This window comes from Pagrus major, chromosome 17, assembly GCF_040436345.1.
Source record: "Pagrus major chromosome 17, Pma_NU_1.0".
Taxonomy (NCBI): domain Eukaryota; kingdom Metazoa; phylum Chordata; class Actinopteri; order Spariformes; family Sparidae; genus Pagrus; species Pagrus major.
Window position 1 is genome coordinate 19,920,271 of NC_133231.1, and position 120,875 is coordinate 20,041,145.

General features: G+C 40.9%; 9 protein-coding genes across 13 annotated transcripts; 4 read left to right on the forward strand and 5 right to left on the reverse strand.

Annotated features, from left to right (window-relative positions):
* Positions 1-3,619: 3,619 nt before the first annotated feature.
* On the reverse strand, positions 3,620-15,612 carry arhgef5 (Rho guanine nucleotide exchange factor (GEF) 5). 2 transcript variants are annotated; one of them, XM_073485997.1, is made up of 15 exons: positions 15,525-15,612; positions 11,723-14,653; positions 10,308-10,353; positions 9,700-9,749; positions 8,139-8,509; positions 7,101-7,261; positions 6,768-6,920; positions 6,525-6,654; positions 6,330-6,404; positions 6,114-6,203; positions 5,759-5,901; positions 5,454-5,597; positions 5,288-5,358; positions 4,476-4,580; positions 3,620-4,325 (listed from the first exon to the last, which is right to left on the reverse strand). In XM_073485997.1, the coding sequence occupies exons 2-15, from the start codon at positions 14,631-14,633 to the stop codon at positions 4,183-4,185; spliced, it is 4,593 nt and encodes a 1,530-aa protein (XP_073342098.1). In that variant the 5' UTR covers positions 14,634-14,653; positions 15,525-15,612; the 3' UTR covers positions 3,620-4,182. The 2 variants fall into 2 exon arrangements, with proteins under 2 accessions (XP_073342098.1, XP_073342097.1); XM_073485996.1 differs by having other exon boundaries at positions 11,051-14,653.
* A 4,753-nt stretch (positions 15,613-20,365) lies between these two features.
* On the forward strand, positions 20,366-27,623 carry m6pr (mannose-6-phosphate receptor (cation dependent)). The gene is made up of 7 exons (XM_073485581.1): positions 20,366-20,716; positions 22,601-22,773; positions 22,910-23,079; positions 23,712-23,821; positions 24,605-24,735; positions 25,226-25,352; positions 25,445-27,623. The coding sequence occupies exons 1-7, from the start codon at positions 20,711-20,713 to the stop codon at positions 25,565-25,567; spliced, it is 840 nt and encodes a 279-aa protein (XP_073341682.1). The 5' UTR covers positions 20,366-20,710; the 3' UTR covers positions 25,568-27,623.
* Positions 27,624-29,592: 1,969 nt separating this feature from the next.
* On the forward strand, positions 29,593-35,526 carry phc1 (polyhomeotic homolog 1). The gene is made up of 14 exons (XM_073486127.1): positions 29,593-29,724; positions 30,589-30,710; positions 30,842-30,952; positions 31,049-31,114; positions 31,281-31,424; positions 31,630-31,845; positions 32,019-32,747; positions 32,869-33,004; positions 33,107-33,282; positions 33,394-33,457; positions 33,562-33,649; positions 33,875-34,046; positions 34,239-34,476; positions 34,572-35,526. Exons 2-14 carry the CDS (start codon positions 30,594-30,596, stop codon positions 34,721-34,723), a joined length of 2,409 nt encoding a protein of 802 aa, XP_073342228.1. The 5' UTR covers positions 29,593-29,724; positions 30,589-30,593; the 3' UTR covers positions 34,724-35,526.
* A 672-nt stretch (positions 35,527-36,198) lies between these two features.
* Positions 36,199-39,693, reverse strand: styk1b (serine/threonine/tyrosine kinase 1b). The gene is made up of 9 exons (XM_073484631.1): positions 39,639-39,693; positions 39,286-39,456; positions 38,591-38,923; positions 38,322-38,503; positions 38,155-38,229; positions 37,149-37,357; positions 36,957-36,997; positions 36,485-36,581; positions 36,199-36,391 (listed from the first exon to the last, which is right to left on the reverse strand). The coding sequence occupies exons 1-9, from the start codon at positions 39,691-39,693 to the stop codon at positions 36,199-36,201; spliced, it is 1,356 nt and encodes a 451-aa protein (XP_073340732.1).
* Positions 39,694-42,825: 3,132 nt separating this feature from the next.
* On the reverse strand, positions 42,826-46,187 carry gstk1 (glutathione S-transferase kappa 1). The gene is made up of 7 exons (XM_073485701.1): positions 45,629-46,187; positions 45,459-45,540; positions 44,473-44,601; positions 43,810-43,955; positions 43,607-43,723; positions 43,419-43,512; positions 42,826-43,097 (listed from the first exon to the last, which is right to left on the reverse strand). Exons 1-7 carry the CDS (start codon positions 45,695-45,697, stop codon positions 43,048-43,050), a joined length of 687 nt encoding a protein of 228 aa, XP_073341802.1. The 5' UTR covers positions 45,698-46,187; the 3' UTR covers positions 42,826-43,047.
* A 1,836-nt stretch (positions 46,188-48,023) lies between these two features.
* Positions 48,024-54,115, reverse strand: rap1gapl (RAP1 GTPase activating protein-like). Its single transcript, XM_073485700.1, has 19 exons — positions 54,045-54,115; positions 53,856-53,888; positions 53,661-53,751; positions 53,427-53,462; positions 53,308-53,355; positions 52,943-53,140; positions 52,767-52,864; positions 51,495-51,573; positions 51,170-51,223; positions 50,999-51,082; positions 50,797-50,897; positions 50,573-50,702; positions 50,296-50,457; positions 49,919-49,990; positions 49,132-49,218; positions 48,887-49,042; positions 48,726-48,809; positions 48,614-48,633; positions 48,024-48,521 (listed from the first exon to the last, which is right to left on the reverse strand). The coding sequence occupies exons 1-19, from the start codon at positions 54,113-54,115 to the stop codon at positions 48,431-48,433; spliced, it is 1,695 nt and encodes a 564-aa protein (XP_073341801.1). The 3' UTR covers positions 48,024-48,430.
* Positions 54,116-56,234: 2,119 nt separating this feature from the next.
* On the forward strand, positions 56,235-66,023 carry casp2 (caspase 2, apoptosis-related cysteine peptidase). Of its 4 annotated transcripts, none has more exons than XM_073486196.1 (12): positions 56,243-56,400; positions 56,936-57,099; positions 58,419-58,589; positions 58,755-58,829; positions 59,412-59,481; positions 59,928-60,019; positions 60,271-60,453; positions 61,270-61,398; positions 61,496-61,586; positions 62,707-62,907; positions 64,035-64,144; positions 64,267-66,023. In XM_073486196.1, exons 2-12 carry the CDS (start codon positions 56,950-56,952, stop codon positions 64,399-64,401), a joined length of 1,407 nt encoding a protein of 468 aa, XP_073342297.1. In that variant the 5' UTR covers positions 56,243-56,400; positions 56,936-56,949; the 3' UTR covers positions 64,402-66,023. The 4 variants fall into 4 exon arrangements, with proteins under 4 accessions (XP_073342301.1, XP_073342297.1, XP_073342300.1 ...); XM_073486199.1 differs by having other exon boundaries at positions 56,277-56,400; positions 62,707-62,895; positions 64,267-64,492; XM_073486198.1 differs by having other exon boundaries at positions 56,300-56,387.
* Positions 66,024-79,200: 13,177 nt separating this feature from the next.
* On the forward strand, positions 79,201-98,579 carry clcn1b (chloride channel, voltage-sensitive 1b). The gene is made up of 23 exons (XM_073485277.1): positions 79,201-79,266; positions 81,397-81,619; positions 84,182-84,313; positions 84,469-84,597; positions 84,786-84,919; positions 85,337-85,414; positions 88,434-88,512; positions 89,527-89,652; positions 90,721-90,805; positions 91,934-92,035; positions 92,658-92,742; positions 93,326-93,481; positions 93,588-93,657; positions 93,748-93,858; positions 94,263-94,476; positions 94,560-94,693; positions 95,061-95,242; positions 95,330-95,411; positions 95,507-95,589; positions 95,903-95,947; positions 96,059-96,163; positions 97,180-97,266; positions 97,551-98,579. Exons 1-23 carry the CDS (start codon positions 79,240-79,242, stop codon positions 98,013-98,015), a joined length of 2,934 nt encoding a protein of 977 aa, XP_073341378.1. The 5' UTR covers positions 79,201-79,239; the 3' UTR covers positions 98,016-98,579.
* Positions 98,580-103,792: 5,213 nt separating this feature from the next.
* On the reverse strand, positions 103,793-113,132 carry fam131bb (family with sequence similarity 131 member Bb). The gene is made up of 6 exons (XM_073485968.1): positions 113,030-113,132; positions 111,205-111,429; positions 110,889-111,029; positions 108,499-108,812; positions 106,533-106,799; positions 103,793-104,941 (listed from the first exon to the last, which is right to left on the reverse strand). Exons 1-6 carry the CDS (start codon positions 113,124-113,126, stop codon positions 104,732-104,734), a joined length of 1,254 nt encoding a protein of 417 aa, XP_073342069.1. The 5' UTR covers positions 113,127-113,132; the 3' UTR covers positions 103,793-104,731.
* Between the last annotated feature and the right edge of the window lie 7,743 nt (positions 113,133-120,875).

Sequence of the window (120,875 nt, forward strand, 5' to 3'; positions counted from 1 at the left end):
CTAGCTTATTTTCCATCGCCTTGGACTCCTACAATAATCTGCTGAAACTAAAGCTTTAACAACGCAAATTGAGCAGATAAAACTTGAATAACCCGACTGTGCTAGTTAGCCTCAAACTTACATAATGACAATGTTTTGTTGTGGTGAAGACAAAGCGTCGATCAGGAGCGGTTGTGTCCAGCAGAGACACAGCCAAAGATCGTTAACTGAGGATGAATCAGTTGGTCGTTCACCCTAATTGATAGCATTAATAGCAAAATTGCGAAGAAAATTATATTTGAAGCATCTAGGAAAAGCAGTTAATTGATGCATTGACTTGTTTGTTAAATCTTCCATTAATCATCTTTTATTGTTCATTATAATACTAAGACATCCATGCAGGAGACGCATTGTGGGGAAGCCTTTGAGGACTTGAGGGTTGGCAGATGAATTAAAGGGTCACATCGCATGAAAACATACTTTCTCACATGTCCCATTTGACATGACGATGGTTTTGATTTTATGTGACTGGATACATTACACCGACACTATTAGCATGGCTATAAACCAATGGGAGAGCAGGAGAGAATGTTATTGTTTGAAATTGAGAACTGGGGCTTTGATCTGGATTCTAAAGCTGGCAAGCTCTTTGATTGATTGTGACCATTCCTTCCATTCCTCTGATCACTGCTATAAGACACACATCACAGTAGTAGAGGTGTTACGAGTGTTGCAGTCAGCTCAGGAATAAACAAAGCCAGGTTTTATCCCAGCTATATCGAAGCAAGATTTTCAGTGCGGTTATTTCTTCAAGATAAGAAGATGAACAGAGAAGGACAACTTCCCCCCCTGCCACCCGGGATGTCTCCGAGGAAGGAGAAGAGAATTAGAAAGACAATCAAAACCTGCCAACAATCAAAACCATGTCTACTTTCCCCCCTGATGGACAAAGTCCAGCAGCAGCCCTCAGTGTCCAGCAGAGGCAACGACTCTTGTGCTCCCTTTAATGAGCAGCAGGTGGAAAGACCACCGACATACGATGCACTTCAACACATGCAGTCCCTTAATGAGATACTCCGAAGCAAATTTGAAGTCGATGAAAAGTTTGCTTCCACACTGCAGGAGCCAATCAACCGGTGCAATTCTGACCTCAAAGCAGAAAGAGCAAGAAACGATAAACTCCAGAGTGCCTCGAAGGATGCTTTAAACCAGCAGCAGAAGGAAGCAGAGGACTTTGAGTTTGCAAACCAGCAAATGGCGTCTGAAATCAGTTGTCTGCAAAATGAACTTGAGGCTTCCGAAAACAAGAGGCAGCTTTGTGAAAAACAGCTTCAGGAAGATGCAGAGGCTCGCAGCAGACTTGAAGAGGCCCTTGAGAAGGAGAAGGCTCGTTACTCCAGAGCATATTATAAGGTACAAAGGCACAAAGAAAGGAGCGCAATTCTCGAAGCTTCATTCAAGGCTATGGAGACAGAAAATGAGAGACTTGAAGAGATGATGTCAAAGAAAAATGACAGCAGACCTGAGGAGGCCATTAAGAAGGAACACACTGAAAAACAGTTAATGCGAGCAAAAGGGGCCGATCTATTGAAGTCACAAAAGGAGCTCCAGCTGACAAATGAGAGGCTGGAAGTCACAATCACTGAAATGACAGCTGAACATGAAAAGCACAAGGAGGTGATTGAGAAGCTTCAGAGGGATCTGGAGGCCTCCTCCAGCAATTTTTCCTCCCTGCAGCAGACAGTCAACCAGTGTGCTTCTGACCTCAGAGATGAGAGAACAAAAAACTGTGACCTCCAGAGGGACTATGAGGCTGCTGTCTACCAGCAGCAGAAGGAAGCAGAAATTCGCAGCGGACTTGAAAAGGCAATCAAAAAGGAGAAGGATCGCTTCTTGAGAGCATATAACAAGATAAAGATGCAAAAGGAAGAGAACGCAGATATCAGAGCTAAACTCAAGACTATGGAGACAGAATATGAGAGAATGAAATCTGAACACCGCCTACTCTCTGGGAGACATGAAGAGATAGCAAAAAACAATGAGACCATCTTTGAGGGGCAATCTACCATCAATAAGCTCGTGAACATGGTAGATGAACTCAGAGCACAACAGTCAGAGAGCAAGACAAGACAGGGGAAACTTAAACAAAAGCTAAAACAGGAAATGACAAAAAACTTAGAGTTACAGCAGAGAGTTGATCAAAATGAGCCCTAACCCTTAACCCTTGTGGGTTCTCTCCGGGTGCTCCGGCTTCCTCCCACAGTCGAAAGACATACACAAAAAGTAAGGTTAACCTCTTCCTGAGGTTTCTCCCTTTTTTCTTCGTGGAGTTTTTCCTCATCCGAGTCGAGGGTCTAAGGACAGAGGGTGTTGTATGCAGTACAGAATGTTTTTTGTTTTTTAACCCCAGCTCCATTAGACATGAGGCTCACCACCCATTGAATGTTTTGTTTGTTTCTCTGTGTATGTATTAATTTGTGAAGGCATTATTAAAATAAAAAAAGCAATTAGGAAAACAGTATGACCTGCTGTGAGACTGGAACATTTTCACACTTAACTGAATTTCTTCTGATTTCATTGAACAAATTGAACAAACAGGCAATCGTATGAAACTCAAACTTTATTTTAAAAAAAAATAAAAATAGTGATGATATTGACTTCTTTTACACTTGTCATAGGAAAGGTGATCTCCACCTGCAAACTCTTTGTCAATGGCTCTGTACTGGATGACCTGGGAGAAATAAAATCATATTTGAAGCATCTAGGAAAAGCAGTTAATTGCTGTGACCACATTACTGTTCAAGGGAGATTCATTATACTTCATGCACGGACCCAAAAATGGGATGTTTCATTATACAACGTAAACAATGGAGATTCATTATACTTCATGCACGGACCACACTGCCGCTAAAGTGCAATTTTATCAGTTATATTTATAAATGACCAAAACAATGGAAGCTAGTTTCTGCCAGTTAAAGAAAAGAATAAAAAATGAAAATATTCCCACTGTAAGTAATGTTTTTGAGGTGAGAAGTCATAATTATGAGTTAAAAGTCGAAATAAATAGATTTACAAAAGTCATAATTATCGAATAGAAAGTAATATTTATGAAACAAAAAGTAGTAATTATGAGATCAGAAGTCATAATTATGACATACAAAGTCAAAATGTTGATACAAAATCTATAATTATGAGACAATAAGTACAAAAATAGAGATTAAAAAGTCATACTAGAAAGTTAAATTTTTGAGATAAAAGTCAGAATGATATAAAAAGTCAGAATTATGCAGAAAAAAAGTCCAAACGATTGGATTAAAAGTTGAAACTGAGGGATTCAAAAGTCATAATTAGTGACAAAAAAAGAAAGGAAAGTCACACTTGTCAATAAGAAATTTTGAGATAAAATTCATAATTATGAAAGTCCAAATTATTAAATAAAAAGTCAGAAATAACCTAGAAATTTTGAGTTTTTATCTCATGGTTTCGACTTTTTTATATCATAATTATGATTTATGACTCCATGAGATCCCCCCCCCCTTTTAATTCGTTTTTTTCCCCTTTAACTGTAAGAAATTTCCATACCAAAACTGCTTCTATGATGAAGTAAAAAAGGCACAACTCACTCTCAATAAGGCATGAATATGTTCAAAAGTGTCTTTATTCCACCATGAAATGTTATCACTGTGTGACGATATGATTTCCATCAGCTCTCCTGCATGCAGGGGTCAGCTTTTCAATAGACATTGCTTCATTCACTCAACTATTAGATTCTGTTCAATATACACAAATAATAATACATTTTCAAAAAATAACATTTCTCGGAAAAAGGTGATTTCCCCTTTAAAACTATTTATCTAAAACACCAGTTCATTGATGTATTAATGTACACACAATGTTTGTAATGTACTGTAGATAACAGTTAATAGATCACATCTACCTTAACGCTTTTCCGGCAGGCCTCAGCAGTTCATGCATTGCTCAAAGGCCACATATTGTTCCACCGAGTGAAACAAGTGAGCCCTAATGCTACATTGAGATGAACTCTTACAGCATTTCAGTTGCTGCACGCTTCTCAACAATTCCATATTATAGCACTGAATGTCAATGGCACTGTTTCCAGCAGTTTGAAGCAGACAACTGATTCTTATTCTTGACGGCGCAGCCAGGACGCCCCTCATTTGAGTCCCACTCTGAGCATCCCGCTCAGACAGCAGCTGTAGCCGTTGTCAGTTTGAGGGCATCTGACAGGTTGCGTTGTCTGACTCTAGAGTTGGTTATGGTTTCCAAATGGGACTCAGGCACCCATCCACGGTGCCGGTCAGACAGTCTGGTCCCCTCTACCCAATCTGGAAGAAAAAAGAATCCAACATTAAGTAACTTAATAACTATTCTCTAACAATGCCGGTTCAGGAAAGCTCTACAATCACTGAAACATTACACGGTCGAATTGCACTTTCTGCAGGGGAATGATGGAAATAATAGTGCAGGGGACTTACGGTCACTGCTTTGTTGGTGCACTAGAAGGACATCAGCTTTGTCTAGCGACAGCTCGTCGGGCTGCTGGGCAACAAAAGCTCGGATACACTGCATCTGTGGAAAATCTGCAAGGACAAAAGAGAAGGTACATATTACAAACTATGTAATGCAGGAAATGTATGTATTCCCAACAAAACGAGCACACAGTAGTTTGCTCAATATAAAGCAGTTATGAATAGTAGTCACTGACAGGTGTAGTGTCATTCAACTCTATGAATCTTGTATTGTGGGATGTTTAGCTAAAAGTAGTGTGCATGCTATTAACGTTACATTTCTCATTCAAATGTAGAAATGTGTAAAGGAACTTTATGGTGCGTTTTACAAGCCTTCTGAGCCAGCATGGACATTAGCAGGGCCCCGCCACTAGATCTCTAAAATGGAATGCAACCATTTTTTTTTTCATTTACTTTCATGTGACAGTGAACCTTTGGGTGAGGATGCAAAATGATGATGGATTTAGAACGGCTGTGAAGGAACTGCAGGTGAGCCACGAGAGGTCATTAACAATAAATAGATAAAATGTTTTTAAATTTAGTTTTTGTTTTGAAAATATAATAAAATGTGTTGAAAGATATGCAAGTTTACAAACTGTTATGTGTATGTGGATGAATTATTAATTTGCATTGCTTTGCCTTCAGGTGGGTCTCAGATTTCCCAGTTTCAAATTAGGCTGTGTCATTCTTAAGTTTGGGAATGCCTGATGTACGGAATGAGTGGGCTAGGCAGGGATTTCAGACAGCTTATGACCTACAACTTTTTACAAAATCTTTACCTTGTGCAGCAGAAAAATCGATTTCAGGATGTGGCCGGGAAAGAGCGGATATCCAACGTAGCTTATCACTCCTGATGGGAGAAAAAGCAAAGATGTTTGTATATTCTGCTTCAAGTGACGTAACATCCGACAAAGACATTCCCCTGCCATTGACTTAGTCTCTTACTGTGTGTCAGTCCGTAGCAGCAGGGCTTTGTGTGACATGTGCAACCGGAACAGGTTCTTCTGGAGGGAGTGAAGTTTGACACGGCAGTTCTCTGCACGTAGCTCTGATACAGGAGAGTGGTCGATTACTGTGAACCTTCCTCCCCTGGAAACAGCACAAAAGAGAAATGAGACGGCGGAAGGAAAGACTGTGATAAGCTTGATGGTAAAGATATGACGGTAAACAGGATGAAGGAAACGGTAATGAGAGAGATGCCAGCTAGGGATGATTTATTCTAACATTACAGAACATGTTTGTGGACTCACTCTTTTTGTAGTGAAAGTAGCAAGTAGTCATTGAATAGGTGCATATAAATATTTCTCTCTGTGTCCTTTAGAGAGAAATCCATCAGTTCAGTGACCGGCCCTTCTCGCACCAGCCTCCGAGACTGACTGATCAGAGGAAGAGTCTGTAAAATAGACAGACAAAAAGACAATCATGTCAGCACTTTATTTAATTTTTGTTCACAATAGAAACAGTTTGACAAAATTATCTTAGAACAAAGTCGACTTATTAACTTTCTGGTGATTTAAACCATATTTCATGGTGAAAGATTGTATAGATTAAAGCACCAGACATGTTATATTCCTGTCATGACGATGTGATCAGTTGATTACTTACCCTGCATTCAAAGTCCACCTTAGCACTGAGCGACACCAGGGACTCGATGCTTTTCATCTGAGTGATGCTGTCGTTACTCTCTTGAATCAGCTAATGGAGGGAGAAATTAAACAAAAGACAGGTTAGTCACCATGAAGACATCCAGGATATTATTAAGCAGTATTATTATGTTACAATTCTGCTTTATTGTACAGTGAAAGGTGGATGTTGCTGTACCTTCTCCAGAAGTTTTAAAGCTTTGATGGCCTGAGTCGCCTCCGCAGTACCAGGAGTAGTTCTCTTCACAATGTTCTGGACAGAAACAGTGTGTGTGTGTTATAGTGAGATAAAAGGTGCAGGATTGAACATGTTGTGAGCCATCAGCCTTACACACACATACACCCACACCCACAACCACACACCAACACACACCTGGACCAGCAGCTTAATTCTTGTGATCCTTTGGAAAGGAAGGACAAGGAAGGAACGAAGTGGAAGCCTCTGACAAACAGAACTCCTCTCTAATTTCTCCACAATCCTCTTGAAGCCTTGATTCTCATTCCTGAAAGAAAAAGAGAAAGTGCAATTGAAGTTTTCATGAACCAGAAGTCATTTCACTGCCTGAAATCTGAGAAGAAAGACAGAAACACAGAAAAGCTTGACAGAATGTCTTACATTAGTCTCTGGTAGGTGGCGTCCTGGTAGGACTGGTTGGTGAGGTAGGGCACATAAACCATTTTGAAGCGCTGACAGTGCCGAGCGATGATATCACACACAGTAAAGTCCATGATGTCTGATTCCACCTGCTCCTCCAGTTTTGATAAAAAACTAAAACAAAAATCACAACAAGGCTTTTAGGTTCATTTCCCCACGTGTTTGCAACACAATCACTTCTTGTATGTTCCACGTCAGATCTAAAAGATGCAATTTAACTTGATTAAAACACCTAAATGTGAATGTAGACTTTGTATTCACAACTTGCTCTAAGTAATGTGTAACATGTCTGACCTGTGACTGATGGCACGAACATCTGCCAGCCGGGAAAACAGCCAGTTCCTGTCCTGTGTGGTCAACAGTGCCCCCAGCTGTTTGGACTTGACAAAGTGTTCAACAACAATGTCCAAACTCCGGCAGTAGGATGCCTCTGAGGTTACCACCTCAAATCTTATCTACAAGGAAAAAAAGAGAAACACATGATAAATAAATGCGAGAGATATTGGACACGAGCAAAAGCTAGACAGTAAATTATTGCTCATAAGGAGTCAGTTGTTGACTCTCTATAGACCTGGGCATTTTGACAAGGATGTGACTAATTGAGGAGGATAGTTTCACAATCAGAAGAAGTATTCCAGCTCAGACACATGCCTGTTTACAAGGAAACACCTACAGTACCAGAGAAATGCAACATGTTTAAGCAATCACGCTGCCTGCCTATAAAATGTGGATCACTGGTCGGGTTATTCTGAGATGTGGCAAGTCAGAAGATTTCTTGTGTTTTTATGGTTTGAGGTGTGTGGCAATAACGGTGACTAGCTGATTCATGTGAGCCATTTCCCAGAAGTCAATGCTGATGTAAAATGACACTCAAAACAGTCCAACGGTAAATAAGCACAAGGAGCTGAATCAGTAAACCATGAAAGTTTTTTGGAAAAAGTTTACATGAAAACTATTCATTTCATAAACATCAGATATGTTATGCAGAAGGAAAAGTGAAAGATAATGCATTTAATTGTCTGCAATGTCATGCCAATAACTTTCCAGAGAACAAAGCACAAACCTCACTGTTTCTATAATTGTTTAATATTATGTATTTCACTGAGGTGTGAATGTTGTGCCCGCAACTTTCCAAAGAAGTGTGAATGCATGTTTTGAGTAAGATTAGGAATTGTGATAAAAGCTCACTCTCTCAGCGTTTCATTCACTGGAAAGTTACCAGCATTTATTAAGGAACTGTTCATTCCTGTCTCAGGAAAATTCAGGGGGATCAGAAAGTGAAGTCTTTTCTACCACCAAATGGTGACTAGACGTTCATATGTGCAGTATTACCTCCTGTAGTCGCCTCTGGTCCTCTGTGAGCTCCTCCAGCTCTGTGCTGTTCCTGACTCCAGGCAGCTCCCTCCACAGCGTGGACGACTGTGTGAGAGAGATGGACAGACGTGGGGAGGTAGGCCTGCCTTCACATTTGGGGGGCTCAGGGAGAGGCAAGCTTTTGACACTGGTGAGTGAGGCTGTGTGGGACAACGAATGGGGGTGCCGGACAGGAGGTAAGGGAGGAAGGGGTCTGCGGGCGGGAGGAGGTGAAGGAGCAGGGGATGGGGTGGAGTCCTCGCACACGGAGACGACATCGGAGCGAGCCTGGCGCAGGATCTCAAAGTTCTGGGCGGCCTCGCTGTACTGCTGGTAGAGCTGGGCAGCATCTGGGAGAAAGAGAGGAAGTAAGACAGACAGAGGAGAAGAGAGAGCAACAGAAAAGAAGGTTGAAAAATACAGGAAGCAAAGGAAAGAAGTGTTAGCCAAGAGGACTTGTTTGCATTTGACATTCCTTTTACACATACTTGTCGGAATGCAAAGTCGAAGTGGCAGCTGTTTTTCCCTCGAGTTAGGAGATATGAATACTTGCAGAAACCTGTCTGTGGCTTGCACAGACACACGTATACACAGCAACAACTCACACACCCTCCTGCACCATTTCTCGCAATATCCATATGAATCATAGGTCAAGATTCGCTGCCATTTTAGGTTGTTTACTTTATAATTTTTTAATGGTGTGAGCCAACAGTAAACTGTACAGATTTCCTTTGTGTATTTCATTTAAACTCTGAGCCAGCATTTGCTGAGGAAGAGATAAACAGTTAGTGGGTCTGGATTAACACTGAGATTAATCACACACGCTGAGAGGAAATGCTCAACCGCGTCAGGCCTTTCCCCAACCACGGCCGAAAAAGATATGATCTGAAGATGCGTCACTGTGCTGCCCACACAGCCTTTTTCCAATTATCAATCTTATGATTCAATCTGAACAAAACTGGCAGTGATAAATAAAATAAAAAAATAGTTATGCTGTAAAAGAAATTATATGCTATAACATTTTTTTTTTTTTTTTTTTTTTAAAAAAAGGCATTAATGAAGTGGTTTTGTGCTTAAAGATTTCATTTAATACTTTTATGTTGCATGACCTGAATGACGCAATAACAAGGTTAAAACACAGCGACGTCACTACAGTTCAAACTGTGTCAAGTTGGTCAAATTTGTCTACAGAACAAGCATGATGAGGCATTGGTGCATATGTGTATTCAGACTGGGATGTCTACATGATCAATTACCTTCACAAAGTGTTGTGTTTGTATTATAATAGCTCATCTGAACCTCTTAAATCTTGCCTGACAAATTCCTGCATATTCTAATAAGAAAAAAACAACTAAAACTAATACTGGAATAATTAAAAACTAAACTTAAATTATTTCTGAACTATAAAACCAAAGTAAAACAAGCAAACCCACTGCGGAAATTCACTGAAACTAAACTGAATTGAAAACAAAAATTAAAAACGAAATAAAAACTAATGAAGAATACAAAACTATAATACAACTGAATCAGAGATACTCACTGAAAAACCTTGAGTTCCTTTTTCGTCTGTCGATTGTTTCCAAAACATTCCTATAGTGCGAAAAAAGAGACAAAACATACATTAATGACTGTACAGACTGTAACTGTCTGAAATGTCTTTTTAGTGTGTAACAATTACACTGAATATACAGAATCAGGACTGTGCTGCCATTAAAAATTTCCATGTCCTGACATTACAGAACTCAATATCTTCATCCTACACACAAAAAATTATTTTCCTAAAACACACTATGTATTTCACTTACATAAATTGCATATAGAATTTCCATGTAAGTCAAACACATGAACATCATAAATCTCACCACATATTTAAAAATTTAAGCAAAGTTGTTTAATTTATTCACATCAACACAACCTGATAGAAATACTTTGCATTAAATTACATACTTTACACAGAACTAATGTTATTGAAGTACATAAAGTCAACGTTTGAGGGAAATTATTTTTGTTGAGCATACAAAGTGTTAAACCATAACAGTTTTTAAGATTAGGGACATGCAGTCAAACATCCCGACCACTGCTGTATGTCAACATGTGATATTGCTTCACCATCAAATGTATCATGTTGTGTGTGATTGTTTCACTCACCTCAGCTCTACTTCTCCCCAGCTTTTGCTCCGATCATCTTCATCATCTGGAATAAAAAAGTATCCGTTCGTCGAAATGTTATACAACAGCATACCTATCAGGGCACCTTGTTCTGATTCACTGCAGTGGACTTTTGAATGAATAAAGAAACAAACAACAAAAAAATAAATAAATAGGTAATAAATAAAATAAATAACGGTAGTTCAATTAAAAATCCTGCATTGCAGAAAGGATCAGTGTGTTTCCAAAACTCGTGTTTCTCTTGCTATGTCTCAAAGCAGGATCAACCCGAGCCTTTTAGCTCATGCTTCTTGTCCCCCCTCCCAGTCTCCACCTCTGCTCCTCCCCGCCCACTACCTGTAACCACAACACAGTGACGCAGTTTCCAGTGTATGGCAAAGTGCTGCGTTCAGAAACTGCACCTCTTAGGTCTACTGCCAGATGTCTGCCTTAGATTTTGGGTTCGTGTGTTTGACGTGACAACAAAATGATGCAAGAAACTGTCAGACAGAAAATGAAGAGGAAACGAGTGGGAGATAGTCTGTGATTAAAATTGTCTGTGTGTGAAATCAACAGTTGACTTCATTTAAAGGGGGCCTCCCACGTGGGAGCTGGAATATGTCAACCTGATTATATGATTAAAAAAAAATCGAAAGACAGAAATTACAGGTGAAAGCCAAAGGAGAGGTAATCATGTGGCTTTCTCAAGGCTGATTTTGAGCAGCATCTCCATTACTCTTTACCTGTTGTAGAGAATATTCTGGTCCTGCGATCCCTTCCAACACCTTCCGCTTCTTCCACTTCTACATGCACTCCATTTCTTCTTTCAGTTGTTTTACGGATTCCCCTTCTTCGTATACGAGCCTCAGGACCCAAATCTCGGAAACTGCAGGTGCTCGTCAGAGTCCCCGCTTTTACTTTACTTTCTTCCGCCACCTCTCCCTCTCTGCTTTCCACCTCAGTTCCCTCTCCCTCCTTCATCTCTCCCACCTCCTCTGCAGCAACCCTCTCCTCAGGTTCCTCTCCCTGCCTCTCTTCTTCACTTTCAACCATTCTGTCTTCCACCTCCTGGCCCTCACCCTCTCCGGAGGCAGACTCAGTCTCATAATTAAGAATGGGGCAGCTGCGTGGCTTGTACAGCGTGTTGCTCACAGATAAATACATCTCCACTTCCTTCTCTCTCCTCTCTCTCGCTTCTTTTTCCCTTTCTGATAATTCGACCTGATCACTAATTTTCACCTCTATATCCGCCTCTTCTAACTGAAGGAGACCAGAGGGCTCCTTCTCTTTGTCCATACTCTGATCCTCCTTTCCTTCTGTGTCTAACAGTGTGTCAGCGTGAGTGTGTGTTGGTGTGTCACCATGCATAGCTGAGAACTGGTCAGCATGCATGTCGGCTTGGCTCTGCCCCATACCTCTCAGTCCCTCTTCCTCCAGCGGCTCCTCCTCCTCCAGCTCTGGATCTGAGTGCTGTTCATCCGTTGTCAACTTAATAACGGGCGTCCCTCCAGGCTCTTGTGCAACCTCCTCTTGTTGTTCTTCGTACTCCATCGCTGTCTGGTTGACCCTTTGGTCTCCTTGTACATTTGGTTCATCCACAGTCTGATCCTCAGAACGTCCAAGGATCTCCCGCACCACATTTTTGGCCCATTTAAGGTGGGGGGCTTGGGAATGTCGCTTGGGCTCATCGGACATGCTCCACGCCCCGCTCAGTCGGATCCGAATGGCCTCCACCTCCTCTGGGCTCATTGCGCCAGTGTTGAGTCCATCCAAGATTGGTTGAATTTGTTCAAAATTCACTTGAGAAAAGACATCAGCGTAGGGGTTAGTCGGGAGTGAAGGTGAAGGTTGCTCCCTCTCTCTTTCCACATCTTCATTATTTTTCTCTCTCCACGCTGTGAGGAGTCTTTCAGTCTGTGAGTCTCTGTTTATCGGCCCTATTTCGGCATATGGGTGCTCCTTTTTAGGCCTCATCCTGATATCCTCCTCAGTTGCTCTTTCCTCTCTTGGCATGCTACACTCACTCCTGCTCTCTATGTCCTGGTTGTTGATGATCGGGTATTCATCATCTCTACTCTGTGTCGGATGCAGGTCATCCTGAGGTTGCAGTGTGGCGTCATCATTTTCTAAGTTTGGGTTGTCTCTTTCCACTCCCATCGTCCGTTCATCTTGTGACGGTGACTTCTTTGACCGGGGCAACGTTTGCCCAATCACACAGAAGACGTACTTTGGATTTTTTTCCCTCCCCTGTTCGTCATCCTCAACCATCTCCTCCTGTCCCTTTGTCCGTTCCTCTTCCCTCTCCTCGTCTGCCTCCCGCCACTTGACATTATCACGTGCAACTTCCAAAAACTCCTGACAGTCCGTAAACTCCTCCTCTTCATCCTCCTCTCTTTCGTCCTCCTCATCTCCGCCGCTAGACACGGTTACAAAGCCGTCCTCTCCTGACAGCATTATGTCCCTGTCTTGCTTCCACCCTGTGTCACTTCCTCCTTCGCTCTCGGAGCGGACCCAGTAATCGCTCCCACCCTCTTCCTCTCTGTCACTCTCCTCTGTGTTATCTGTCACGTTCTCTCCCTCTGCATCCCTCCGCTGGCTTCCCTCTATCCTTCGATCGCTGTCAGACAGATGTTCCTTTCCTCCTTTATCTACTTCTCTCCAGGCTTCACCCACCTCCTCTCCATCTACACTCACACCCTCTGACTCCCTCCCTATGTCTCCCCTGCACTCACTTCTCCCTCCATGCCTTCCTCTGTACCTCTCATTTGGTTCCTCTTTTACTCTCCTCCCCTCCCTTCCCCACTCAGCCTGTGCCTCCATATTCCTCTCTACTTCTCTCCTCCTCTCATTGCCCCTCGTTTGTCTCTCTCTGTCTACAAACTCTTCTTTACTATTCCTGCCCCTCTGTGGCTCTAACCACATCCTCCTCTGCTCTGGCACGCCACCTCTCGTGTCTCCTCTGTCTCTTTCTTGTCTCTCACTTCGTTTTTTCTCCCTGTGACTTCTTTCAGCAGCTCTCTGTTCTTCTACATCTCTGTCACTTTCAGTGGTGCTCCACTCTCCGCTGCTCTGGGCTCGCGGCGGCACCCTAGGAGCTGTCTCGCCCTGGGGTCGGCTGCCTCTGCCTGTTGAATCATCCCACCTAGGATCTCTTTCCTTGCTTCTCTTCTGCTTGTACTCTCTGTTTCTGTCATCCTCTCTCCTGTCATCCTTCACGTCTCTCACACTTTCCCTCCACCTTTCCTCCTCCCTGTACCTCTCCCGATCTTTCTCCACTCCCCTCCTCCTGGATCGATCTGCTTCTCTTTCTCTTTCCTTGTCTCTGTATCTCTGCTTGTCCTCTTCCCTGTATCCTTGCCTATCTCGATCTCTCTCCCTCTCTGTTTTGCCCCCGTTGTCGCCCTCACTTCTGCTGTGTTGATATGTCAACTCCTCCCTCTCTCTGTCCTTCGCTCTCTCCTTCTTCAGCTCTCTCTCGTCACTGTCTCCTTCACTCCTGGTGTCCCTCTTTCCCCTCTCCTTCCTGTCTGAGTGGATCTCTCTGTCTCTTCTCCTTTGCGCAGAATGCACCCTGGCCTCCCTCTCCCCCATGTTAGGCCTCAGTTTTTCTCTCTTTCTATCCACATCCCTCTCTCTTCTGTCCCATGAATCAACCACTTCTCTTCTGTCTTGAAAGCCAACATCATGCTCCTGATATCTTTCCCTCTGTCGTGATTTCTCTTCTTCTGCAGGTCGTCTTTTCCCCTCTTCCTTTGCCCTGCTTCGGATCTCATCTCTCTCCCTCTCTCTGTACCACTCTCTCTGTCGTGCCCTCTCTCTTTCATCGTTCTCTACTCTTCTCTGCCTCCTAACTTCATCCATCTCAGCGGTGCCAGTCATTCTTCTGTCGCCATATGGGCTGCTTTTTCTTATTCTAGGAAATGTGTCGCCTTTCTTCATGCCCCTCTCCACCTCTCTCTCAGCCAGCTTCTCTAGATTCGACACCGGCCTCCCGTTTCTGCTCCTGTCATCTTCTTGCCTCCTCTCTCTCACCCTCAAATCTCGTTCTCCCTCTCTAGGTCTCGGCAGAGTACCTCTGTCCCTTTCGTAGTATCTTTCCCGTGGGTCCATATCTTTGTATCTTGCTTTGTCCCTCATTTTCTCATTTTCTCTTTCTCTTCTCCGGTCTTCCTCCCGCTTGGCGTCTCTCTCGCGCTCCGACTGGGCAGTCATTGCTGGCCGTGGACTTGGATCCCGGGAGATTCTTCCACCTGGCTGAAGTTTGCGGTCAGATGTGTTTATGTTAGATGTGTCGAAGAGGGTGCAGCTGGGCCTTTTGGTCCCCATTGTATCATAATTTGGAGAACCTAAAAGACAGTAACACCCCACATAATCAGTTTAGAAAACAAACACTGAAGGTGCACTACGTAGTTTTGGGGAAGAAATTTTAACCAGAAAAGACAGATTTTTTTTCATTTCTAAACAAACTAAATAAACAAACTCTCTTTGTTTTCATGACTGAATAAACAAACTGACCTTAAAGGACAACATATTTTCATACTGTTTTACTTGATATGCGGCGGACCCTGCCACATTTTTAGCTTCAAAAAAGTGTTCTGGGGACCTTTTATTTTCCTCTGAGAACAGCTTGTTTATTCAGTTATGGAAAAAAATATATTTCTGAGATTGTATAATCACCTAATTAACATTGTAAATGTTAAAATTCTGAGTTTGAATTTCCTTTCCAAAAATACATAGTGCCCCTTTAAAAGCTAAGCAACAGGTCAAAGAGGAGGCCCTGCAAACCTTTACATATTAAGTTAATGTCACACAGTAGAGTATAAAACTGTATGTCACTCATGTTACTGCTACTTTTGAGACTTTTTCTGTTATTTTATTTTGTCACACACATAAAATTGCACTTGTACATTGAAGCTAAAAAGAGTGTGACACTTTAATCCAGTCTGGTTGAATAATAACTTTACAGTAGAAAGGTAAGATACAGGCTTCAGAAAAGGTGACACCCTCTTACTGTTAACTAAGAATGCAGCACAGACCTGCAAAGCACCACATACCAAAAGACGCTTTCAGAAAGCAAGCCCTGTGACACATAGGCACGGCATGTAACATGTAAACCACAACTAGGCTAGATCCAAATCTGTGTCCAAACTAGAAGCCATTTACACAAGTGTTTATCTGAAAATCATTTACAAATAAATAAATAGCAGAGTAACTCACCTGAATGTAGTTTCCTGGGGAGATCAGTGGTCTCCCCCTCCGGTGCAGCTCAGCTCAAAAGCATGGGATTGCACAACACACAAGAATTCATTCACTGTTTTCACATTGTCTAAGTGACACAACAAATGTCCTCCTTTTCTTCAGATAAATCAAACGTTATCTACTTTTCTCACTACTTCAACTCTGGTGAAAAACTTAATGTTTACGCCTGAGCTCTCCTTGCTTTTCCCTCTTGCTGCCTCTCTTCTGTCTCTCCCCACCTCCCCTCCTTCCTCAAATTCCCAAACAAGTCTCAACAGATTGACACTTATCTTTCCCCTCCTCCTTTCTCTCTGTCTTGTCCTCTCAGTCGCTGTTGCTGAACAGGAAGATCTCCAATAAATCAACCTGAAGTCTGTCCACTACTTCAGTCCTTTTCCCTTCCCAGTACTACCGACGTGATCGCCTGTGTGGACCCCCCCTGGCAAAAGAAAGTACATAACTCTCTCCTCTCTCTTGCCCCATTTCTTCTCTCACGAAACACAGGAAGTACACCTCCTTGGTGTCTCTGTCTTGGAGCAGCGATTGGTTGATATGGAGTAGGCCGGGTGTGTCTGCACAACACACACAGCCAGGTAAGGTAAAGGCTGTGATAACACAAGGGAGAGTGGGGGGAGGGGAGACAGAGAGTGAAGGTTTAGAGCACACACAGGCTTTTGGAGAGCTCACTGAGGCCTATAAAAAAACCCCTACATTCCCCTGAGAGGTAATAAAGAGGGAAAGAAAAGTGGAAACACAAACTCTTTCTTATGATTAAACAACAACAACAAAAAAAACAGGATTAAGCAATCACAGATCAGGAAACCAAGGGAGGTGCATTACAGGAGTGACTAGTGACTAATTTGTGTTACAATGACTGTTTTATTGTGATGATTGAGAGCCGAAGTGACCTGAGATGAAAGGTCTGTCTCATTAACGTTACCAAATAAAGGCCTAACTCAAGCCTGTCACATTTACTTGCTCCCTTGTTTTGTTGCACTACATTGATCCTCATTTTAAGGGGCTCTATGTAACAATGTGTTGCAATTTACATGTATTTATCACTTTTTTTAGATATTGTATTCATGCCTTAATGTGATTGTGATTTTTGGCTATATAAATAAAACTGACTTGACTTGACTACAGCCAGCAGTTGGTTAGCTTAGCTTAGCATTTAGGCCGGAAGCAGGAGGAAACAGCTCGCCTGGTTCTAACCCAAATCCACAAAATCTACCAGGTAACCACCATTGTTACGTTTCCCCAGAACACAAAACCTGAAGGACAGGGGTCACAGGTTGGGAAACTAACAAAGCACTGCACAAAACACAAAAGGGTCCAAACAAACTGGTCCCTTGGTGTCTAAAAGGTGGCAGTGGGAATAAAACCCACAGCCACCCACTAATTCTATCAAAATGATAGACAAACAGAAAAACATTGGACCCAAAAACCAAAGGTGAAGTGGGAGTCACCCAGATTTTTACCCAAACAGAAAATGCAGAGCGCCAACTGATGGTGTTGCCTCCCTGAAAACACACAAGTCTCCCAGCTGACTGATTGCAGCCAGCTGAGGGAGAACATCACAGGTGCACCCAATAGCTTCTGATTATATGTGACCTAGATCTTGAGAAATACCTGTTAACATCAGGATCTTGGGTAATCTCTGATCTGTCCATAACACATTTACTTGCTCCCTTGTTTTGTTGCACTACGTTAACACTACTCTGTTGTACCTCGCCTTAATACCACTTAGCTAATTACTAACATTTACACACGCTCTCATTCAGATTTGTTCTTGACGGCCTTTAAAATTCCACAACTTTACATCCAAAATTGACAGTTTATTTGTTTCATCTAGGTTTAAGTAAAGGAGTCTATTAAAACATCCCTGCAATAAATCCTACCTTCACAAGGGTTTTTTGTTCAGGTGTTAAAGGAAAAAGGAAAATGCAGTCATTACCCACTCAACCCCATGCCGATGGCATGTCAGGTTAAGTTTTGTAGTCTATAAAACATTCCTGGAGCTTCACAGTTTAAGAATTCTCCTAAACAACTGAAGTAGATGGAGGCTTGTTTTAAAAGGAAAAACGGACATAAAATGGCTCCATGCAGCTCATCTGGCATTATCCAAGCCTCCAGAAGCCCTGAGATCCCACACTGATTTGAAAAGACGTTGTTAAAACTCTTTTTAAGCAGATTCTTCACTGTAGCTGCTAAGCTAAAAGCGTTAAAATGTACACCGTCTTAAGTGGGTGGAAATAACATCTTTTCAAATTCAATTTAGGATCTCAGGGCTTCTTGAGACTTGGATTACTGTGGACGAGATGTATGAAGACATTTTGTGTTTTTTTGCAGTTGTTTTTGTATGTTTTGTCGAGAAATGTTTTGTGGACTACAAAACATCACCCGACTTTCAATCAGCATGAGGGTGAGTAGATAATGACTGAATTTCAATTTTTCAGCAAACCTTTTCTTTAAAGCTCCTGTTGGTAAGATAGTTACTGACACTGGGTTTCCTAACTCGTCAAATGCTTACGCTTTGGGATTGTAGGTCGGGTCAGTCGCCATCCGAAAGCATGGCATATCCTCATTTACAATGGTGTCAAGCTGATAAACAAAACAGTATTTTACCCTCTCATTTACATCCATAAAGGCATCAGTCTTAGCTAGGTATACCTAATAAACTGGTAACTGAGTGTACATGGCTCTATGTAACAATGTGTCGCAAATTACATATATTTATCACCTTTTTATATATTGTATTAATGCCTTAATGTGATTGTGATTTTTGGCTATATAAAAAAAACTGACTTGACTTGACTACAGCCAGCATTTGGTTAACTTAGCTTAGCATTTAGGCTGGAAGCAGGAGGAAACAGCTCGCCTGCTTCTCACCCAAATTCACAAAATCTGCCAGGTAATCACCAAACAAACTAAACTCTCTTCCCATGGATTTTTAGACTGTTGACTGTTGTATAAGCCAGTTCTCCCTGAGATAAATTAGAGAAAACAGTGCCTAAATTCACTGAGCAAACACATATGCTGCTGAAGAATGTTCATCACCTTTAATCCTATCATTTCAAACAGTTCTTTTAGTTTACAAATTGAATTGTGATTAGAAGAAAGGGGAAAGGCAAATATACCTACTCAAACTTTAAACAGGTTAAAGGTTGTCTTGTATTCAAATTATTGATGACTGTTGGAGGAATGAGGATAACAAATTTGGTGCAGCCAATGCAATTGAAAAATGCTGCTGCATTTGAAGCAGTATACTGGATACCAGAGTAAGTGTTTCACGCAGTCAAATATGCACATAAGATCATTATTTTAACAACAGGGCTTTCCTTTAAGAATGGTAGTATATATCTCTACTGTAGCACCATCATTTGACAGACATTTCAGTGACAAAATACACCCAGTTGTCACCATTACCAGGTAATTTGAAACACAAAAATCCAACTAATGCAATCTAACACAACAGCCCTGAAATAAATCCTGCCACCATGAACATTAGATTGCTTTTGTTTTTGTGAGAAAGTGTCTTAGAGAGGTGTTGAATCAACTTTATGGTCATTTTGGCAGCTTTAGTTTAGTTTAGTCTCACTAGAGGGAAATTAAATCACAGCTATATAAAGTCAAGGATTAAACAAAATACTGAGACAGGCCCTGCCGAAAAGTGACTGCACCCTGTAACTCTGGATTGCAAGGAGTGATATTGACCAAATTCACTGTACATGCACCTGGTTTCCTCTACTATTAATGCTGAAAAGACAGAGAATGTAACCCCTCCCAATCCAGAGTTACAGGGTGCAGTCACTTTTCGGCAGGGCCTGCCGAAAAGTGACTGCACCCTGTAACTCTGGATTGCAAGGAGTGATATTGACCAAATTCACTGTACATGCACCTGGTTTCCTCTACTATTAATGCTGAAAAGACAGAGAATGTAACCCCTCCCAATCCAGAGTTACAGGGTGTAATATCACAGTGACACAGTGATATTGACCAAATTCACTGTACATGCACCTGGCAAACACAGAGAATGTTATGCAGAATGTAAAGGCAATCCGTCACAGTTAGCCTACAGTTCTATATATACTGCATTATTGTATTCATAATTATGCTCTTAAAAGTACAAGTTATCCAAAAAGTTACTTAAGTAAATGTAATGAAGTAAATGTAAATCGTTATTACCCACCTCTGATAGCACTTACTAATTTCTCAGTATGTGTTATATGATTGCTATCTAATGTGACGTGGAAACACTCCTGCATTCTTTTCTGCATTGATTTCCTAATCCTCGTTATAAAATCACTGAAACGGGGATATTGAATTATGACTTTATTTATAGATCAAAGCGGTGTAAAATCACATTGCAACAACGATAACAACAACAACAGCAATAAAAGTGGCAAGGTAAAGCATCTACCCTCATCAATTGTTGACAACTAGCCTACATTATGGAAACATCAGGTTACTTTTTTTTATCTGCGCCGTTGTTTTTCCGTAGCCTCTTCACTTGGGCTACAGGACTGCACAGTAAAAAAAACATTTCTCTCGGTGCTGCGTCTGCCAGCTGACCCGTAGTAGACCTACGCCCACTTCCTCTGAACTGATGCGCGTTCCCGTCGGGGGCAGTCGTTTTTCGGCACTACAGCGCATTAAATGCTGATTATAAAGATGTCGATATGGGAGCACAACGACAAACTGTGGACGTGTTTGAGGTTTTCCGCCTCTCAACTCTGCTCTCAGGTCTCTGGTCAGGTGACGTGGGCGCGAGAGGCTCGAGCTTTCCGCTCATTGGTCGCGCTCCATTTGGACGAACGGTCACATGCGCGCGTGTGTTTAGTTTCACTTCCGCACTCCGCTGCTGTCCGTAGCCTGTTAGCCTGCTAGCCTCTTGGATGCAACTTCGCGCTTTTTTGAGGAAAAGCGCGTTTATTATCCAGGACAGAAAAACATGCAGCCAGTAGGATTCATTTAAAACTCGCGGCTACGTTCAAATTTACTTTATTTGATCAGAAACATCCAAATAACAGCTTTGTTCTTGATTAAGTAAACCAGGAAGCGACGTTAGCGTGAGGAAGCACACTACATCCTCGACTGGCTATATTGTTAAGCTGCTGTCAGCTTCTCTGTTCAACTGTAACTAACAAAGTACAGTCGAAGAAGTCATGGAGGTAGGTGCACAATGCAGCAGCCAAAAGTTTAACTCTGTTAAGCTTGTTCGGGGGCTATTTGTTTCCTCGGGAAAAGTTACTGCCTCATGTGGAGATGAACAGACATTTTGCATGTCCATACTGTACATTTAACGAAGGCTTCAGTATCCCAGAGACAGGATGAGCTCATACGGATCGTATTCTGCTTTTCTGTCTTTACACATTGTTGCTTACACTTAAAATAGTTTTTAGTTTTTTTCCAAGAAGCCGACAGGTCGTTTCCTCCTTGTTGTGTTTCATGTTCAGGAAGCCATTAAATGACCATGATGTGGTTGCTGACAGTGGTCAGGAGATATGCAATTGAAAGTCTCACCACTCAAATTTTAATGTATTTCAAACAGGAGTGGACCATTTGGATGCAGTCATCTCACTTAGTATATGTACTGATATACAAGGGTGGAAGTAACTAATTACAGCTACTCAAATTACTAACATGGGGGATGGTACTTCTATAGTACTTTCTCAAGTCTGTAATTTTAATCTGTCTTAAGTACGCTCTACACCATTTAATCTACTTAGTTGACATTAAAATAGCTACTGAGTACTGAGTACAATTTCAATTAATATCCACATCTTTCATCTGCACTTGTGTAGCCTATACAATCACAAACAGGCCAATGAAAACCCTGACATACAGACAAAAAAACAAAACTGCAGCAGATGCAGGTTTGGAGAGGTGACCAGTGAGCAGAAGAGAGCAGGAGTTTGGAGAAATTTAGAGAAACAGAAACCTCTTTGATTAAATGTCTGCTATTGATAATGCATTAACATCAACAATTCAAAAGTAACCAATACTCTGAGCAGTGTTTGAGAAGAATAATTTGTACTTTTGCGAGTATTGTTTTAATAACAGTAGTTTTACTTGTATTTGAGTAATATTTCAGTAATGTAACTGTACTCATACTTCAGTACACATTTTCAGTATTTTTTCTACAACTGCTGATATGGAATATTTTCTGGAAAGTCGATTGAAAAACAGTTTTTGTTTTATATTGTTTGTTCTGCCCATCTAGGGACAATTATTTTCACTCTAGATTTATCTGCAATCACCTGAATTGATTAATCAATGAAGTAGTCAAAAAGGGCCAATATAATAAAGTGCCAAAGGTGACATATTCAGATTGATTCCTTCGACCAACAGTTGACCCAGAATTATTCAGTTTAGTTTATCGCTTGTGTATCGCTTATAAAAGCAGCCCAAGAAAAATTAATGAAATAATGAATAATTTATTTTATCAGTGTTTTTGTGAATTGATAAATTAAACGACTACTCTATACTAGGCATAGGATGATATGAGAATGTCATGTCACGAATCAAGATTAGCTTGGCCATAGAAATAGCTATTCAAGATATTAAAATGCTTAAAACTCTTAAAATGGCACTAAAGCATACTGGAATCACATTATATTTGGTAAGAAACAAATATTTTTATTTCAAAACGCATGGTACACATCTTTTTTGTGAATTTCCTTTTTTAGCAAAAACCAATTGAACAATCTTAAATTAGGTGATCATAAATCATAAGGTCTCCCTCCAGGAAATCAATGTGAGCTGTTTGTATCAAGCTAGACAGCTTGTCACTTGTGTGGATATTCACGATGATCATGATTTGCAACTATCCTGTTAATGGAAATTCACCACAATCAACTTATCTCTTTATTGCAACCTCGATAAAATCTTATATCCTCCCAACCCCAAATTTTAGTATAAATAATTAAAACTTGATGGTAGACAATTTATATATTCTCATTGTTATCTTATTGTCCAAACTTAATTTCAAATCAGTAGTAAGGAATTTTATTTTGATTGCTTGTGCTGATTAGTAGAATAATCATCTTTGTCAGGTGGTCAGCAGTCACAGTGGAGGGTCCTTCCTTATTTGGACCATGGCTGTTCAGCTGATCCTGTGTGGGAGTGGAGTGTACACTACCGACAGCACCAAGAGCTGCCAGCTGTTAACTGAGTCTGAGTCAGAACGGAAAGTCCTCAGTCGACTAGAGCCGCTTGCCAATAAGAAGTAAGCAGTGACTCAGTTGTGTACCTGAACATTCAGTGTCATCGATATGTTATCAATCAGAAAATCAGCACTTACTGATAATGTCTGTCTCACAGTTTCTTAATTTTTTTCTTGGGTTTCTTCTTCATGTGGACAGCTTTACAGTTGAGACCAAGGGCGGAGATGACAGTTACACATACGTGTTCCAGTTGTGTGGAGATGCAGGGGGCATTCCAGGAGCTGGGGTTGTTCAGTTTGACAAAAAGAAACCGGAAGCTAAACCAAAAGTGATTGGCATTTATAATGCAACACAGGCCATTGGAGGAAGTAAGTCTCTGCAAAATACAAGAATTGAATCGTAATTTAAAGTGACTACGAGGAACTTTTAAGTGTTTATGAAACAGTCTTGTGATTCCTGTGATGATTATACAGCCAATGAGAACATCGCTGAAAAGACTGGAATTTTTATATAGTAATTATTAATGTCTGTGCTCGGGTCCGATCACATATATCACATATAAAATTACATATAAATTCATTACCTCATTGCAATCCATCCTGCGGTCTCTCTGTCACTCGCTTCCAAAACAAATGCATGCACCGCCGGCACGCCCTAGCAAAGATCTTTATAACAGCAGGCGCTGTTGTCGTACCGCTTCTGTCAAAAGGGGGCGCTAGAATCAACAAATAGTGAAAGTTCCTCATAGTCACTTTAACCTGACTGTGTTTTGATGTGTTTTCAAATGTTTGCATCCCATGTGAGAATGTTAATCATCTGTGGGATTTTAGGCTGCAGAATTGCATTATGATTAGAGACAAACGATGAGCACAATGAAGCTAGCAATTGTTTACTGTTCATTCTTGGATTAACTCTGAAAATGAGACTAACCATTTCATAGGGCGCTTTAGATCAGCATTGTCTCTGCATTGTCTGTTTTTATACCCTACTGCCCTTGCAGGTGACTGGGTGATGTTGATCTACAAAAACGGCACCGCATATAGTGAATTCTGCGACAAGGAAATGAGAAAAGCCTATGTCATGATCTCTTGCAACAGGAAAATGGACGTGGTAAGATCACCAAATCTGAGAAAAGAAATGTGAACTTACCACCTGTTCAGAGGAAAAAATGCTGGACAAATAAAGGCAAATGGTCAATAAAACTTGATCATGAAAAGTTGACATGGAGCTCTAAAATAAGATGGAAACAATAATAGATATATGCACAACCCAGACAAAAGTGGATAATTAAAAAATGTATATAATAAGAGATAAAATTAAAAGAAATCCCTCCTCTGTGCACACAGAATAACAATATAACAGTGATGCATTAAATGCATACATTTTTTATAGGATTGCTTATTGAGTGAAACCCTCAGTTATTCATGTTACATCAGGTGTTTACTGCTATTCTTATGAGCTGGAATCGCTATCAAGTGCTTGACGTATAAGAATGGTAGTGTCCCCATTCTGAGTGATACCATAGTGCTCATAGGCAAGGCTTGCCACTTGGCAATGCCACCAGGCAGTTATTTTGGGCTAACAAGACCAGGCTCCTATAAATGAGGAGAGCCATTATGACTTTACATTACGAGAGACATAAAAACTGCATGACTCACCTGTCAAATCTGATAAAAGCTGCCTAAAAATTTCAGTAACTTTGCCCGAAAATAAGGTTTGTAACTCTCTCTTTGCATTGCTCTGGGTATAACATAGTCACCAACCAATTCTAATGTAATGGTCTAATCATGGCCTAATGTTTCCCCTGTGTGACATGTAGTCTTGCACCCTCTCTCCTTTTCTTAGGTTGTGTTGCCTTGTATTTACCTTTCTCTCTCTCCATCTCACTCCCAGGGTCCGCTGGATGTGGTGCTGGAGGACAGGGCAAGGGGGCACGAGTGCTTCTACCTTTTTGAAATGGACTCCAGTGCAGTGTGCCCACCTGTTCAGTCCCAGCTCAGCACTGGCTCCATAATACTCATCATGTGCGTAAAGACAGACTGTAACTAGAATGGCACTCAGTAGAATGCATACCTCCACCATGTCCCAACAGTCCCCTTTAATTCAGTCAAGCCTAATCAAATATCAGACTGGATAGCCCTACTTCACTTGTATAACTATAACTACAACCGTAGCTGCTTAACCACAATTTAAGCAAATTGTACTCACTAATGGATATCAGCCACTAAATACTCCAGATTTTTTTCATCAAGATCAATGCATTATTCCCTGAGAAATTAACGAAAATGTTGAAAGAAGTCCTGTCTGGCAATGTTTAAAAAAGGTGAGAGGGGGTCTATTCTGGGAGCCATCCTTCATCTAAGTTTCGTGGAAATCTGTTGAATGGTTTTTGTGTAATCATGCTGACGAACAAAGAGTGAAAACATAATCTTATTGGCGGAGGTTATGACACAAATTTCCTTCAGCTTATAATATTATAAACAGTCATTGATTAAAAGCCCTCTCTTCTTTCAGTGGATTCTGTCTTCTGGCTGTTTACCTCATTGGAGGTTTCCTCTACCAGCGACTGATTGTTGGAGCCAAAGGGATGGAGCAATTCCCGAATTATGCTTTCTGGGTAGAGATTGGCAATCTGACAGCGGTAAGCCTGGAGCACTTTATAAATAACGTCATGAAACGATCAGGCTTGTTTATTTTTTTGGAAATTCATGGCAAACTTTACCACCCTTACAGGATGGGTGTGACTTTATGTGCCGGTCACGAAATCGTGAAGAGGCCCCGGCATACAGAGGCGTGGTCGCAGAACCTTTGGAAGAAGAGCCAGAGGAGAGAGACGACCACTTACTACCTATGTGACCTCAAAACGTTGGGACAGAAAGTTTCACTGTGTGACACAGTTCTCTTTCACAGGTTAGATGAAGTTGCTGTTAGACACAAGTCTTGTTTTTCTTGTGCTGGTTTAGGTTAGGACTTGTTGACACTTTGTGTGTTGATTCCAGACTTGTGCCTAGGGCAACTACCGTATGATCTGCTTGCCACTAAAGAGGGCATGTTACCCATAGGCTGACAGACCTGTCACCTCTCCCAACCCCCTGCATTTCATTCAACTGTTTGATGTCAAACAAGTGAATGATTCACCCGAGATTAAGGATTTACAATAAAAGTGAGTCTTCTTCCATGGAAATCTGGCACAAAGCGGTTAAGAAGTTGGATTTCAACATGATACATGTGATACAAACGCATATTGCTCATGTTTTTCTGCTTAGCTGATGATTGATTGTAGTTTGAAGTTGGTGCAGGTTGAAACAAGCAAGCGTTCCTCTTGCAGGGGTCTTGGTTGTGCACCGACAGATTACGAAACACACAAGTGCTTTTGGTTTTGTCATTTGACTTTAATCAATGTATGTTTTAGTTTTGAAAGTTCGGGACACAACATGAGAACGTAAATGTTTGATTCTGAGTACTGTGGCCATGCTTACAGCCTTGCTACACACTGAAATCAAAGTCACTGTAAAAACCATAGCTTGACTGAATTTGATCTGTACCATTTTCCTTTATTCCACATTATAGGGAAAAGCTTCTACATCAATGTTAATATTTCAATAACAAAAACCAATAAAAGGTCAACAATGCTATTAAAGGCATCCAACTAAAATCAGAAACCTAATTCTATCTCAAATCATTAATTTCTGCTCATAAATGCTGCAATACTATAGAAACCCATTTTTGCCCGTTGGAGGAAAAAAAGGATGAAAACTAAGCTTGATGAAAAAAATATTCACATGGTAAGACATAATTATGAGATAAAAGTCCTAATTATGATATAAGAAGTTGAATTTTAGATAAAAGGTGAAATTATGAAATAAAAAGTTGAAATTATGAGATAAAAGTTGCAGTGATGAGATAAAAATGTCATCATCCATCTCAAAACTTTGACTGTTGGACTCATAATTGTGACTTTCCATGAGATTATTTTTATATACATATTTTTATTTCATTAAGGCAATTATTTTTTTCTTCAACTGGCATAAATAGGCGTCAATATTAAACTGTTCTTGGCAATTTATATATGAATTCTGCTCTTAATAATAGTAATAATTTATTATTTCAAAAAGGTATATACTGTATGTAGTATATGTACTTGTATTTTCTTAGGAAGAATGAACATTGGCATGCAAAGACCAACGTTCATAATCGCAAAACTATAGTGAGTAACTTTGACCTGTCTTGATAAAACGGACCCAAGCACCAGATGCGCTGCTAGGCAAGAGTAGATTGTACTTTGTTCCTTAACCAAATATTCAGGCCGCTTCATGTCTGATGCTTTGCATCTTCAGGAGGATAGAGCAGCAATGAAAGCACTTAATTGTCTGTGTGTTTGTAGAAATGTTACAGCTCTGAGGATATCAATAATGAGGTTTGGAATATTTTTTTTAGAAATTTCCATTTATTAATGTGAAAGCTTAAAGCAAAATTTTGGACCTTAATGGAAAACTTGTGTTTGAAAATTTAAGTTGTGTATCCAGTTACTTCCTTATTGTCAGTGTGATCACCTGTGTTTGTTTTGGTTTGTTTCTATCACTTCCTTATCGTGTTTGTTAAACTTGACATTTCTTTGCTTAGTTCAGCAAATCAGCTCCCAGATCTCGATGTGGTAGAGACGGTTACACCTGCGGTTGTCGTGAAATGTACACTCGCTAGATTGATATAATTACCTGTTTGGTTCAAGGATGATTTGGAGCCACAAACATTTTTTCGTTTGTTGTCTGAGTCCATCAAAAATAAAAGATGACAGAAGTTTTATGCACGCCCATTGTAGTGGTGAACTCCGTACACACCCAAGTGCACTCACCTTTTGGAGATTTAATGGATGTAAAAATGTTTTAATAAAAAACATTTCATGCAGAACAAATTTTTATTAATGTGTATTGAAGTGGACTTAGTTGTAATGATCTTCTTTGTTAATGTCCAGTGGTATTTTTGACCATACACTTTCTGGCAGATGTTTCAGGGGAAAGAGTCAGGTTTTTGTTTTTTTCTTCTTCCATGCCTAAAAGCTAAAAGCACATTTAGATGGAAACAAAAACATGTGTATGACTAACAGAAATGATTCAGTACACTCCATTACTACAGTAGAAAAACCTACACTAAACTACTTCCACATTTGTGTCATTAAGTGTACCCAGTCTTCAGTTTTTAAATCAAAACATCTGCCAGGATGAGGTAATATATAAAGAGGGTAAATAAAGCTGGTAACTGTCCAATCACAGACTTCCCTCACGTCTAAGAATACATTACATCTTTTGATTTCAGGCACAAATATTTCAATAAAGTGTCTTAACTTCTGACATTACTAATCTCCTGTCTCCTCTCCACACTGCCTCTTCACTCTCCTCTACCACCACCTGCTGAGCCCCAGCATGAACTGTTCAACATATCTCCTGAAAGCCAAAAACAATAACATCATGAGTTGCTGACCCCATTACCATAGTAAGCCCTTGAACCTGGTAAGCTTTAAGTGGATCAATCACTACTGCCCCAAGTTGTTCAAAACAGAGATTTGGTAGGGTACCAAATCTCTGTTTTGAACAACTTGGAGAAAATGTGATGTAGTGCCCTAATAGGTGCCCTTAAAATGACATTTGTTTTATTTTTTGTCCCCCAGGCAGCCCGAGTCTGCCTCTGATGTGGGCTGTATTTGTGGGACTGTGACATACGAGATATCTTGTGATTTTTAAAACGCAAATTCAAGACACAGCTCGTAAACAGTGAGCTAAGACATGTAGGAACAGAACAGCTTTGACGAACAAGACCTGTGACGTAAATTAAGCTTCCAGTCCGTCATGAGAGCCAGAAGACCTGTATTTCAGTATTCCAGCAGGAGGAACCATTTGTTTTATTACAGTTATACAGTGAAGATACTGAGAAGATTTGATACTCTACACGTGCTGTGAGAGCAGAGAAAACTAGAATTGCACCAAGGCCCAGCAGTCCCCTTTAATTCAATCAAGCATAACCCAATATCAAATAAAACATTTAAAGTCTGTCACTCAGTAGCTACGTTGCATTGTGGGTAATGTAGGCGCCAGGTTTTGAAAAGTAGTCCACTGATCAACAGTTTAAAAACAAATTATCCTATCTTCATTTTCAAGTAATTTATTTTCTGAATAAAAAACAGTGAAGTGAAGTTGTAAATCATCAAAACAGTGACTGGAGTCGACTCGAGTCCACAGCTCTGATGCGGTGCAGGTTCTCTCCACAACTACAGGGAGGCTCCTCAGATCACTGGCTGCAGGTCTAGGATTTCATCACCCCAGGTGGAACCCAGGTCAATTATTCAACACTGGCGCCACCCTGCCAGAGTAACTCTCTGCATATAAGCCATGGAGGACTTTTTGTATCAGATCACTAGCAGCAGTTCAGCAGGATCTGCCAGTCTGAGTCACTGAATTCAACAACGGCAACAACAACATTTTATAAAACACATAATTAATAACTGGTAAATTTAGCTAGTGAAATTTAGTTAGTGAAACTTCACTGAATAGTAATTTCAATGTTATATAACAAGGAAATGCCTTATAAACCATTTATTAAGCATTTGTTAAAGTTTATAAACATTTGGCTATTCAAGTAATGTTTATAGGTGAACTACAGTGTTTATCAATCTTTATCAAAGTTTATATAGTTGTTTATTGTTGTTAATGGTGAAATAACAGAAAGAAAATGAGCATACTTCCAAATATGTTGAACGAGAACCAAATCATATTTTATTTACTCGAGTTTGTGGAGGATGTGCCCGCGTCCACACAGCAGGAGGCGGTATGCGTCTTTAGCTGGGGTGTGACACCCGCCGAAACACCCACGAAGAAGAAGAAGAAAAGACTCGTAAGGGGCGGGGTTTCGTTGGAGGCAAAAACCCTGCCAGGGGCTATCGTTGTCTGTAGTCAAAAACAAGACCGCATGATAAACTTGATTGCAATTAACTGTGAAAAGGACAGAAATACCGAGGAGAGGTAAACACACAAGCACGCCGAAAAACACTAAACGGTGACTTCTTGCATGGGTGTTAGCCAGCTAGTTGCTAGCTTTGTGCCTGCAGTAAGAAGCTAGCGCAGCTAGTTAGTTAGCTTATCTGTGTTGAACTAACGCTGCAGCTTTTCTACTCGTAAACGTCCATGTTAGCGCCAAATTAACTGCATATCCATTTTTATTTGACATTCCGGCACTCACCCCGTGTTTCTAGCCCAGTTACAAATGTTTATGCACTTTTTCATGGTGTGTCAGACTTTTGTTTGGAGATTGGTTAGCTAACTAGCAAAGTCCATTGTGGTTAGCCACAGCTGGTTAGCTTCTTTCTCACTTGGTGCTTTGAGCTTTCCTCCATGTTGTTCTTTCTCTCTCACCCATCTATCATGTTGACAACTGGTCTGCTAATGAAAATACAACAGTGCCCCTGCTTGCCACGATTATTGGTGGCATAGTGAAAACGTCTGCTGAGCTCATATGTAGTCAAAGCTTTTCTATGTGCAGGAGTGTAGCAAGCTGTGATTTATGGGCCCTGTGAAGAAAAACCTTCTGTTGCTCTGTTAAACAATCCGAGTACCGGATATTGTCAGTGTGATCCAGCAGTGGGTCCTCTAATGCTGCAGCTGTTTTTATAATAATTCCAGCAGTGTCTATTTTGTTGTATTACACATAAGCTAGAAACTGATGATTTGAGTTTTCCTATTTATTTATTCAGGCATTTTAATTATTTTTTATTGCGTAAGAAATATTAAGCAATGAAGTCTTTGAATTAATAGAAATATTAGTTGTGTATGCTTTGAAAGTGTTTAGCCACAACTGTTATTGATCAGTGGCTTCTGTTCTTTGAGCAGCAAACATGGACGCAGGTGAAGACCAAAACACAGGCACCACCAATGGAAATCCTCAAACAGGCAGCAACTCTCGTGCACCCCAGATAGCCCACATGTCTCTATATGAAAGGCAGGCTGTACAGGTGTGTATAGTCTTTTTGTGCGTAAAACAACCGCATGTGATTACTGTTCGTAATCTTCAATGGATGATAATAATGTTAAGACTTTGGGAATATTCTTGAAACGATATTTGTCTCTATTTGTGTTTGTCTAGGCTCTTCAAGCACTGCAAAGACAGCCGAATGCTGCTCAGTACTTCCAGCAGCTCATGCTGCAGCAGCAGATCAATAGTGCCCAACTCCACAACTTGGCTGCTGTGCAACAGGTAACCATAAATATGACAGGAAAATACAATCAGTACAGAAATATGGTAAGCAAAAGCTTTACAATCCCATCCCTTTCATTTCTCTCTCTAATCTAGGCCACACTTGCAGCTAGTCGTCAGTCCAATACTCCAAGCAACAGCATGTCCCAGGCGACCACCACAGTAAGTTTTCTGTCTTATATAGTAAGGTAGATGTTTAACACACTCTCGGAAGAGGGCATTCTAGTATGAGAAGAAATGTAGAAAAATTCTGTGGTCCGAAGTCTACCGGAGAGGATTTAGGCAAGGCAGGTTTGATTAAAAACTCAAAAATCTCTGTTCCTCACAGGTCAACCTAAGCACTACATCTGCGGGAGGTACCATGACTAATCCCCGTCCCCATGGCCCGGCCACGTCTGCAACTACAACGGCTCTCAACCAGTCAGTGTTGCTGGGTGGAAACTCTGCAGGACAGGGACAGATGTATCTTCGGGTGAGTTAAAATGATCATGCACATTTTTTAAGAAATAGTGTGAAATAGAAATAGAGTGCATATTGCTCTTCTCTTGGAAGAAAAAAATTGGCACAACCACAGAAAGAACATTTGCAATTATTAAGTACTCTGTGTAGCTATGGAGTCAGTCATTGACATATTTGTTTTTTACAAGGTTGATCCGCCTGTCTTGCTCCTCACACAGGTCAATCGCTCTCTCAGGGCTCCCCTTGCCTCTCAGCTCATCTTCATGCCTGGTGGTACAGCAACAGCTACTGTAGCAACAGTTGCCCAAACACAGCCCCAGCAGCAGCAGCAGCAGCAACAACAGCAGCAGCAGCAGCAACAACAACAACAGCAGCAGCAGCAACAGCATGAAGTTGCTCCTACAACTGCGAGTGCCCAGTCCGACAATGATCAGGTTTGAGGACCATCACATACTTGTAATTTGAAATCTGAGCTATTTAAAGTCATACTGTCTTAAAATATATGATTTTTAGAGACATGTTGGTCATCGGAGGACTCCACCAAGTCTGCTCGTGCTTCTTACTCAAACTCTTTTCATCACACCCTACTCTTTATTTTATCTACCAGGTGCAAAATCTGGCCCTGCACTGTGCTCCCAGAGCAGTTGCTGTCAAGTCTGAGCTTCCAGAGAGGAAAGATGTTGCTGGCTTTCCTCTGGGTCAACAGCAGCAGCAGCAGCAGAATTTTGCCCAGAGAACTCAGCAGCAGCAAGTGCAACCACAACAGCAACAACAAATGGCCAAACCCAACTTTACTCAGCAGTCCACCACCAACACTATGACTGTAAAGACTGGAAACCAGGCTGCCATGACTGTTACTCCCGCTGCTTCTGTAGCTCCTTCCTCCACCTCCTCTCCAGCACTCCCTCTCTCCCAACTCCTCCTTTCCTCCTCTGCTGCCCCTGTGATCCTGGTACCCACCACTAATGTTCCTACCACCACCCAGGGCTACTCCATCGGCTCAGTGACCCAAAAAGCCAACGTTAACACACAGACTCTGGTGGTGCAGCCCCTGCAGCAGGCCAGCACTACTGCAGACAAAGGTCCGGTGCCAATCCAGCCCAAAACAGCTCAGGGACACCGCTTACCTGTGCAGCTGCCCCCTCGACACCCACCTCCTATTCTCCCAGCACCACCTGGCAACAGCCAGGGCACTCCCCACATCCCTGTGCAGCTTGTGGGAGCCAGGCAGGGCTTAGCAGGAAATGCACAGGCTGTGGCCCTGGCACAAGTACGAAGCAGCACAGGCCAGGAAACCACCGGGAATGTTAATGCAGTCTCCAGCAACAGTGCTATGGTAAGATCAAGCATTGAAAGGATGAACGCATGTATACTTTGTTGGATAGGTGTAAAGATAATTATCAGTGTAGAAGGAATTCTAACAGTTTCTCCTGCTTTCTTCTTCCACATACCACTAGATAAAGCCTGCCATTGGTTCTCTGAAGAGAAAATCTGACTGTGATGCACCAAATGAGATGGCAACAGAATGCTCAGACTCTGCACCCATGAAAGATTCTGCTCCTCCCTTATCCCCTGCCCCTACAAAGGACTCGGGTATGTCAATTTGCCATCACCAAATCAAACATACATTTATTAGTAACAATATTTGAAATTTTTAACCGTAAAATCTTGTCTGTTTCTTTCGATCCTCACTAGCTCCTTCTGTAGCAGCTGCCTTCCCGTCTCCTCCCACCCTGTCTTTGCCTCTGCCCTTGTCAAGAGTCGGGCTTGGAGACAACAGAGCGCCTGTTCCCCAGGCAGTGGTCAAACCTCAAGTCCTCACCCATCTCATAGAGGGCTTTGTGATCCAGGAGGGAGCTGAGCCTTTCCCTGTAAGCGTGCCTTGCTATGATAACACAAATTACACATTAAATCACATCTGCACCATCTACTTTTTCATGTAAAACTGCTCCTGACTGTCAGGCTTGTATTTGATTTGACAGGTTGCTGGACTCCTCAAAGACAGAGATTTTGCCTTGGTTGGACGCTCAGAGAATGGACCTCCATGTGAGTGGTGGAATAACTCACACTTTTAAAGATGATACCATAAATCTGTGTGCATGGTCAGTATCTCCTAAATGTGTAGCATACTTTTATCCTTTCCTCTTCAGTGTTAAAGTGTGAGTACTGTGGAAGCCTCGCACCAGCCAGCCAGTTCAGAGGATCAAAGAGGTTCTGTTCAAATACCTGTGCTAAGAGGTATGTTCTACTTTAGCTTTCCCTCTTGGCATTGTTTTTGTTTTGTTGTTTAGTCATGTCATACACACCTCCAAAGATTCTACTGTGCTTTATATGTAGGTCAGTTCACTATAGACCTAATTAGCACATTGCGTGGAGTAAAAAACTGCAAGATTTGTGCACATAGTCGAACGAAAAACCTAGGAAATGTCTTTCTAAGTATTGACTGTGCTTCTGGATCCACAGGTATAACGTGAGCTGCAGCCAACACTTTAAGACCAGCAGAGGGAGGAGCGGTGCAGGCCCGGCACCACCTCCAGCACCCACCGAGAGCGCTGCGAGGCGGAGGGGCCCCTCTCGCAGGAGCAGTTCTAATAACAGCTGTAACAAACTATCAAGCAGGCATCTACCTGTCAAGGTAAGATCTGTAGTTTAAGGGATGAGGCTGCTGATGTTCTATATGTTTGTACTTGTCAAAAAATCCCATGAAAAAAATTTAAAACCAGCAAATGAATTCATCCTAACAAGTATTGCCAGTGTATCTAATGTGGATTCCTTTATTAGATGACATTAAAAAGCAATCAATGAGCCTCAACTCTTTTGCACGTAGTGTCACTCTGAGTCCAGTCGTTCAGAGGATGTGTCCAGCGATGGAGAAGGAGAGGAGGACGATTCTCCTTCACTGTCCCCGAGCTCCTCACACTCCTGCTCAAGAGCTGAGCACAGCGCTCCTCCGTCTGACAGCTCAGCTCCTGGTAGCCTCCCGCTAGAGGGAGCTAACTTTCTCTCAGCAACTCCTGCTCAGTGGAGCGTAGAGGAAGTCTGCAGGTTCATCTCTTCACTTCAAGGTTGGTGTTCGCTGATTTTATAACAGATTTGTAAGTCTTCGCCGTGTCCTTTGTTGTCATTTTCTTCTAATTCTGTCTTCCTTTTCTGTGTCCAGGTTGTGAAGAGTTGGCTGCCCAGTTCCTGTCACAGGAAATAGACGGGCAGGCTCTGCTGCTCCTCCGAGAGGACCATCTCATCTCCACCATGAATATCAAGCTGGGTCCCGCTCTCAAGATCTGTGCCTCCATCAACAGCCTGCGTGAGTGATGGAGTCGGCGCTTATGAAGGATAAGCAGGCTCATTTTCTCATTGAGGAATCAGTACCTGGACCTGCTCCTCTTTTAGTAAGAAAAGACTGAGATCTGTGAGGATGCTTTTTACTAAACAGTGGTGCACCATCACTCATATGGAGATGTGGGGATGGACAGTTTACTTTCTGGACGTTGAATGTGCAAAACCATGTATGTATACTGTAACATGTGAGCGGGGAGAGTGGACAGTCTGAAAAATGTCAGTAGTGTTTGTCAGTTTTTTTTTCCTGTCGCTGTGAGTAGAGGCCTTTTGTATGTAAACTCTTGTGAAACTGTGCAAATCCAGCCTGCAGTACTTGGTGCTAGGTCTTTTAACTAGGACAGTTCACCTGTTGGGTTAAACAGAAAGAAATGTTGCCTTCTGGCTGTATTTCAAACGGTGCTTAAACTTTAGTGATATATGATTTGGAGTGATGTCAAATGACTTCTTTTAAATGTTTCAGTCTTTTACTAGTTAGTTGTTATTTTACCATAGATGTCTAATCCAGGCTCCAATCACATCAAGCAGAAGACACTCAAAAAGCCTGGTTTATTTTAATTAGTTAATTTTACTAGTTATTAAAGTTTAGTTTTGTATCTTTTCCATTTTGTACTACAATCAAAGTTATTTTTTCATGAATATGATATAGTTTTAGTAGCTTTAATCAACTTAACTACCTGAAAATAGGTATTCCTCGTGGTTTGCTCTCTCAAGGGCTGAGTGGAAGTGCTCTGTGTACATGTATGCAGTACTACCAATAAACAATACCTGTTACTGGACCTGTTTATGTGTTTATTAACTCCATGATGTCCACTCGAAAATGAAAAACACTGCAGGACTTGTGATATTTTATTCACATTTGAGTTTGTGTAAACAGTTTGAGCTCATTTCTTACTCGTAGATGTCCACATATACTGAGCTTATAGAGACAGTGAGTGTAATAATAGCATAAATACATTTAAATGCCCTTAATTTCCATAACTTCCAAATAGAATCATACAAAAATGTAATAACATATATTACACCTGTAAATATACATTTTAGATTGTAAACAAGGTTTGTAAACCATCATATATTGACAGTATCGACTACAAGTTCATGATGCAGCAGCTGTACGTTGATCAAGCTTACATATCCTTAAGTGTACCACTACAAAATTACAGGTTGTTTTTCCCCCAACTGAACCTCAAAGATTCAGGAACTGCCAAGAATGAGCTCCTACATGAAAATGAATGGTCCCCAAAGGTAAACAAGTTACACAGTTTTTCTTGTTAACTGAAGTAGGAGACAAAAACAAAACGAAATAAAAGATTAATTTCAGTGCCCAAAGCTCTTATAAATAGAGCTGGGAACACTTTTATTGCACTTGAGAGATATTGTTTTGGACAAGTGCGCCATTGAGGTACCACTGGGGAGAATAGTGCAATGAATCCCGCTGACACGGGCGGGGATCAGAAAACAGTGTAGCTGTTGGTTTCTCCGTACCCTGCTTCCTGCAGGTACTGCTCAATGTTAACCGTCCCCGATGCCTTCAGGACTTTATCAGAGGCACTTTTTTCTCCTGAGCTGAGCTTGCGGCTCACCTCGGCCAGAGAGGGTCGATCTTGATCCTTCCACTGGCAGCAACCCTTAATGATGGTGTATCTGAGGCAGAGAGGAAATAGTCTGAGCTTTACAGCACATTTGTTGAGGAGAGAATCTCTGCTTCAGGTTTGGTTGTGTTATCTGGATACTTACAGTGTGTTGGAGCAGTTGGAAGGTTTTTTCAGACTTTTCCCTCGTTGATGAAACTGAAGAAGCTCAGTAACTGGAATTTCTGCAAATGGAGCTTCGCCTGGAGTGAAAGGAGTAAGTAGGTAGGAGTGAGGCGTATGGAGAAAATCTTCTATCAAAGTTTATGTACTTTTACATTGCAATATCAATATATATTATGGTATATTTTCTGGAAAATCAATAGAGTATGATTGTGGGTAAGATATCAAGATGGACATGTCTGTTTTCAGTCAATACAGCAATTGCATTTGCAGATTAAGGTACTTCATCCCATTGCTATAAAGAAGTCCTTTTCTGGGTTTGTAAATACATTGCCTACAGTTGCCTGATTCAAGCAGAGATGCTGTATTAAAATATGATGATGAACGTGACGTGAAGTGACAACACAGTATGAATTATTTACCAGTATCTTGCTGAAAGTTAAAATTCTACTCACCCAATGTTGCCATTTCATACAGTAAGATGCCAAATGACCAGCTAGAGATGGACACAGAGGCAAACACTGGTTAGATCCTTCCATTCAGTTAACACTCTTAATAATATACTCACAGAACTTTTTTTTTTTGCAGCGTCTGTGTTGAAGGATGTAAATTCAGTCAATACCAGAAATGAAAAAAGACAAACTCACATGTCGCTGCTCTGACCAGCAGGTCTCCTGGCTAACAGCTCTGGTGCCTGCCATTTCTTCATGCTGGGATCATCTTTCTGAGAGGCTCCCTGGTTCTTCCTTGTGTAAACCCCATGCAGGCCCCAAAGCTTGGCCGTGAAGTCCTTGGTGACCAGGACGCTGCGGGCACGAATGTTTCCATGGAGGAGGTCTTTGCTGTGAAGGAACTCCTGATTGGGGAACAAGATGAGGGGCATCTCAGGATTAAACACATAAGCCTAGTTTGGTCCAAACTGACATACCTCAACAACCATTGGAAGGATTGGCATAACATTTTTGAAAAAAAATGATTATCCCCAGTGGATGAATCCTACTGACGTAAGTGATACCCTGACTTTACTGTAGCCATGTGATTGAAATATGAGGTTTGAGGTGAAATGCCTCAACAACTACCTTATGTTACAGATTACCAGGTGATGTTTCCCACAGGATATGGGAAATAACTTCATCTAACGCCTAATTTCTAATTGGTCCATTACTATACTAAGTAGTTTAATACTACCTTTGCTACGGAGGTTACGTTTTTACATGTGTAAGTTTATTTGTTTGTTTGTTGGTTTGTCAGCAAGATTACACAAAAACTACTAAACTGATTTCCAATGTCCTTCCAGTCAGCCTAAGCTGTCGTTTTTGTTTAATGCTAATAAGCAAATGTCAGCTAAACTAAGCTGGTGCAACAAGGTAAACATTACCCATAAACATCATCATATTAGCATTATCCCTGTGAGACTATTGTTTGTTTCAAACAAGGTAAAAGAAATAAGACAATTATACAAAAACACATGAAAATCACATTTATGTCATTTTCAGGATTGTCAGGGTTATTTGAGTGAAACCCTGTCATCAAGTCTCTGCTGAGGTTGTGTCAGGACACGGTTATTGTAGTCCCATGTCAGTGATTTGAAAGTCAAACAAAAAAAAAGGTCTAAAAAAGATGAGGACATACAGTACTTATTAGCATACTAACCAGTGCTGAGGCCACATGGTTGGCCATGGTAAATATTCTTCTCTCAGTCACCTCACATGGAGGATCAACATTGTCCTGAAAAACAAGAGGAGCTGCTTATTTTGCTTTGATGTTTAAAGTGAGTTAACACACATTGCAGCAGTGCACTACCCTCTGTACAAATATACCTGTCTGCATCGCCACAGGCAGCTGAGCAGGTCTCTGTTCTCCAGCTCTTCAACGACTGTGACCAGAGGAGCTCGAAGTGACACAACACCAAGAAGCTCTGGCAGGAAGGGATGTGGTCCGAGCTGTGCCAGGAAGGATGCGAAGCCCAGGAAGCTGTGTCTCTCTGTGGCATCAGCAGAGTCTGTAAGGGGCAAAAAAGAGAGGGAGATCAAGGAACGCAGCAGAAACCTCAAACCAACTACTCTCGCACAAAATTCAAGCTTCTCACCATTCAGGACTCGCAGCACCACGTTCCTGTTCTCCATACGGGCCCTGTAAAGGGACACGGCGGAGTCGGAGCGCAGGGAGAAGGCACCGGGCATAGGGGTGACCAGGTTGAAGGACTCGGGCAGCCTCTGGCGGGGCAACTCTCTTGGCTGGACAATGGGAGTGAAACTGGGCTTGAAGGGCTGCTGCGGGGGGCTGGACGGGATAGAGGGTGTGACCACAGACATGGAGAGGTTTCTGGAGGCATAAGTGTTCGGGGGGTGGAAGGTGGAGTAGGAACTGGGCACGTCCAGAGCGATGCTTTCATGCTCCAGGACATTGATACCTGGTGGAGCTAAGAAGGAAGAGAGAGAGAATAATTATCAATAGAGATAAATGAAAGGATTTACATGAGAGTAGGAAGCTTGTGGATAACTTGTCATCAGTCATGTCACTGATTTATGAAAAATAAAGAAGAACAATTAAGAATACAGAATTGACAACTGTTTTAATAATCAATTCCGGATAAAGGGATGGATTTATATGGATATAACAAAGCTTCAGTATTTGATGAGTTGGGAATGAGGCTCAAAAACCAACTTACTTAGATAAACATTTAGAAACAGCTTGCTGTCTGTGTCGATCCAGTTTAATTTATGTCATATGGTTTCATTGAATTAAATCAACAGTAATAAGCTCGTGCTTCTGATGTCTTACCATCAATGCCATGCAGCACTCTCCTGTTGGTCGACTTTAAGGCCTGTGGACGGATTCGATCGACTTTTTCTGGACAAAAGCGCAGCAGGAGAACGAAGACCAGGGTGACCAGGAAGCTGGCCAGCAGCAGGGTGGGCACGATGATCACCTCCTGCTCGTACACACGGATCTCTGCAAACAGGAACAGACACAATCCTTACAATCACTCAGCAAGTCTGAGATACACTGACAGACATGTTTGTCTGAGATGGTATGCTGTTTGTTCATCTCATGTCAAGGTTGAAGAAGGCGTCTAATGGCTGAACAAGGCCAAAAATATTCAAGTCAAGCTATCTCTTCTGATTAAAACTCACCACAGATTGTATCTCCATGCTTGCAGCGGAAGTCTGCTTCTGATACTGAAGACATCCTGGCACATGTAAAAAGAGATTAAAGAATGTTTTATTCACACAAACTATTTCCACATGCGTACTTTTATAGCTTCAGGATATTTTCTATTCACAAAAAACACAAAATTGCCAAAATCTCTGTCATGGTTACACAAAGAGATGTAGATGAATAAAGACGAGACAAAGTGACAGTAGTCGTCCTGAAACCTGTGTTGTCTCCTGGGTTGAATCAGTGAATGGTAACATGACACTTTACAAGGTATCCAGCATGAGAAGGTGTCTGAGCGAATGTGTAACTGAGACCAGAAACTTCACCTGTTGGTACACCACCTCTGAGGCTCGCCAAAAAAAACCCTGACACCTCACTGAATTGTTTTTAATTTAATCATTACAGGACTTTAGCACAGATCTCACTCACTGCTCTATGTAAAGGTGAAGTAAAGCTATATGAGCTAGTTTAGCCATAACACACACCCTTCACAAAAGCTGTATACATAAAAAAAATTAAAGTATAATCTCTACCTGGGGAATCTTTATTCTGTATATCTGAGTTTAGAGTATATAGGAAGAGAGATGACACAGCAGTCACACAAGGAAACTCCTCATCCTTAAACGTCAGATCCAACATCTCTAAACCTGTTCATCTGCATTTTTATGGCACAGAAATGTTACAGCTGGAGGGTTCTTCACACCCAAAGGGCAAACACAAATGGAAAAACAGCGCCAGCTCGCTCGGCTAGAAGCAATGTCATGATCATCACAGAAGGAGATAGACAGTCTTTATGTTAAACATTAACCTACTCTATCTCAGAGCTATCTCAACAATCTATTACATGACTTCGAAGACATGTAGTGTATACAGTCCTTACCTCAGCTCTTCAGTTGTGTCTTATCCCAAAGAAAATGTTAAATCCTGTTATTCCAGGCTCTTGTCATACACTTGTCTTGCAGCCACTTGTCATACATCCTCCCAGCTGAATGTCGAGTCCGGGTTCAGCTTTGCTTTTCAGATCCTCATTGTCTCTGTTTCTCTCAGAGGATCAGTGAGCTACTCCCTGTTAGTCCACCTCCTGTGCTTTCTTAACTCCACCCAACTCACCTACACCTCATCCCTCTTCTCTCTTGTTTACCTCTTCCTCCTTTCTGTCTCCTTCCCTCTTGGTTTGAGAGGTGATGTGTCAGGTTGATATCAGGTTGATGGTAATCCAGTCTTGCCCTGCCTCTCTTTCAGTTGCTCTACCCACTTCTCTGGAGTCGACATATGTCACCTAGTTTATATCTGGCCCCGCCTTTCTTGTCTTTGTTTGGGAAAAAACAGGTCCCACCAGTCCTTGTCATTTTTAGTCCTTTTGTTAGGCATGGCTGATCTTCATTGTATTGGAACAAGTATGACAAGTTTTGCAGCCTCTGGAGGATTTATTCAGCAATAATAAACTGCATTTCTTGCTAGTTAAAGACATTAGGCATAGGTCACATCATGTAAAATGTATGAAAGTATATTGTCAGGATAATGCATTGTTACAGCAGTGAAAGACAAACTCTAATCTTCTACTGAAGAAAAAGTACCAATAAAAAAACATTTTTAAACATTTAATAACTACACATAAAAGTCCTGCATTCAAAATTCTACTGAAGTAAAAGTACACAAGTTTTATCCAAAGATTGTAATTTAAATCTCTTCATCCTGGACTGAAATACCAGGAATGAAAAAAAAAATCAAAATTCTAGTCAAAATCTATAATTTTCTCAAAATACCAAACTGAATTTGTCAAAAAAGACATTAAGATTATTTAATTTTGATGAGATATTGCAGCCATGAAAACTATGGCGGATCTTTCCATCTTTATGATTATGGCATCATACAGCTGAAAAGATCTGTTTGAACAAGTAGATACAAAATGATGTTATCATACAGTGTGGGAATACTGTATGTCCCATGTTGTTGTCAATTGTTGTGACACATTTGATTAGAGATTTCATAACAAGGGTTTTATCCAACCACCATCTACACCCACATCCTGTTTAATTTCGTAAGAATGTAGAGCAGATGTGAGCTTACATTAGTAAATAGGAGGGTTACACCCTGCACAGCTTGTCAGTCTACCATAAAGAAAACACAATAAGACTCTAACCACTCACATTAATAGCTATGGGTATTTCATTTCCCTTCCACATAACGTGCATATATTTGGACAGGTGGAGGAAACCTGTACAGAGAGGCTTCCGCTGAAAATGGATTGAAACTCAGGACCTTCTGACTGAGAAGAAACCACTGACCCAAAGTAATATTAATTTAAAGAATTGCTTGATTTACATGTAAGAACAAGATTGGCAAAAATGTTGCAGTCAGATAAAAAAATCTAATCTTTGTAAAGAACATATGAACTGCTGGACACCACATATTGTAGCAGCTGCTTTGAGATGAATGCTAATGTGAGCATGCTAACATGCTGATGTTAAGCAGGTGTAGTGTTTATCTTATTAACTTAGTTTAGCAGAGAAACATTTGTTAAGTAGCACTTGAGAGCTTTGCACACTTGTCTAATGTATAGTTTGTTGTCCTGTTTGTATTTTTTTTATATTAAGTGTATTCTATGGGTACATACAGTATCTTATTGCATTTCAGGAGTATGCTGAGGCTTTTTCTTATTTTCTGTATGCAGCTATTTAACTTATTTTGATATGTGTTATTTTTTTTTCTGTTGTATGTTTCTCTCGCAAAAAATGACAATTTCTAAATAATGTTGCTTTAAAGTGTATTTATGTTCCCATGAAATGCCTGGATAACCTATGACCGTGACACAAGAATTTCCCAATGACGGCAGATGAAAACTCAAAACATTACCAGATATTACAGTTCATCCTGTGGGGAACATGAATGTCTGCACTAAATGCTACTACTCAAAAACCTCATGGTGACCCCTCGAGGAACAGTCAGGGGATCAACAAAGTCTGTATGATTCATCCGGTTGGGACAATGAATGTAGTTGAATTTAGTAGTTTTTGAGATATTTTGGACCGGACCAAAGTGGTGCACCGACCGTCCTACCATCCATACAGCCCCGGCTCTAGCTCGGTTAAAAATATAATATTACGATGCAACAATTCTTCTTTTCATGCCTTTGTAGTTCAACAGAAAAAACAACAAGCCTTATTATCTGCAAGTTGCCAAAGTTCATTTTAATAGGCACATAATTAACAGTACAATTGCATGTTACATTATTTACATTACTGTTTGTTATTAGAAATATACGGCTTGATTTCAGAAGGCACGGCATTGAAAATATGATATTTGAAGAATTAGTGAAAATCATGAAATGCAAATTCAAAAATCTGTGAGCACAACAGCAGTGTGTGAAGGCAGCGTTTTCTCTCACAGTTTGGCGGCTGATGTGTGAGGCTGAGGTCCCAGCCACTTCTCTCCTGAAACAGAGAACACGAACATGAGACTGGGCAGGAATCTCAGTGCAGCTTCAGCCTGAATTGCTAAAGAGATGCTGAACTTTGTACAAACCACAGAAACAAAAGGAGAAAAAAGCTGCAATACAGTTTGTAATGTTGTCAATCTCAAAATTAAAAAAATAAGCTGTATTTCTTAAGTGTGTCATAACAGTATATCAATATTTATCAGGTTCTTATCAGGGTGATTTACAGAGATTGCAACAGTAGATGAAGGCTGTTAAATGTCACATTTGCATGACCTGCATTTGTGTTTGTTAATGATGTGCAGTACAGGTTTCTCACCAATGCAGTGGGCCATGAGCTCAAATCTGTCAGATCCAAAAAACATCTCTGGCTTTCCATTTACATGACAAACCATCATGGGAAAGCCAAACGACTGGGGAGAGACGGCAGGAAAGATTTAGTTCATGACATCGTCATATCTTGTCTCTCTTGCCTGAATCAAAAAGGAGAACTGAAGGACAACTGACCCCATAATCAAGCGCATCCTGTGTTGAGCTTTTCAGTTTGTCTTTGATCCCCTTGGAGGTGGACAGTGCCAGCGCTTCTTTAATCTCGCTGTCAGACAATCCTGCTTTCATCGCCGCCTGCAGCAAAGAGAAACACCACTGTGACAAAACTAGATGGTGCTTATTAATCTTCTCAGACACAACCAGGCTGGGTAAGTTGGTACCTCGGCCAACGATGCAGGCTCAGTGATATCTTTGTCCTCACTCCAGATCCTTCTCCACAGCTCCCGGGACACCTGCTCGACCTGTTTGTCTCCACCCTTCTCCCTCTCTTGCACTGCTGTCACAAATCGCATTGCAGACAAGGAGCCTAGAAGAGGAAAATAGAAGAAGAACTGATGAACTCACTGCCTTATTAGCTTTGCCAATTAAAAGAAACAGGACTAGCCACTGTCTTGTACAAGGTTGAATTACCAACCGGGGAGAAATGAGCAACTACCCTCAGACCCACAGACCCACAGCCCCAGGTTCACTTATAGCAATAATTTGGTCGGTTGTATTATATGGGAATATGCATCATTGAGCACAAAATCAACTGACATGATTCATTTCCTGTTGATCGATTGTTTGGGCTCTAGTCTAGTGTTGTTTAGGATCTTCAATATTTCAGCTTATATTATGTTTACTTGCCCTTTATTCCTAAACAAATTTGCTTTTAGTTAAATGACAAAACAGTAAACCAGGATCCATGAAAGTGTACACAATCCCCAGAGAGGGTAGTCCCAGCAGCTCATTTTAATCTTGGGGCTCCCAAGCAGGTTAACCCAGCTGTGGTCTTATCAACACACATTACATGACTGATCCCGTCACATCCTGTTTGTATGTACCTTTTTTGAACATGGCCTCAAAAGGGTCAGCTGGATGCTGCAAGGGAACATTAAAATACCCCGCTAAGCGGTGCAGATCCTTCGTCATGTACATGAATTTGTTTGGAACCACGCCGGGAGGCTTGTTGCCTGTAATGAAAGATACATATTGTATGAGATACAACAGCACCAACAGTTTCCACACAGATATGAATATGCAACATGCCTTACAATAGTTTTCAAGATCCAATTTTTCTTTCTTTTTTTTTTTTAGAAGTACTCAGATATTTTTCTTAAAGGTGCACTCTGTAGTTTTGGGGAAGACTCAATCAGAAGAGAAGGATCTTCATTGACTGATTTTTTTAAATGCCTGAATAAACTGAATAAACAAACAATTTCATACTGTTTTACTTACCACCTTTCTAGCTTCAAACAGTGTTCTGGAAACCTTATTTTCCTCTGAGAACAGCTTGTTTATTCAGTTATGGAGAATTTAGTTATCCATCAGTTTGTATCATTACCTCATTAATGTTGTAAATATTAAAATTCAGAGTTTGAATTTTGTTCTCCAAAACTACATAGTGGCCCTTTAAGTAAAAGTAGCGACACTGCAATCAAGAAATAAAGAATTAAAAGTGAAAGTCCTCTATTCAAAATATTACTTGAGTGAAAGTACACAAGTATAGCATCAAAAATACACTTTAAGTACTCATTATGCCCCACAGCCAGTTTCAGAATAACATACAGTATATCGGATTATTGCTTATAACTATTTATAAATCTGTGTCAGCATCATTTTACAGTTGCAGCTGCTCAAAGTGGATCTCGTTTTAAATAGTATATTGTAAACTGCAATTACTAATATGAATCAGTAAAGTAAAACGTTAAAGTTAAGTAATTAAAGTACATTTGCCTCTGAAATGTGACGAAATGGAAATATTAAGTAGCAGATTTGCTAGACTACTTGAGTAAAGCATTTGATTACTTTCCACCACTTGCTTCAGTACCTGATCCTTGCATAATGCCACCCAGGAAAGCAGGTCGCAGTTTGAGCTCTATGTTCCACACGTGTCTGTAGCGGCACATCACCTGTAAACACAGACGACCTGTGTAAATCCTCGTTTTTCACCAAGACAGTGGATCTGATAATGAACATGAACAACAGAGAGACACGAACCTCAAAGCCGAGCCAGGAGTAGGGAGAAACCACGTCGTAGAACAACTGGACCACCTTCTTGGATGTCATCCTGGATGTCAGTGGCTCTTAGTTTAACTCGCAGGGACACGACGCTTAAATAAATGTGAAGTTTAAACTGTTTAGTAATGTGTGAATGACGCAGGGACAGTCTCCTCTTGCCTCCTCGCAAACCAGTCTGCACACCGCTCAGTGTGTCAAAGTTCAACTGAGTTGAGGGAGGACTGTAATGTTTAGTCCAATCAGTGCAACCATTACACGATTAAATAAGCAGACAGAGATCACTTTCATCGGTTTTATCTGACGTATCGGCGCAGTTAGCTTAAATCGTTAAGAGTTATAATTTATGGATATAGACGTAGGTTAGCTTAGCTTTCAGTTAGCTAGATTTGCAAGCAACACATACCGCTCAGTTACAGAAGAGTATAAGGACCAGGGTGAGGAAAGAAATGAGAGGAGGAAGGGTTTTTTTTCATTATGCACTTCAAGATAAAAGTCGAAATGTATATCTGAACACAAGCCAAACTCAACGCCACACTACTGCCCTCCTCTGGAGCGACAACAACTCCACGCAAACCCACCTACCTTTATTTTCTTCTTCTACTCGGGCTTCTTCGTCTTCTTCTACGGTTTTTTAATGGAGGTAGACAAGACAGCCTTTACATCATAGCGCCTCCTGAAGCGGAGAGTGGAGCAGTACATGAGCAGTGACGAAGATGTTCATTAACAAACTTCTAGATTATTAAATAGATATTTTCAAATTTATGTGTGTTTATTCACGTCTTAAATGGGTTTATTATTATTATTGTTATTGTTACTTTTTCAATTTATCTTTATATCATTCTATTTCTGTGTTGCTTCCAGACTTAAGTGGCACTTGATGGGTGGGGTGGGATGGGGAGGGAGGTCTCAGTGCTTATTTTATTGTTTGGTTGCTTTTGTTTTGTTTTGTTTTTTTTGTTGTTGTTTTTTAATTTATCTTCCCAACATTGTTTATGTATTTTTTGTTTGTTTGTTTTGATTATTTGTTATTTGTTTGTCTATTTTTGAATATATTGAAATGAAGCAATGTTTATACTAGAAATTGTACTGACTACCTGTTGCTTCACAAATAAAAATATTTGAAACATATTTCTGTGTTGCTTCTACTGTTTTACATTTTTTAAAATCTTCAACTCAGTCACTGTTGTTCTTTTCCCTCTGCCTATGACTCTTAAACTGAATTTCCCTGCTGAGGGATTAATAAAGCCTTATGTTATTATTATTATTGTTGTTTTTGTTGTACCGGCATATTTCTGTTGTCACCCTAATGCGTACATGATTTCACAAAATATTTACACAAATATGAAATATCTATGTAATTCTCACACTAGCACAAAAACAACAAAGATTTTGTACCAGCTTCTGTCTGTATGATCTTACTCCTCTGTGTTATTGCCTGTTTTATTAAAATCGTTTTTATTACTATGATTATTTATTTAGTATATGGATGATTACTTTGCAGATTACATTCCTGCATCAGTAATCATGCAGATTATATTGCCAAATATATTCTGTACTTAGTGTATTTTTTTAACAATGCCTTTTTGCTTTTATGTGAAATTTTGAATGTAGACTCTTACTTTAAATATTTCTACGTATGTAAAAGATCTTCAGACTTCTGCCACTGTCGCTGGTCTCCTTCACTCCTCATCATAAACATTACATTCATGACAGTAGCACATGCTGAGGTGTTTCTAGCTGACACTAACTTCAAACGGGTAATGATGGCCACTTCTTCCTGGTTTCTGTCCTGTATTCTTTGAGTTCCAGCATACTTTTGTGTTTTATACAGATGTCTTACCCTTTAATTTTGTGAAACATTTGGTCATCTCTAATTCGAGTGATTGTCAAGCCAGTATCTTTACATCCTCAATGTCCCTCTCACAAAAGACATTTCGACATGTCACAGTAGGAAGAACCACAGGTGTCAATAAATTAAATGACGGCTGAATTACATTTTAGACACTTGAATAAATCAGAGCCATTGTTTATGTTATTAGTCACTTTCCTACTTTGACAAGCCAAAATGTCAGCTGCTGTCTTCCGCAAATTATATGTGCAGCACACTTGAAGTGCAATGTCTCGTTTACATTATAATTTTCTGTGAATCTTAATATGAATATTTTCCAGTATAACACATTGTTGTATGTAGTATTTACACTCCATGCAGGAAATAGCTCAGATTTCTCCTTTAATGTCAAAAACAGATTTTTGCACGACATCATAAATAACCAGGAAGGAACTGCAGACAGGTTGTTTTTGATCAGGCCTATCCTTTTTCTTCCTCCTCTCTTCTGCTTCTTTTTATGTTGCTATTGCATGTTTGTTTCTTAAATTGCCACATTTTTAAAAATGTTTCTAAAACAATGAGCATTCTTTATTTTCTGCATATTGTGCTTATTCTAATTGAAATCTGCCTCTCTTCTCCACCTCTATCCCTCATCAAAGTAAAAGGTTTTTATTGACAATACAAACACACCAGTGTAAACTCTGTCCCAACACTTCAGCCTTCTCTGGCAGTTTTTTATGTTTAACATCTCACTGAAATACAATGTACAGTTTATCATGAATATAGAATATCACTTCTATGACAGTAAAATAATTATATTCTCAGAAATACTATTTACTTTTACAGTCTATTTACATATACGCCACCCACCAGGATAATACAGTAGTAATCATATAGGCTAGCAACGTCTATAGGTATATTAAAATCTAAAATCTTCAAATGAATATTTCCTTCTACGTCTCCTCTTGAGGACTGGCTTGATCTTTGACTTCAGCTGGTCCCAAACTGTCAGAGAGAGCAGGCAGAGGTCCAGGAGATTTGTCACTGAAAAGCAGAGAAAACAATAATCTCTATTGATGATCATGCAATCGAATCATGCAAAAGACCACACTACTTTCTGTTTTCATAAGTCTTACCTCTCTCCATCTTTCTCTGGCTGTAAAAGAAGTTAGAGAAAAAAAATGAGCTCAAACCTTTCAATAAGTACTTATTCAGTCAAACTCATTCGCTCCCATTGTGAATTTTTACCTTCGGCTTCTGTGCTGCACTGCTACCAACCTTCCTCGGTACCCCAAGAGTCTCAAAAGAGTGGCTCCGCACTCTTATGGCTCTCTGATGACAGAGATTCAGATAATAAATGGTAAAGTGAAAATAGTATGGTCGAGTTTGAGAGAATTTCTAAAACTTACCTTAAAGTTTTCAATGAACCCTCCACTCCCCTCAGATGCCCCCCTTACACCCTCAGAAGATGGGAGAGCAGACAGCGATCGATCCCCCATCATGCACTGGGAACGGGTGGAGAGTTCAGCCTGCAAGCTTTCCAGGAGCGATGAACGAGTCCGGAGCTTCATAACAGAGAACGGACAGGACAGGAGAGCACATGAAGTTGGATATTCACCAATAAAGAACAGAAGTAAAAAGTTTTACCCTCTACCTCAAGTCTGCTGAACTGTTGAGCTTTATAGCAGGAGATCTCTGCATTGATGAGTTTGGTGAGAAGGAATTCTCTCAGCAGGGAACGCTGAAACACAGGACACAGGAAACAACGACTTATGAAGCATCTCAGTAATTGATTTGTGTTGTAGGGAATCAGGTAGGTATGATGTGGACCAAAATGCTCACTGGAGTTACAACAAAGTTTACTGGATGGATCATCAAAGCAAGACAACAGAAGAAAGCTTTAATTAACACGTGCCTCCTCCATGCTAAGCATCTCATGGCTGTATTATGGAAAAAGATAAGGAGAACGTGCTTTGGCCGGTGGCTCAGTGAGTTGGCTCTGTTCTATGAAAGTGATCCAGTGAGTCACAACAGTTAGAACTAGCATGCACAACAACAAGACCCTAAAACTGAAGCAGCTAAATGGAATTAAAACGTCTTTGATTTTATTAATTAAACCTGTGTTTTTGTGTTGTGTGTTAAGAGCACTGGAGAACTCTTCACACCGACCCTCTTCATGATAGACATTGTTATTATCATTATTATCATTATTACACCTGTGCTTTTCCTGCTTTAACGAATCAAAATGTCTTCCACAACAGGGTCTTTTGGGGACAACTGCTGGAAAATGAAGGATTGGCAGGTTCGAAAATAACACCGTATTAGTCAGTGGCAGACTGACAACAAAAAGAAAAAGATGCTGAAAATTATGATTTGGTTGTTCCTGTGACATTACGTGAGATAAATGAAAACAGCTTGTTGATGCCGGTATTGTTTCTGACCTCTGTGAAGATGGGAGGATCTGGGAGGACCGGACCAAAGGGAGGAACATCCTCTCTGGCTGTGACAGACACCTGTGAAGAGGAAAAAAAATATCAGAGCCTGACTGAAATGCCAAGGTCATTTAAAAAACAGAGTTGCATAGTTTGTCCACCAGAGGGCAGTGTCAAATTTATTTAATTGTAAAATGCTGTAAAATTCTAAATTTAAGGTATGCTTGTCAAAAAATGTATGAATATCATCTGACATCTTGTTGAATTTATTCAATCTCTTATTTATATTAGCCCCTGTAAAATATTGTATGCTTTTTAATAAAAAGGTAAATCATCTTTGGAAAAACAAGATGCCAGTCGTTCCACTTTTATTGAAAATCGCTCACCTGGTACGCAGGTTCACCTGAGTCCTCTGCCCTCTGAATCCTCCGGACCACCAGGAAACAGTGCAGGAAGTGAGACTTGATAACATCTGACAGAAAAGGGGTTTGGCCCTCCTGGTATATTAAAGCTACAATATCATTACCAATGTGTCTTTTTCTTTGCAACTGAGGAGGAGAGAAAAAGAGTGTCAAGAAACTTGTTTTCCAACTAGTCATAAAAATATTCTGAGAAACATCACCTGTGAATCATCAGCAGGCTGAGGGTGATGCAGTAACTGACCTGCTGTGGGTCACCGTCTGTGAAAGGCAGTTTAGTTGCGACATGGAACATGATTTCTCTTCCTTGAAAGGACGTAAAGACTGCCTCACTTCCTGTTTGACCATAGCACACATCCAGTCCTCCTCTGAACCTGAGAAAAGGGAGTGAGGAGACAGACTCATGTGATTTTACACATTGCATGTGTCATTTGTCCAGCTAAGCATCATCAACATGCTGCACTTTACCCGGTGAAGCCTCGCAGTTGAACTGTCTCTCCCAAAATGGAAAGGAACTCTTTAAACTCGTCACTTTCGTCGTTGTTACTGAGTATGTCCTCTTCAGTGAACTAGAGAGAGATGGATGTTGTCTGAGAGGGAGTAGTTATGACATGGTGCCATATTTCAGTCATTTTTATGAATGCAGCACGTTTTATGCACAATTTCTCACCTGCCCGTCCTTTTGGCTTAAAATGCCAAACTTGAAATTAGGAGACACTCTGTGTTCATCAAATGCCGTTATGAGTTCTGGAGCCTGAGGCATGAGTGAGAGTGAGATCTGAGAGGATTTGCTTGAAATAAGTGTTCTTATTTTTAGTAATTGGTCATTTTAGAGCATTACCTTGAGGTAGCTGACCACTTCAAACTTTGAGACAGTCACTCTGTCACAGAGCATCTAGAGAGAAGATGAGAGATTTTATTTGAATGCTTTGGTTATTAAATACATTGAAGATTTTTCTACATACATTTACATACATGTATGATCAGTTTATACAACATAATGAATTGTTATAAATCACAATAACCAACAATAGTGCAGATAAAGTAAGTTAAATTATCCAGTAACATGTTACATCAAATAAATACTCTGAAAGGGACAATGACAGCATTTACTTGTGATACTTAAAGTGTAATGTGCTGACAATACGTCTGTATATGTTTGATACCTTTGCCAGTTCAACAGCAGATGGGATGTTGGGGAAAAGAGAGACAGAGAAAACTCCATGCAGAGAGCACTCCTTCATCCTGTGAGAGAAGAAACACAATCTCTATATAATGTGAGCAGAATTCCTAGGAAATTAATGCAACAGTTACAACATAATGAAAACTTTACAGGTGTGTAGTTGAGATCATGGACACGAGAACTGGGAGTGCTGAGGAGGGTGCAGCACCCCCTAAAACAAGGCATTATAAAATCCATTACTTGATTTAGAAAGTGTGATTGGATCTCATTTTCCAGCTCTATATGCAAATAAACACATACATTTTTACACAGAAAAGAAACAAATTCTAGTATAACATGCCACATTTACAGGAAGGCCCAAATAATTAAGAATTTCCCATAGTCAGCATTTCACAAGTTCATAAAGTTTCCCCTATCTCCACAACACTCAAAATTGAGCAGTTTTATAAGGGAGTCTGGGGTACTTTTCTCCCTCTTCATCTCCTTGCTCTTGTTGACTGTAGTTGCTGTGGCTGCTGTGGCTGCTCTGACCTATATTGGTGTTCACGTTTGCCGTCTGCTGTAGTGCAAAACTTCTCTTGTTGTAAATTGTTAATAACTATGTAACTATTGTCCTCGTCATTCAAATTAATACAAAATAACATTCATGTTGTGCACCATTTACTATGATGTCATCACTAACCTCTAAGCTCCCCCAACTATGACTGACTTCCAGCATCGTAGTCATATCATAATGACTTTTGAGTAGTCATTGGTTGGATTGTCAGCGTGGTGACAGGCATCATGGCTAGTATGATCTCAACGCAAGAGGCTCTCCATCCTATCTATGTACAATCACCTGAACTATCAGCTTTCTGTTTTTTTGTGTTTGAATGAGCCTTTTAAATTGACACAGGGATTGGGTACTCTTCTGTGGAGCCCACTATGTTTCAGCAGTAGACCAGTATGGACAAACCAACCATTGGCTCTGGAGAGGGACTGTTGCATATTCCCGTTTTTAGCGGCCATTGTCGAGGAGAGTGTGGTGAGGGGTGATTAGTCGGTTGCAATCTGTATCCTCACAGCTAGATACCACAAATCCTACACGCTGGATCTTTAAACTAAGATTTGAGGTGAGGAGACAAACTTTCCTCCTTCAGCAGATGATTGAGTAAACTGTCTTCTTCTGTCAAACTCTGCACACACATCATTCTGCCCAGTGAAGCTCAAACATCCAAATGAGGTGAGAATGACTGAAACGGCTGAAGATCTCAACCTTAGTATCACCCGCAGCTTGTTCTCCTCATCCTCCAAACACACAGAGAGAACCAGCGGCCCCAGAGATGGATCTACTGCTGTGAATGAGTGGTGGTACTAAAGGGAAAAAAGATGATGAAACATAAATACCAGTCATAGAAAGATAATACGTGACTTTACATATTGTCTACTTACTCTTGAGCTGAAGAACTCTTGGTAGATTTTGGCCTCTCTGTCTCGTTCCATGATGTCGTAGCTGTCTGGATTGAGTCCATAGTGGGAAGCGGTGGGACTCACGTCTACAAGCCTCTCCAGAGGGGGGTCTATCCAGTAGCCACCCAACTTAGAGGGGAGGATGAGCAGCAGATCTCCACCCATCGTTAAAAGCTGAGACTAACATAGACACAAAGAAACATCTGATGATGATGAGGGCCTGTCGTTACTGTTGTTTTGGCAAACCAATGTCATGGCGTTCGTAGAAAGGTCACTGTCAACACAAAAACACACACACATATGCGGGATCAAACCCGTATATATAGCCTCTCATATTGAAGACTAACCTTCAGAGGAGGAGGGAATTCACACCGCTGCTCATCGATCCGGCTGCCCTGATGGACAAGAGGAGTATTGATGATTAGAAACTCTCCCAGTATAAAAGATCAATCATACTGTCACTCACCTGCAGCTTTTCTATGATTTCAAACAGCTCTGTGTCCTGGTATGAGCAACAGGCAGCAGACATCAGACAGACATGCAGACATAGAGAAAGGGAAGGAGACACACAGGGGGGGAAGAGGAACATGACAAACTGTTTAGTTTGCGACTGGAAACTTGACTTCTCAGAAACGCAGAACATGGAAATACATTATGCAATTTAAATGAGAGGGGGAGCTGAATATGATAATGAAATCACCCTCTGGTTGCTGCTGGCAGAGACGAAAGGCATGCTCTCACTGGCAGGGGAGTCCAGATTGTCCAGTATGTTGTCCTCTGGACATTCAGGTCTGCAGCAACAGGTTCATTCACAAAATTCTCATTCAGTATACACAACAAAGCTTTGAATGTTTGCTCAAAAAATGCTGCAATAAAATGGAAAAGAAACCCTCACCTTGTCTCATCCCCACACGTGAATCTGTCCACACTGTAAACAAGGAAGTGAGAACGACTCGAAGAAGAAAACGAATCACCTTACACAGAATAATCTAACAATAACATTTATTCAGTATATGTAGCTACTTAACTGACTTGTGTTGTTAAATGTCAGCTCTAACATGAGACAAATTGTGTCTTTACTCACCCTCCATATGCCCCGAAAGTGAAACTTCTCTTTCTGGAGAACGACATGTCATTCCTCTTTTCTCTCTCCATGGCTTTGGTGTCACTGGTAATGTTTGTACATGCCAGTTTGCTACCGAGTCAATCAGGGCTGGCTAAGGTTGAATTAATTCACTCTATCATTCTGTCACTCCTCCTACTCTCTGCCCCCTGCCTCTCACTCATTTAAGCTTCCTTTTCCTCTCTCTGTCCTGCTGTCAGCCAGACAGGCGGCATTATTAACCCGCTCATGGTCACAGGTGCAGCTGCCGCCACAACCTGCAAAACGGACACGGCTGGGCTGCATCATGCCCATCGATACTCATACTTGAATAAAAGCTCGAGGTGGTTTCTCAGACTGACTGAACTTAAGGATATACTGTAAATAAATAAAGAAATGGTTGAGACATTTTCCCGGGGACCTGTTACCCTTTGAGTCGGTGAGGATCATCAATTATTGACAGCGCACACAGTGAGGGTGAGGAGATAGACAGCAGGGGAGGGTGAAGGATAGGGAGAGAGAGGGGGAACAAGAGAAAGGGAGGTAAGAAAGAGATGAACGAGAGAGGGTTCACACATTTAAATAGTGTCTCCATACAAACAATTAAATAATGTGTGTATGGTTTAGAGCTGCGACGAGTAGTGGATTAGTTAATTAGTAGACGAAAACAAAATTAGTTGCGAGCTATTTTGATAATGGATCAATCCTTTCAGTCATTGTTCAAGCAAAAAAGTCAAACACTTGCTGGTTCCAGCTTCTTAAATGGAAGAATTTGTTGCTTTTCATTGTAATTTAGGAGAGTAAATGGAGAGTCTTTTGGTTTTGGTCTGTTGGTTATAGATCGTTTAGCTCAGCCCAAGGAGGCGGTTAAAAGTTAAATATTTTCCCATGAAATAGTGTAGAAGTATAAAGTATCATTAAGTGAAAGTACTTCAGTAAAAATTGTCAATATTAGAGTGACATTTTTCATTAGTACTTTTGTCTTAAAAGAATAAGAGCTAAACAAGTTGGTTAAGTGTATGTTGTTGCGTCTTAGATGGCTGCAGAAGATAGACAGAGACAAACACTCTGACACATGTTGTGGAATGACTGCACAATAACGTATACTAATGATCAACTCATGATGAATAATATCTTTGATGCAAAAGATTATGCACAGAATTAGGAAGTTGTATTCCTCAACAGACACTGCTGTTGTTTTGTTGTAAGTTTTCATAAACAAACACATTTTGGATAAAACATTATACCACTTTGAAAATGACACAAATAAAGCTGGTACATACTTTGTTTTTGCTTTCTCTCTCCATCTGCTGCTTTTCGTTCAAAATTCCCCCTTTTACACTTTTAGTTTTTACTTGTAACTTTTTGTGTCTCCTCTACCAGCAGCAGACCCTCTCTGCTGCAACTTACTTCACTGTTTGCTTCCATTTCCTGTGATGTCTGTATTTAAACTTGTTCTTGATCGTTTCTAAAGCAGATATTTAAGGTTTCAAACACACACAATTAACATTTCGAAAAATCCAATGCGTTTGAACAGAAAAATATTAGAGCTGAATTTGTCACAATTGTATTATTATACATATCACTGGATCGTTATTACTGATAATTACTGATTAATGTGTAGGCATTGTTTTAATGGTGGAGCTCATTTGAACTACTTTCTATTATGTTGGGTAGTTTAATCTGTAATAATGTAACAACAAATATATCTGTCAAATAGCTGAATTTAAATGCACAATATCTATCTGAATTAGAAGTATAAAATAACATAAAATAGAAGTACTGGAGTAAAGTACCCCAAATTCTTTAAGTATTTGAATAAATTGTCATGTTGCATTCCAACACTGTTAATTATATATGTTAATTAAATGTTTTTGAACATTGATCATCATGAATGGAAATCTGTTTATGTTGACTCCCACTCTATTAGATCTATACAGTTAACTCTTTGTTCCCATCTTCAAAGCGCTCCTTATCAATTGGCTACTTATTTACAGACCACAGATTCAAATTCAAAATGCCCTTCAATCCACTATTTACAGTAGTTTCACTTTGGGTGGCGCCTGTCCGAAAGAGACCAGGTGATTGGAGGCTTGGAACGCCAGTCAAGATTTCTTCTGCTCTCATTGGCCGGAATCCAAAACAACGACTTGTGCAGCCCCGCCCCCTCCCATAGCAGCAGTGCATACCCCGCGGAAGTTGGTTTGTGGAGTGAGTACGGGATGTTGTCAATTTGTGTGAAATAGTGTGAAACGCGTCGACATTTCTCCGTAGTTTTTCTGGGCGGTTTGGCGTTGTGTTGCAGAAACAGAGGAACGGCGATAAGTAGGTTTGAAAGGTATTATAAATCGCTCACTTAAATGCAAGGGAGGAAAGAAAAAGGCAAACCGAAGTAAGCTAGCTAGCTAGTTAGCATTGGTAATTAGCCATCAACGTGTAACTGTAGTTAAATGTATTTTAACTTTGGTCTCGTGCACGACGCTTTGTTAAAATGATTAAAACGGAACTGTACATTTAATCAGTGTCTTCGCAGAAGCATTGATTAACCGTTTCTTTGTATACACCTGCGTTGTTCAGCAAGCATTGATTGTGTTTGTACTTTAAATGGCTTCATGATAACCTTGATTCATAAGTATTTTGATGTATAACGTTAACTATTTAGCGACATTTCCGATTAAGAAAGCCCAGCAACAGTGAAGTGCAATACTGCCTCGTTGCTGCCTGAAGAAAGAAATTAAAACGACAACACAGTCTTGTTGTGACTTGAGACAGCTGAAGTTGATGACAGTACCTGTCAGTTCGTTGTACTGTGGTTGAACCTCCATGTTATAGTTATGGAGGTTCATGCGTCTTGTTATCTGTCCCATTCCCAGGCTGTTGGAGCAAAATGTTGGAGTGCGGCATGCTGGAGCAGGACAGACGGGCTCTGCGGAGACGCTCTGCCATTCTCTGCAAGCAGCTGGTGGTGGACGCGCTGCTCATTCAGTCCTTACAGGCGGACGAAGTCCTAACAGAGAGCATGGCAGAGAGCATCATGGTATGTTAACAATAAGGATATGCGGATGTGGTTTCATTTAGGACTAAAAGTTTGTAGTGAGCCATGGTTGTATTTAGGTAATAAGCAGTCTGACTGTCATCGATCAATCAGCTGATTGTCAAGAAAGAATAATATCAGTTTACTGTTAACAGATGTTGAACTGTAACTTATGCCAGCTGCCTACATCTTGTATGTTAGATACCTGCTTAAATTGATGTCTACAAGGGTGGGAATCACAGAGATTCACGATGCGATTGCTGACGATAGTATCACGATACAGTTACTGAAGTATACAAAATACTAATAAAAAGGCAAAGTGCAGGACTTACTGTATGTATTTGACATGAACTGAGATGAAACAATGTATAAAAGCTGGCATAAGGCCAAACTGACAGAAAGCAGAACAATTCTGGAGTTATGAATGAGGAATGATACAACTATGGCTCTAAACTTACTAAACTAAAATCTTTTCAATCCCTGTAAAATAAGTTTATAGAATTTCACACCACAGAGTCATCAAATAGTGACTCTGGTAAGTCAAACTGGCAGAGGAATCTGTGCAGAGCGTCTGCATGTTTTAATAAATATTTGGCACCAGTGTATTGATCATTGTATCGCAAGAGGAAGCGATACCATATGTTGCTGTATCAATATTTAGCTCCACCCCTAGTCGATAGGTACTGTACAGTCAAGTTCAGGCCGGTAGGTTCAACACTCTGGGAGTCAAAACACCTTACAGGTCCCATGATAACTCTGTGGGTTCAAAATATGATTATAGGGAACTTTTAAAAGCTTATATATTTCATAAAACACAAGATACTTAAACTTCTCTCAGCCTTTAATCATATTTTAAATTAAAGACACAGAACAATTTGCCATTCATTTTTACACTAAGGATTTAACATTTTAAAGTCAAGAGTTACATGTAGACATTGCTTATTTTTAAGCGTTACTAGCCAAACAGGTTAGAAATTGCTGGGTTATTCCCAGCAGTAAGTAAAGTAAGAGGTGAATTTGAGATTAGTCTCATATGAATTAACATGGCTAAATTTACAAAAAGCCCAAATTGCCAACAATGAAGCATTCAGTTTTTAAACTATTCCATGTAAATGCATTGGTGTCTCCCTGGCTGATATTACTGATTACCACCTGGGATTCGTCCTGAAACAACCAGCGTCTGAGTGAACACTGTTTTATTGTTGAGACAGATTATGGTGGCACTCTACTGTGGAGAGTCAACAGTAGTAAATCAAATGTACAATTAGATTTAATCTTTGTCAGTGATCATAATTTTTCTGATCTGATCTCTTCTTCTCTAGGCTGAACAAACATCTCAGAAACGAAGCTGGCGCTTACTACTACTTTTACCAAAGCGAGGGCCGAAAGCCTTTAGCAGCTTCTGCTCAGCTCTGCAAGAAACTGAGCAGCAGCACCTGTGTGATCTGCTCACACAATCACCAGAAAAAGATGGCAGAGAGACACATGTAGAGGTGAGTGTGCAGTTAATCAAACATCACCACACACACACACACACACACACACACACACACACACACACACACACACACACACAGAGAACAGAACAGAAAGCTACAGTATACACAGCAGATTATTACCAGACTTGGTGCAGTTCTTAGACTGTTTTCTGCTCATAGAGTATTCAGCCTGAGGAAGAGCCAGAGGGAGAGGGAGGGCGACTAGTCATGCACGCAACTGAAAAGATGAGAAAGGTAAGGAGAGTGCTTATAATCCCTCAACCAGAATTACCACAGTCATTGTCCCTTTTAGAGACTTTGGTGAAACAAAAGCTATCTGGACACTTTTTTTATCAGTTCTTTTTAAGGAGGCTTCATAATTGTCAGCTCAATTGTAAATGCTCACAGTTCACTGAAAAAGTCACACATCTCAGATAATTGTCTGCTCCAGTTACATGGTTGTCTGCAGACATCCTCAGTAGACAGAGAAGAAAAGAGCGAGGTGAGCAGCACCTCATCATGCCCAGGCCAAGCCTCAGATGGTCCCAGTCAGGGAGAGGGACACAGGACAAAGAAAAGAGGAAGAGATAAGCAGACAGATGTGAGGCACACAAACCGCATACGTCTTTTGTTACACAGCCACATGGCCTGCTGAGGTAGTCACACAACAGGCAGGAGATTCTTTGATAGTTATGATTCTAATTCACACATTCCCTCAACAAATAACAGCTGCTGCTGAAAACAAAGAACGAAATCCTTCATTATCTATCTTCAGTTGTTTGTGTTAGGCAGCTGATGTTTTGTCATAAATCATTAATGCATGATTTTGAATTTCAGAGGTTTGTGGGCTCTTCTCTTCCACTTTCTACGCAAGAAGGAATCGCTGCCAAGAGAGCAAGGACACATGGTGAGTGGCATTGTAGTGTGGCCTGCATTCAGGGTAAAATGGATTTCTCTTGTTGTCAATATTTTTCTGTTTCCGTGGAGACAAGGGGTGTTGTCGAGAGAAGTGTTTATCTCCTGTCCAGTTTAAACAGACAGGTAATTGAATATACTTCAACACAAAACAATACCCTCAGCAGCTGGAGAGAGTTCAGTCTGTGTGAATTGTTTATTATATAATCGTATCACTGAGAGAAGTGTAGGAGTGTAGCTGCTCTAGTATTTGGCTTCTGTCTGTACCTACAAGTGCCACGCCCCAAGAGTGACTCATTCACAGCATTGTAGTACAAAGTTTATTGTCGCACAATGGCTGGTGGGAGCATGCAGTGATGTGAATACTTTGCATCAGCAATTCATCTTGTATCAAGCAGAGTTTAACATTGTGGTTCTGTGTGTGTGTGTGTGTGGCAGAGTCCATGGAGTTTAGTCTGGATGCTGACAGTCCCATTAACACTCCTGTGCTCCCGTGCACACCTGACTTTTACCTCTCTCACTGCCAGCAGGTAAAATACTTCTCTGTCAGCTCAGCAGGTTTGCAGCAACAAACTAGGTTATGTTTTATCTGTGATCTTTTGAGAAATACTTCAGTGTCTTCATATCACCTATCTAGATATGAGTTGATGTAGAGCATTAAATGCAGTAAAATGTAGTGATTAGGAATTATATTAATAAATACTAATAGTACAGTAATAATGGTATAATGTAATGTATGCAAACAAGGTATTAAAACCCTTTTTCTCTTCTTCCACTCCAGTCTTACAGAATGAATTCATCCCCTCGTGGTTTTGCTTTGGTGATCAGTAACGTGACCTTTGATCCTTGTGCTGCGCCTGACCTTGACCCGAGGAAGGGAGGTGAGGTGGATGACGAGGTCCTCAGGAAGGTCTTCACAGAGCTGGACTACCTGGTTACAGTCCACAGAGACCTCACTGCTCAGGTAGCACACACTCACACTTTGTATTTACAGAGGGTTTGAAACGCAAAAAAAATATCCATTTTATTTAGTTGACAAAGCTAGAAAAAGCAAGTTGTAGAAGTGGGAGGGGCAACCTTTTGACCTTGAATCATTTTCAGAAAATTACCTAGCCAGCGCTTGTTGAAGAGGGGCTTTCAAATAAGATTTGTTTGGCAGGTTTGTTTCGCTCACTCCCCATTTTCAGTGCCGTTCAGTGTGTTATCACAAAGAAAACACATTTAACATCTCAGTCATTTAGCGTATTCCAAGAAAAGAAAAGAGGAATGAATAAACATGTTCTACAGCCTTAATTCCAAACAATTTGTAAATCAAATAAAACAGTGTGATAACTTGCTAATCCTGTTCGACTTATACTCAATTAAAAACAGTACAAAGACAATATATTGAATAATTTTACCTCTGATTTTGATGCCAGCAACATGTTTCAAACAAGTTGAGGGATTTGGAATGCTCCAAAAACACCTGTTTGGAACATTCCACAGGTAAACAGGTTTCACTTTGTGAAACACGATTGTTTACAGGATGTTACTACATGGGCTCAGGAAGACTGTAAAACCATTGTCTTAAACACAGTTTGCAAATGATTGCGTGCTGTTTTTATTATTGTTTTACACAGCGTCCCAACTTTTTTGGAATTAGGGTCGTATATAACCACATGGTTCCCTTACCAACCTCTTCAGTATAAAATAGCAACTTGCAAACAAAGACTTGGAAAGCCTCGGACACTTGCTCATCTGTGTTAACTGCAGGTTTCCTGACTCCTCATTCTTTGTGTAGGGCATGAGGACGTGTATTGAGAAATTTTGTCGACGACCAGAACACCGGACAGTGGACAGCTGTGTGGTGTGTCTGCTCTCCCACGGAGTGGAAGGAGCTATATATGGCACAGATGGACAGCTCCTGCAGGTGTGTTTTGGGTGATAGTTTTCTGCCTTGATGTATGTAATGCCATTCAAGGGTAAAGATGAGACACCTAATTTGTGTGTCACTTAATCAATTTCAGCTGGACTGGGTGTTTGAGGCCTTTGACAATTCGCATTGTCCGCTGCTACAGAACAAGCCGAAGATGTTTTTCATCCAGGCCTGCAGAGGAGGTAAGGGTCTCTGTGACTAGCATAACACACCCGAAACTTCAAGGCTGTCTTATTAAATATATTTTCCTAATTCATTTACATGGGGGAGACTCATTGACATGTAAATGAATTAGGAAAATATATTTATCAATATCTGCAAACCTGTATAGACTTCTTAAAATAGCTAGTCAATATGCTAAACTATATATAAATAAATTAAACAGTTGATTTAGGTTCCATCATCCTTTACTGAGTGTTTGGACTTACCCGAGTATATTATTGTTAAAATGGCTTAGAATGTGTGCTAGACTACCCTTTGTTTAATTGGCAGGATCTGTGCACATAATAAAACCTTTTACTGTAAGATTGAGAGAAAAAAAGCAGAAGCCAGCCTGTCCCTCCACATGTCCAGATGTTGTCTGCTGTCACCTTCCTAGCTACTGGGGCAGGTAACCCGGGTGACAGCATCACAGCTATCCATCAGCACCACAGCTCCAGCTGGTCAGAATTCAATGTTCTGTTGTAGACTTAAGCAAAATTGAATTCAAAGTAGTACAATAATAGTCCATAAACATGTACTTAATCTGTGACTAATCAGGCTCCCAGCTAATTAGTCAGTCTCTGTGATGGAGGTTATGATCTGACTACATGGCTGATGATGCCCCTGACAAATCCACAGACCCCTCAGGAGCAATCTTAATTACTGTCACACGCTCCCTCGCTCCACCACAGGTGTGCTGATGAAAGGCCATTAGATGAAGTTGGCCTCTGCTTCTGCAAATAGCTTCAGTCAAAACGAATAATTAATCTGTTCCAGTATTCATGAAAATCCTGCCAAAAATTATGCAGGTTAACGATTTGGTTTCCAAATTAATGAAAAAGGTGCTGAATGGAAAAAACTGAGGCTTTTTAACAGGCTGAGGCTCTTTCAGATATTACTTCAAGAATCAAGGCTGCAGTCCAAGCCCCCTTAAATCTGTGTTCAAAACAAATCAATGTTTTTCAGACTGTAGTCTTGCTCCTTTTTTATAGTTGAAGTAGAACAAATCCAAGCTCAAGTGCTTCAGCTCTGGTTTTTCAACCAGATGTTAAGAAGACTGATGGATGTTTGAGGTTAATTTGAAACTGCCTTGTCTTCCAGAGGAGATGGACTGTGGCGTGGAGCAGATAGATGGGCCAGCAAGGACCTGCTCACCCAGCTGTGAACAGCGGGATGCTGGCAGGGAAGGACAGGGGGATGCAGACTCCAGACAGAGAGGGGACATGGGCCGGCCCAGAATTAAACTGCCCCAGCGGTCTGACATGATCTGTGGCTACGCATCTCTCAAAGGTCAGAGAATTAGTAAGTTTGTCTCTTTTGCTATTATGGGGTGGACTATTTAACTGAAGTGTAAAAGATTTGTGCAAAGGAATGTGTGGGGAAATGAATGCAGCAGTAGAGATGTGAGGTAGCAGCATTTTAACCAGCAAAAACAAATCAGTGTGTGGACCACCTGTCTTTTTCCAATGCTGTATCCAACTGTGGCTTAATGTGCATGCAGCTTTTCCAACAAATAACTGCAGCAAAACCAAAATGGATCATAGTAGTGACTTTAAAGTGGAAGTCCACTGATTTTACACATAAGCACAATACTAGTGCATATGCGAATGCTTGTTTCAGTCATTTTTAAGTGAAAATGTCAAACATTTGCTGGTTCCAGCCTCTTAAAGGATTTCCTGCCTTTCTTTGTCATTTATGATTTAAATAAAGAGTCTTTGGGTTTTGGACTGTCGGTTGGATAAAAGAAGCAATTTAAAGATGCAACTTTGGGCTCTGGGGAATTGTGATGGGCATTTTTATTTATTTATTTTTTCTATTAGAGCCCAACCGATATATTGGTTTGCCAATATTGGCCTATCACAGATGTATCATATCAGCCTTTATGTTTTCGCTTTATCGTTATTGGCAACAGCCCAAAAAATTGAGTATCGGTCAGGCTCTTCATTTTCAAGCTCCTCGTCTTTGCTTGAAGCTAATGTCTCAGGAATACATTTGCAGTTTCAAGCACAGCACGCCTGAATCTCCTGCTGTAATGTTAGGGATGTGTTTGACCAGAACAGATGTCTCTGGTTCTTCTGCATCAATTTTCATACTTTGTATGAAATTTTTGTAGTGGTTCTGACTACATTATAGAAGTGCAGTGCTAAATCAGTGGAGTACTCTCTCTCAGCATAAGAACAAAAGTGTTGGGGGTTAAAATTGTATTGGTCAGTTAAGTTTTCTTTGACCTCTACCATCACCCACTTTGGTTTGAGTGCACTTTGACTACTTTTCCACAACAGTTATCTCAGCGTTAGATGTTAACATTGTTTTGTGACTCACAGTTTCTGTTTCCAGTTATGTAAATACCAGACACCACCTTAGCTCTGTCTCCCTGCATCTCATCTTGCTGTATTAAGCTTTTATTGTTTGATCTCTACCTCCTCAAGGCACAGCAGCCATGCGTAACACCAAGAGAGGATCCTGGTTCATTCAAGAAATCAACACAGCGCTACGCCTCCATGCCAGAGACAAACACCTTGCAGACATCCTGGTGCAGGTGAGCAAATATCCTATACTTACTTATACTGCATTCACAGTGCTATCTATCTATTTATTTATTTAGTTGATTTCTTTAAAACATTACTGTAATCCTCCTGTCTTTTGTTTCTCTGTCTCCAGGTCAACGGGCGTATTAAGGAGCGGGAGGGTTATGCTCCCGGCACAGCTCACCATCGCTGCAAAGAGATGTCGGAGTTCACCAGCTCATTGTGCAAAGACCTCTTCCTTTTCCCCAAGTACCAGCACCAGTATTGATTTGCAAATATGCACATACACCGATTAAAAACAAACACAGACCATTCCTTGCATTGAGGCCTCTCAATGAAGGGCGCACAACTGCTCATTCCACTCCAATCACTGCCACACACTCAAACATTCCCCTGTTACAACCTCACATCCAAACAGAGGATTTATTCATAAATTTTTTCTATGTAAATACTGCCTCCTCAAACCCACAGACATGCCCGCATACACGCAAATTTTGGAAAGGAAGAAGGAGCGAGCTTATGGTAATCTACATGTACTCATGTATCTGTATGTCTGTGTCTATGCCAGTTAGAGGGTTTAGATGTTAATCCTTTGTAGTCAAAAACAGAATAGTATTTTTTTGTTTTCCTACTGCACAGCTACTTTGAGGTTTCACTCGCTTTTTAAAATGTATTTTGTACACAGATCTATTTTTGTGGCTTTATTTTGTATGAAATTGTTTTTATAAGGATTTTTAAGCCCATTCCTTTTTTTGTATATAATGTTTTGTTATGATTTGTGTCCATCTCTTGATTTTAGTATAGTGACAGGCAGGGGGCAGCACAGCAGAGACAAATGCATTTCATCCATATGATTCATATCTCCTGCAATTTAAAATGAAATTTACTGTCATAATTACAGACAGCTTTTATTTTAATTATAGTCAGTTACCGTGATGAATCTTTGCAGCTTCTCATGAGTGAAGTTCACATTTTTTTCTCACAGTTTGCCTTATGAAGAGCAAAGACACCTACAGGGCAGCTTCAAATAAAGATCCTGCATTGTTTCAGTTTTATTCCACTTTTATTTGTAAAATTCAGGAAATTTTAGCTTTTTAACCTTAAATATCCTGAAGGCACTCAGTGTAAATTTCATTCCATATCAGCTATGTTACTGTGTGTGTCCTCGTGTCCTGGTGGTGGGCTGCCAGGGGAATGTGGTGCTACTTGTGGGGTCATACACCTAAAGTATGAACTCTGACCTTTACGCTAACTCTGACTGCTAATAGTGTTTCTCTCTACGTGGGAGGTGCACATTTACATTTTTACTGTATCTGATACAGTAAGGATAAAAGATGTATTTCCTATGTCTTCCATAAACGATATGCAATTTTCTCCAGCAGCCTGTGCCATGTGACGACGATCTGTTAAATGAATTTATGACCATGGAACTCTTACAGTATATTGTATCGCTTTGGCAACCCCACACACAGAGAAATCAATTTCTCAAGGCTGTGTGAGCATTGATGTTTCCCAGAAAGGCCCTGACCAGGCAAAGTGTGTTTAGTTACAAGAGTGTTGTAATGAAGAAAACAGAATATGTGGTCGAAACAGTATTGATTGTTAACCATCTGTAAACAAAGATGCCTTTAAGCTGTGTGTGAGGTGCTTGTAGGAGAGTTGACCCTGGTCTGGAAGGTGCTCACTCCTCTAATCCTTTGTTTTTTGTAATGAGGAAATATGATTTAATATATGAAAACTTTGGAGTGCTATAAAAGGGTAACTCTCCTGCAAGGTGAGACGCTTGCTGTTTGCTGCCAAGTGTTGGGGGGCTGAGAGGGATTTTATTTCTGTCAAATGACTGCCAAATGTTCTATACAATAAACTGGCCATGTGTTTTAAACAAGACAAGCTTTTGGTTGTTTTCTTACAGCTGCATGTGCATATGTTTGGTTTAAGCTGAATCCTGCACAGAGAGTGTGCAGCCTCTGCACGAATGTTGCTCCTGTGCATGCTCCACTTTATTTGATCCTCCTTGTTGCTGTGTTTGTGTGTGTTGTTCCCGGCGTACAGCTTGTCCTCTCCGTTCTCAGGTATAGTATAACTGGCTCCCCACTATTTCGCTGCGCTCAGGTCTCTCCATGCTGTGACTGGGACGTATGTATCTCTCACACTGCCCGCCGCCCAGTGATAATGTTCTTAGTGTATCAGATAGAGGCCCGGCCAGCTGTCCACAGTCATTCTCCCTTGACACACACATATACACACACGCCGGCGGTCGGAGTAACACATTTCTCGCTGGCCTCCGGTGTAGCTGTGAGATTAGGCTGTTATGCGCTGGCGTGTGGACCACAAAGCAGGGCGGGGTTAAGGGGGATCTACGTGTGTCTGTGTGTCTTTGTGGTTGTCATAATGGCCGCCAGTCTCATCAGCCTGAGAGGAGGAACCAGAGGACGAGTTAGAGACATTTAGATTAACTTGTCTGCATGGGATGTTGTTCCTCCGGGGGTGTGGAGAGGTGGTGGTCTAACCAGAAGGCCTGTGAGCTTTTCAGCGAATGATGTGTGGCGTTTTTACGCTTAGCTTCCTTCCTGTGTAGCTCCTCTAGATATCTGAACCTGCTGAGGAGGTTAAGCAATATGGAGATCACTTTACCATGCTCCACAGCGGTTTCTGGGAGGGTGCATTCGGTGTGATTTTTTTTTTTCCTGTGAGGGAGGACTGTCATAGCATGTGAGCGTTATGGGGATTGCCTTGCATCATTGGCTGATTAGGTGTGAGCTGTCATAGGGGTGTCGTGTGCACCTTCCCGCTCACGTTGCAGGGGCAGCCCTATGGGGGGGTGCCCTTCCAACCCCCACCACCTGCCCCCACCCACCCTTTCAAACAAGCACAGTCCATCCAAACACACACACACCTAATAGCTGACTGGCAGGGAGGGTGCTGCTCAGGGCAACAAGTTGTGTGTGTATGTGTGTGTGTGTGTGTGTGTGTGTGTGTTATTAGGTGTCTGCAGTTCTAATAAAGGAAAGCGCTGCGTCCTTCACTGCCTCATCAGATGGCTTTGCTCTGCTTTGTCCGCCTGTCTGATCTCTGTCCGTGTGTCTGTCAGGTCTGCAGTGGAGCTGGATGGCTTGCAGCCTCTGGATCATCTGGAGAAGAACGCGTTCGGGAAGGACGTCATCTGCGTTCTTTGATTTTCTCCGTGTAACGAGTGTGTTTGAGAATGAGTTTATAGGAGAGTGAGAAACTTTAGAAGATGTTTATTTGACCTGGTGTGAAGTCTGCGTGTGTGTGTACATAGAAGAGAGGGAGAGAGTGTGTGTGTTTGTGTATGGTGTTGCCCACGCCATTGGAAATGCTGGGGTGTCCAGCGAGGTTATTTTTGGATCAGTGACAGCGTGTCAATGGCTGCAGATGCGTCGCAAAGGAAGGCTCTGAGATACCAACAGACCCTGGTAGGTCTTTCCCAAAACTTCCTTTACCTGCCTGCCTGTCTGCCGTCCTATCTGTCTCTTTAAATGTCTTTTCCCTTCTCCTCACTTCATGTCTCTCCACCTGCCTCTCCCTCATCTATCCATCTACCCACCTGTCACTTAGTCTGTTCCAACCATCCTTCACTTTCCCTCATTCTTTCACCACCGACCTTTCAAGACTTTCCTTCCACTTTTACCTCCTAGTCATTTTTCGCCTGCTGCATCCTTTCTTGTCCACCAGCAGTGCTTTCTCACCTCCTCTGTTCTCGTTACTTCTTGAACGAGATTTCTGCAACTTAATGTCAAGTTTATTAGTACAGCCCTGAAACATTCACAGTTTCTGCTGCTTTCACACCGCCCACGCTATGAAACACTGAGTGAGAGCGATAAATGGAAACTCATCCCTGCAATAATACAAGGATTTTATAATTTATTTTGACACCAGTCTCCTACTTGATGTCTTGCCTTTATTGTTTTTGGCTTCATGTCTACTTCGTGACCCTGTCTTATCTCCTATCTGTTATCCTCCTCAAGCTGCAGCCTTGTAAAGTCATTGCTGTTTTCATGTGTTGGTGGATATAAATACCAATATACAGGAAACCTGAGCAGACAGGTTAGATGTACGCGTTAAGATGAAGTCATGTCACTATATCCTTTGGTTCATCTGTTTAAATGCTCTTCCAGAATGATGGTCATTCCTCTCAGGAGCATCATGGCCGCCATTGACTTTCTTCTGCTCTATGGTCATAAATGACTCACAGCATCATTGTCTTTTTTCAGCAGTTGACTTGAAGCATTGTGTTCAGGGTTTTTTTTAAAGGGCATTTTCAGCAGAACTGAATGTGAATTATAAGACGAGAGAATGACAGATACATGAGCAGCTGGGGTGTGTATATATGTGTTAAAGCAGCCTGAGCAACTGACAAAGTGAGGAGGAGCAGTGACAGTGTCTCTTCCGTCTTCTCTTCCTCTCCTCCTCTAAGACGATGGACGATTGCCCAAAGCAAATCTCTAATTCCCGGCCCTCGTAGGGCCCCACAGGTCAGATATAAATAAGAAATCTCAATTAACCACACTATTTAGAGGCTTAATGTCTCAACATCTCACATCTCTCAGGTGTGAAAGTGGTGATGTCGTCTGTGTGTTTGTGAGAGAGGAAATTAGAGCCTTGAAGGATTGGAGGAGTTTATGTGTAGAGCTGTTAATAGATCGTCCGAATATAATTTGTTTATTGATCAGCAGCCGTGTATATATTCGGGTTGATGGTTTAGCTCGCTTAATCTTCACAGATGCACACTGATGCTGCAAGGCCACAATAGACATCTGTGATTTAGTGAGGTTAAAAACTGGGTTTTATTTGTTTATTTGTTGTTTAAAAAAGTGAAAGCATTATTGATATTTAGGTTACAAGTAATTGCATTTGGATAATAAAATTTAAAGGATAAGTTCACCCAAAAATGAAAATTCAGTCATTATCTATTCACCCTCATGCCGATAGACAGTTGGTTGAAGTTTCTTAGTCCAGAAAACATTTCTGGAGCTTCACAGTAAAACAGTTTTGCAGCATTTTCCTAAACAGCTGAAGTAGATGGGGACTTGTTTTAAAATGAAAAAAAAAAAACCCAGCATAAAATGGCTTCATACAGGTGTCCACCCCCATACGAACGCTTTTAACATAACAGCTACAGTGAAGATTTAGGCTTTAAAAAGGATGTAAATAACATCTTTTATCAGTTTGGTTGCCTTCAGAGACTTGGATACATCAGACAAGCTTAATGGAGCCATTTCGGGGTTTTTTCAACGCAAATCCCGTTCCCAAGTGTTTAGGATGCTTTTTAGGATGCAATGCACTTTTGCTGTGAAGGTCCAGAAATGTTTTGTAGACTACAAAACTTCACCCAACTTTCCATCCGCATAGGCATAAGCAGATAATAACTGAATTTCTTTTTTTGGGTAAACCTTTCCTTTTAACTCAGTGAAGGCCTGCCTCATACTGACGTGTTTTCCTTCAAAATTCAGTTAAAGGTCCAGCTGTATTGTCATCATACATAACAGGATTGCACAATTAAATGTGGTTGTAGAACTAATTAATAAAGAACTAAGAACTGAATAAATATGAGTCAAAAGAAAAAAGGACAAGTTAATATAAGAAAAACAGGCAACGCTTTATTTTACAAGTCTGTTAGTTCTTTGTAATTTTGTCAAACCAAAGCTTTTATTAATTGATTATTCATTTATTATTCAAAATTTTTTTTGTCTGTAGTTAAATTTTATACTTTTGAATGTTTAGCTGACCCTATGTGCACTGTCTGACTAAAAGACTGTTACACTAGTAAGTACTCAGAGTGTACCAGTTGAACAGTGCCTGTAATTAGTACAAACAAAGTTTTATTTAACGCATACCTGGTATAAAGGTGCAACATTTCAGTCACAGACTTGTATATAACTTCTTATAAACTTGGTGTGTAAGAATTTAACATGTTGTTTTCCCATAATTACTGCCTAATGTACAGCTCTTTTCACAAAACTTTTTGGCAACAATTAGGGAATTATTCAAAAATTAACTACGGACCCATAAAACTAAGTGTTATGTTAAACTTCTAAAAGATTTTATTTTTAAACCGAATTTAGTTTAGTTTAAACAAAGACGTCTAGACATCTTCTGACCTGCAAATCACCAAAGTATTGCTTGCTGGGTTTGTAAAGTTGTGTTAATTACTTCCAAGTCACACAGCTGTTGTTGACCCTTGACCTTAACAAAGAGGAAGCACCCTCTGTGGGCTTGTGTCACATTGACAGACACACTCCAGCATGGTGGGCGAGAACACATAGCGGTGTGTGTGTGCCTACTATTTGTTTGTGCTTGCTTTGATACTGCTGGTTGTGTGTTACAATATTTTTGATGGTTAAAAGTGAGGTTGTGTGAGGAGACGAGTCTCAATCTGTGAGAATGTCAACAGCAGTGAAATAGATCTCATAAGTCTCAAATGTTACAGGCTACTAAAAGGGATAGCGTTCACCTGCCAAATGTCGCGCAGACTGGAATGACAGGGATGTAGACGATTAAGCCATTAAATTTCATATGATATCACAGTCACTTGATGTGTATTTTCAATTACAGAGGTGGCAATAATGTAATAATTAAACTATTAGTCGTTACATCAATAGTTACAAGATGAAACATCATGTTTATGTTGCAAAATAGCATCAATAACTTGTCATTGTTTTTGTGTAAAGGTTAAAGCCCTCCATCTGTCCGTACAACAGGCCTCCTGGGAGAGATGGGCCGAAAGAGAGATAAACAGCGTGAGAGAGGGAGAGGTGCGGAGAAGTGTGTCAGTGAACATTGGGTCACACTGCTGCTAAATTTATCCACGAGTAAGGTTTCACCTCAGGGGTGGGGGTTGGATGGATGGGGACAAGGGGGTGGTGAGAGGGAAAGTTTCAGGGGGAGAGTGAGGGAGAAAGGTGAAAGGCTGCACACTCGAGTTCAGTCGGAGGTGAGACGGCTTGGAGACGAACGTACGAGAAATCTGTTGGTGGAAGCGAAGGACAGAAAAATCTGATTTTTTAATATGCTTTTTTGCCTTACAGGGCTGTGCAATTGGGAAAACAAACAAAATGCTAAACTGAATATATAACAAAAGTTTATATCCCAAAAGCATCTCAAGGCTAAGGTATTATTAATACACATACACTTAGAATTGCAATACAACTGTCTTTGCCTAAAGATACGCGTCCCAGAACACAAGAAACTGGTTGCAGCTGCTCAGAATGGACCCATAAATGTGTTTTTTTGTTATGAAGTAATTATTTACAAAAACATAAAGTAGATTAAACCAGCAATACCAGTACCAGTAATTTGGTTTAAAAATGACTGCAAGGTTTTTTGTATGTTGCATTGAAATGTAGATTGTAATGTCATGATTCAGCAAAATAACACCATTATTATTATTACCATATTATCGTGACATTGTGATTTATCTAAAAATCTGATCATGTTCGAGCCTTCCTGATACCGAACCTGAACTTTGTGTAGCACTGATACCGAGTACAATCCATTCCAATCTGTTGAGTTGCATACAGGTGTACGGGACGCTGTAGGAAGTAGCAGGGTCCCGTTTCTAATAATTAATGTGGTATCGGACTGGCGCGTAGACTCGTGTAGTTGCTAATACCGTTTCAAGCATTTTAGGTTGTATCGGAGGTCAGTGGTGGTATTGGAACAACTCTATTAAATACTGTAAACATTGGTGTGATATACGTGATAGACAGTTTCCACTGCAGACATTTTGTCCCTTCACAGCAGGAAAGCGCAGATGTAATTATCACACTTCACATTTATTTCATGAAGTCAAATTTTCTCTTGTACACTCTTTCTCTTACATATTTTTTTCTTTTTCCTCCTATAAATTTTTGAGTATTTCTATGTTATTATTGGATCATTGTCAATTGATTGGTCAGTTTTTCTGTTTATTGCATGTTTTTTTTTGTTTGGTTTTAGTTGTATTTTCCCAAATATGTTATACTAACTTCTATAGGTTTTGTTTTTGTTGTTTTTTCTGTTCTTTTCTGGGAGGGGGGGTCCATCGTATATGCCTGATGACACATCTCTTATTTTTTAATCATCTGAATTTATCTAATCTTGTGTGTGTGCAAATAAAATTAAAATAAATAAAATAAATGGCTGCATTCCATTTTGGTGTGCATTTTGGTCTCAGGGCCCTGGTATTATGTGTGTTGGCTTATTGTTTTTTCCTGCTATGACAAGTCAAAATGTCTGTCGTGGAAAAGGCATTACATCATCCCTGGTTTGAGTCTGACATGGGACCTTAGCTGCATGTCACTCCCCCTCTTTTTTACCTCATATCTTGTTACCTCTCTGCTGACTCTAATAAAGGTGTAAAACGCTGCCCCAAAACACTGATATTGGTCACAGTGCATACTGAGGCTGACTATGAGAAGGAGAAAAGCTTTACAAATGGATTAAACTAAATGAGGTTTGGAACATTTCTCTGGATTTTCAGCCAGTGTTCCACTTGCTGCAAAGAAACTGAAAGCTGCATCCATCCATCCATTCTCTACCGGTTAAGGTCACTAATGGGGGTGTTGGAGTGTATCCCAAAATGCATCAGGTAAAAGCCAGGGCACCACCCTGTACAGGACACAATTCTATTGCAGGTATAAGATAAGGTATACTCAGACACACTGTATTTACACTCTGTTTGGCTACATTGGGTAGAAATGGAAAGAGTTGCAGGTGATCAAGTATCTAATCCCAACAGACACAAAGTTAAAGCACTATAATCCACCAAACTGACTGAACCAGACAGTTCTCAGATCAAAGCAAACAGCTACCTTCAGCACTCTGGTCCCCAAAGACCCAGAAACCACGTGAGAACTACTGGGTCACAACAGAACAGTCAGTGACCCATTTTAGGTCCTGCAGTTGGAGAACGGCTTGACAAAATAAAGGTCAAGAATACAGGCCAATCAATATAACAGCAAGCCAATATTACCAGCTGATAACATCTTATTTAAATAAATCCTTATTGGTCATACTGTATACTGATATTGGCTACATGAAAGAAAACAATCCTGCCTCAGTATATTTTTTCGTCATAACTTGAACTTAATCCTTTATAACCAAATTTGAGCATTCGCATCCAAAAATACTTGTTTGTGTACAAAACAAATGTTAGCCCAAAAAACATGATACTGATTGCTGTACCACAGCCCAGTCAGGCTTTAGTCAAGCATGTCATCTATGCAGAAGGTACTTAAAGTACAGGTCAGTATTATCCTGATATCATGGTTATGGCGTCCACTCAGTCAGCAGGTATTATTTTCATACCTTAAGCTTGTGTCCGGCCTGCCTGGTATCATTTATGATCCTGCTGCAGGAATCTGCTGGATCAACCGCCTGACTGTGAATCTACCCCTCTGAATTAAGAGCTGCTGACAATTTATTGTCAAGCCTCAAGTGTCTGTATTAACCTCTACTGCTTTCCCCTCTGTGTGTGTGTGTGTATGTGTATGTGCGTGCGTGCGTGTGTGTGTGTGTGTGTGTGTGTGTGTGTGTGTGTGCGTGCGTGTGTGTGTGTGTGTGTGTGCTACACTGACCATACCTGTCAGTCACTGAGGTCCATGCTGTATGCAGGCAGGTAGCAGGTACAGTCTGTGTCCGTCACACTGACAAAGACAGGGAAGGACAGATGTAAGACAAAGATATCCAGAAAGGGATTACAGTATATTAAAGACACGCAAGAAAGTGAGCAGCAGCCTGCAAGAGGAACGGCTGGAAAGATGAGGGAGCGGATCAACACTTTTGAAACAGTTCTCAATATAGATCAATTTCTGGTAAGGTTTATTATCTTGTATAATGAGGTGTTTTCTTACTGTTGGGACATTTATTCCAAGAAACGATGCATTAATGATTAAGAGGGGAGATGTAGAAGAAGGCAACTTGTGTACAATCTCTCACTGTCTATTGATTTTAAATTCAAAATACCATGTTGTTATCTAAGTTATTACATGTAAGCCAGCTTTACAACCCATGAAAGGGCCTCAACCGTTGTTTTTTCCTGGATTACTCGGCGTAAAGTTGAACTGTGGGCTCATGCATAACACATGTAAGTTTACAGCTCAGTTTATTTTTCTCTTTTGGACGCGCCGACATGCCTTAATTAGAACACGACAGCTTGTACAGTGTTCAGACTAGGCATGGAAATGTTATTATGCTGGTTAATTAGTGTATTCATATGGAGGCATGTGTGTGTGCTTGTGTGCGAGTCTGTTGGTTGGGAGGGAGGGTTTTGGAGGGGGTAATCTCCTGATCTATCCGTCAGTGAGCGGGTCAGATTTTATCATTAACCTTGTGCTATGGGACAGGACTATATTGTTGTAAGGCCTCACAACACACACAGAAACACACACACTCACACACAGAAACACACACACACGCGCACACACACACACACACACACACACACACACACACACACAAACATTAATTTAGCACGCTCATAAACAGACACAAATACAAAGTTAGCATGCTTAAGAAGCCACACAAACACACACAGATATTTATGAATATGCAGTGCTGACTCTCTCTCACGAGGGACGCAGGAATGTGCTATTATTTTTTTAATTAACTCTCAATGTCACACTGCCCTTCAACCTCGCCATCTATTAGCCGCTCTCACTGTGACTGAAGCTCTGCCTCTCTTTCTCTCTTCAGGCTTGTTTCTGATTTTTGTTGTTTGCTTTTTCTTACCTCTTTTTTCTCATGTTTTAGAGTAGTATCACCTTGTTAAAGCTGGCCCATAAAGGGCAGATCTATGAATATATTCAAAGCTCTTGACAGCTCGCCGGCATAATTTAATACAGGATTTGTATTCCTCACAAAGCCAAGGGAGGACTGGTTCACATTTTTTCATTTTCTTCATCCCACGAGATGGCAATAAGCACAACATTAGAAGAGTTCTTACAGTAGAGCACAAGAAACTAATGAGCAGTGCCAGTGTCAGAGCTGTACAGTAACGCCTGACTACTTTCATGTGTCCGCAGAGAGAGAAAAGTGCAGGAGAATAATAGAAGCCACCAGGGGAGGTAGTGGGGATCTTGCTGAGAGTAAATTAGTGCGAGCAGAAGAGTAGGGAGAGGGTGATAATATTCTCTGGTGTTCTTGACTTGAAGTGGGAAGGTCATTCCACAGTTGGAGAGTCAAACAATGGCAGCAGAGTCGTTCAAAAGCGTGTGAAAGTTGGGGCGATGGTGGTTGTTGATGTCATGTTTTGGCCCTGCGTGGCACAGATGGATGTACAAGGTTACATGGTGACACAAATGTAAACATAAGGTTGAGAGAGGGAGACAGCAAAGTCACCTGATGTGAATGAATTGCAGCTTTCAATGTCTCTCTCACGCTGTCAGTCTTTTGCCTCTTTTTGTTTCTGTCACCCTCCCCTTTTGACAATTCAGTAGTCTTTAGAAGGCAGTATACTACGGCGGCAACTTAGTTTATTGCTACAAGAAAAAAAATTACAATGATAAACAATACTTGATAAATGAATTAAAATGTAAATAAAACTGACTAGATATGTTATGAATGTACCTAATTATCCCAAATGTTTCCAACAATGTTTGAACACAGAGAAATACATAGTTTTGTTCAAGGTCACGGTGCGTTTCAGAAGGTCACCTGCGGCTATAACTTCTAAGAAAGAGTCGGTGTGTAAGGAAGGAAGTTGACGAACGTGATTAAACATAACGCAAATAAAACTTTACCTTGTCTGTGTCACGTAGATAGACTTTCATTGGCAATGGTGCTTCTTTAACTATGAAAACTGCAACTCCACTGACTCCAGGCAACTTAATTTTTGAGTTTTGATTGAGAGACCTTTCAATCAGTAGGTGCATTTACACAATTAATTGATTATTAAAATAGTCTATGATTAATTTTCTGCCTAACAGCTACTCGTTACAGCAGTTGGCTACTTTACATTTTACTTGGGCTTCAAGCACAATGTTTTTTTTTATAATATCAGTATTAATTAAAGTGGAAAGAGAGAACTTTCCCCCCCAACGGTTCCAAGTTATATTATTGTTGCCGGTATTCTCCTCAGAGTAGCAACTACAAACAGCCAAATGTGAGTTTATTCATTCATTTAGTCCATAATGGAAGCAGATACAAATGGTGCCAGGCTGCCAGTGTCTTACAGGGAATCAACCTAAATGTTGATGGTGTCGTTATTCTATATCATAATGACATTAGAAAAAACAACAACAAAAACTTGCTAGTTTGATAAAATAGACAAAACTAAACATGGCAGATGATAGAAACATTTGACAGCATTTTGTAAGTATTTTTGTGCTTAATAATTTTTACTAGGCTATTATACTCACAGTTATATGTCCAACAGTCAAAGGAAAGAATAAATGAAAATGTAGACATATAAAATATGGGGAAACAAAGAAAAACACTGACAAGACAAGAGAGGGACTTAGCAAGAGGAGGTCCTGACAGGGGAAGTCTGTTTGCAGGTCTTGGAAAGCCGTTGCTACTGCTGTCTGAAGTTTAATAAATTACCATTAAAACAATTAAATTACTGTCATTCAAGTTGGTTTCATTGACTACAAGTTTCAAACTAATAAAATCTGCTGGTGTGTTGTTAGAAAGCTCACCAGACCTCAGAAGTCCGTTCCTCATCTCAGCTCTGGCTGCGGAGGCTAAATTAGCCACTGCTAGCATAACACACCTGAATCTCCTACCGAACTGAACGTTTGAAGTACAGATGCATTGTGGGTAGCGTAGGCGCCAGGTCTTGACGAGAGAGAGAGAAAGGAAATGTGGAGGAAGATGTCTGACAACTGCCCACTGTGAGTTAACAATGTTAGAAGAGTATAATGTAAGAAGTAGATATAGTTTTATAAATGATTTCTATTTTACCAGTTGAAATAGTAATTATTATTCATATAAGTTAACTAACCTCACAGTTAGTTGACTAGCTAGCTAGCCTACCTAGCTAACAAAAGGAATATTGAAATGCAGCTTAAGCTACATTAAGACACTGGGTTGAAACAAAATGCTATATATAAGTTAATTTATAATATATCAAAGATTAGCCAAATTAATGCAAAAGTGACTTTACTCTAGGACACTGATTAATGGCTGGGATGATAAAGAAATACACAAAAAATGGGTACATTAGCAAAGATGTATGAAGTTAGTCATTTCAAAAGCATTTCACATATCCCTACTAGGGATGCACATTTCAAGCAATTTCTTTGATTGATAGTTTGCTGCCTTAACAATCCATCATCACTTAATTATTAATAATATGAAACATGTTTCATACGTTTCATGACGTTTTAAATTAAATACATTAAAAAGTAGAAAATTGATCAAATACGTTTTCTCACACCAGTATTTTGTATTTTATTTTGAAATATGCAGCAAGTATTTGAAATTTGTGACAAGATCATTTCAGATCGATCTGTGCCCATCTGTGATTAATACATTAATACATTACATCGGTTAATAAATTTTATGTATGTTGTTGTGTAATTGGTTAAATTCTTAGCAGCAATTAATGATTAATCATTAACATTCCTAATTCCAACAACACAACAAATGAGAAAAACGTTTGGCTTTCATTATTTATGGCACTTTGTTGTGCTCATTGTCAATATAAACAATATGGTGGGTCTAAAATTTGTACATGCGTACGTCTTAAACGGTGGGCCTGTGGTGGCTATCCAGCTGTCCAGGATATTGCTGCCAACAACCATGTCTGGAGGCATATTTTTGGACTGTCCGTCTGCCATATCAATGTCTTAGGAACATCTTGAAGGAATATCTTAAAATTTTGGCGCAAACGTCCACCTGGACCTAAGGATGAATTAATTAGATTTTGGTGGTCAAAGGTCAAGATCACTGTCAGCTCAAGTACGTACCATTCTCGTGAACATAATTTCTCAGAAACACCTCACAGATATGTCTTTGTATTTGCCACAAACATCCACTTGACTGAAGAATGAACTAATTAGATTTTGGGGGTCAGAGGTCAAAGGCTATAACTCAAGAATTCGTAATTAATTATGACAAAATTTCACACAAACGTCTAATAGAATAAAATGATGAAGCGATGATATTTTATGTCCAAAAGGTCAAGCATCAACTTCACTTTGACATCATAATATTCTGCAAAAAGACTTTAGTAGTCATTATTCAACGCCATAACTCAAGAACAGAAGGGGAGATTATGACCATATTTCACATTTGGCTGGATGATGAATTGATGACACTAATCTTGGGTGCCCATCTTGAAGCCGTGGTGATTGTATAGATCTTCTCTACTGCTGGGTTGAACATGTGTTTGAAGCATTTAGAATTTGTAGCTTTTTTGCAGCAGCATCCATATTTGAAGCATTCTAGTTCACTGTAAGCTCGTTGGTTTTGATACTGAGCTTCAGTTGATTGTGGTTGCACCATGTGATAAAACTAGCAGTCTTCTGTACTCCGTACTGTGAAATAGTCTAGAAGTGAAACAGCATGTCTCTCACTGGAGAAGACATGGATGTAAACTGCAACTCGACTGGTTGGCAGAGGCATACAACCGCGAGGCCGTAATTCTAGTTATCTGAAAATCTGGTCATGGGGCACATCTCTCACCCTCTTGCTCCATCCCTCTTCCTCTCCTTGGGGAAGAGGGGGGTGGATCAGGCCTTGCGGGTAGATTAACAAACGCGTTGAACAGCAACAACAACCACTTATGTAAGAGGATCAGATGATTGGTTGTGTATTGTTTTGGTTTCTTTTGTGATTTTCTCTCTCTCTTTCTTTCTTTCTTTTTTTTCTATGGTGGCAAAGATGTTGCCGTGGCGGCCTGCCATGGTGAAACGTTACCTGCGAAAACACTGCATGGGAAGTACAATATTTAAGTAACAAATCCTTCCCCCTCTGTGGGCAGTGCACAGCTTCCTCTCGTGTCCCTGCTTTTGATGGTGTCTGGTGCCAGTGCCTGTTTGATGATGTTGATGGATTAGTGCTTTGGTGTTAATGTGTAGTGCAGCAGCGGTGGTGGTGGTGAGGTTATCTGCAGTGTAGGACAGGAGACAGGACAGGACAGGAACAGAGCTGCTAACACATCATGCTTAAGACAACTGATGAGGAACAGGTAAAGACAGGAGGACCAGAGGGTCTGTCTGGTCAGATGGTGGAGGGTGATTTTCAGTCATGTGCTCTTCTGTGTCTTTTTTCTTTGATCTCCACGAGTTACTTTTGTGGATCTGTTCACATATTTGATCGAGTTCTCTTTTCCACTTATGGCTTTAATTGGTTGTTTGTGCAACTAGATGAAGTGTGACTGTTTGTAGTTTGTGGTCTCTCACACTAGATGCAGATTAATATACTTTATAAGAATATACTGAAAAATTAAATAGTGTATCGGGTATACAGAGTATTAATGTATTTTTACATTTCTTTTAAATGTACTCAAATCGGATTACTGCCAAATCAAATATGAAATTTACCAACACAATTAAGTTGGATAAATCATTTTTAATCGAAACTCCAAAGCGGTTGAAACGTGTGGTATGTCTTTATTATAATTCATCTCACTTTCTGTTGTTGTGGTCTTATTATTTTGAAGAACACAAGAAACACAGCTCAAATGTAAATGGTACGCATGGTTTCCGACCGTTGTGCAGCAGATTAGACGTTAATGTGAGATTAAATTTAATGGAATCATTATTATTAAAAGCAGTGATAAGATGAAAAAGATGAGATCAAAACTTTGATAAATTATTCAGTATATTTGCATGTTATCCTTTAAGCCTCTACACAGCAGAAGCAAAGACAGTACATTGGATTTTTGTCTGACACTTTTAGCAAATAATTTGTTTAACTTGTGAAGAATAACCAAAGGATGACATTCAAAACATCTGGACGACTCATCTAATGGCAAGTACATTTTCTATCTCGAAAAATAACTTTAAATCCTTTCCTGCAAATTCATCATTGTCTTGCCCTTAACAGCATGTCCCTTTAAAAAAAAATGGAAGTAATAGTAATATCCACCCAGGTCTTTGTATAATGCCATATAATTAAAACTGAGTATAGTCGTTAGTCAGTAGTCTGCCGTTAGTTCAGCTTTTTAATGTACAGCATAAGTACAAAGGTGATGTAACAAACACTTGTGCTCATAAAAGCTGTTAGTGGTGCAGCACTGTTCTGAATAACAGTTTGTGGTTCATAGTGTTTAGTGAGGTTTAAAATAACTTTGCGATGTGATTTAGAGGCATCAAAGTTCTCAAGAGCCTTTAACAGTGTAACTGCTGGCCACCTGCTATGTGGTGTATTCATGTATTAATTATAAGCTTCTAAATCAGTCACTTTGTCATGTGGTTGTAGTGACTCATGTGTAGCAGTGGACCGGTTGTGTAAAGCAGTTTTTGTGCACACACACTGAGGAAAATCTAACCAAACTGAGATTACACCAACTTGTCTGTGTCATTCCGTGATTGTCTAAACATTTTCTTGTTATTTTGTCATTGCTTGATGTAGTTGTGAGCATTTTGCTATGCAATCGTTCTGGTCCTGGGCCTCATGCTTGGATGTGTCAGCTCTCTTTTCCTGTGTGAACATGAGACAGAAATGTGTGGCAGTCAGCCCTCCTTATGATTTAGCCTCTTGCTTTGCTGTGTGGTGGGATGCATGTGATCTGTAGGTTTCAGTTGCACATCATAGCTGCACCTGGATCTGCAGTATTTTACAGCTCTTATGGTTTTAACGAGTGTGGTGCGCTGCAAAATGATCACAGTGGATTACAGGGTGTCGTGTTTTCTGACCAAGTGAGTGTGTGTGCAGTTGTAGGTGTAAAGTGCACACACAGTCGGAAGGGGAAGATGTGGAATGTCCTCTCTTCCAGGATCTGTTCCTCTGGCACCTCTCCAGCTCCTGCCTCCTCTCAGGGAGGGGTTTTTCCGATCTCTATGCCCGTTTTGTCTATTTATGTCGCCCAGGGTATTCAGGTTGGTGTGTATCCCTTACACACACGCCGCACATTCCCCATCTCTTTCTCGTTATCTCAAGACTCTTCGCACTGGATCTAGTTTTATCCTCCCCTCAAGTCTCAGTTGTCAGAGGTATTTTTCCTTCTCTTCCCTCTCTTCTTTTCCCTCCTCCTCCTCTTCTTTTGCATCTTGTTTTCCTTCTCTACAATCCTAAGGGGCCCAACAAACACATGGTTTCTATCACTTTTTTTTAAATTATTAGTATTATTATCAGTGTTTCCCCTCCGTTACAGCTGTACGGGGAGTACAGGGAGCAGCTGGGAAACTTCGCCCGACGGGAGGCTGCACGTTTGCTGACAGAGAGACAATGGAGGAGACAGGCAGGGGACAACACCGCAGCCACCGGCCGAAGAGGGCTCGGCCGGCGGCATCACCAACATCACCCTATGTCCTTGGAGTCGCATCACAGTCACGCATCTTCCACCAAGAAGCCTCGTCCCTACTCCAAATGCCAAGGTGAGCATTTATTCGAATTAAACACACACATCCAACTGCTTTATAAAAGTAAGTATATATCATGGTTTTGCAGTATACAGTGTACAATATTACACAATTACTATTATGATTATCAGTTACAGGGACCCTTAAATTAATGAAAACAGAAGGGGTTTTTGGTTAAACAAATGCTTTATCACTTGAAACTTTTAAACTTTAAATAAACTTTAAATATATATGATTTACTAGCAATAATACAGTAGAATTCAATATATTAGATAAGCAAATGTATACAGTATTATAACCCTCAATTTTAATACCATGGTACACCTTAAAACCTGTATACAGCTACAAACCCACCCCCCTGTGATATCCAGGAAACAGAGGTGAAATTGAATAACACACCTTTACCTAAACTAAATACATTTTTGAGTTGCTGTTACTTCACTTATTTTTTTATTTTTTCATCACACTACATTCCAGAGAGAGCAGCATTTATCTGATGGCTTCAGTTACTGGTTACTTTGCACATTATGATTTTACATGCAACACGATGAGCTCATAAAATATGATTCACTGCTATAGTTTAATTAGGCTGCCACACAGAACACGAGGAAGTCTGGACTGGCCATTTGAGTTCAGGAGTCCTTTAAAGTACCCCACCAACACCTAAACAAAACAAAGTGTTATTTGTTATAAAAATGTGTTATTTGGATTATTCATATTTTAGTCATCATTCAGCAGCTCATATTTTCTGTATTTTCTGGGTTACAATCCACGTTACCAACCGAAGTGAAGCATTTATTGTTGTTTTTTTAGGAACCCATCCACACCGCGCATGATAATATTAATATAGGCTCTGTGTGTGTTTAATATATCCGAGCCTATAAGTTCTTTGTTAATTTCTCGGTGTGACTGAAATGAGCCGTATTTCGTAGGCCTAATGATGAAGCCTAATCCTCTGAGCGCACTTTAATTTACATTCTTGAATCACATATGCCCAAGCACTCCTTGTTCTGTGGATTATAATAAAAAGGCATAGGAAAAGAGATTTTTGTCTCGACATGTCATTATAGGCTACATTATAGAAGGTATAGGTCTATTGTGTTTCATATGACTGAACCTAAAAATGTATTCCCATCTCATAATATATCAGACTTTGATCCTTTGTCTGCCTGCTCGTCCCTGTGTCCAAGGCCATTCCATTATTTAAAAAGATCTCGGCTATTTAATTGGGCTTTTTGTTGAAAGTAACTAAAAAGTAGTGTAATAAGTAATATCACTCTACTCAGTCAGTAATATTGTAACATAATATATTACTTTAAAATGAAGGTAACTAGTAATATGTGATATATTGCTTTTTGAAAGTAACTTGCTCAACATTGACTGTAGATTTAACTACCCACCCACAGTACATCAAATAGTTATAATGCATCCGCAATGATAATCCAATGATATGATGATGATAATCACTTACATAACATTTTAAATGTGGAACCATTTATTTAAGTGTTTTTGCAGCGTGTTATTGCTACTTTTACCATGTAGATCTGAGTACTTCCTCCACCACTAACCTCAGTTTCTCAATAGTAATTACAACCCTGCCTGAACTACCAACAATAAAACTTTGTGTAATCCATTATCTGCATTAATGTATTATTAAGTTAACTCTGTGGAAAAGGGGCAGGTCTTTAGAGTGAGTACTTGCGGTTGTTAAATTAATATTGTGAACACATTGTGTAAGATAGGGGCAGATTCAACAGTCTGGTAATTGTTGAGGACATTGTGTATTGTAGAGTGTTCATGCTGTTCTGTTACTCACACCATGAACACGTTTCTCCACTGAGTCAATGGACTCATCACATTGAGTACTACAAAGCCTGTATAGCTGTTAGGTGATGCCTGTTGTTCTGCTGGAGGTTTGTCGAGTGTGAGAAAATCGTTCAAATGATATCACTTTAGTCATTTTGCTACCTATTCAACATTCCTATTCAATATCAAAATCCTGAGCTTCTAGTCTATAAACTTTTAAAAGATAGCATCTGTATTATAAACAGGGTGGGAAAAGTTTGAAAGGCATACTTTAAGCAAGGAATTCTGGCAAAAGACGCATTGAGCTGTGTTATTATAGCGATTATAGATTTAAAGTCAGTTTATCTCAGCCTGTGTTGCATCGAATTTTATCACACTGGGTTTTTTTATATGTCAGAAACTTTGTGGATGTGCATCCCTAAAACCTCTTTAAGCACAATTTTGAAGTCAGAGTATTTTTACTCTGGGATGAGATGCGTCTTTTACTGCAGTGAATGATTTAAACACTTTCATCTCTCCACTATCAGTGAATAAGTGAGTGAGTACGTTTTTCAAGCAAACGCACATACATTCAATTGTAAATGGAAAAAAAAGCACAAACCATTCAGATCATTCTGTGTTGTACATCTGTGATGAGCTATAGCAACATCACTGAGTCCATAACCACACTTCATGATTCCCTCTCAGGCATTGTGATAACAAACTGTCAGAAGTTAAATCAAGAGATAAATGGACACAAGATGAATCATTAATTGTACATCTCTGTCCCAGATTGTTTGGCTCGTGTGCGGCGGTACATAGTGACCAAGATGGGGGAGGACTGGATATTCCTGGTTCTTCTGGGACTGACTATGGCTCTGGTCAGTTGGAGTATGGACTACGCCAGCGCCAAGAGCCTGCAAGGTAACACAGGCCAAGGTCAAAGAGATTATGACTGTCAGATTTGCAGTTTGATAACAGAGGATTCTGGTTACTGCTCTCTATAATTACTCAGTTTATACCCCTGTGTGTAATGCACTTTTTCTGACCTCTCTTCTCTTTCCTTTTCTCTCTTTCAGCCTATAAGTGGATACATGGGGAGCTTAAGGGCAATGTGCCGCTCCAGTACCTCGCCTGGGTTACCTATCCCATGATCCTTGTCATGTTCGCCTCTCTCTTCTGTCACCTGGTTTCCCCACAGGCCATCGGTAAGCTCTCCATCACCTGTCAGCCTCTGTTATTCACTCTCAGCACCTGTTTTTTACTTGTTATACCACATTTGTCTGCTTTCTGGTTATAGGATGGCAGCACCACTGTTTCTTTATTTATTGCGCTCACCATCCTTCCACTCAGATGTCTCCTCTCCTTCTCCTTCTCTCCTCTGTTTTTTCTACAGGCTCTGGTATTCCCGAGCTGAAAACCATCCTGAGGGGTGTAGTGCTGAAGGAATATCTGACCCTCAAAGCCTTTGTAGCTAAAGTCATCGGGCTGACTGCTGGCCTGGGCAGTGGGATGCCAGTGGGCAAAGAGGTAACAAACACCCCTTTTTTCATCTTCTTACAATCTGTTTTTCTATGTATCTACTATTATTGATCCAGCATCACTATTATCATCCTCCTTCCTCTCCTTTGTTTAGTCCTCCACCTCTCTATCTGCTCTTTCTCCAAGCTCAGAGGATAATAAATCATCTTCTGTCATGTTTTTCCTCTTTCCCTCCTCTCACGGGATTGAAGCAAATTATTCAAGTCCTCAGTGAAGGAGAGCATTCATTTTCCCCATTACATTAGCGGGGCAACTGTCACATCCAGCAATTACACAGTGATTTATCTGTTCTGATACAACATGTCCTAGTTTAGACTCCCTGTTTTACAGACAGTATACAGTGTCTCTTTAGATAACATTACATGTCGCTCATCTGTGTCAGTGATTTCCTCCCATCACCTCCAGGGTCCGTTTGTCCACATCGCCAGTATCTGTGCTGCTGTGCTGAGTCGATTCATGTCTATCTTCTCTGGAGTCTATGAGGTAAGCCAAGGCCCTGACCAAAACAGCCTACATTACCCAGAAGCCTTGTGTCCTTGCTGACTACAATCAATGCACTAATGTGTGTGGAATGCAGTTTTTCCATTGTAACTTCCTTTGTTGTGGTCTTTGTTATAATTACAGGATTCCCACAGGCTCTTAAAAATCTTTAGCTTTAGCTTTGAAAAAATCAATTGTTTTGATTTTAACCATGCTAGTCTCAAGTCTCAAGGAATGGCAATGTCTGTCTGTCGGTTGGTCCACCACTTTGATGGTGAGAGATATATCAACAACTGTTGGTTGTTTGGTGATCCACTGACTTTATCATCTAGCACAATTATCAGGTTTAAATTTAAATTTGTACAATGCTTTGGAAATAACTGATGAAATTCCCAAGAGCCTCTGCTGCACTTTCTGTACTACTGAGCAAACGTTGCACACAAAGCCTCTACAAAATAGTCAACGTTCTGCATCGCCTCCACTTATCAGACCCATCTGAGAAGTGAAGCCAATGTAAGTAAACCCGCATTCTTTCAAATGACCAGCCTGGGGCGACTCCACTGGTTGCAAAAAGAAGTCTGATTGTATGTAAGCCTATGAGGAAATTAGACTACTTCTCCCTTGGTTCATTACCTCAGTAAACACTTTCCTCATGAGTTTATGGTATAAATCATTAGTTTCAAGTCTTCTTCAATGCAGCAAGATGTTCATTTTGTAAATTATGGTCCCATTCATAGTAAAATAGATGAGTATGCTTTAGGGCATGACTGCCTGGTGCTTGACAATTCACTACTGCAGTAACTTGTCGATTAGGATGGAGACGAAGCAATGCATATCCATTGCAGTTCCACCTTCTCATACAAATAAAGTCACTTCTGGCTCCAAAAAAACAAAAAAAAACAAACACAGCAACAGCCATAATGCCAAAACAAAATAAAATCTACTAGAGACAGATCATTGTTCCTAGCTACAGTACAGACTTTAATTCTTGTTTTTGATCAACACTTTTTAAATGATTTCACCATGGATTTTAAATTACAAACGAGTTTGAATTCGCCAGACATGCCATTTTTGAGTCCTTGAAATTATTTGAAAGGTGCTTGAATTTGATGAAAGTGGGAACCCTGTGACTGTTGTTGTCTCCCATCTGTCTCTCTCCCACCCAGCCCACGCCCTGCCCTCCTCTCCCTGGTCTTTGTTTTGGCTCGCCCCCTCGCACCTCGTCTGTGTTTGTGTCTCACTGTATTAATAGTGTGATGGTAATGTCTGGCATGTGTATTAACAGTGACCTCCCATATCTCTGTCTCCCTCTTTCCCTGCTCTCTCTATCTCCACCTCCCCATGGCGTTCTCATTCATTGCTGCTTGTTTGTGTCCCCACTCCTCCCTCTTTCTCCCTCCCTTGCTCCTTATCCATCTCCACCCATGACCCTTAACCCCAGAATGACACCCATAACCAGGACCTGTTGGTGTGTGCGTGTGCCGTGGGAGTGGCCACCTGTTTCGCTGCCCCGGTGGGAGGCAAGTCCCGCCCTGCTCTTCCCTCCTGACTCACTCAGGCACAGGTCTGCGGTCAGCTTTGTCCTCCTGAAATAACATCAGTAACACATGGAGGTTAAATCTGACCTCAGACCAGTGCTCTGCACTAGATGTGATGAATAAAACTGAATGTTTAAATATACAGATTAACCTGTCAGAAATGCTGAGCCAGGGATTTTAAAGTTTGACTTTAGAAGAACAGTTCAACATTTTAGGAAATACACTCATTTGCTTTACTGCTGAGAGGGAGATGAGAAGATTGATACCACTCTTGTGTGTACGCTAAATAGAGCCAGCAGGGAATTAGGTTAGCTTAGCATAAGGACTAAAAATCCACCTATCAGCACCTCTGAAGCTCTCTAATTAATGCAGTGTTTTTTTTGCCTGATGTCATATTGTTCAGACTGTATTATGTGCAGTCTTGGGGCAAAAACTGTTCATGTCAGCCTTTAAGATGAATTAGAAAAAAAGATGAAACGAACTACAAAATATCAACAAACTGCAGGAAACATGGTTGAAGTGCATGTGAATTTTTTTTAACTTTCAGACCGAGCCAGGCTAGCTGTTTCCCTCTGCTTCCAAACTTTATGCTAAGCTAAGCTAATTGACTCCTGGCTATAGCTACATATCCTCTGTACAGACATAAGATTATCAATCTTCTTATCTAACCCTGACAGGAAAACAAATACATGTATTTCACAAAATGTTTAACTCTTCCCTCTATCTTACCTCACATTGGTGTCTATCATCAGCAGTAATAGATTCAACGGGAACAAACATTTATTACCGATTAGACTGCCAGTACAGTACACGAGCCTTGAATTAAACTGTTCTTTCTGCTGTTAAGCAGTGAGCTTCAGAGTTTTCAGCACCACAACCCTCTTTTTAATAAGCGACAGATTCAAAAATGTATATTCTTCTAATAAGAATAATGCAACACAGATCATAAAAGACTCTTTAAAAAGTTTCATAGGACCTCATAATTCAAGGTCATTAATAATCAATGGAAATATTTTATGTCTGCTATGCTTGATTTTTGGTCTGCAATCAGCTGCAGGGATGTGTCTCTTTGGACAATGTGACCACTTCTTTGCCTGATTGCTTAATAGCCTCTACTAAGTCTGATTGCTGTCATAAGCATGTGCTTCCTCTGCTTTATATTCTCGTGATTTGAGTTTTCCCTCCTTCTTTATTACTTTTTTTTTTTTTTTACCATACTTCAGTGAACATTATTTATTCACTTTATTCCATTTTGCTTCCCTCTGTCAATTCTCCCCCTGTGGTTCCCCATTATGTCCTCTCCACCTTGATCTTTTATTCTCTCTTCCTCCAACTCACTCTCCTGTCTTTCTGTCTACGCCCTTGTTCCTCGTCACCTTCGTTTCCCCTTCATCATCTCACGCCTTTCATCCCTCGTTGTCTCTCTCAACCCTTTATTTCCCTCTTGTTTTTTTCCTCTCCCTCTCTGTTTTCTGTGTCAGTAGAACCCTTATGGTTACACAGATATTCTGACTGTTGGCTGTGCCGTGGGGGTGGGATGCTGTTTCGGCACTCCATTAGGAGGTACTGTACAACTTGCACACTGCCTCTTACAATCAAAACTACTGCACACAACATCCCTCTGTACCTGATCACACTGTACTAAGGCTTTGAGTTCTAGCTGAAATGTGTCAGTAGCACAGAGTTTCAAAAACTATTGATTTTTCTTATTTGAGTCTGTATTTTATTGAGCCAAGATCTTGTGCAACTGCTTGTCTTACATGTAAGAATAAAGCCCAACGCGTACTGGAATTTTAAGACCAATATCAATATTATTATTTGAGTGTTTAAAACATCCAATAATTTATCAATATTGATAATTTATTGATAATATTGTCAGTCAGTTTTAGAATTAATAATGACAAATACCCTTTGACTTTATTGGTTTAAATGTAATGTTTTTGTTTTCTGTGGCAGAAACACACAGAGAGCAGGACTGCAGAACGAACGCTTACAGCAGCTTTAAAATACATTTTAGTTGCAACTATACTTAATATCTATCAATGTACATAGTATACATAACATCCCTCAATATGCACAAGCTCAAAACCACATTTACAACTCAGTTTTTTAATCACCATAAAAAGAAAACAAATACAATGTGAGTCCTTAAATATTATTTATTGCATCATCTTCTTCTGTTCAGCAGTTTTTATCTTGTTCAGAATAATGTGTCTGATGGCTCTGATGTTTATTTTATTGCTTCACATGCTGATTATGCCCCTGTGTATGTGCGTGTGTGCAAGTGTGTGTGAGTGTGTGCGTGTTTGGTTGAGTTATAGTGTGTGTATTCACTCCCTGTAGTTCTTCTGTTGTGTATAATTACACCCTCAGCTTCAAGTGTTTTTGGACTCATTCTGCTTATTTAACTAATTTCTCTCCTCTCTCTCTCTCTGTCGTCTTTCCCTCTTTCTCTCACTCTCTCCTCCTCCTCTCATATCTCACACCATCCATCCTCATTTTTCCTCTCCTCTTTAATCCCTCCTCTCCCCCTGTCCTTCTCCTCTCTCCCTCTCTCTCTCTCTCCACCACCACCAGGGGTGTTGTTCAGTATTGAGGTCACGTCTACCTACTTTGCGGTGAGAAATTACTGGCGGGGATATTTTGCCGCCACGTTCAGCGCCTTCATATTCAGGGTGCTCTCTGTTTGGAACAAGGATGCTGGTGAGAAGCTGAACACACAGACACACACTGTCTCTCTCTCTCACGCACACACGGACACACATACTGTTGTAAAAGACCGCTGAGCTGGCATTTAATGGAAAGTAGCTGAATATGACAGCTAAGTAATATTTGCTTCTTTAGATAAACCAGAAATGTTTCAAGTCATCACTTACAGTATTTTCCCAATCCACCAGCACCAGCGAATTATATATTATTATATTATATTATATATTATACATATATTCACAACTTGCATTTAAATCACTGCACCATGTATTTCCTTTACTGTGTCAACTTCTTGCAGTTCATGATAATCTCCAAATATTACATTTTATAAACGAGCTACAACTCAAAGTCGGAAGTCCAATATTCATCTTCCCAAACATCTTACAACAGAGGTCAGTTGTCAAATGTTAAGTTCTTACAGTTTCTATTTCCAAAGGAAATGAAAGAAAATGAAAACCAGCTCGGCAACAAATGGGAGACAGGAACAGTTAGCGATTAGCTGGTGACCATGATGTAGCATTTAGCAACTAAAGAACAAGATATTTCCCTCAGGAGGTGGTGGGGACCAAAAACAGAGCTAAAAGGAGAGTTAATGTTGGGCTTGAATCCATCAGGTGGACATGTAGTTGACTCCAGTGGGATAATAATGTTGCTCCGTGTCTGTAGGATTTGTAAATAATAATATAAATTATTAATTAATTATTGTAAATAAGTTTGCCAAATCAACTTAAATATAAATGGTATTGTTTCTTCTTCCCCAGAGTGTGGCAAAAACAACAACAACAAAAAAGAATTTCCAGGTTCAAAGTCCTAAAAAACATGTTTAAAATATATTTAAACTGCTGTTTTGTAATTTTGTTATTTTTGTAATGAATAAACCCTTTTATTCATTACAAAAGGCTTTGTTCCCTCTTCCAGTACTTCATTATCTATTATATTTTATGTCCATTCTTTGATGTTCACTTCAAACTCAAGATATTGAGCTAAGAAAGAATGAGGGACTGAGATCAAATGTTTGTTTGAAGTTTATGATTTTCTTTGTTATATTTCTTTTTCTCTCAGTCACAATCACAGCTCTCTTCAAAACTAACTTCCGGATGGATTTCCCTTTTGACCTGCAGGAGCTGCCTGCATTCGCAATAATAGGGTGAAGATATTTATGAATATGTGTGTGTGCAATGATAACGTATGCCTTTTTTGCATCAACTTTTGGTTTGCTATTGATAGTAGGGCAGTGGGAAGTATTCAGTTCTGTTACTTAGGTAGGTACAGTTACTTATAGCAGCATTATGTCATTTTTTTATCCTTAAAATAACAGCTTCAGAATCATTTTGATGGTACAGTGTCTTGTAATAGGGTGAATGGTGTCTCTGTCTCAGCCACTCCGCCCCCCCATCACTTGTTTCTGCACTATGTAACTTCAGTGAGGGGAGGATCACAGTGTTACACACATTTACTTCAAGTTCAACACATGACATTGTTAAGAATGAGTTTTGTTTGTAGTTAGCACCTACATTACGTCTGACAAATTGTTAAAGACCTGTATTTACGACAGTGGTGTTGCACTCCAAAACTGCCGGGGTTGCCAAATCACACACAATGCCAATTTCTACATAATGTTGCTTTAAGTGAAATGATATAAAATATGATCAGGAAAATGAACTTTAAAATATGTCTTGTGGCTGATATTATTATATATTACATCATTAGATTATTATAACTCATACAATAATGTAAAAACAGGATTTTAGTGTTGTAGTTGGTTGAGGTGGAACTCATTTTGAATTATTTTGAAGGGGACTGCAAACAATGATTCTTGTCATTACGTATTAATTTGCTGATTATTTTCTATACTAATTGATTGAATGTTTAGTTTGTACAAATTAAAATAATTAAAAGCAAAAAGAGGCAAATCCTCACATTTGAGAAGCTGGAATATTTTATTTTACACATCATATCTATAAACTGTTGGGTAGTTTAAAGTAAAACAAATCATCATGTTATAAGCTATTCCTTTGTTTTATATACACAAATATCAATTTGTAAAGCAACTAGTTAATAAAGCTGTCAAATGTCATGAAGTAAAACTCACAGTATTTCCCTCTGAAACATAGTGGAGTATAAGGAGAGAAACACTCCAGTAAAGTACCATTACTTAAGTGCAGTACTTGAGTAAGTGTACTCAGTTGCGTTCCACCACTGGCTATAGAAATAGTCATACCTGTGTGTGTGATGCAGTGTGAGCAGTAAGAACAAGTTGTTTCTCATGTTTTAGGATCTCGTGTGGCTTCCTGGGGGCGTTCTTCGTCTACCTGAACAGACAGGTGGTTCTTTTCATGAGAAGACCGACAGCGCTCACACGCTTCCTAACCAAACAGTGAGATCCCAACACACACACACACACACACACACACACACACACACACGCACACGCACACGCACACGCACACACACACACACACACACACACACACACACACACATACACACAAACACAAACCATGCATTCCCTGCTGCTGTGGATTAATGGACCCCTCGGCTCTAAAACTACAGTGATTCTGGTAGCAGACATTGTTCCAAGCAACTCAAACCATTTGCGCATTCAAAGCCAATTCCTCTTAATGTATCTCAGCTCCACTCTCTGAACTCATCAGTCTCACAACACTGGCCGGGACAGCAGCAAAGCCTTAACAACCTTTCAGCCAGTTATTCACTCAATGTGGAGATTCACTTATCCTCTGAGACTCAGCAGTCAGGGAACATTAGTCTCCACCATTAGAGAGCGGCGAGCAGCAGCACCAGGAGAGCTGTACAATCAGTGGTGGTACACACTCGCTCTCACACTGTTATTTCTGTTACAAGCATCACTTATTTTTCCATGTTGGGTGTTTCTTAGAATACACCAGGCTTCCTGTTAATGACTGAATGTATGTGTGTGTGTGTGTGTGTGTGTTTGTTTGTTTGTTTGTTTGTTTGTTTGTTTGTTTGTGCACACCCAGTCGATTGATCTATCCAGGTGCAGTGACGTTTATCATCGCCACCTTCACGTTTCCTCCTGGATTTGGACAGTTTATGGCTGGAGAGGTGAGACAATCTCACGCACTCTGACTTCTTTTTAATGTGTTTTCATTAATATTTCTGATATCTTTGAAAAACTAGGCCAGGTGGATATAGATCAAGTGATTTAGTCAACTAGCAAAACACACCTGAATCTCTGCCTGAACTGTGGGAGAGTTGCATTATGGGTAACCTGGGTAGTCGGCAGGTTTTCACAAGAATTTGTGAAAATGTAAAGATGATATCTTCTGCTTCAGCAGTTTTCATCATTTTTTAAACTGTCCATTATGATTCTGACAATGTTATAGGAGTGCAATGCTAGTTTAAATTTAATCACTACTGGAGAGTTATTGTTGAAATTTAAATACCACAGAACTACCACTGGAAATTCAGGTCCAGTCTCTTATTTCAACTCTTCTTAGATCATACAACCCTGACTCCAAAAACGTTGTGATGCTGTGTGAAACATAAATAAAATAGAAAGTGATCATTTGATAATTTAATCTGTTTTCCTGCTCCTGGTCTTACTGAAGAATGTGATGTGCACACAGCAGCATGGTTGAGAAAGAATCATGTTAAACTGTTTATGTGTGTCTGTCTCCTCTGGCAGCTGATGCCCAGGGAGTGCATCAACTCCCTGTTTGATAATTTCACCTGGACCAAAATCTCAGGATATCCTCCTCCGCCCGGCCTGGGTCGCTCATCTGCATGGCTCCATCCACACGTCAGCGTTTTTGTCATCCTCGTCCTTTTCTGCGTCATGAAGGTACCTCTCCCCCCTGCACTCAGTGTTCCTTTAAATATATGTGAGACACGAAAAACCCCTCTAGGATTGGTCTCGATTCTACCTTGATCCTGTTTTTGTGCTGCAGTTCTGGATGTCAGCAGTTTCCACCACGATGCCCATCCCCTCGGGCGCCTTTATGCCAGTGTTCATATTAGGTAAGAGGATTTTGTAATGCGAGCGCAGTATCTCCTGCTGAGCTTCAGTTCAATTTGTCTTTACCAGCATGTCTTATCTCTGTCCTCAAGGAGCTGCTTTTGGTCGCCTCGTAGGAGAGATCATGGCCACTCTTTTCCCAAATGGAATCCTGTTTGATGGGATAGTCTACCGCATCCTGCCGGGAGGTTACGCTGTCATTGGTCAGTCTCTTAATCCTAGAGCTGAACTCAGTTTCCCATTGGCCTGGAGACTTATCGAAGGCTGAATATTGAATTGCTGACATTTGCCATCCTAGACCTCTGTCTGTCCTGATATTAAGACTGCTCTTCCTACAGTTCAAATATGTGTATCCAGCAGCAGTTTAGGAATAGTTTCACCATTTTCACTTGACTTGGTAGCATCTCTGGTCAAAATGAGGTCTCGAAACAGTGTAATTATGTATAAGACTTTATAATTTTACCCAAAACATTTCAATTTCCACAAATTAAACCTTTAAAGTCTTTAAAAACTCTTGGTATGATGTGTACATTTGAATACTTTTTGCCTATTTAATACTATTACTATTTCAAATAACACTTTACCCCTACCCTCTGCTTTCCACCAGGTGCGGCAGCGATGACGGGAGCCGTCACACATACCGTTTCCACTGCAGTAATCTGCTTCGAGCTGACCGGTCAAATCTCCCACATCCTGCCCATGATGGTGGCGGTCATCCTTGCGAACATGGTGGCCCAGGGTCTGCAGCCTTCTCTCTACGACTCCATCATCCAGGTGAAGAAGCTGCCCTACCTGCCTGAGCTGGCCCTCGGGCACATCAGGTAAAGTTCAACCCTTATTCTTTGTGTTTATGTTTTCCATACAGCTAAGAGAAGTATTTATTGTTGTTTCTCTGTATCCTCAGCAAATACAACATCTTTGTGGAGGACATCATGGTGCGCAGAGTGAAGTTCCTGTCTTCTCATTCCACCTATCGGGAACTGAACCATCTGCTGGAGAACACAACGCTGAAAACCATCCCCCTGGTCGACTCTAAAGGTCGGGTGACTTGCTGATATTGATTCCTCTTTTATGTCTGTTCAGTAATTGAAGCTACAGAAGATCAAAAACATCTTTTCCATTGAGAAAAGCCTTGGGTGCCGTTCTTTGCTCTTCATTCAATGAAAGGTCTGATATAACTGATGCTATAGCTGCATCTACGCTAGAGGAGGCACCATTGTTGTTTTCAAACGAATAGTCGCTGTTTCCAGTCTTTATGCTAAGCTAAGCTAACACCCTGCTGTCTGTAGCTTTAAAGTTAATGTACCAGCATGAGACCGGTATCGATCTTCTCATCTACCTCAAGAAAGCAGATAAGCATATTTCCAAAAATGGTGACCTTTTCCTTTAACCCTTCTCTCCTCAGAGTCCATGATTCTTCTGGGCTCCATCGAGAGGACAGAGCTTCAAGCCGTCTTTGACTGGTGGCTCTCACCAGAGAGGCGAGTCTTTGAACGAGTTCAGAGCTCACCAGGCCAGGGCTCCAAAGTCAGCTGGGAGTCCTTCAGCTTCGTGGATGAGGAGGGCGGAGAGGAGGGCGCAGACAAGGTGAAAAAAAACCCATAGATTTACTCACAGGAAGTAGTTTAGCTTGAAAAATGTATGATGCAGTTACCAACCATGTTGTTCCTGCAGACTGCTCCAGTACAGGAAGAATGTAACGGGCCGATGCCATCCCCTAAACCTCAGGAGCCCTCCACCAACCACACAGGCTCCGGTAACATGACATTTCCACTGCGCATAAAGACAAGTCCACCTATCAAGTGTCGCATCCTCTCTCCTCTTACATGTGTTGCCATATCTCGTCCTCAGACAAGCGCAAGCTGCCTTCTGTCAGGAGGACCCTTCAGAGACTCTTTTCCTCCACGTCGTCATCAGGCCAGACTGAAACTCAGGTACGTCGCTAAGCTCAACCTTGCATACTCATCATTTTGACCCCTAAAGCTCAGAGCGCATCACTGATCTGCTGTCGAGCGAGGCAGTGACAGCTCAGACAGGGGCATCACTCCAACATGGCAGCTTGAGCCAACTTCACAAATGCGATGGGGTGGCCAGGACATGATGCATACATAAAGGAGTTGACATGTTGTGCAGTGGGTGATGACATTAAACCACCAGGGGTCATCTTATCATCATGTATGACTTTTTCATACTGACTGACTACCCATCCATCTGTCCCTCGTCCTTTCTGTTCCCGTCTTTCTTTAGGAGACCACGGCCCCGCCGCTGACTGACACAATGTCCCCAGAGGAGGTACAGTATCCTATTGATTCAGCATCACACAGCCAATAACGAGACAAACCATCCAAAGAAAAAATTAGGAACGCAAAGTCCATCTCTATGCCTTGTGATTGGATGTTGCAGATCAAAGCCTGGGAAGAGGAAGAGCTGGACAAACCAGTCGATATGGAGCAGATTCGTATAGACCCCTCCCCGTTTCAGCTGGTGGAAAGAACGTCTCTGCACAAGGTGACCACAGCAACACCTGGCTGACATTCACGCACCCTGATGATGCAGTTATAAGTCATGCACAGTAACCGTTTCATATTTCCATGCGGCAGATTTTAAAGGAACGATTTGACATTTTGGGAGACGTATTTGTACTTTTCTGTACTTGTACTTTTGTCACAAACAAGATAACACATGTGAATGAATAAACGCAGCCCTGTCGTTCATTTAAATGGATCCATTAACTCAGTGGGAGTAACAGCGCAGGGGGCTCCACAAATAAAACGCATGGTTGCTCATGATAAAAGGATAACCAGGCTCCACTTTTAAAGCATGCTTGATTTTTTTCTCTATGCTTAGCTAACTGTCTCCTGCCAATAGTTTTATATTTAGTATACAGACACAGGAGTGGTCAGTCTTTTCATTTAACTCTTAGCAGGAATGCGAATAAAAGTATATCCCAACATGGGAAGCATTGGTCAAGCATTAAAACACAGGACAATGTAAATTTTTTTTAATTTATATTCTCTTTTTTTACATTTTAAAGGAGCCTATGAAAAACAGCTGGATAAAGTCTTCCTTTAGTTAAATTTGAGCATCAAGGGGGACTGTCATGCACAAATCAGCAATAACACTGTAATGTTAGCTAGGTAACTAGTTAGCTACTGAGACACCAGCAAACTAATAGCGATAGTTTTATGCTTGTTGTAAAGAGTTCTCACAACCCCAGGTTTGAAGTGTACCTCTGAAAAACCCTGTGTGGAGGGTGATGTAGCCCCCTAGATGTGAATGCGAAAACAGAGGGGTAGGGCTAAGTGGTACATGTAGGAGCAAGGGATGTATTGGGATTGAACCTAAAAGTCAGGATGTCTGCTTGAAACCCTGAATTTCGTGCTGTTAAAGAGCCATATAACTCCTCTTTTACATGTGTAGAAATGTTTTTTTCAAGGAACAGAGCAGTCATGCAAGCAGAGCACTGTCACACCACAATGCGTTTAACACTGAATGGATGATGTCCTTTCTCTTTCATTACTCAGACCCACACTCTGTTCTCTCTGCTCGGTCTCAGTCACGCCTATGTCACCAGTATTGGAAAGCTGGTGGGCGTCGTGGCACTGAAAGAGGTAAAGTCACTTTTTTTTTTCTCTTCTTCATTTTTCTCTTTATCTGCATGTTTTAGTCAGCTCTCTTGCTTTAATGCATCACGATATTGAGATGTGATGATCTCATGTTGTAGGCAGTCATTCTGTCACGGAGTGCATCATGCTTTACGCTCTAATTCATGCGGTTATTCCACTTACCGCCCACAACTCATCTCCCCGGATGTTCTCTTTAGTGATACAACAATGTCACTTCAACACATGTTTCTCTGCTGTGTTTGCTCCAAACTCTTTCTCTCCTCTAACAGTTACAGAAAGCTATAGAGGGCTCGACTCGCAGCGGAGTGAGGCTTCGTCCCCCTCTGGCCAGCTTCAGAGATGCCAGCAGGAAAGCCAAGAAGCACCAGCCTCCCTCGTCCACCCCTTCCTCGCCAACTCGGGACAGAGACTTGTGGGGGGAGGGGAGCAGGATGGAAGGGGAGCTGGTCAGGAAGGAGTCCAAGGAGGATTCCCAAGGGAAGGCGTCATCTTCCCGAGGAGCTCCCGGGTGTGACACGGATTCCTCCTCCCCCAGCAGCATGGGGAGTTCCAGCAGCGGCTCCCCTACCACGAACGGAGCTGACGGTGCTTCAGAGGAAGCAGCGTCCCCCTCTACCTCCTCCCCTACCTCACCTTCACCCCCTGCCTCACCTGTGTCACCCACCAGCCCTGTCCTCACACTGTCCTCCCTGCAGGAGGAGAGGGAGAGCGAGGAGTCAGATGAGCCCATATAGACGGGGTTTAAGAGAAAAGACTTTTTGATTTCGCTCCTTTCTCCCAGAGACAGCTGCTGTCTGGGTGGAGGAGTCGGGGTCACCCGTTCAGCTCACAGCGAGCAGGACGGGTTGGTGCACACACAGCTCCTGAAACTTGTAGTACTGGATATTTTTTCTACTCTTACGACAATCTCACTTTTTCACTCAGAATCTCAGGTGCCTTCCTGTGTCTTTTGAACTGCAGACGAACAAACACGTTCAGTCTTCATGTCACTGATGTTCAATGTCCATCCATATCTCGGAAATGTTGAATGTAGCTGTACATCATATATCAATGTCTGTTAATTTCACGAATTACCTTTGATCAAAAATTAACTGACAGCAATGAACTGTATGATAATGAAATGATATATTGATGAAGACTTAATTAATTTGACCCAGAGGTCAAAGAGATCATGCATTTAAAGTTTACTGATTGAGGTTAATTTATCTTATATCTTATCATATATTTTCTGTATGGTAAATATTCAAATCATTATTACCTGTCTGTAATTTTTAAAGATAATAAATATTAAAATTGTCTACTAGCTCATTTTAATTATTTACAACAATTAGTTGTAGTTTAATATGTTGGCACGATAACATTTGCTAATAATTAGCATTTAAAACAAAGTACAAGTGAGGCTCATGGGAATGTTTTGCAGGTAGCTGCGTTCAGACTTCAGCCCTGAAAAAACGCAGCCATCTCATTCATTTGAGTGGAGCCACTCCAGCGATGCAGCGGACTGGGAGTCCTCTAGCAAAAAAGTTGAACTTGGCATTACTACTTTACCGCAGTGCATCTTCATCATCCAACAAGGCATTTCGGTGCAAGTGTACATTTCTGGTAGACTACTTAAAAAAATTAATGCTGTATTTTTGTTGTTTAGCTTGCAACTGACGAAAGTTTAAAAAGTTGCCGCCATGAATCTTTCAAGAGTTATAAAATCTTGTCTGTGACTTTTATTAGCTACAGTGCAATGTTTTGGCATTCGATATGCCTCCAAAGTCACATATCTGTTGCTCAAGGAGGCCTTAAAGAAAAAGTTCACCCAAAAATGAAAATTCAGTCACTATCTACTCACCCCCATGCCAATAGTAAGTCCTGAGAATGAGACTCAAAAATCAATTATCTTTCTTAGGAACTGTTTTAAGAGTTTGCCTACATAACATAGTGTTGCTTTAATTGTCCTCCTAAGCACATACACTGGCCTCGCCTGTCTGTTTCTCTCTCACAGCAATGTTATCTGCTTTCTCTTCGTCAGGAGTAAGTTTTATAAAGTCGCCTAAAAAACACACTGCTCTGGATTTTTTTCACTTATCACAGCAGGTGAACCGATTCTGCAGGAAGCTCGTTGTTAATTATGTAGACTATCAAAACCAACATGCACTGTACCACATCACAACAACCAGGTGTACCTACAAGCTTGTACAAAACAACAGCAGAAGTAGGTCTAGCATAAAATAGGAGAGGTCGCTCTCGTTATCTTGGATGGATGAAAATAAAATAGCTAAAAATGCTAAAATGGGTCACCAGATACACCTGGTCAGCCCGCCCAAGTAAAGTCTATGTGTGGGAAACACTGGTAAAGTTTCTATAACTTTTATAACTTTACTGTACAGAGTCAAATCTGCCCCAAACTTCACATGTTGGATAAGAGTCCCGGCCTAAAGACGCTGATATGCCAATATTCTGTTACAGTAAAAGCGCCACCAAGTGGCAACAGGAAACTGCATTTTTCTATACTTCTTACGACAGCCCCTGCGGCTAGTTTGATGCACATGCATGGAATACAAAAAAGTCTCCTTGTGCCACAACCTCAACCCAACAGAAAATCAGCCATTTTGATTTTTTCCGCACATATTTGACTATTTGCACGTGTTGTATTTTAACAAACTCCTCTTACATTTTTAACCTGATCGATGTCACATTTTCACAGGCCAACCTTAACAGCTTTGTGATCTAAACTGATTAAAATCTTGAGTTTTTGTTGAACGGTGTGACCATGGCAGCACGGGGAAGGTCGATGATTGGCCGTAAAACAGGAAGTTGTTGTAAGTCCGCTGCAAAGCTTCACAGCAAAGCAGCATTCAAATAAGTTTAGGACCTTAGGGCTTCAAGAGACTTGGATTATGCTAAACGAGCTGTGCAGAAACATTTTATGTTTGGTTATTTTTTTTGGTTGTTTTTTTACATTTTAAAGCATGTCCCCATCTACTCCAGTTGGTTAGGAGAATGCTACAACGCTGTTTCGCTGTGAGGCTCCAGAAAAGATTTGTGGACTACGCAACCTCACCTGACTTTCAATCGGAATGAGGTTGAGTAGATAATCACTTAAATTTCTTTTTTGGGTGAGCTTTTCCTTTAATCCTGGATATTATTTAATCTCACCTGTGCATGAAGCAAAACCTCCCACCCACACAGGTTTGACTTTAGTCTAAACCCTTAATCTGTCATAAACAACTAATACAAATTTGACCTGATGGTGATGCTAAATGAAAAGTCAGAAGATCACCAAAAAATATTACAACCCATCTTGAAGGTGGCATTAATGTCTCCACCAAATTTCATGCCAATCCATCCAATAATTATTGGGATATTTCAGTCTGGACCAAAGTGGTGGAGTAGCAGACAGATATGCTACTAGTGTGGCTTTAAAAGAAATCTCTGTACCGGTGAAAAACCACAGTGATAGTGTTCCAGTATTCAGACTTTAAAAGCGAATATCTCTGAGCATCTACACAGTTTTGTCCTGTGAAGGTCAACAGTGTATTTCAGTCTTTGATTCCTATGTGAGCCTGAACAAATAAGCAGCCAGTCCCTGTAGAGGAGGCCTGTCTCTGAGAATTTGTCATTAATATTCTCCTGGCATAAAATCCCTGATAAAGACTGGAGAGGAATGTTTTTTGGAAAAGCCTGACAGGCTGGATTACACTGCTGCCAGGTCCTTGGTGACTGCTGTTTTGTCTGACAAGCACCAATGAGTTGGCCAGAGACAGCGGCTGCCGCCAAACACGGTTAAAAAAAGACACATCACACGTGTTAAGGCTCGAGAGAGAAAGGGGTGAACGTGTGAGAATGTAATTATTTACACCCTGGAAAAGATATCCACACATGTGCACAAGAAAATGCCATTTGTTGGTTTGTTTATTTGCTCTTTCTCCACCAGAGGAAAAGAAGAGGAGACAGGTAGAGGAGCTGGAGGGGGAGGGGAGGGAGGTCGCAGGAGGTTCTGTCGTGCAGGAAAAAGGAGGAGAAACAGGAAGAAACAGAGTTGTTGACAGAGGAAGAGAGAGAGAGTGGGTTGGGGGCGGGACCACGTGGAAGAACCGTCCTGTGACAACCGTCCAACGAGCATGCATAGGTGTGAGTGTCATGAGTGCACACTGGTATCACCAGTCACACTGCCTCATTTCAGAACAAATAAATCCAATTTTATACAGACTTTTACAGAAGCCATCCAATTTTTTTACAGCATTTTTTTTTACAGCAGTTACTTGTTTTGCGACACATTTCCAAATTATATCTATGTTACATGTCTGATTGCCTCAAATCCCCTTTGGTTGATGTGAAAAGGTAATTTTTTTAACATTTTTTTTATTTTTTTTATCAGGCAGTGATTCTTCCAACAAGACAGCAGACAACTTACTGTACACTGACAGACAGAAAGACATACAGACGGACACGAATATACAGAACAGATACAAAGAGATAGAAAGAGAGAGAGAGTCGAAGGAGAAAGGCAGAGGACCAGAAGCAGATTTTGAGCGTCATGCCTGCAGACAAGTTACCGTTTACTCTTGGAAGATGGCAGTAGAATCATACAAAAAGAGGAACTCAATCGCAAACCAGTCGTTTTTAACAAAGATGTGATCAGTAAACCTTAACATCCACAGAAATATATTTGGCTTCTTGTTATTAGTTTATTCATTCATTGAGATTTTGATAAACGAAAAAAAGAAAAAAGGAAAGCGATAAGATCACCCAAATTGAAGCAGTTTCTTTTCATCCTCCTGTGATCTCTTTTTAGCCAAATTAGCCTTGCGGTTGTTGCGATCAGCAAATATAAAGCATCAGTCTTCCCACAACATTATGTCTTTAAAGCCGAGTGACTCATAAAGAAAAAGATACTGCTCCCAGAAGGGTTGTTACCTACATGAAAGTATAGACTCTGTACAAGCTGTCACATTACTCCTCCCCGCCAAGTAATTGTTCAATAAATAAATGAATATGTGCCATTGTGTAAAGACATTCTGTTTGCAGTTTTGAGCCCTCTCGAGTCACTAAGCAGGGGTCCTTGGAGTGAAATAAAATGATGATAGGTTTGTTATAATTGAGAGCTGCCAAACTATCCACCTCTAATCTCTCAACAAGGTGTCAGGGTGTGTTTTTTTTCCTTGGTGTTAAAGTGCTCAAAACCACACTGAGACGAGACTGCTTTACGACCATGACACCTATTCCAACTTATACTGGAAGGGATTTTCAACAAGTCAGTAGAAAAATAAACATTGTCCCCCAACATTGCATAAAGAAGCAATCAATAAATAAATTCATTCAAGTCAATAAACCGTTATTTTTTATATATATATATATATATATATATATATATATATATCTTGAAAGTTTTCTCACACAATCATCAAAGTGGGAGGAGAAGGTGCTCCCCGACAGAGAAAAGATGAAAACAGTGGTGGTGTGTTGTTGTTGTAAAGTTTGTCAGTGAGTTCTTGACTTTATAACTCCTCCTCCTCCTCTTCCTTGTCGCTGGGAAACACCCATCCTTCCTCAGGCGAACGAAAAACAAAAAAAGTAAATGAAAACATGCTTCCTCAAACATCATTAATAATCACTATCACGCTCCAGGCAGCTGCTTCACAGTAATCACGACGAGCAGGAAGACACCGATCTGTTTCGGCTCTAGTGTTCAGTCCCCAGTCTTCTGTCCTATTCCCTGATTGGCTGATTGAGCGGCAAACGGGCTGTAATTTCCCTCCCGTGTAGCTCAGACCTACTACTGTTCTTGGACTTGGAGCGATCGGCTCTATTTACAACACAAACATTCCTCTGTTTCCTTTGCCTTTGAGTGACCGTACACATGAGGAAATACAACAACAACAAACAAAATCAGGCCTAAAGTGTGAGCTCGAGAGCAATCCCAAAATAAAGCGGGACTGAGAAGTGTAAAAAAATAAAGAAATCATACTGTAGTAGAACAGTTGTGACTGTAGGTGAGAGGCGATTCTTATATACTCTATTTACATCTATATGACAGGGCTGACACTGGGCAGTTGGGAAGCCAGTGTTTTGCCTGCCTATTGCTGGTTACAATTTAGATATTTGTGTGTGTTTCATGTGTGTGTGTGTGTGTGTGTGTGTGTGTGTGCAGTGGTGGTGAGCAAGCATCTATTTTCCAACAGCTCCCTCCCACATGTTTAAAAGACTCGACTTGTTTATCTTTGTCTGATTCTGTCCCAAGTGGAGACATCAAAAAAAAACATCGCTCATGTACTGCCGTCTGTCCGTCTTCCAGTACATTCAGATAGTGGTTATCATCCTCAATTTACCGCGACTACGTCTATGGAGAAAAGCAGCTGAGGGTTTGTGTTGTTAAGTGGCTCGGTTTTGGTTGCTGAAAGCTTTCAGAGTGGGTACTGGGGTTAACGTCAGCTGTCCAAAGGCAACCTCTGATCTGTTGGATTGCATCAGTGCAAAAGAGATTCGCTTTATGCAGCTCTTGTCTTTTATTTCACTCGCCGCTCACGGCCCACCTTGGAAACTATGGTTCAGTGCAAAGTCTATACAGTGCTGTATAGTACAGGTACTCCATAGTGCTCTGAAGAAACATGCATACAGAGAGACAGAGTAGGAAGCACACTATCTTACAGTACAATCCTTATCTGTGCAGAGTTCAGTGTGTGCAGTCAGCAGGACGGGCCTGTCCCTGGGTTGTGCCTCGGGCATCCTGGTGCCACAACATCATAGAAGGATTAATTTTGGAGGGTTAATCTGCATTTCACTGAAATGCTGACATTTTCGGAGCCTACTTTAATTACACGTGAGATCTTCTGGGTTGCCATTATTAAAGTATACTGTGTGTGTTTGATGCAACAGGGAAATTAATTTGATTAAACACTAATATGTTGAGTGACAGCTGTAAACAGAGTAGTTCCCCCGGAGGAAAACTGTCATATCTTATCATACACTTATACATAGATTTTTGTCTCGTTCTTTTTTGTTGATTTATTACAAAATTATTCTTATTATAATGTTTTATTATGATAGATTTTCATTATTATTATAAGACGATGACAGGGTCGAGTTGCTTGTCTTCATAAAAAGCATGCATGTTTCCGTTCCCCTCCTCTTCATCTCAACTTGGTTTCATTTCACCTGATGGAAATGACTCGGACAGTTGGTGCTCCTCCTCCTCCTCCTCTTCAGTGTCTCCGTTACCTTTGGGATGTAAGGCTTTCAATAATAATAGGTGTCCTTTGTTGCATCAGCTCCTGTCTCACTGAGAGTCCACTTCCAGATCTGTTTCTCACCATTTTGAAGAATTCATCTCGCAACCAAAAAGTGGTGTTTTTGATACCTGAAAAGGAACAGATTAATAGATATATATTGTATTATTACGCTCATTCCTCGCTGACTCCCCGGTCAGTTTGTAATAAGGAGTCTTTTGACAGCCAGGAACTCAGTTGGTTGCCACGGAAGCGTCTGGCCCATCCTCGTCCCTCTCCTCTCGCGTCTGAACGAGGCCGGAGGTGACATCGGAGGCCTTCCGCTCCGTGAATAGCTCTGCAGGCGGTTGCCCCGGACTACTGCCTCCAGAGGCATCCCCTTGTTGCGTGGGCGGAGTCAACGTGGCCGACTCTGGCTCCATGCACAGTGTCACCTCTTCCTCCTGATCAGGACACACACAGAAGGCTAAGTCAGACCAGGTCACACACACAAGCTGTTTAGTTTACAGCCATACTGGTAATCTTGCAGGTTTTATCACATTAACTTTAACTCTTTTATTATTAACATTACTGCCAACTGAGTTCCACAGGTTTATTGATTGATTTTCTATCATTCAGGCAACCAGCAGAGCTCGAGTTTCACAGGAAAAGACTTCCCAGGCTTGAAATGGGCAATCCATCACAGTTGACATTTAAGATGAAAATTTAGCGGTCATTATTGTTGGTTTGCTAAATCACATCTGCCATAGGAAGCTGCTGAAAAGAAGGAGAAAAAGTTAAGATGAATTCTCGAAAATATTGTTATCATGAATTCTTTTGGCCACGATAAACATCCAGTGGAAATCTGACATTGTGACAGCCCTACTCTGAACAGAAACTCTCAGTCCTGCTGTGTGTTTAGCTCTGTTGTAAGCTATTAGCTCCCTTAGCCAAACACACCACAGGACTGCCCACGAGCAGAAAGCAGCTAACAGTTAACTAGCTCTCTTCCTGCCGATTGTTTGTTTACAATGTAGCATTTTTTGGCGAAAAGATATGGTGCATCCCAAGTTCGTTGTGAGTTTACTGCATCCTTTTGGATTTTAATACGTCCGATCTTTCATAGGTCTTCCGCCGAGAGCCAGCTATTGATAGTAACTACAATAATCAGAGCTGCTTGTTTTAAGCACATTTTCTATCATCCCTGGGACGCAGGGAGGCCGTTAGTCTCAAGCCCTGTAACACTGAGCTTCTGTTAGCATCACCAGTGTTATTTTTAACAACTCTTTAAAGCTCCCGTCAGAGTCACAAAAGACATTATGCAACTCTTTTAACAGGCAGTTTAGTGGGTGGAAGTGCTTTTTCATGAAGGTTGCTGGTCAGAAGTCAATTCCTAAGTTTCCCTGCAAGAACAATTAAAAACGGTTTTCAAACCATTCTTACGCAACAGATACATGACTGATGACTTACTGTAGAGGTGACTGATCACTGCAAGTTGATGTTGATTTTCATTTTCAGCAATGGTGGTTGTTTGATAACTAATACACATGATCCTACGCAACTTCACAACATCATCAAACTCCGTCATTTGTTATTGTTTTGATTGCGAGATGCCTGCTGACAGAAATGACATACTGTGGGTCAAAATAACCAAAAAAACGCTCACCACAACTTCTCAGATCCCAAGGAAGCTATTACTTGTTTTGTCCAGCCAGCAGCCCATAACCAAATCAATTTACAATAATATAAATCAAAGTAGCAGCAGATCTTCACAGTTGCTTGATGGCTTTAGTGATTATCACAGCATTAATTAGTGCTCTGTTGATTGTTTTTTATCCCACTGGCATGAATTGAAACCAACCCTTACCAATGCCGAAATGACTGGAAATAAATCTTTACAACTTATTTAAAAAGTAATTAAATCATAGATGATTTGTGGTTAATGGAATAAAACCACCAGCATGGACTTTCACAGTGCTTGCTCAGCACTTCACAGATCAAATATTAAACACTGAAGATGTAATTTTATGTCATCTAACCCTAAATTCACCTCACCTTGACCTCCTCCTCCTCCTCCTGCTGCTCCAGTAGCGGCGAATGTTCTGTTCCCACCATGTCGTCTCCAGAGGGGACGCAGAGGCTCGGCTCCACCACCGCCGACACACCCATGTAACCACCAGCCTCCGTCGGATAGGCCTCCATCTGGCCCGTGTTCCACAGATCGACCAATGGTGGGTGAGCAGAATGGACCAGACTGTGGATGGTACTGTTAGGCGTCGCTTGCAAAGAGTGGTTGGCACTGTGCAGCCTGTGCTCCAGCGACTGCAAACACAGCGAGGAGGAGGTAGAGTTAGAGGCAGAGCTGAGATCTGCTGCTTGTTTGCTCGACACCTGTTTTCTAACTCAGGTCTATTTTCTGAGTCAGAGGTGACACAGTGTCAAGCAGTCTGACAAAACACACAAAGCTTCATGTCGGCAGCCAAGAAAAAGGGATTAGGAAGGCAATACAGTGAACAGTTTACAGTGCGACGCTGTCTGACTATGCCAGTGATCAATACTGCTTTTCCTTGTGTACAGGAGGAGATTATTAATGAATATATGAGATTGAGGCTTATCATTTCATTTTTTGCTCCAACTAAGCAAGAACTAGTGTTTTTGTTAGTTATTAAAAGTCCCATATTATGCTGATTTTCAGGTTTATACTTGCTTACACGCATTAATGTAAAAAATAAACACTACTTTTCTCATGCGGTCCATTGCTGCAACATCTCTATTCACCCTCTGTCTGAATGCTTCGTTTTACCGCCCTCCTCCCAAAAGGCCCAGTCTGCTCTGATTTGTCAGCTCTCACAGGCCTGAGCAGGCACCGCTCACCATGTTTCTGCATCAGCTCCGCCAGTGTTTTTGTAACCACGGCCATGCTGGGGGGGCGTGGCTGAGGGCGGCGACTGTATGGTTGTGACATCACAAACTAATGGAAGTCTTGACAGCTCGTTTAAAGGCACAGGCTGTGTGCATTTCTCTGCGGATTGAGCCTTTTGATACTTTCATAGGATTTATATATCACCTGGACCTGTTTTATAATCAAAAAAATATCTCACCCTCTATCATATGGGACCTTTAAGTTATTAAGTAGGTGGGTTAGGGACGAGACCTTCCCGTCTCTCTCAGTTGCCTATACAAGCCTATGGCCGATTTGTTTAAGTTGTGTAATGCTGCTGGACTGTGGATTTCTTTTTAAAGGACTCAAATCGCATTGTACGGAACAATCCAAAGGATGTGACATTATAAATGTTCTTGAGTGCCTCGTCTCAGTGCCTCTCTCCCCTCCACCAACGTTGACTAAGTTTAGTCAGAGGTTTCACAGATTCCCTTTAAACCAAAGTAAATATTAATTCACTTTATTCTCTTTACTATAAATGTTAAATTGTGTGCTTGCCTCTATGCAAATTTGACATTTTAGCATTTTCAGCAGAGCTGCTGTGCTGTGACTCTTGAGGTTACACCCATCAATTAATCAGCAAGTATTTTGAACACATATAATTAATACCAAATTACTCCTTCCTTTCCAGGAATCTTATTAAGATATTTATTCAATTATTTTGTAGGTGTGTAGACTATAATTATAGGTGTTTGCTTTGAGACACGTTAAAAACATTGAAAAAACAACAAAAAAAGAAAATAAGAAAAACCTTGAGTTAAGATCATTTTGTCTTGCTACTATTTCCAAGGTCAAAAGTGAACTCTCAATTCTCAACTCCCTCTCAATGTCTCTTTTTAGGCAAGTAAAGACCTGGGAGTTACATATTTTTCTATGGACATAAAGGATCATGTGTCATAACATAAAAATAATCCGGTTTGATTTACAAGGGTACCTGTCTGAATTCTCAGGTGCTCACAGTTTATGCATAATTGGAGTGACTTAGAGCAACAGTAAACATGCTTACATACTAAATGTCAACTCCATGTCATCTTGTATCTCACAGGGGTTAAACTGTCACACTCAGACGTGAGACTCCACCTGTTGTTGCTGATACTGCAGGAGCTGCTGTTGCTGGTAGTGCTGGATCTGCTGGATCTGCTGCAGCTGTTGTAGTTGACTCTGCTGCTGAAGAGTGAACTGCTGCTGCTGCTGTTGCTGCGACAGGAAGTGAGCAGCTGCCTGTCCGTCATACCCTTCAGTCCCCATAATGTAGGAGCCAGTAGGGGGAGTCGCCACCACGGAGGGATCGTTGTTTATCGGCTCCCAGGCATCCGAGGAGGAGAGGCAGTAGTGGCCCTGGGAGACGTACGTGTGAGGCCACACCTCTGCTGAGGAGTGATGCAATATCTGATCTGGAAAAAATGAAAAAGACAGCAGCTGCTATTAGAGCAAAACAGATTTATGATATGATCTTCAAAATATGAAGAAGAAGTCCTGATGCCATACTGCTGATTTTTGCAATAGCTTAATCCCAAAAACACCTTTGTCGATTTCGTAAAACATCAGCATTTTATTTCAGCTTAATCCAGCCTCTAATGACCGACTGCTGATATAATTTGAAGGTTTAAGGAGTAAATCATATCTATAATTGTGTTGGGGTAATCTGGTTTCAGCTGTTATCATGCAGCTCAGAACTGTTCGGCGCACAGCAAACTGAATCAGTTTGAGTTTTGGCTTTGATCTGGCCTGCTGAACAGTTTGACTGGGAGCTAAATCAAAGACCTCAGCAGAAAAAAATCTGCACACTGGCTGAATAAGTGTTTTGACAGAAACTCTCCTAGATGGACTGAATACAGTTTGAACACTGGCACACCTTTCACTGTTGATTCATGGCTCGTGTCAAACTGTATAGTGCAGACATAGCTTTGATTTGCTGTCGTTTATCTTTCTCTCAAGAGGAGAGGTAAAAAATGGGTCAGAGAGTAAACACAGCCTCACATTTTTCTCCCTCTGCTAAAAGTTTGTCCGACTAAAAATGATGAGATAATCTTATTCAAATGAATTAATGAAACATCACACCCTAAGGCGTTTTTTTCTGGGGTTTTTTCACAACGAGAAAAAGTTTGCACACAGAGAAGATAGTGCTGTGGAGTAAAAATATCAAAAATTGCTATTCATACAGATGCGGTGCACAAGTTTACCTTCCAACAGTCCATGTTGGAGAATGTGAAATTAATAATGAGCGAACCCTCCAGCCTGGAGAGAGAAGATGGAACAGTATGTTCTCATTACTAAGCGTCGTGACACATGCTATACTGCAAGCTGCTGCTCTGCACCTACACAAACATTTGACACAGCTGTTTTAATGCTGGCCATCATTAATACTAATGATGGAATATTTACAGTATTTACTCATAATGAATATTAAATATACACTATTACACTATTTCTTTCAAGTGCAAGCATTGTTTTGATGTGCTTGTACTTTACTTGAATATCTACATTTAATGCTACTAATAATTATACTATAATTATAGTATAATTATATTGCACTTTTTACTCCACTACATTTATCTGACAGCTTTTTTTTGGTATAAAGTTTAAATATTAAGGTACAAGACACATGATCAGGTGATAAAATTTGATTCACTGTTTTATATTCAACTACCTACAACAGTAAATAAAGTAGAAAAAATGATGATATCTTGGCCCAGCTGCAACATAACATCCTGCATACACAGCACTTCATCAACAATAATAATCCATTATGATATAATGACTAACGACCTAATCATCATCTTTAGGTTACAACTTTATTTTGAAACTCCCCTGGCAGTTGCCTTTTCTGTCTAAGCGCCCCTCCTTCCTAAAGATTTGAACAGTGCCAGAGCCGTTGAGTAGAAAAAGCAATGGCGGATAATGGAGCCTCACTTAAGTTAGCTGCAAATACTAGCAGCCCAGTACTGTAAATCAATCATTAAAAAAAATAATAAATTAACCACCAACTGCCAAACTTTGTACTTCTGTCTCTCTGTATTCATGCATTTAAATTGCCTGCTTACAACTTCCTTGAACTATCTGAAGTCTCTGTGAATGCCCTCTCATCTCGGAACATAAACTTGGTACACGAGTTGCTGAATTGACATCATATGATGCTGAAACATGGCGGACGAAAGTAAAGATTGCGCGATAGTAAGAAACTTTTACCAAAGTCATGTATTGTACAGTCACTGTATCATTTCCTTTGCTCTTCCTTATCACTCAAATACTGGAAACAGCTGTCAACGTGTTGTTTAAACGCTCGGAGTGATAAAATGCAAAATGACTTCTCTTTGGCGTCCATGTTGCTCCCACGTTCTAACACACCAAAGTCGGAAGACCGATTTCCCAACACGGGAAGTGGGACCATCCGAGGAGCATGTGAATGCAGCATTAGATTGTCAGATTCCTAAACACAAGCTTCCTCAGCCATATTTGTAGCCCTTTACCTCGACTGGTGATGCTCTCCTGGTTGACCTCGCTCAGATGGGCCACGCTGCCCTGGTTTGAGCCCGACCGCGGACTCTCTCCATCCATCGATGACCAGGCCAGGAGCGTTGCCTCCGAGATCGCAAACTGCTGCAGGATGCCTGAGGTCAGAATTCAAAGGACGAGCCAGGATCATTGTGAGGGCCTGCATGAAACTTAATTGGCTGAATAACTGGCATAAATCCCAGAAAGTGAGGTGATGAGCACATAATTCTGCTGATGACAGTTAACAGGCTCTGTGGAGCGCCTGTCCTCCTCTGTGTGTGTGCTTCCAACCTGCAGTGAAACGAGCCTCCTTCTCCCCGTCGCTGAGGTCACTGTAGGCATCGTTCTCCAGCCGCCGCTCCTTTTCCCGCTCCTGGGTCGTGATGCGGGCCTGCGGGATGCCGCCTGCGCCCACCGTCTGCATGCCCCAGTTTTGCCATTCGATCATGTGGGCAACACGACCCTGGGCCATGGCCGTAGGCTTGGTCACTCTCTCCTTCATGGTGCGGGTCACCCCTGGGAAGAAGAAACAGAAAGGAAGGACAAAAGATAGACAAGTTATCATGGAGTGTGTGTTGCTGTTTGGTCCTGGATGCTGTGATGACTTATGGAACTATGGATGTCCAGTAGGGTTAGACTGATTAACTGGTTTGGCAACTGGGGGGATATGATTGTGAGTGTTGTTGAATCGTGTATGATTACTTTGTTGCTGAATTGTGGGATGTTTTTGGCATAGAAATTGTCTTTTTTTTAAAGGCGTAGTATGTAGTTTTATGGACTGGTATCTTTTTATGCCCAAACAAACTAAATAAACAAACTTAGCACTCTTAGTTTTCATGACTGAATAAACTGAATAAACAAACTGACCTTAAAGGACAACACAATTTCTTGCTGTTTTACTTTGTTTACATTTGGCGGACCCTGCCACCTTTTTTAAGCTTCAAATTCAAGTTTGAATTTCTTCTCCAAAACTACATAGTGCCCCTTTAAATAGTGAATATTAGCTTAAAATATCAACTATTGGCAGCTTCAATGAAGATAAAACCAGTTCAGAAAAACATAATCAGTCTAATCCTACTATTCAAATGTCTGTAGTTTAATGAGGGGCTTCGTGAACATGGATTAGGAGAAACGCTAAATGACAAGGGTTGTGGAGGTGACATTCGAGTGTTTAATGAGACTGAGCCATCGTCTGTACAGGGAGACGAGGAGGGAATGGACGTGTCTTGTCTGACAAAGGTGCATCGTGGGATGGAATAGGTTAATTGGGGTGAGGTGGCGATATGGCATGAGTAATGAGAGGTTGGCTTGTTGACATGATAGCTTTCACACCTCTGCTAAGCTGCGCTGGGTAAGCAGAAAACTGCTCTCTTTCTCCTCTCTGACTGTCTGAGAACTCATGCAAACACTGCAGAGCCTACAATTTTTTTTAAAGAAGCATTACATTTCCCCCTGCCGAGCTAACACCAGCTGATATCTGCAGAATGGCTGTGCTCCATATTTCAAGTGACCCACACATGATGACACACACTGTAAATCCCTGGTTGTTTGATTCTCTCTGATGGTGGCGCATGGAGATGAGATTTATGAATAAATTATGGGAATAAATTATGGGACAAATCAGTACCACACCACACAGTGCAGCAGCTGCACTACACTTCACTGTACTGTAATACATTTCAAATAAACTGCACTGCACAAACAAAACTGGATCAAACCAAAACCACTGCTTTAAAAGAACGCACTCCACTACACTGCACTGAAATCTGTTTAACACGGCACTTTACACAGTTCAAAACATCCAGACTAATACTTGTTCAGGACACCACAACTGCACAACCACTTAACACAAAGAAAAAACTACACTTCCCACTCACCACTCACCTTTTCTTAGAGCAACAAGCTGTATGACGATGCACTATGTGTGTGTGTGTTGTGTGTTTGAGGCTCATTTAATTCCATCAATGACTCATGAGGAGCCATTGACAAGTGATATCCCAGCGTGGAGAGGAAGTGATACAGGGGAACCCGTTTCGGGTACCATGCTGACTCCAGCGCCCGCTGAGGGGCGGAGCCAACATGGGGTCGGTTTACCAGTTACAGCACAGACACACACCTGACACACCTGACAGAGAAGACTTAGCCAGAGCGCCGATGCCGTAGGCGTTTGAGTTCCTCTTGAGCCGAGGCAGGATTGACGTGGTGTCTTCCATAGACAGCTAGAGGGAGAGAAGACAGAGGAATGGAGGAGGGGAAAAAAGGAAAAGGATAGTATGGGAAGTGTGACGGGGCACACAGAGACGTCGAGACAGTGTGTGTTAGAGAGGGGTGAGTGGAGAGGAGAGGTGATGAGATGTCGAGTTAATACAAAAGATAAAAATCTGCATTACCCAGACCCTGATCCCCAGTTACTTTATTTTACTCTGCACCAGTAAGTGGTTCTGATTGTGCTCACTACCGTGCACCACTACGATAAACCGAACTGTAAGGCCGAGGGGGTTGTGAGGGGGAGAAGAGCTGATTGCTTAAGGGCGAGATAAATCAAAACAGGTGAAAAAAAGAAATCAAAAAGAGGGAAAAAGGAGGTAGTAGATGAAGGAATGGTGTCACAACACTTACATTGATTCCTTCCCATGAAAATTCTGAACGTCCATGCTGAGGAAGAGAAATAGGAGGAGAGAGGGATGGGGAAAGAGTAAGAAGAGTGACAGGACAGAGAGAACATTGACATGCATGGGAGGGAAAGTGGGAGAAGACAAAGAGAGGAGGGACAGAGGGGGGAGCGCACATCAGACATGCAGAGGAGGAGGAAAAAATTAAGAGAAGGGTGAGGGGAGAGACAGATACACAGGATTTTCCAGGAACGAGGAAGGCAAGAGTCAAGGACCAGAATGACAAGGAGAAGGGAGGGGATTAAACAGGGGATCAGTAAATTTGCTTAGTTATGTATAGCAGAGTGAATACGCTACGGATGAATGAGTCTCCTCTCTGGTTACATGTGCTGCCAAAAACACTGAAAGCCAGCGGAAAATTGTGTGTGTGTGTGAGAGAGAGATGTCAGTGAGGCGTCGAACGGTATCTGATGCTGCAGACAGACAGACAGGGGACTGAGGCTAACAGGAGGAAGGGCACTGTGTGTGTGTGTGTGTGTGTGTGTGTGTGTGTGTGTGTGTGTGTGTGTGTGTGTGTGTGTGTGTGTGTGTGTGTGTGTGTGTGTGTGAGAAGGCAGATGCTGGGGACAAAGCAGATAAGCAGCAGCCTCTGCCACACCGTTCCTCTCTATCAGCTGGGTTGACACTAACTAGACTGGGGACACTGGTGGGTTAGTGGCTGTGCTGAAATGTGTTCACCTTCCTGTCCATCTTACTGGAAACATCCCACAGGTCCCCACACATGCTGTAAATCCTGTCCAACTGTGCTCTGCTTAGAATTTGGCTCTTTAGTTTTCCTAGCCTGTCTCAATTTTTCTATATTCAACACCCTGCAATGTAAACAGCAGTGGGCGAAGAGGCACTTAGATCGCTCAAAGGAAGATATAGTTTGACCCTTATTATATTCTTTAGCGTTAGATGAGAAGATTGGTAGTACTCTTATGTTTGTACAGCAAATATGAAGCTGGAACCAGCAGCTCATTAGCGTAGCCTAGCATAAAAAAAGGGAACAGGGGAATAGCTAGCCCGACTGCCCAAAGCTGACAAAAAATACAATTTCAGCATGTCTAAAGCTCACTTATTAAAGCAACATTATGTAACTTTTTTGCCTGAAAAAATAACAGCTTCAGAATCATGTTGATGGTACAGTGTCTTGTAATAGGGTGAATGGTGTCTCTGTCTCAGCCACTCCGCCCCCCTAACACTTGTTTCTGCACTATGTAACTTCAGTGAGAGGGTAGGATCAAAGTGTTACATACATGTTTGCTTCAACATACAAGTTTCAAGACGCAACATTGTTATGATGTACACTACACTACGTCTGACAAATTGTTTTGTATTTACGACAGTGGTGTTGCACTGAGGAAGGAAGCTGCTCTGTAGTCTGGTGCTGCAGCAGCTGATACCTCTGTCCTGCCAGATGGCAGCAGAACAAACGGTTTACAACATAACAATTTATTGTTGGCCTTATTAACGAGCTATATCTTGCTCTTGGCTTATTACAAAGACTTGACATAATGAGGCAGTGGTGCTCAAACCACATTTGTCCACAGGAATCGCCAGAATCAACAGAAAATTCAAGTTCCTTGTAGCTGCTTTAATTAGTGAGCTTCAGTTGTGCTGGTTGGCAGATTTTGTTAGCTTTGGACAGAGTCAGGCTAACTATTCCCCCCTATTTCCAGTCTTTATGCCAAAACAGAAATGTTTCATATTTGGGGAGTTTTTCCTCACTCTACTCAATGATCTAAGGACAGACGTTGTTGATTGTACGGATTGTAAAGCCTGCTGAGGTGTTGTGATTTGTGGTTTTGGGCTATATAATAAAATTGACTTGACTTTAAACCAGTACTCATTGTGTAATACTGTCATGCGCATTAGGTTAACATGTAAACGGCATTTTAGTGTTGAGGCTTGTTGAGGTTGTGCTCATATTTAGCTACTTTGTATACGTTTCTGTGGTGTAATCTATAAGAATCGTATATTTTGTACATTCATTTTACATTTCTAATGTCAAATTTTAATCAAGTATCTAAAGCTGTCGTATGTTTATATATTTCCCTCTCAAAAATGTAAAGAAAAGGTAATTCAATGCTGAGTGACACAATGAGGCAGCGCTCACAGTCTCCATCATCTACATGCAGCGTGTGTCCAGATAGCTCATCTTAATCGATATCGGCCTCTTCCCGTTCTTTTTCTTGTAATTCTATTCTTTGCTCCCACTTCCTCGCTCTCTGATGCTCCGCTCATCTCTCTCTCTCCTTCATCCTCTCCCTGCACAGGAGTGGGTGTGATGAGAGATTTAACACACTTGAGTGGTTGAGCTGGGCCCCTTGAAGCAGCTTTTCCTATGTTCCTTCCAATAGCCCTGACAACACTGTGTGTGTGTGTGTGTGTGTGTTTGTGTCTGGTTGTTTCTTTCCTCTCAGTTGGACCGAAGGGCATTCTGGGGCACTGTGCATAAATAAATGATGGAATCAGTCCACAGTGCATTTGTTGAAAAAGTAGAGTTCTCTGCATTTTAGTCCAAAATGGTTCCCGCTCCTGTGTCCTGTCTCAGGGGGATCAGTTTTAGAATAAGGGATCAGTATAGCAGCAGGAGAGGAGAGGAGAGGAGGGAGGAGGAGGAGGACGAGGAGGAGGATATAGTAATGGTGTGTAAGAAGTTGGAGAAAGAGAAAGTGATGCCTCTGCTGTTTTACTTTGAACCAACACTGAGCAGCGACTCTGTTTGATGGACATCAAGCAACAGACGTCATTGCACCAGCAATGAGCCAACCGAACCAGCGACTGTTCAGTCTTCCGGCTACACCGCCCCACCTCGTGCAGGGAAGCGTAGCGGAAGTTAAGCGACTGACATTGACGTGATGTGTGCCACTCTACTAATCTACGAGCGTAAGCGCGGGCACCTTGAGGGTACCACAGAGAGCTGGTTGGCTGAGCTGCTGTAGCTCGTCACGTACAGCAACTGCAGGTTTTAAATCAGCAGCCATGTTGGCTCCTCAGGTGGAGTGTCAACAGTCCACTGTCAGAGGAAGTCAACAAGAGGGGCGAGCCATTGCTGAAGACTTACCTGCTCCCCATCCTTCTGGACTGGCACGCCATCTGCCGCTGAGAGGAGGGTAAAGGAAGAGACAAACAGAGAGAGAAGAGAGAAGGAAAATAAATTTTTAATATTCTTTCGATTAAATTCTTAATCAAATCACAAAATATATGGAGGATCTATTCTCTGCTATTTTCTTCCTATTCAATCATCGCTTTCATGTTCCCAGGCTGTCAAAGTCCCTACGTTCCCAATTCCCAGCAAAGGAACAGCAAACACACACACACACACACATAAAGAATACATAAATCACTCTCTTAACAGTGATTCACAGTGTACTAAGCAAATTTCATAGCCGTGGCATAATAAAAATAAAAGATGAATATGTCAACAGCAGTAAACATATTGTCAAAACATGAGGGGGACATAATCAAATATAATAATAACACCAAGAATAAAAGTACAACTGGATTAAGCTTTTCCATGAAATCTCGCAAGTTACCCCGAGCTTTTCAAAACTCATAAGGGTTTTTTCAAAGGGAACAGAGGAAAACAGCTCATTAAACCACAATGATAGAAAGGAGGGATTTCTGTCTGGCTTTGATTTGGCTTTGTTGGAAGTTTTGGGTTGTAAGTTTTTAAGTATACCCTAAACAAACAAAGTTCTGTAAGTGTATTCTACGTGTAATGAACGTTTCTGCAACATTTTTCCTGAAGAAAAACAAATGAATACAGTTCCAAACGCACGTGCAGAACAATTTACTTAAGAGTTTGTAAATGAAGCTACTCTGGTGTCAAATATACTCTACGATTCAAAACAAACTGTGTGTTAAATATTCTAATATAGTGATAATAGTCATCATCGTTTTAGAAATCAGAATCTTCCTCCTATTTTCTTGTTGGCGATTAAGACTAAACAGATGACAGCGATGAGATATTAGACCAGCTGTACTACTACAAACGGGGGTTGACAATCTGACAGTTTTAGCTCGTGATCAATCTTAAAGGCATCCACAATCTTTTTTTCTGGTAAATCACAGAGATTGTGATATTCTGTTTCTAAACTTCACATAACCTCACTGACACTACAGCCATGCTGATTGGATGAATTACTTCATGTGGCTCTTCATTTGGTGATGTCATAGATTCATTCAGAAAACTAGATGCCAGACGCAAAGATGGCGCCCACTCAAACCAAAGAGAATTGGTTGGAATTAGCACATACGGCAGAGAAGTTTTCTAGCTTTCATTGTGATGACGTCACAGATTTTCAAATCTCTTTTCACAGCTCGAGGAAAGTTTTACAAATATAAACGCTCCGTGGATCAAAAAATCATATAGAAAGACTCATAATCGACCTTGTCTGCAGTTCGAGGTGTCCGGTCAACTGTTTTACAGATGTCTCTTTTATAACGGCGGTCTACAGGGAGTTTTTTTTGCTGCAATACAGCAACATGAGTTAGAGGTAGCAACATGGTGGAGGAGTAGCTTGAGTCAAAAAAGAACTATTTTTAATTTCCTTGGTGCAAATGAAGAAAATCATGGGCTATTTCACGTCTGGCTACAGGACATTTCAAAAGTGAGATAAAAAAAAATCACAATTGAGATCTTGGAGCCAGATTGTGATTAACTGCAGACCTTCTATCGTACAACCCATCACCGCCATGACCTCCAGGAGATTCAACTGAGAGTTTGCATTGCCACCGTCTGTCCTACACTTCCTCTATCAATGGAGCCTTATCACCAAAGTCTTTCTCTCCTTAGTGAACTTCCTCTACGTGTACATGACACCTGTACTTCAGCTAATATTGAAGAGTCAGTGGCCGATCACACACAAAGCCATCCACCCAGCACCATGTCGATGGGAGTCGTCTGAAATACACGTTCTCTGTTGGGTAAATGAACGTTATTATCGCTCCTCTTTCCTGGCTGTCCAAATCCTAATTAAAACATTGGTTTAATTAGTGAGACTGTACTGGTAATAGAGTTTAAACACAGCTTCGGTCTCTTGGTACCTGCTCTCTATATCAGAGGGTCTGTGTGTGCAACTCTCAGAGGGGTTCACTCCTGTATCAGCACTCTGTGTGTGTCTGAGTGTTTGCATGCATGTTGCTGAGCCAATCACATTTTTCACAGCTGCATTTTGGCAATCATGAGAGCGACTCCTCGGGAGTTCTGAGAAACGCGGAGAGTTGTTGGCTCTCTGGATGTCCAGTGATGTCTGTGACCCACTGACCCAGTGATTCACAAACATCAGCTCCGCTCTGTCTCTGTTGGGCTCTCAGATATTATCCTTCCCTCTGAACTCCATCCAGTCGCATCAGATCACTGCTAGGGCAGGAGACGAGGGACAGACGTCATTTCCAGAAGCTGGCCCTCTTCACTCGCACAGGGAAGGGTGTGATAGCTAAAAAAATCAGGACCAGCTTGCTTCATATGTACAATTAACACTGTGCTCAAATATTGGATCTGTCTTTAATAGACTGCGAGGAGTTGCTTCCAGGAGTGTTTTATCTCCTGTTTTGTTTGACCCAATTTCCCTCAACCCACTTTGTGTATTCCTTCTATAGTTAGTGTTTCCCGAAATACCTCTGGACATCACCACAGAAGGTACACGCAGTTACTATACGTATAAATAGCTGTTTAGTTGTACATTACCAGGGTACATTTACCTTAAAGGGACACGCCACCGATTTAATGTGTCAGTGAGTTAATTTCCTTGCAAAGGGGAGTGCTGCACAGACTGGAAAATATCATCTCTGTTTGGACTCAGAGATGACAGTATAACATTTGAACACTTCTTTCACAAATTGGGGGCCTGGAGACATGACCATTTACAGAAAGGGTCAAGATGGGTCTTGACCTACAGAAGAGTTTAAAAGTCAGGACGCTTTGTTCAAATATGTCTCACGAGTCCTCCAACTTTATGAAAGTGTAGTCTTGCATGTCCAGACCTTTCTGCTCAGCGCTGAGGAAGGTCTGAATGAACCAATTCAAGCCAGAGCAAATATCTCGCATAGCCAGATCTCCACATCACTGTGTCCAGCACTGCAGAAAGGTCTGGCTGCACCAATTCCCATTCTGGTATATGGTAATGTTGCTCAATGTTGCTTTAAACAAGAAAAATGGATGTTCAAAATCTCATATCAATCCATCTTCACTCCAATTCTACATCTGAGAAGCCTCACCATTTCTCCTTTTTTCCTGCATTATGATGGACCATAATGCGATACAGAAAAATGAAAACTTCACACTGAAGTATAACGTCACTGTTTCAGATTGAGAAGTTTTCTTCCTGTAAGACTCAATCTCGGCTGTTATGGAAACATAAAATACGTAGTCTGAGCAACTCAACTTCGTGTTTTAAAGCTGCCGCAAGCATTGACACAATCCCCTCCCTCCACTCTACGTCACCACACTTGTGCGACTCCTTTCTTTTGTCGAGGCAGCTCTCTTTGCCTCTTTCTTTTCTTCAAGCATTTTTCATTGCTTCACCTGTTTGGTAGTATAAACCGTCACAGTGAGCGCTAGAATTGGTAGCTTTCCCTGTTCTGCCATTGTTGGTGTAGGTACCAAAACAGGAGGATCCTGCTCTCTACACATTCACAAGCAGACATGACCGCCTCTGTCCTCTGTCCTGATTGGATAAAGTGGGCAGGGATATCAGAAAATTCATTTTCTCGTGGAAGGGGGACTAGGATACTGTCTGAACACTACTTTAACTGTATTTAAGGGCGACAAGAGCAGCTGTTACTAGCTGCTCTGCTGCAAATGCATCTTTTTGCTTTTAAGCTGTTAACAAGGCACAATTCCTGAAAAACAAAACGGCATATAATGAAAGTATTTTGCATCCTGTGGGTGGACACATTATTATTCAAGCACTTATTATTCAAGCGCTCCTTTCACTATTAGCACATTTCACTAATGAACTCTGTGTGACCTCAGAAGGATTAGTCAGGCGTGTTTGATTTTTGGCACTGTGGAGTGCGGTGTGAGATGGTTACTTATTGGCTGATATCAGTTAGACAGAGAGATGTCTCATTTTCTGCCTGGGCGGCAGAGAGTGTCCCAGATTTCTTCCCCATCTGGGTTAAAAATCTGCCCTGAAAACACAAACCGAACATACGTGAATGCACACCCACATACATCGGGCCTATAGCAACATACAGTGTGTCAGGCACAAGGACACACACAATGCTGCTCCCTGCTCCCGCTCCTCTTGTTTCTCTGCTTCTCTTTAGTTTTCAGTCTCTCCCCTCTCCACCCCTCAG

Coding starts and splice junctions, on each gene's coding strand:
- gstk1 (XM_073485701.1), bottom strand. CDS start 45,697: ATGACATCCAAGAAGGTGGTCCAGTTGTTCTACGACGTGGTTTCTCCC. Junction 44,602..45,458: donor TGGCATTATGCAAGGATCAG/GTACTGAAGCAA, acceptor CTTTCATTACAG/GCAACAAGCCTCCCGGCGTG. Junction 43,956..44,472: donor TGAGGCCATGTTCAAAAAAG/GTACATACAAAC, acceptor TTCCTCTTCTAG/GCTCCTTGTCTGCAATGCGA.
- m6pr (XM_073485581.1), top strand. Junction 24,736..25,225: donor GGCTCCATAATACTCATCAT/GTGCGTAAAGAC, acceptor CTCTTCTTTCAG/TGGATTCTGTCTTCTGGCTG. Junction 25,353..25,444: donor AGATTGGCAATCTGACAGCG/GTAAGCCTGGAG, acceptor CCACCCTTACAG/GATGGGTGTGACTTTATGTG.
- casp2 (XM_073486196.1), top strand. CDS start 56,950: ATGTTGGAGTGCGGCATGCTGGAGCAGGACAGACGGGCTCTGCGGAGA. Junction 57,100..58,418: donor GCATGGCAGAGAGCATCATG/GTATGTTAACAA, acceptor CTTCTTCTCTAG/GCTGAACAAACATCTCAGAA. Junction 58,830..59,411: donor CAACTGAAAAGATGAGAAAG/GTAAGGAGAGTG, acceptor TTTGAATTTCAG/AGGTTTGTGGGCTCTTCTCT.
- phc1 (XM_073486127.1), top strand. CDS start 30,594: ATGGACGCAGGTGAAGACCAAAACACAGGCACCACCAATGGAAATCCT. Junction 31,846..32,018: donor CCCAGTCCGACAATGATCAG/GTTTGAGGACCA, acceptor TTTATCTACCAG/GTGCAAAATCTGGCCCTGCA. Junction 34,047..34,238: donor GCAGGCATCTACCTGTCAAG/GTAAGATCTGTA, acceptor TTTTGCACGTAG/TGTCACTCTGAGTCCAGTCG.
- styk1b (XM_073484631.1), bottom strand. CDS start 39,693: ATGTCTTCAGTATCAGAAGCAGACTTCCGCTGCAAGCATGGAGATACA. Junction 38,924..39,285: donor AGTGCTGCATGGCATTGATG/GTAAGACATCAG, acceptor CTTCCTTCTTAG/CTCCACCAGGTATCAATGTC. Junction 38,230..38,321: donor GCCTGTGGCGATGCAGACAG/GTATATTTGTAC, acceptor CTTGTTTTTCAG/GACAATGTTGATCCTCCATG.
- fam131bb (XM_073485968.1), bottom strand. CDS start 113,126: ATGGAAGACACCACGTCAATCCTGCCTCGGCTCAAGAGGAACTCAAAC. Junction 111,430..113,029: donor TTCTCTGTCAGGTGTGTCAG/GTGTGTGTCTGT, acceptor TCTTCTTCCCAG/GGGTGACCCGCACCATGAAG. Junction 104,942..106,532: donor AGGAGGAGGAGGAGGTCAAG/GTGAGGTGAATT, acceptor TGTCCTGATCAG/GAGGAAGAGGTGACACTGTG.
- clcn1b (XM_073485277.1), top strand. CDS start 79,240: ATGCTTAAGACAACTGATGAGGAACAG. Junction 85,415..88,433: donor TCTTCTCTGGAGTCTATGAG/GTAAGCCAAGGC, acceptor CTGTGTCAGTAG/AACCCTTATGGTTACACAGA. Junction 97,267..97,550: donor GCGTCGTGGCACTGAAAGAG/GTAAAGTCACTT, acceptor CTCCTCTAACAG/TTACAGAAAGCTATAGAGGG.
- rap1gapl (XM_073485700.1), bottom strand. CDS start 54,115: ATGGAGAGAGAAAAGAGGAATGACATGTCGTTCTCCAGAAAGAGAAGT. Junction 53,889..54,044: donor ACTTTCGGGGCATATGGAGG/GTGAGTAAAGAC, acceptor CCTTGTTTACAG/TGTGGACAGATTCACGTGTG. Junction 50,458..50,572: donor CAGACGGTGACCCACAGCAG/GTCAGTTACTGC, acceptor TCTCCTCCTCAG/TTGCAAAGAAAAAGACACAT.
- arhgef5 (XM_073485996.1), bottom strand. CDS start 14,633: ATGGGGACCAAAAGGCCCAGCTGCACCCTCTTCGACACATCTAACATA. Junction 9,750..10,307: donor TGGGGAGAAGTAGAGCTGAG/GTGAGTGAAACA, acceptor TTCGCACTATAG/GAATGTTTTGGAAACAATCG. Junction 7,262..8,138: donor ACCAGAGGCGACTACAGGAG/GTAATACTGCAC, acceptor TTTTCCTTGTAG/ATAAGATTTGAGGTGGTAAC.